Raw genomic sequence first — 113,884 nt, 5'->3', positions numbered from 1 at the left:
TTCACTACATAAGATGCTTCCCAGCTGGCTAAAACGCTTGCTTCTGAAGAAAAAAAGAGGCTCTCGACGCATCATTATGTTTTACTCCACTCTATCGACCCACATTTGAGAACTAGACTGCATCTCGAATATCTGAGCACCTTGAAACTCTTAAACATTGTCTCCGGTGGAGCAGTGCTTATAGAAACAACGTACAGTACTGCTTCGATCAAGTAAAACGTCCATACTGCAACAAATGTGGCTCCATATAAACTGTAGAACACATCTTGTTTGAGTGCCGAGCATATGCCGATGAGCCTGCGCTCCTTGAACCCTTCATGCATCTGTTAACCAAACGAGGTTTATCAGTTGATTGTTTCTTGGGCCATTTCCCCTACTTCACGCAACAGAGGCATGCCATGGCGCTTTTATTCACGTATTTAGGCAATATCAGTAAGCAATAAAACTATAGTGGCACCTTGATAACTTGTCATAGGTCACTTTGTCAGCACACATCCCCGCCTAAGAGACAAGAAAATGTCTGTATATTTACGTTTTTCTTTCCATTAAAATTTTTTATATTTTTTCTCTATCTCTCTCCTTGTTCCTCAATCATCAATACCCTTCCCCACGCAGAGTAGCAAGTCAGCGATATACACACGCCAGCTAAATTCTCTGCTTTTAAATAAAGTGCTCTCTTTCTCCCTCTGTATCTCTCTCACAAGGCACGAAACAAACAGGTCAACTACAGCCTGTTTGGTTGTCGAACGTGCGCCGGCACTCAAGTCTGCGTGCCTGAAATTTAAAATCTAAAGACAGATCACATACTTATGCCATGAAGAAATAAACGTTTAGGTGCCTTATACCAGCGTCGCGTCGCAGTAGCGTAGCAGGCTCGCAATCTGATGTGCGCCTAGAAGCCGTGGCTTCCAGACACATCAGAATAATTTTTAGTTTCTGTTCTGCACTATAACCGAAATATAAGGTTCTCTCCAAGACCTATAGGCCACCTGGCACATAGAAAATGATACGTATACGCTGTGCGTTGTAGCGTGATTGCGCACCCACTACTGACACCGGTGCGATTCACGCTTCTACGTGCCAGCCGCTGTAGAGACGAAATGTTTTTATCAGTAAACATTCATGTTATTGCTGCTTCTGCTGACTGTTACACTAGAGAATGAGTACAGGCTATGTTAAGTAATTTCATCCTAAGCGCAGTTTTTTTAAAGAACAGTGCTGTAAAGTTTGGCACGAAATGCCTCACTTCACAAAGTGTACTACAGCCTGATCTCAGCGGAGAGAGACAAGAAAACTAGGATCTTCTTTGCAAGTAAGGTTATTCAAGAGCTTTATTTTCTTCTTCCCACATCGTTCTTCTAAGTGCGGTTCTTGACTTTCACGGTATGATGATAGTTATGCGAGAGAAGAGCAAACGTTATCAGCATAATCTCTTACGTGGTTCACATTACTTTTTGTGTGATACTGCACGGCAATAAATATAAGGCCTTGCTGTCGTTGCATGATTGGTTTGGTGGTATATGGTGCTAAATATCATTCACAACGCGCATCTTTCGGAGAGGCGTACACAAAAAAGCAGCTTCTGAAAGCGGGTTGAGTTTCTACGAAGGTGGCAATATGGGAATGGCGGTATTTGATTTTTATGAACGGCAAAACTACACTAGAGACGATTACACAATGACGGAGCACACACGCACACACATAGTGCTACTTTCAACAGTGTAACTTCCATAGCAGCACGTGAGTACATCTGGTGCGCAGAAGTTACAAAATATACATAGGCAACATCACGGATGCAAGAAAAATCAAATTATTGATCTGAAAGCACGCTCAACGGCAAGCTAATGTGCCCCCCCCCCCACCAATCCTTTCTCCGCTCTTCTGCAATCTCTCGAGTAAGATGATTCCCGATTGTTCCCACAATTGAGCACCTGTTGAATAGGAGTCCACCGCACTTCCACCACATTGCTAGGAAACCACCTGCCTCTTTCCTAGCAGAGTTAAGGGGTTGACGCAGGTTGTCATTCAGGCAGCGACTAGTGTGTCCGGCGTAGCTGCGACCCCAAGATCACGGCAGACAATATACCGCACACTCACTGGTGTTGTTACTGGCCACCTTGTTGCTCGCCCCGTTACGCAACTGTAAACAACTGGTTATGTAAACCAAGTGCGCCTGTTTAACAGATGTAAGTGCTTAGGGTATTTGTACATATTGTAGCCTCATTTCGTAAAATATTGCTCAATAAAATTATTGAACGCCACGCACCTTTCTTCGGCATACTTCGAACACCACCGATTCCCTTAGTACATGGGCTACTGCTTTTTCTATTTGCGAGACACTGCAAGTCCTAGACAGAAATTAGCGATGCCCGCAAAAAATATCTGAGCCATTTGAACTGTAACTATAAGGGGAGAACCTATAAGCTTCGCCTACAAGAGGAGAACGCAACATCGTAATCGGACTCCGCGAGCACCACCTTCCCAATTGGTGACCTGACTACGGCTCTCGTCAGACGCCTCGACTTCGCCGCAATATAGACAAACGTCTCTGCTTGTAACTTTGGCTGCTGCAAACCATGCTTAATTGCTTACTGCAAGTAAAGTTGCGTAGTTTCCACTGCACCTTATTCGTTTGTTGTTGTTTTTTTGCGACTGAGCGAAGGGCACACTACGCATCTGTTTGGCAACACGCAAATCTACGCAGCTGCTTACTTTGTAGATGCTCTTGCCGATACCGGGCAATAAATATCACTGAGCGCTTTGTATTGAATATACCCTTGAAAGACCAACTCGTAGTGCTATTCTCACGCGTCGAAGCTTGGCGTAACACTATGCTTTTGTCAGGTAACACCACAGGTGTTAAGAAGACTTTTCTTACTACACGACAAAGCAATTTTTCGGAAGAAGGCTCAAGCAAAAACAAAAGCAATGTCTAGGCTCAACGGTGGAACGATTAATTTTTTATTCGAGTCTCGCACAATTAGCCTTTTTATTACCTATTTTATTTCCTCGTTATTTATTTTGTACATAAACAACACTCAATTCTTGCCCACGAACAACAACGCCGACACCGGCGTTTCCGTGAAACAAGGTTGTTAACTTTGCTGAAATGAAACATTGTACATTGTAGGTAGGCACTGAAAAGAATACGTATATAAGATGTACATTACGAAAGTATTTGCTTTATCATGTTAGATTCTGGTAATATTTGAGAAATCTAAGGAGTTCTAAAACGTGTTGGTTGTGCAGTAGCCCCTATGACTGAATTTAATATCTCCATTGACATACATTGTTGGTTTAGTTGCTGGTGGTGACAATGCCCGTTGGGGTAGGTAGCGAGCCGGGTAAGCCTCTAATGCATGAAACGTAACAAAGCAACAAAAAAAAATATTTGCCTAGCTGTTATCATAAAATAGACAAACAGGAAGGTATACAAAATATGCTGGATTACTTGTAAGTGTATTAGAAAAGATCCAGGTTTGTGTCAAATATGACAGATTATGCGAATGGCCGAGTGATTTCACTGTCATACTTGAAAAAGAAAGCTTCACTCAGTGAGGTACTGTTAGGGTGTCTTGTGGAATAAAGCGCATGAACTGTTTCCTACGTTCAGGCGTAAGTTAGCACTTGACGCAGTGCATCTGAATGGCGTTATTTATGTGCAAGATGGTCTGTCCGTATGTCCTCGTGTTGCCACCTTGCTATACATTCCTGTGCAAATCGCCAACCACTCACTCACTTGCCTCTTGTAGTCTCATTTGCTCAGGAAATTGGTAACAGTAAGCTTGAACTTGAACTCGTTGGACTTTGCATATTTCCTTATGTAAACCCTCCCATGACTTAACTAAATTCCAGGGTAATGTTGTTCGCACTTCAAACTTACGTGAAAAATCCTGGTTCTTAATCTTGCTCAGCAAAGCTGTGCTGCGTGGTCTCTGACGTTGTACCAACCGTGCGTTCTTCTGCAAAGCTATTTAGGTTGTTCAAAAGTAGTCAACTGCTAACTACGTAGTAAGCTGCTTGTTGAGATTGCTCCGTGAATATCGAATATATTTCGAGCAACAGGATTCTCTTTTCGTGGAATTAGCTTGTGCAAGTATGATTGCGAAAAAAGTAAGGAAACACTTCTCGCGAAGTCTCACGTTAGAGTAACAAATACCGGCGAAAATTAAACTAACCTCCTTCTTACGGCGCTCGTGATAAACCGCTAAGCAGTTTCGCTATATTAAGCACAACAACTCTGAGGCGAGGCACCTTACTAGCGATGGCGATTCACCCTCCTCAGCGATGCCCCCGAGGACCAGGAGTGAGCAGCCCAGCGGGCCCGTGCCGTCGCGGAGGGCCTCTAAGTATATTCACCAAAATTTATACCTCTATAAGCTTAGCCCCGGGCACCGAAATAACCCTTGGATCAATAAATTTTATTCATATGAACTCAGATTGTCTCTATACAAAATCCTTGCATGGTTTTGGCACTGCATTTGATGCCTACAACTTGTTTACATGCCAGCTCTGCTATTTATATTTCATGCACACAAACATAAAATAACTATTCTACTTCGTATTGGCAGAGCCGTTGACTAAGCTCACAGGGATATGACGAACAAGAAAACAAAACAATGCGTCCTAAGCAATGAGCCACTACATCATGCTAAGTCAGCACTATTGGTGTTTTGCTGACCGGTGGCGTTGCACGCATGACAGTGACGTCACATCACACACCCAAATAAAGGTCTATTGACAAACCTTAAATAGGTAGCTTAGGCGTTGTTTGGTTTACTTTGGATTCGGTGAAAAGATTGCAAAGTCAGGCTCTTTTTGGGTGATTTGCTGTGAGTTCAGACATCTTGGTGTCTTTCACAAGTAGTGAAAAGAAAATCCGCTGCCAAGAAACGTTTCGCGTTCACGGCCATACCAACACGGTTGTTTCCGGTACTTTCTGCATGCCTACACACATTTGAATACTTTTACATGGCCGAAACAAAGGTGAATTCACCGTGTAATGCTCCTGAAGCAATAGTCATAATGAAATAATAATAATAATAAAAATAATAATAATAATGATAATAATAATAATAATAATAATAATAATAATAATAATAATAATAATAATAATAATAATAATAATAATAATAATAATAATAATAATAATAATAATAATAATAACAATAATAATAATAATAATATTTAATAATATTATGCATAATATTACCATTATTATTATTATTATTATTATTATTATTATTATTATTATTATTATTATTATTATTATTATTATTATTATTATTATTATTATTATTATTATTATTATTATTATTATTAGCCATAATAAACAACAACGCTGGGATAGTCATCGCCCACTGGCATAATATGATCAGCCTGTCTTGAGCACGCAGTTGTGAACAAAAACACAGCATGCAATTTATAGCGGCTGTCAATGCATACAGAAGAACTAACGCATCTATTTGTAGAGCATATACCTTTAAACATCACAACGTGGGAGTTATAGGATAAAATTGTACGCATATTTTACACCTTCCTTTAAAAGGAAAAGCACGATTGATATCTCTTGTGCAACGGTGACCATCAGCATGAACAGCACTGGGTTTCCGTTGGCTCGACATCCAGCCAGGTTGACCACGTGCAGTCATGGATCTCCGGATAACCACGTTCATCCCTCTCGCCGCTTACGTGGTTGCTTGGTAAGTGAGCCCGGTATGTGGCCAGCTTTTTCAGCAGCCTGTCGCGCAACTGTAAGAAAATGATGTGCATCGCAATTTACATTTTCGCAAGACCTCTTTCTACAAAAGACTGTGAAACAATTTGCACTCCGAGTTTTGACATGTGCGTTTGGTACGTGCTTTGACTAGGTATACGTGTTTGTGTCGCTCTAAGTTTAACACACGCGCGTGCATAATGGACGAACCTTTCAATGAAATTTCGACTCTGTGAATTGGCAGTGACGGCCAAAATGAAGTGAGTCAATTAACACTTGATTGAGGATTAAGTGAAAACTGACTTATTAAATGGAACGTATCGATTCGCTGAGCGCAGGAACTTCGATCATTTATATCTACGTATCTATTTTTCTGGCCGGCTGCTTCTCGATGCTATACTGATTGGTTTGGTTAGGGAAAACAATAATCTAAAATTCCGAAGGTGTGCGGCATAGAACACGGCGGGCCGATATCACGACGGGAAAGTAAGGCCGAGACCTACCGCCGCATCGAGGGCCCTATAGGACAGCCCAGAGTTGTGATGTCATGGCCAGACCCTGCAGAGCGGATTCCCACTTGCCGGACGATGTGGTATCGGTACCGCGTACCGATGGGCACCCCAAGATCATGTGGTGTAAGGAGGCGAAACCACCACAATTCGTACAAGAGTTAAATAAACCTCAGGATAAACCTTGTCGAGAAAGTCAGTGTTAGGGTACCTTTCTTTTTGAAATAATTACAATGTCAGTACCTACATCTGTTTATCTTTCCATGTGGAGACGGAAAGTTTCTCTTATGCATACAGAAATACTAGGTAATTTCATTGCATGTAGTTGGCTCACTCCTGTTTACCAAATCTCCAGGTCGACCCTATGTCCTCCATGGGTGCAGATTGCTTACTCCCGCACCCTGGAATGGACCAGCTCATTGAAATAATATTCCTTCTGCCCATGTTTACCATATGAGCTGGGAACCATGTAAAGGTAAGGGCTCTAAGGAACTTCTCACCGAGTATGTTGATGACCTATGTCCACACAGCTCCAACACTGAAAGCACAAATGGCGGCTATAGCATTGCTAAAAACCTTCACATGACGGCTACCTCAGAGAGCCAAGTCAATGGAAACCTGCTTGGCTTCATTGTCAGCTTTGGCGGATACCGACGCCATATTATTGGTAACCCTTTTGTGGTTGATTGCCACGACCGTAAATCGGTTCCTATGGTCATCATAATGCGCCGCATCAAAGAAACAGGCACACCCGTCGATATTCGCAACTTGCTAGAGAAGCACCTGAGCGCACACTCTCCTCTTTCCAAAATTTCATTGGGATGCATGTTTGCCAGGGCAACCAAGAAAATGATACGCTCCTTCTTGTGCCTCATCAACCCTTGGTAGTTAGCCTCAACCTGAGCTGGTGTGGTACCTATATCCGCTAAAATCATTCTGCCTGCTTTTAAAAAAGCCAGAGGGCATAATTACCTATGTTATTTCTTGCGCTTCTTCGATTTATTCTTAGGTACTGTGAATTCCTAACTGCAGGAGATGATCTGTGTGGGTGTAGCTGGGGAGCCTCAGCACATTCTCTACCACGCTCTTAATCATTGCAATGAGCTTGTCTCTTCCCGCTCCCTTCCAAACGTGCATTGCCGCAACGTATTCAAAGTGGCACAGCAGAAAACCGTGTAAAAGCCTGACCAAGTTGTTCTCTGATAATCCTGCACTTCGATAAGCTAACCAGCTTATGAGTTTAATAAGACTTTCTGTCTTTTTCGCTGACCTTTGGATCGAGATGTTATTTGTTCTCTTTGCTTCTAGCGGCATAGTTAATGCCCGAAAGGAAGCGACTTTAGGAATTAATGGTCCACTTTTGGTACGTGGATGTCTGTCTCTAGGGGTGGCACTCAGCCACGCGGTCAACGGCCCTTCTTGACCGGGTTATAGAGGAAAAGCTCAGACTTTTCCGGAGAGCAGAAAAGGGCTGCCTCCTCTAGAAAACTCTGTAGCGTCGACCGCCCCTTTCAGGGTAGCCTCTACAGTGCCATCACTGCCTCCTCTACATCAAATGGTGTAGAGGAGGCAGTGATGCATTAGCATAAATTGTGTCGACCAACATCTGGAATTCCAGAAAGCTGTCTCGAGAGACCAGCCATCACTGGGTTAAACAGTAAGGGTGATAAAACAGATGTATGTGCGGTGCCCCTATGTCCCAACACTTGCTCATCCGATTCTAGATTTCCAACTGTAAGGATGCCGGTTCGACGACTCAGGAAGGATGTTACAAACGCGTGAAATTAGGAAGCTAGGTTGAGATTAGAGATCGCATCCAAAATAAAACCATGAGAGACACAATCAAGCGCTTCTTTCAGATCCAAGCCTAAGATCGCCCGGATGTTACTGGTCTGATTATCTAAAACTTGAGTCTTAATAGTTATCATGACATCTTGGGTAGACAGGTCTGCCCTAAAGCCAACTAAGTAGTGAGGAGAAAGATCTTTTGCTCTATGTAAACAACAAGTCGGTTCTGGATTGTTCCGATGCCTTTCCCACGCATGACGTAATAAAGGTGGGGCGCTGATTATCCAAGCTTGCTGGTTTACCTAGCTTGGAATGGGAATCACTGTGGCCAACTTACATTGCTCCAGGATATCACCTCCCTTCCAAATCCTATTAATCTCATCAGTAAGAAATTCAACAGTCTTCTTCCAAACTTTGAAGCACTTGGTTGGTGATTTTACCCAAATCTGGTGCTGATCGGCCATTGAGTTCGTGCAGGGCACGCCTCACATCACTGATGACGAAGGGTTCATTCAAATGGGGACAAGGTATTCCCCTATATCTCGAATAGGCCTACACGTAGGAATCGGCTGCTAGCGGTATACATACTTCTTAGCAAGCTGCCTCAAAGCTCAGCTGCCGACCAGGATTTTAGAGCAAGAGGGAGTATTCTAGTGAAGCCCCCTTTGATTAGATTTTGTGCCATACTCATCAAACAGGTGTTTTAAAAAATTCCAGCTACCTCTCGTTCACATTTGTTTATTGACAAAGTTATAAATTTCATCCCACTGCTGCCTCGACAAGTTTTAACATGGTCTTCAATTTGCGTGTGTATATCTGCAATCTTTCCCTGAAGATTAGGATTAAGCCTCTGGCCCATCCACTTTATCAATAGCAACTGCTTTGACTCCAGTAAATGCGAAAGCCGACTGCTCAATTTTTTATGTCTGTAAAATTTATTCTGTCTCAATGGTCGTGATAACCGCTCTAACACCCTGCAGCAGGTTCTCCGTGCACTGCTACAGAGAGTCCACGTTTCCCTCTGTTCTGACCAAGCCCTTCGTGACTCCCAAAGCTCCCGTGACTACCGAAGAAGCAGCGTTGTGTGCGGGGGGCGTCAAGAGTTGAACGGCGCTAACGCGGTTGCTGCGGTGAGCACTTGAAGATTAGCTTGAAGCGATGGCTGGCATAGGCCTTGTAGGTGACACGTACAGACATGTTTTAACGCGCACGTTGGGCTCACGTCAGATTTAGTGCGCGTGAACCGAAAAGTCAACGGTGTAGCGAGTGGCGGTTGAGTGCGTACAGATGATGTGACCTGCGGGGGCCGTGGCAAGTGCACGGAAGATGAGGGATAGAGTGACGTCAGTGCGCACTGCAAGCGGAGCGTTACGTCAACGCGCAGCAGCGGCGTGACTTACTTTGCACCACACCAACACCTGCAGTGCGCGTTGTTTTCTTTGGCAGAGGCGGTGTTACAGAGGCTAGTCAAAAAGATGCTTCGCTTCTAAAGAAGTAGGGTCAGTGTGAGTCAAACTTATAACATCTGGGTCCGACACAGAAGGTGCCGAACACGCTATCCACAGAATCATTGCCGCATAATTTGTAGGCTTTACAAACACATGTTTTATGTCTGGCTTTGTCTTCTCAAAGTGCTCTTCCTGAAATGAAGTAATGCATCATGACCGTGAAACCTACGACCACTTTCTTTATGGCGCCAAACTCGGCACAATACGAACAGGTGGAAAGAGCAGTTTTGTAGACGCATTAACACAAAGCTAGGCGGTGACCTTAGCCCAATGCCGGCCTCGCTCATAGCATCCCTACATGCCAGTATTACTCTGTGACGCTCGACTTCTTCGTGTAACTAGAGTCTGCTAGAAACGGTTCTAGTACTCTCTGACCATAACTGCGCGTTCCCAATCTACGCTCGCCCCACGAAAACTGCAGCCAGCAAATGGAAAAGAGAAGACGCGTGGTGTATCTCCCTCTGGTCGGTCAGTGGTGTTCAATAACTCTAACCACCGTGAGTAGGTTACCGCCGCCCAGGTACGGCTTCCATTGAGGGTTGCTTTTGTGGCTTGCACATTACTTTCTCAAATTTCGCTCTGAGCGTATAGCAGCCACGAGCATCTTCGACCACAAGGGTTTTTCAAGCTATTAAATCAAATCAAGTTTTCTTATTTCATAATGCGATGTAAAAAAAGATTATACTGAAGGAGGTCTCTTAGTATACACTGAAATGTGACTCTGAGTTAAAGGAGTACTGAATGAAATTTTGCGGTTATCGGTTTTTTGCGTCAAACGGTAGGCCAAGGCCCCAAGAGCCTAAAAAATGTACCGGTTAGCGTGAGTGCGCCCTGAAAATTTTTTACGTGGTGTTCTTAAAAGCTAGTTTCAGCTTCTACTGTACCCTGACGTCACGACCTGGTGTGAGCAGCGCCACCAAGCGTTCGTATGTACAAGCGCCAGTTATCGTGACGTATCTCCAGCCACCTGTGGCTAAGTTGTAGTCTGTTGCTTTGCTGAGAATCTGAAATCGGCGGTCAACTGCATGGTGTACGTGTACACTACTGCAGTGAAGTGGAGTGAACAGAACAAACTCCGCTTTTTCAGCGCCCAGTCTCCACCTCGGCCACGGCACACGAAGTCGACCCATGCTTGTCTCAGCACCAGATCAGATGGAAATTCGTGGAACTTGCCCCTATCCCTCGGTTCACTAGCGCAAGACTTCGCAGGGCAAAGCATTGCTACCATGGCGATGGATTCAAATCGAATAACTCCCTTGCCCTCTGAGCCGTGTATATTCTGTACTCACGAGGGCGCACTATGCTCTAGACTCTGCTCGCTCGCCTCACAGGTTCGCTGGATGATAGCGACCATAGGCGGCCATTTGCTCTTTTTTGGTGCCTGACGTCTTCCTAACTTGCCAGGCTGCGGCATGAAGTCACAAAAATTGGTACTGTAGCCTGACGTCAAGCTAGTGTTGATGTCGATAGGATCGCTAAGAAAAATTTGACTCTATCATCAAAATAAAATATCTTACGCGCACTTGATTAGCTTCACACTTCCTCAGAGCGATCTCTGTATAATAGAGATTTGAATGGCAGAACAAACTCGCCCTCAAAAAAAGGTGTCAGTACTTTTTTAGATTTGGGATAATGGAGGTAATACCGATGGTTCAGGTGACTAAGACGACACGTTCAAAGTCTAGATAGGCTCGGTTGCTAATTTCCTGGTAAACTTCAATAAAGCCATAGACAAATTGGAACGTCTTTCGATTTTATTTTCTATGTTCCGTGTTTCCTTTTTATGTTTCATTAGGTGTGGTAGCTATGCTTCAAATTCAAAATGTACTCAAAGACACTGTGATCCTCGTGCAAGAACTGGGGAGGCTCCTTTTTCTAGTCCAAGCAGCATGAAAGGCTCATGGCTTTTGCTGTGCTACCTTAAATTAGTAATGACATACAAACCAGGACACTCAGCTTGTATTTCACAATAGCAATGAATTCTACTCATTGGCAAATCATTGGCATAGATTTCATACCTGAGACTCAGTCGAAGCGAGGTTTTTCAGCTCGCACGGATCGTTGAATACGTCGAACAAGAAGACGGTATCGTGAGGGTCGAAGTGCTTCCCGACAGGCTGGTCACCTTCCGATACTTCGTCGCTGTTGCATTCGATAATCAAATCGTTGTGCCAGTTCTTCTTGAGTTCAGTGCGATTGCTATGATCGTTATCAAAGGAGTTTTGCTGTAGCGCTCGCCAGGCATCGGATGATTCCATGAGCGAGTCCAGGTCGAGTTCTTCTCGGGGACTGCCTTTCGGTGGGGGCCATTGTCTGTCAAGAATTTCATTAGTTCCCGACTCCGGACGATGAACGAGCTTGAAACTGTGGATGGAAAAATACATGAAATAAAGAAAACTTTTGAATCGATTCATAACATATTTCATCGATGTGATGGAGGTACTCCTTTAAAATGGAGAATATCATTATAGACTTCTTGGAGAAAAAGTGATTGCTGTGTGCATCACTAAATGCAAAATAAATGCGGCGTAAAATGTCCCTCACCCATGTGAATGCACACAAAACACACTTTCGTTCTGCACTGAACGGGGTTCCAATGAACAACAGTTTACGGCATCGGCTGCAGACGGTAAGTGTAATATAGGGGCCGTAGAAGACGCCCACAATGTGCATCTGTTGATATGGTCTACTAGCATTAACTACTTTTTTCAATCACTGTTCATAGTAGTCCCTTAGACGCAGAAGCTATCCTTTCAGTAATATGGACGCTTAAACACAATTTTTTACTGCACCCCGTCCACCATTATGGTGCGAAATATTCAGTAATCATTACTTATTGTCGTAATGACTGATAAATAAAATTTTAAAGACGTGGTAATGACTCTAACGACGGCTGCAGAGTTGTCGGCAATAGCAAAAGCCGAACACATGGACACATGCAACACGTCTGACTAGACTACTGCAGCCAATGCTACATTACCTCTCAATCTGGCAATATTCACGCCTAAGAGATCTGTTTATTCAGACTGAAGTGTTGCATTCAATAAATATAATGAAAAAAACTTTCCTATACGTGACGATGCTTCAGGGGTCGGAATTATGCACAAACTAAGAAATCTAAAAGGGGTGAAACAAGTCTCGTATATATCTTTTTCTCGAGGACGCGAAAATACAACGTGAGTTTATAGCAAGTCTGCACGAAGAAGCGAGAAAATGCAGCTCTTCTTTGATACGTATGCGCAATAATTTGACAGCATCCTTTTGTGGTAAACAAATATCACAACCATTACTCAATGAAGATGCCAGAAAGGCAAGAAAGTTTCTCTAAGCGTGTGCCCTTTTGAATTGAAAAATATGAAACTCCAGGTCCTTCCACTGCCTTGCTTCAAAGCGACGATAGATTACTAAAACTACAGCCGTTTACTGAATGTTTAGTCATACTACCGTCAATTATTACGGCAAGAAAGCGATAAGCTGTCACTGTCGCGACCCGCAATATGTATCAGTTCATCCCACAGTAAATATTCAGCTGGCGTAGTTGGACAGGGGCTCAGTCGTTCAACTCGAGTTCAGAGGCCACATGCTTTATTGGTTGATGTGTGATATTTAACGTCTCAAAACTATCATTTGATAAGTAGGGACGCCATGGTGGGGGGCTGCAGAAATTTCGATCACTTGGGGTTCTTTAACATGCACCTAAATCTGAGCACACGGGCATACAGCATTTTCGCCTCCATCGAAAATGCAGCGGCCGCAGCCGGGAATCAATCCAGTGACCTGCGGGTCAGCAGCCGAGTACCTTAGCCAGTATACCACCGCGGCGGGGCAAGTATAATTCAAGAATGCCTCTATTCGACTTGCGGCAAGAATTGCCTTCTCTCTATTCTCGTGCCGACAAAGGCACGGGAAGCCATGCCGGGAGGTATCGCATGGGTAAAGAATGGTGTTGACCTTCGGTGGCTCCAAAGGGATTTCAAGTATTAGAAATGCGTAACGCCGAATGGTACGGAAGTGTTTTAAGCATCTACGTTCACTCTTGTTCACAAAAAAGAATAGAAAAATATTACACCCCAAGAATGTGTAGTGTGTGTGCAAGATGCGGTCTTTCTGCAACATTTCACAGGTGTACTTCGATTGAGCACAAAGTTAACGCAGGATTCAGCACCTTCCACCCAGTGAGTGCTTAATATAGCCAGAAATATTTCCAATTGTGAAGAGAGCAGCCTCATTTTTTGTTAGATGCAACCTAAGAAATCCAATGGACAGAAGCTGATTCGTTCTCAACAATTTTAGGGAAAGTGCTCAAGGCTGGAGTGAATAATTCTCCGCTAATGCCCCATAGAAAGCGGCGGGCGCAGCGACAGCATGCAGGAATGTATTGTCTCAGGAACCATGATTGATACAAAAATATTAGAACTAGGGGGGAAAACCCGCTGCATGCATTTCCGGGTGATTCTAGTTTCAAAGGTGCGCACTGTTAGCCACGAGTCCGGTTAGGCTTTTTCCAGCGGTTTCATAAACAAAAATGAAAAAGCAAATGTTATTCTCTCAACATTTGGGTGCTCACCTGCCAGAGATAATCGCCGATGCCAGATCTGGGCCATCAATTTCTAGAATCACATCGCCGCGTTCAGTGACTTTACCGGAGGAAAGCGCCTCCCACAGGTCTTGTCCATCTACGTCACACAGTTCCGAAACTTGTCCTCCTTGAGACCAAAGTAGCGATAATTTAGAAAATTACACATAGGCGATTCTTCGTAATTGTAGGAGCTATTATGCAAGCTAGATACTTTGCTAAATTGTATTCGTACGCGTTGCACCGATGTCCCTTCGCCTGCAAATTGCCAGTGGTATCGCTTAAGCTTTATCACTTTTAAATGCACGCATTGCACTGGGTATTTTTTGCATAATTTTGAAATCCCAAATAATATAGTTACGACAGTATGCCATGTGTCGTAACCACAGATGAACTCGACGATGAGGTGGCAACTACAGACTGAAGCTATAAAAGAAGTATTCATAACTACAATTCGTTAATAAGCTTCTGAGTTATTGACTCGAGGTATAGTTTATACGCGAAAGCTGTGGGCATAATACCTTTATAGAAATGAATAAAACAACCAATGTTTTTTTACGTGCAATTGGTGTATTTCAGAGCCCGATTTCAGGAGATATCAAAACTCGTATGAAATGCGACTAGGGTTGTATCAGACTGCAGCCTATAGTACTGGAATAAAAAAAAACGCGCATCTGCACGACGTGAATGATGACGAGTGGGTGAAGTCAAGTCATAAGTTCCATAACGTTTACTTGAAGTCGCCGATTAGTGTAAAGGACTCGTACTTTTACGTGTTTTTTGAATTGCTCCGTCACAATCATGATCAATATTAGTGTGATATTGAACCTTTTTTGTGTCTAACAAACGTTACCTGAGCATTGTTCCGTATATTGTAAATTGAGTTTCGTAAAATGGTATGAATAGTCCACGACGAAGCTCTGTCCTTACGTCCAAAATGTCTACTTTTGACTCGCTCACTTGTATAAAAGGTTCGTGCTTCTAGCTACTATATATTGTACCTTCACAATTGTCATTGTGTTTGTACATTGCAAACCTTTTTTATTCACATACGCAGATGTTTAGGCTATAGCAATGGTTTTGTAATCACTATGACAGTAGACAGCGAGCTTCAACAATAAAACTAGGTCCTATAATCTTTAACGTGCACGTTCACGTTCCCAACCAGTATAAATGGTTTGCTCTTCAGGATGATTTATACTGATCTGTCAAAAATTATTGATATTAGATGATTGCTAATTTTATTTTTTGTGTCTCAGACCCGCGATTCATCCCGTGATGAACTGACACCAAGAAAAGGGTTGGTCCTGACGAGATTTGCTCCTTGTAAGTTCCCTGAAACGCTTTTTGAAGCCACTGTGGAATGAATTCACGAAGAAACCTTACTTCCTCACTAATTTAACGCCGCCAAAATTTTAAGAATACGCCCAGTATGAGCGGAGTTACAAAAATTTGTCACATGCTGCAATTGCCTTCTCTCTATTTTCGTGCCGACAAAGGCACGGGAAGCTATGCCGGGAGGTATCGCATGGGTAAAGAAAATACGTCACGCGTGGCTAGTGAATTTGAGCACTTTTTTTCGAATATTGGCTTTTTTAGTGTGATTGCGTGGGCACCTGGGACAAGTCACTGCCTCTCGCGGCGATGCCTGTAACGACCGAGCGCACTATGTCCAAATCAGCCAATGAATAATGGACGTCCTACTACTGGTGATTTTTGAGCTTCTTTCGTCATTTGTCGGAAGGAGAGAAAACAATTTTTTGCTAACTTTAAAATTTTGTTTTGATTTCCAGGCCACGTGTTGCGCTGTAATATTTGGTTCGTGTATACTTGACAGCCATTAAAACCGATCAGCAGCGTTTTCTGACCATGCTCAAACAGCGTTGCAGGGCCTCTTTAATTATTGAGCAATATTTGAGTGAATGGTACATTTATGTTTCATTTAAATTGACAAGCATATTTTGTGTGTGTTCAAGCTCACGTGAGTGCTTCACTGATTGGGATAAAACATGAATTATGCAGGCGCACCGTACCTTAGGGACTGTATTGAAAGCAAGATGGTTAACACACCGCTATACTGTTTTACATACACACGTACACACACAAAGATGCGATTATGACATGCGGGATAAGGAATGTAGCATAGGAGTTTTTTGTTAGCACTGCGGCAGTCTTCTTTGCCACACCCCTTTGCCCCACCTGGCGTACATATATCTACGATGTAAACTTGGTATACCCGAATTGTTTGTACTGCGACTGTTTTAAATTGCGCCACAAAGAGTCTCCTACAACCTACAAATAGCTGGAGCCTTACGTTCAGGTTCACCGCTTTCTCTACAAAGCTCGAGGGACAATGGTGAACCTAATTATGCGAACGCATAGTCTCTCGAGTTTATCAATGCCACTGCCACATAACAAAAAAGACAAAAGAACAAACCATGAAAGTAATGTTTACTTGAAAGAGCGCCTCTTTCCTGTTGTGTATTTGTACGCGGTGCAACACTATCACCTCGCGATGATATACCGACTGGCCTGCATTGCTAACCTTATTCTTCTCGTATACACCACGCAAACCTCAGGAGCGCCAATCACGAATAGCACGTGTACCTGCAGCGGTGTAGAAAGTAGGCGCCCAGTCGACAATGTGCATCATCTGCTGGGAGGGTGGCCGTGGCGAAGAACCACTCAGGCGAGCGTGCCAGAACACTGCAGGCGTCCGCAAGCTACCTTCCCACACGCTTCCTTTCCCTCCGCGCAGAGGCCAATTGGAGCCGGCGTTCGCAGCGGTGACTCCCTTGACCGGTGCAGCTCCGTTGTCACTGGTAAACGCGACAACGCTGTCGGCGAGCATACCACGGGACTGCAATGCGGCCAGCACCTCACCTATTGAGCGGTCCAACTCATGGACTGCTCCTGCAAGAGGTGGGAGAGCGTACTATGTGATGCGCAAGCCGACCCAACGTAAAGCGTTTTGCATAAAGTTATGGCCTCCTTCGCAAAGGTTAAAGACCCTTCAGTGTGCCTTTTGAATAAGAAATCCAGTCCTGAAACGCAACTCGTCGGCTAGTTGGTTTCACATACACTGACAGAATTTGAGGGGGTAGGGTACTGCAAGAGCATAAGGACAGTGTTACTCTCCCCAGACTGCTTTAACTCCGTGGAGGAGTTAGGCAACGTTGGCCGCGGAACATACTCTTAAGTTTAATGCACCCCGCCACAGTGGTCTAGTGGGTAAGGTACTCGGCTGCTGACTCGCAGGTCGCGGTATTGAATCCCGGCTGCGACGGCTGCATTTGCGATGGAGGCGAAAATGCTGAAGGCCCGTGTGCTCACATTTGGATGCACGTTAAAGAACCCCAGGTGACCAAAATTTCCCGAGCCTTCCACTACAGCGTCTTTCATAATGAAATGGTGGTTCTGGGATGTTAAACCCCATATATCAGTGAATAAATAAATCTTTCGCTGAATTCACAGTAAAAAAAAAAAAACTATGAACACTCTGCTACTCGAATTGAGTTCCTATTTTATGCAACTCTCGTGCCGATGAAGCGCGAATGGGATCTGGCACTCCGTCCTTGCTGACCTAGCACTTGCAAGTTACCACAGACGCCGCGAAGCAATTGAACTATCTCGTAGCCATATGCCTCTTAGCGTAGAAGCCCCAGAAGTAAGTTTAATGCGTCAATGATAACTTTCAGTGATAACTATGGCATGCTTGTGTGGTCATGAACGTTCCTGACGCGCCACTACCAACACCTTCGAGGCCAGAAGCAGCGCAACATCTGATTGATTTGTGGAGTTTAACGTCCCAAAACCACCACATGATTATGAGAGACGCCGTAGTGCAGGGCTCCGGAAATTTGGACCACCTGGGGTTCTTTAACGTGCACTCAAATCTGAGCACACGGACCTACGACACTTCCGCTTCCATCGGAAATGCAGCCGCCGCAGCCGGGATTTGAACCCGCGACCTGCGGGTCAGCAGTCGAGTGCCTTAGCCACCAGACCACCATGATGGGGCAGCGGAAACATCTAAAGAGTCGCCAAAAGTTATTTTACCACACAAACAAATTGCCACGGCAGTAAGGTAAATCTCAGCACTTATTGTAAATAAAAAAGTTTTAAAATCTTATACAGCTGGGTTTGAACTCGCCACCTTCGTATGACGAGGCGAGTGCTTGATCACTATGCAACGTTGTATCACAATCATTACGCTGAAAAAAGAAAACTGGTTGAAAGGAAGCACGCCGTTCCGCTTCATGGGTCGTAGTTTGAGCATACGGGCGATTTTCGTTTCTAACTAAACCTTGTGTCTTCATGACATAAAAACTACTGGCGTCTACACATAACCTGCCACTAATGCCAAGACGCCAAGTTTCTTTCAGAATTCACAACATTGAAAGGACGATATACCAAAATTATCGAGAACCTGAGGTAGATGATTTACTGCCGAGTGCATTGACCGTTACTCGCTTTTTGTGCTAGTTGACGTGCGCCGATGTTTTCTAACGACTTTAATGCTTGATAAGTACGCGCGTAGTTGATTGAATTAGGTGTATTTTCGTGCGCAAGCAACAATATGCTATAGCGCAGCGGCCGTGTTAGAGTGTGCTGATTTGCATGTGTAAACCGATAGCTGCAATTACGCAGCCGATAGCTAAAAACAAATTGCATGTGCACGAAAGTGTGTCATCGTGTTACTTTATGAATGCACACCGAACGACAAGCCCCTGTTTCCTTGTATGAGTCAGCGAAGTGCCGAATAGTGCGCCCGGCGGCTGTCGGCTGTGGCCCGTGTGCGCTGCGCCACAAGGCTAAACGTGCGTCGCATCGATGCTCATCGCCCTTTGTGCGCACACCGTACGCAAGAAAGAATGATTCATTCAAGTTAACCGATGGCAAGGGTCTTCTGTACAGCCATTTTTATTCCTTGGCATAGCATATTATTAACAAAGAAGAGCCGATGGAATGTATGACGGCCTCGGCCGCTAAGCTAGGCCTAAATCTGCTGGGATTTGACTCATACAGGTCACAATTACTTGGACTGATCTCAGCGCAGGCGCTTAAGCCATACGCAAGCCTCTCATTGTTGTAATAAAGTGTAGACGAGGTGAACAAAACTTTACGGATTGCCAGAGATGCGTTTGAGTTGTAGTTTTGCCGACCAGGGTTGTTGTTCTGGCGTACAAGTACACACCACGGCATCTCAAGTCGGATCGAACACCAGATCGTAACCTTTGTAGATTATGTTTGGGCCAGCACTGCTGACAGATTGTCCGAACTATGTTTGTAAGCGCCTAGTACAACTCTCAGGATTGGGCACAAGTGGCTTGACCGCATTGAGCCGATATGACAGAATACCAGCTAATAATTGAAATTTAGTATTATAAACGGCGTTGTATGTCATGTAGTTTATAAATAAAAGGTCAACGTGCCTACAGGGTACCAAACGATCAACAGATAGTTACACATGCTAGATGTATATTTGCCCTTTGAAGCGTGTAATAGAAAGGTAGTGCCACCCGCACTAGAAGAGGTCTTCTCCTATAGCTTCCCCTAGACATTCCTTGGCAATATTGTCTGTTAGATCTCATAATATTGTACCAAAACCCGGAAAAACGAGCCCTCAAATATACACTTCATTCTCTTATTCATTAACGAGGGTCTCGTACTGGCAGGCTTGGGGCTGTTAGGTTGTGAGCTATTGGTAAGCTGCCAGCTCGTAATAAGTTCACGTGCTAAGTGACCCCAAACAGGCTCATAAAGAGTGTGCCACACTCGCCGCCTTGGCTACTGATGGTGATGACTGACACTGCCACATTTAATTCACATATATATGTACCCAATAATGTGGGCGGGGGGATGGCCGCTGTGGTAGCTGAGCGGTAGAGCATCGAACGCGTTATTTGAAGGTCGCAGGGTCGTTTTCTGCCCCGGGCACGTTATTTTTTCACGCACTGCTCTTTCTTCACATGTACATGTACATTACAGTTACGCCTCATAAATTCCTCTATACTTCCTTTGGAATTATTGTCTGTTAGATCTCATAATTCTTGTGGTCAAGCCACGGAAAAACGAGCCCTTAAGTATCCACTACTTTCCGTATATATATATATATATATATATATATATATATATATATATATATATATATATATATATATATATATATATATATATATATATATATATATATATATATATACATATACATGCGGCCGCTCTGGTCCTCTTGCTCAGAGTCGCCAGATGCAGAGGCCGCTCGCAATCCGAGCGCGAGAGGCAACGTACCAACCGAATACATTGGCGATGTCGGAGCAGCATGCCTGTAGCGCCACCGTGCAGCGAGCGCGGGAAGCCACCGGGTAAACATTTCTGCGCTGCATCGACAAATGTCGCCGGTCAGTTGAGTGGCAATCTCCGACATGTCTGGACGCAGTGACAGCCGTCTGAGCCCAGCACAGTCCCTCATGCTGACAATGTATGACGGTAAGTTAAGTAAAAACAACTTGCGAATGAACTTATGTTTTGCGAATGACTCGATCTGTAATTCAGCCCTTTCGCGCGTTGTTCAGGAAGTTGTGGAGTTAACACCTGTACCGGTGCCGATGTATTTCACCACGTGCATGTTTTCTTAACGTCAAATCGAGAGCTGGTTTTTTAACACTCCTTTAACTTGCTGTTTTAAGCTACGGTGGTTCACTTATTCCACATTTTGAATCCCGACAATTTAGATTCAGCCGCGTAGATGAGAGCCAACATTGCTTTTAGAGAATAGATTCGTCGCGACATGACATGATTATTTCGAGAAAGAAGCGCATATCAGTCATGAGTACTGTAGACAGCCATTACTGCTGCTCACTCAAGTTGAAATCAGTCAAGTTGAATTCAACTTCGTCATTTACGCGGTTGATCAACCTGCCATTTCAATTGCCTACATACGCACAGCTGAATGCGTCCTGTGCAGCAATATACGCTTTTACATATAACCGCTTGTAACAACTATAAAAGTCGTATTAATGAAATTTTTTTGTTTTTCGTTGGTAACGAGCCGAGCCTAGTCTCGCCTGTGGACGCAGGTAATGCAGATAGCTTGGGTACTCCTTGCACGAGTAAGCATAACCCTCGCTGCTACGTTTTTTTTTCCAGTTGTCATTGTGGTAGACTGTCTTCAATCAGGCGGGCCTTGACTTCAGTGTTTACTGCCGCCTTGCTCATGTACCTATTTTATAGCTGCAGTGCCATCAAAAATATCCTTGTGTGGCCATTCAAACCACTGGCTTTTTTCATTACACAAAATCTGAAAATTTGCAGAAATGTCCGCGGTAGTCCAACCCTGTATTTCTTTGGCCTTTACTGCAGTCTTGCATGTACACCTTTCTTTTGCTTACAATAACGCTGCAGTGACCTAAAAAAAAATAAACTTGCAGGGCCATTCAAACTTCAGTTTTTCTTGCTAGTATACGAAATCTGAATGTCACTTGTGCTATAACCAAGCATTTATTTTTTCCAATGTAAACAGGACCATGCGGAGAAGGAAAAACTAGGCTTGTATTAACACTCTATGCCAAATATGCAAGCAAGGTTGGCCCGATAAAACATTTCGGAGCAAGCGGGTCATGTATGAACACATTTCGAAAGAAATACTTCAAATGTTTGGAATCTGCAGAACCGCTACACAGTGTGAGTCGCGTTTCAACACCATAGCGAAAAGAAAAAAAAACTGAAGACACAAACAACAAGACATCAGGCCATACTCGCTGCCAAGTGTCTTATGAAGAAGAGTTTGCCCAAATAAGAGCTGCAGACGATAGTATTGAGCCTGAAGTTCTCCGCGGTGTGCATTCTGTGACCTACAAGAGTGTACCCAAGCCAGTTGATGAAGCCAGCACATCTACCAGTGCAACTGCATCCTCTGAAAGTACCGACCACGATAGCTCCGAACTTCTTGACTCCGCTTACGAGACAGCAGAAGAAGCAGGCCATGAACGAAGAAAAAAAAATGAAAAACAATGAAACTGGTCGTCCCAGTGGTGGTGGCCGAATGATGCATATGCAGTATTTTTTTTGAAAGAATGGAAATGATTAACAAAGAACGAGAATCGAAAAGGGACGTAAGAGAAAAAAGAAGAGAGGAACAGCATCTTGAACTAATTAAACTACACAAGAGCATATCGACGCACTAAAGGCCTAGCAACAAAGGCAGGCTCATAAAGCACAGCATACCCTGTACACAAATCTGCGTATGCACATCAAATTCTACAATAAAACTTAGTTTTGGCATTATATCAACTTGTCTTTGATTTCTGCTCCCACCACTCCCTATAGCTGCTGCATAAAAGCGTTTCTTTTCAGTTCGCCTAGACGGCGCAGGGCATTTTCGCGGTCAGTCTGTGGCTGCTGTTTTGGTCCAGCTCGGCGCGCTCTTCTCTGATCTGTAGTAGTGCATCTTGTCTTATTTCTTCTCTCTCTTCTTCAGTCAATAGGTCCTCCACAGCAGTGTTACCGCTGTCCAGGCATATGTTGTGGAGCACACAGCATGCTATTATAAACTGTGTGATCTTGTCCACTTTGGTAAACTCAATGTATCGAAGTGGGCAAAACCTATGCTTCAATAAAGCAAAAGCATATTCTATCCCCACCCTTGTAGATGAAAGCCGATAATTGAACCTACTTTTATCTTGTGTCTTGTTGCCGTAATTTTCAAATGGCGTAAGCAGGTGCTCCCTAATAGCATATGCAGCATCTCCAACGATGTGATACTTGTTCACCTGGCTTAGTGCGGGCAAGTCTTGTTGTATACTTGATAAGCTCAGCACACGGGAGTCGTGTACCTTGCTTGGTGGTCCAGTAAAAACGTCTTGAAATCTGCCTTTGCTATTGCAGATTCCCTGCATTGTCATCGACACCTCGTCGTGTCTGTTTATATATGTAGAACTAACTTTATTCGCCGGGCAGCGCATCGGAATGTAGGTCCCGTCGATGCATCCTATAACACCTGGGAATCCTGCTAGCTGAAAAGAGAGTAAGCAATTCCTAAGTCAGAAATAACTGTATACGCAAAGGCTAGAAAGATGTCCATGTACACTCCAGTTTGCAGCATTCAGTCTAATAAGTGGAAATAATTAGGCGTGATCAGCCAAGCCATGATTCCATTTTGTGTAGACATGATTTTCCAAGAATAAGCATGCAGTACCTTCTATTATATTGATCTCGGTGACATAAACAAAATCTCGAAGTTCAAAAAGACTGCTTCTTCACGCTTGTTTTATTATTCCTCGACAATATGCATGACTGTGCCTAAAAATAATGTGAGGCAATATAAAAACTCACTTTTTCCAAATCCCTGGCCAATGCATCTTTGTCTAGTCCAAAGTGTATGACATCTGGAGCAATCTTGCACAGAAAGCCAAGAACTCTATCAGTCACAGTGAACTGAGTGGACTCGGCCATGTCAAAGAGGACCGCAACATCTCTCATTGAGGCCTTGTTGACAGCATACCTATAAATATTGTACAGGTTATGAATTTATTTGAGTCGTAACGAGAAGATGCAACAAAATACATGCAACTGCTTAATGTTGCATGTAAACCAAGACTTCAATCCAATAATGTGACAGCTGAAATGACACTAAAGCTTCATGCGGAAGTCACTTCATCATTGCACACGTAATGTTTGTGAGTGCTCTGCATGGGCCTCAAATTGGCCATATATTACTATATTTGTAGTATTTGTCGCTTGAAAATATGACGAGTATTCATTTGTGCCATATTGTGCGCCAAGATGAAATTAAACAGCACGTGTTTGCGTAACCCCTTGAAGTGAGCCAACATTATAGAAACCACAACGTTAATAAGGTCATGCACACGTCGAAAGCGTAGTTGGCCACAGGCTGGAAATGTATGTTATTCTCTTTGCTAATCAACAACTACGGAAAAGGCTATAATGCGCTATGGAATTCCATGTTTTTCGCAAAATAAAAGGTGGATGGGGACGACGTGCTTACGGTCATTTTTGTCGAGGCTGTACACGAAGTACGGCCTCAAGGTTGTGAACACCTTTTCTTAGCATTTCTGGAAGCACAACGAAAAACGCTGTTCCTGTAATGCACTTTTCCAAAACGATGGGAAGCACTAAGCAGCATGACTCCTTAAAAAAAAAAACCTCCGTTAATTACCTCAAGGGATGATTAGAGACTTTTTTCACGGCGAATTTTGACACATCTGATCGTAATAGAGAAGGAAAATTTCACAGAAGCCTGGCATCTCTGTTGACAGTTGAGCTACACTGCATGTCGTACACTGAACATTGAAGCAACGCGTGTGGCATGTAGCTGACAGAAAATGTAACTTGCTCACCAGAGAAATGAGAGAATGTGCTCCTCGGGCGTTTTCGTGGGCACACCGCCATGGTTTCTGTCTGACGAGTAAAATTCCGATGCCTCAAGCTGTTTGATGAGCTCGTAACACGCTGAACGAGCCAGGCGGAAGTTGGTGCGAAACTGTAAATGGAGATAACATTACGTGCTATCATGTTTGCCATGCGGCCTGACCTTACCTGTTTATCGGAATAATTGCTGTCAACGTTCCGAACGTATCCTTGGACTTTTGGAACAACAATAGGCTTGGCGAACAACTCGGTGAACTTGCTAGCATAAATCTGGCGATCGTCGTCGTCGCGTCCGAACTGCTTGCGTCAAGGCATTCGTCTGCGAGCTGCTGTAACAGCATTGACGTTTCCTCTGCCTTCATTAGCCACCTCCTTTTTGACATCGTGTCCTTACGGCTTCGTAGACGTGAACTCGCCCCGCAAATACACGCCACGAACAACACCGGCGATGACCCCTTCCAGAATGTGCGCTCGCACTGTCACCTGCCGACAACCAAGAGCTTGTGTCACGTGATCCGTCCTGTCGGCCAAATCGCGCCACGCTCTCACTTCGAAGTCAGTGCGGTCGGGAGCGCTCTGAGTCATAGTTTGACGCGCCGAAAAAACCAACCGAAGGCAGTCCGAGCACTCGAATTTCACCAACCTAAGGCGGGGCTGCTTTTCAGAGCGCTCTAGAGCGCTCGAAATACCCCATCCGAATACGCCTTTAACGTTTTCAGCTGGTGGACCAGCCTTCGTCAGAGTAATCTGACAAGAGTTCATACATGGCTTTAAAAGCTCCTTTCAATAACAGGTCAGCGCCATCTGCGCTGGTTAGCATTACAACGTGCATCATAAAATCCCATGTGCTTCAGAAAAAGGAAAGGAGACGAAAAATGGGAAAACCAGAAGGGTACACACATATTGAAGGCACGGTTGAAGATTCCCTTACATGTACTGTGACGTGATACCATGCTTATACGTAGTTAAGAGATGTAGAAGCGCAGTGGTGTAATGACATTGCATGGCAGCATAAGAACAATCTTAGTGATATGTGAACGTATAATGGCGGTAATGGCGGTCTTAGGCGGTAATGCTTGCATAACTACGGGAGAAACGCACTATGCAAGAGAAAATGGCGATTCTGTGAAGAATGCAGTGCTGGCGAGGGATAGCCACTGCTGACCGTCTATATAGTCTCGTTATCTGATTGTAAGAACGCGCTCTTGACCAAAAGGCAGGTGAAATTCCACAGGTGCAACATTGTAGGGCGATGAAAAATTGGAAGAAGAAGAATGGTCAGTGGCCACAAGCCAAATAAGAGGTTGACCACACGAAATGACAGCTGACGCAGCTGATAGAAAGTCCCAGCCAACTCTACATGATGACGGATTCCGTCGATGAGCACGCGAGCAGTACAATTTTCGGTAAGGGCAAATAAGATTGTCATTAGCACCGCGTAAGACAGGACCAACATATGGAGTCTGCACTTTCCGTAAGTGAAAACACAATTTGTGGTGAATTGCCGAAATGACAGCGCCAGTGTCTATCAGAGCGTCAACGCAAACACCTTCAACACAAACAGGCAATAAATTTGCTGGGCGAGACGGAGGAATGGTTGCGTTTGAATGGCGGGCAGTTTTTCCTTCAGAAACTGCAGCCTCTAGTTTTCCAGGTGGTTGTCCATAGAGATTGGAAGAGAACGTAGGGGTGGGGACGAACGCCAAAATTGTGACGGATAAAGGTAGTGAGATCAGCGGAAAGAATGGGGCAAGCCTCAGAACTGTGGAGGGGAGGGCGAACACTGAGAGGAGGATCGATATGACATAGAAATGTAGGCGTATGATCTGGAGGCAAAGTCTCGTTACGCTGATTATCTACGTCGTCATCCTGTTGGCGGCAATGGTAGAAGCGCGATTTTATGCTCCGTATGCCACAGTAAAGCAGACCGGGCGTGCAGGACGCCAGGTCGGAAAGTGTGGTTGTACGGGCGCCTGTGCTGCCATCGAAGCTAAGCGGTCGTATACAACGTAAGCAGGCACAGATAAAACTGGTGCAGGGGCCCGTGACGCAACATCGGCGTACGAAGGTGCAGGAAACGGTACAAGAAACGGGGCCTGTGTAAGGCTTGCCATCAATGCCAGTTCATCCCTAATGTTGTTACGCAGGTTTGGACCAGAAGGCCGGACAGTGAAAACGATGGGGTTGCCCGGAACAATACCATGAAGTTCCTCTCGGACAATCGTGCGGATATGAGCTCGTAATTCAGCCTCTTCGGTAAAGTGGGTATCACAGGAGGCCTGTGGAAAGCGCACGGAATAAAGCATGTCTTGACGTTGACACGAAGTGATGACGTCTCAAATTGTATTGGGGGTCTGAACGGCGAGGGCATAAAAAGCGAAAGAGTGGACGCCTTTCAGTAGGTTACGGATGCGGTCGACCTCTGTCATGTCACTTTGGGCTCGGCGGCAAACAGCCAGCACGTCCTCAATATAGGATGTATAAGAATTGTGCGTCCCTTGAATGCAGGTGGCGAGTTTCTGTTTGCCTGCTTCAGAGCATCCAGCAGATGTGCCGAAAATCTGCCAGAGTTGCACCTTGAATCTAGTCCAATCGGGAAAGTCACGTTCATGGTTGTAGAACCATGTCTTAGCGACCTCCTTGAGGTAGAAGGCGACGTAGCGCAGTTTCTGGGCCTCGTCCCAATGATTACAAGTGCTTGTTCTGTCGTAATTATCCAGCCACTCGTCGACATACTTTCCGCGAAGGCCGTGAAATACCGAGGGGACACGTTGCGGTGTACTCACAGTGTATTGAGGTTAGCAGGCTGAGCGGGTGTTGCGAAGAAGGCGGCAGGGGGTGGGTCGTTTTGCGCCATCACTGTTGGGAAGCACAGCCGTCGACCAGACCGGAGATCCGGTGGGTACTGGTAGAGCACGAGGACTTTGGAATCACAGCACCCCCACCACTTGTGAGACGACGTCAGGTACGATGAAACGACCGCTGTATTCTCCAGCACAGGCGCGAGAGCCACAAGCAGCGAAGACCGCGCGTCTAACGATGATGATGACTACAATGGTTTTTGCTTTGATTTTACAATGATGACTACAATGCTTCAAAAAGAACAAGAAAAAAAAGAAAAAGACAAAAGACAAACAAACGAGAATCACGCGTGTCTTTTCTCTTTTAAAGGCAATATTTGACGCTGTGATGAATGGGCGACGTGGTCTCGCTCATACCCTATGTTTATTCTATTCTGTTGAAAAGCCATAAATGTCAAAATTCACAATTTGTTTTATGGTCCAGGGAAGTTCCGTAAACTTTCAAAGACTTCATGGAGGAGTGTAGCAGTCCAGTTAACGCAGGAGTTCTGGTGGGCATGGCTGACTGTGGCGCTCTGGAGAAGATAATCGCGTCCTGCACAACTACACTGACCGTGACACGGCTTCAGCAGCTGCGAAGAACGAACAAAGTTGGACGTCCTTGTTGCATCGGCAGCTCGGATGTCGTCGGGGTTGTATTTCGCGTCGTGCATTGTGAAATCCCGATGCCTCTTGCGTGCGTGCTCCTCGACAGATTGTAACAGAGTGCTGGAGTGCTTACGGTTTGCAAGTAATGCTTCCGCGTCTTTCTCGCCGTTTACTGTGGTGTTGCAGTGGTTGCAATAGCAGGCGCAGGGAGCGTCTCTGGCGACTTTACTACGTGCGAAAGTGTCTGACGTCTTCAAATGGCCTTTGGTTTGGAGATCTTAGTTTTCGATGTTCTTCAATTGGTGAACGCGCTTTCGTTGAATTTTGCGTTCATCGATGCCTTTGTTGCAGTCTCTCTTATGGTCGCATGTGTTTGTGGACTTCGCTTTGCTTGCTTTGCTGATGTTGATCAGGAGATGACTGTAGTGGAGCCCCTTTCGGAATTGGGCACTCACTTTTTTCTCAAGGTATACTTCGTAAACAGCTGATGCATAGTGAGCTGGTGTCTTGCTGGTCGGTCATAGTTGGTAGTGCGTCATCATTGCTAAAATGCTCTTCAGAGGATCGGGTAAAGTGGTCCAGTATGAACGCTTCTGATAGACAGCTGCGTGCGAGGTTTGATGTTTGTATTACTACTGCATTCTTTCGGTACTTGGATTGCTGAGCTCTGGATGAGGATACCACAAGTTACGTGTCATTACTAGGCTCAACCTGCACAGTCTGCTGAGCCATAGAAATAAAGTCTTGTGATAAGAAACACGTTTTCGAGTCGTCATGGCGGGGTTGGGTAGTTTCTCGATGCGTCGACAGTTCGCTTATCGTGGACACGGTGCCATTACAAGGCAAACGGTGAGCGTTTGGTTTATTTGCACTTGAGGAGCCTCGTAATGAAAAACCGGGCGGTGTACCGTGCATGCAAGACGAAGAATGATGAGTATCAGGTGGGTGAATAACGTCTCCTGTCACACGCTGGAGTGACGACATTAAAACTAACGACTTTCGTGCAGAAGAGAAACCCGATGTAAAGCTATGTGTCTTGACAAAAGCGCGAGGACAGTGCCGGCTGAGAGCAATTGTGTCCAGATGGTCGGTAATAGAGAAGTCCTTGTCGTAGTCATTGAAACGGGTACTCATCTCTTTTATCTTTTGCCAGGATTTCTTGTTGTCCAAGATGTGGGTAAGGTAAAATTTGAATGCCTCGCCAGTCACGTAGTCGCTAAAGTTTGTAACCAACTCTCATTCCGACCATGATGCACTGGTAGCGTGGAGCTCGAACAGGTCGAACCAGTCCTGTACTGGTTCATTGTCCGCTGCTCCGATGTACTTGGGGATGGGAAGGTCAGTCGATGGTTCTGACATGATGCTGGTCGATGCGCAATGCTAGGCGCTCGTATGGTAGTTCATGTGTGGTTAGCGTGTCTTGCGGAGAACCTTGTCGATGATGTGCGACTGATGAAGGGGCTAGCAGGTCTCCATCCTGTTGACTCGTGTGACGCTATGATGAATAGGCGACGTGATCTGGCTCACAGCCCATGTGTATTCCATCATGCACTTCTTCCTTTTCTGCCTCTACCAACCATCGCTTCATACGTCACAGATATTCTTTCTTGGGGGCCTTTGATGCAAAAATTTTGGTCTGTCTGCCTGTCTGTCTGTACATTTGCATGTTTGTCCACTCTTAACGGTACCGGGTACTTGAAGCGGTCGACGCCATCTGCAGCGCCGCGTCGAAGAGCATCGAACGCGAATAACGTGTTCGATCCTCTTTGACGCGTTATTCGAAGGTCGTAGGTTCAATTCCTGCTCCCGGCTGGTTATTTTTTCACCCGCTTTTCTTTCTTCTTATTTACATTTCATTTGTTTTAATAGCTTCCCTTGTACATTCCTTGGCATTATTGTCTGTTAGATTCACTCATTATTATTGTGTCAAAACACGGAAAAACAAGCCCTTAGGTATACAGTTCTTTCCCTTATATATATATATATATATATATATATATATATATGAGATATAACAGACAGTAATGCCAAGGAATGTACAGGGGAAGTTATTAACATTAATGGAATGTAAATAAGAAGAAAGAAAAGTGGATGAAAAAATTACCAACTGTAAGTTGTAATTTTTTCATCCACTTTTCTTTCTTCTTATTTACATTCCATTAATGTTAATAACTTCCCCTGTACATTCCTTGGCATTACTGTCTGTTATATCTCATTATTATTGTGTTAAAAACACGGAAAAACGAGCCCTTAGGTATACACTTCTTTCCCTTATTTCATTGAACGAGGGTCTCGTACTGGCAGACTTGGTGTGTTTAGGTTGTATAAGAGGGACAACTAATCAGCTGCCCGCTCATAATAAGTTCACGTGCTACGTGACGCCAAACATGCGCATAAGAGTGTTTTCACACTCGTTGTTTGGCTTATAGATGGCGCTGACTGTTGCTCCTACTTCTAAATTCACAGATAAACCCAAAAAAGTGGATGGAGGGAGTGCCGCTGTAATAGCTCAGTGGTTAGAGCATCGAACGCGTAATTCGAAGGTCGTAGGTTCGGTTCCTGCTTACAGTTGGTAATTTTTTCATCCTCTTTTCTTTCTTCTTATTTACATTCCATTAATGTTAATAACTTTCCCTGTACATTCCTTGGCATTACTGTCTGTTATATCTCATTATTATTGTGTTAAAAACACGGAAAAACGAGCCCTTAGGTATACACTTCTTTCCCTTATATATATATATATATATATATATATATATATATATATATATATATATATATATATATATATATATATATATAGGCCCTCTACTTCGGCGTCTCTCATAATTATGGGGTAGTTTTGGGATGGTAAACCTAACATATCAATCCAATCACTGGATAACTTCGTTTGATCAACTTTAACAATATCTAGCTAATCATTCAAAAATCTCTCACACCAACTAAGAGATATATAGACGAAAGCAATTACTGCTATAGCTACAGTACTTCATAAAGCGTAAAACGCTCAAAATTTGTCTTAATAGTGATTGGGTTTATAGCTTTCTTTAGTATGTCTAGGAAATGCACAAAAACACTGAACATTGCTGTTTGCGTTATGTAAGATGCAAGAAAAGGTTGAAATGGGAAGTAGGCGTCTAGTGTCCTATTACATTCAACTTACCTGCATAAAGCGTACGGTTATATGCTTCAATGTAAGAAAATTGTTGCACGGTATCTTCCGGTGACTCTACAGTACAGTCCCCACAACTGGCGTGTACGGCTTGATAGCTCAGGTACAGAAACATGGGCTGCATATATAAAAGTAGACATGTCGTGACTGTTACTTTGTCGGAGTTCTGATGCGCTGTTGCTGACACGAAGGTCACAAGTTTGATGCAGGCGTGGCAGTCGCGTTTAGACATAAGGCAATGCCAGCGATTCTTGTACTGTGTTTTGTAAGTGTACGTTAGAGAACAACATATGTTCGTATTTTCCCAAGCCCACCACTATGGTGTCTCTCACAACCACATCGTGATCTCGATACATTAAATTGCAAAGAAACAGACTCCTTGCGTATTAGGAAAGTACAATTTCACAATTTGGAAAACACGTACACTCCTACTACGACACAACGCTTGGCAAGCGCGAAAACGCATGAAAAGAAAAATGGGTGTAGACGCCTTTTTTCTCACTTTGGTACCACTTTTTTTCAGCCTCGCATTTCTTTCGCACATCCTTGCAATACTCTACCATGCAAAGCTATGATATGCTCGGAGCTGTTTGAAACGCACTTCTCGTTGCATACCTCTTGTTGTGCCTGCTGTACTCCACATGTATATAATATGGTCTCTCGCCTCATCCCTTTGTCCACACCCAACTATGAGTGCATCACAGAATATATAATGTTTTACCCTAGTCCCTCTTCATTGTCCGGTTCTCATTCACACATTTCTCGTTTTGAACTTCCCTGAGCGTATACTGTGGTATGCTTTACATCGCTATGCTATCTATAGAAATTCTAGAATGAACGTAGATAATTTCTGAGGGCTCGTTCGTTTGCCACAAAAAAAAACCTAATGAAAACTTGCAGATAATGAAGCCAAGGAGGTGAGGTCCCCCTGAAGCCGCGTTTGTTAGGCTTTTTTCCTTCACCCAGCTCCACTGACTACTTTGTTGCACATGTGCGTAAATAGAAAACAGTAAATAAAAAATACACCAAGAAGGGAATACGGGGCGTCAATTGAACTGTTTGAAGCGTATTGCGGTCTTTGAAATTTAGATGTGGAGAAAGTAAAATGCATGAAGAGACAACTTCCTGGTGGCAAGTTAACGAGAGATCTTATTGACACACACTTTCTGTCTGGGCTTATTCCGACCCAGTTTTTTGCTTGAAAATTATCAAGAAAACGTAACTAAGACTTTTTCAAGCGATGCAATTGTGGTTCAGCTAGAAAGTCTCGTTTTTCACTCAGATTGACTGTGTTGTAAAACACAGATCGTTTAATAATTACGTGCTACTGACATGTACCTTTCTAGTGTCGTGGGCAACGATGATACGCCTTGCTTCATCGGTGAAGGCATGCGTGGAATATGTGCCGTTGAGGTCAATGACAGCTTTCATTTCGCTACCAATGTTGCGCCAGAAATCCAGTCCACAGTTCCCGTCCTGGAAAGTTGGTTCTAGTACATATGAGCGAACATTAGACCGATGTGCAGGAAAAAATTGGAAGCATACTCGGGATTATCAAAATATTGTTTTTGTTGAGGAAACCTATGGTACCTGATAGCCAGTAGGGTACGCTAAGTTTACTTGCCTGTCTTATAGATTTTAGTTTTTTAGATGAAATAAAAGATAGACTATGGAGTTGTTGTCACCGTTACTTGGCGGTAGCCACACTTTTCCGTTTGATTCTTACAAATAAAAAGTAAAAAACTTCACATATAGACATATAAAGTTTCACATAGGTGAGTGCAAAAGTTTTCCTATGTGCAGAACAAACACGTAGGTCCACGTTTACTTTTAACTTAGTCCACTTAGTAGTGCTCACAAGTTTTTGTTTCTTCGAAGACTCGTTACAGCACCTCATTGCCTTGCCATTCGTTTTAGATGGCCGTGGGCCGAGTATTTTACCTAACGGCTGCTGGGGATCTGGCTTATGAAGTTCCTGTTCGAGTCGCCTTCGGTGTGTGTCGTGTTCCGGACAGTCAAGCAAGAGGTGATAGATATCCTCATCGTCGTGGCCGATTGAACATGCTGGCGATGTTGCACACTGAATACGAAAAATGAAATGCTTTGTGTAAGCAGTTCCGAGTCTGAGGCGATGTATGAGGGTGTTAATACGCCTTGGGAGACGACGGTTTAATCGGCATTCAAGATTAGGGTCAACTGCATATAAGATCACTTCCTTTGTTTTGCCTGTGAACCAAGTAGACAAGCATAATTCACGTTTTGTTGTTTTTAAAATTGTATTTACATCGTACTGAGTTACAGGAATGAGGCGCGTTTACGTGGAATGATGAGCGGTTTTTGCCGACTCATCTGTCATTTCATTTCCGTTGATTCCGCAGTGACTTAGAACCCACTGAAGTACCACTCGATGATTCGACTTCATAGCTTCCGAAAGATCTTTTAATATAGCGTATACTATGCGCACAGAAATTAGCCTTCAAGTAGCACACCTGCAAGATTTGAGTCTTGCGATATAAGGACTAAAAGTTGTGTAATTTGGTAGCTGTTTACTTGAAGTTTTATTTATACTCAGGCATTTTAGTTGACTGCGAAATTATCCAGGCAAGACGACAGACGCAAAATGACTGCAAACTTTGCGACAAGCACTCGACAAAAGCGCTACTACTGCTGATCAGGCGCATTTCATACCCTCAAACGTGCCCTTTCTGAGGTGAATACTACCCGCTCATTTAGAACCAGATTGTCTGCTGGCCCTTATGACTGACTGTTACAACACACCGTGAGAAGCTCTTCTGAAGCGGAAGGTAAACGGCAGCATTGCCATCGGGTATATTAGAAAAGGAGCCACATTTCAAGCTAAATGTGGACAAATTAACCAAGCTACTTTTTTTATCGCCAAATTTTTATTGCCAATTAGATCAAAACGGGCGTTTTCAGTGGAAATATTATACACTAATATCACTGTCATATGCAAAAACATACAAACACGAGCATATTACGACGGTATTTTGTGCCGTGTAAGAAAATTTGAAAAATAAACATCATGATACCGTGCCATCAAGATGCACTATTACAAAATAATGTAATGAGATGAATGAATAGCCTAATTAGGATATCGTCTTTTCTGCTCTGCAAGGGGCATTTCATGTGAACAGACACCCCTTAACAACACCTAACGTTTAAGTAAAAGATAAGACGGCGAGCTTGCCCACGTAGCGGTAAATAAGTCAAAACTCATAAGGCTCGCAGTCGTCGTGTGCTCATTCGTGTCATGTACGATTGGGTGTTACAGTTGCTGATGGGATGCAGACGCATCTATCGGACTTGTCACGTTCGTACTATGAATTTGTAACTTTTGTCAGAGCGCGTGCTCGGCTGATAAATAAGACAAAATCTTGCTCACTGGCGTCGTTAAACGACGTAGATGACATAAACTCACCTTTTGGGCCGAGTGGTTGTAATAGTACTCCAAACCGTTGTAGTATCCGAAAAATGTGTCGAAACCACGCCCAGTTGGCGTGTACTCGAGGCTTTTGTATCCAAGGTGCCACTGCGCAACAAACGAAAAGCTCTGACTAGGAAATGTTGACAGTGGATAACTAGTGCACATGATACACAGTCAGCGCATGACAGCAAGGTAGGAGGATATTTATAAAAGATGCTAACCCAAACAGCCGCTTCAACTTTCATTATACTTCTAGGACAGGCAAGAAACGCTATGCGGGGTTGAAAGCTGACATCAGCAGGTTGAGTTCAACCATTTCTCAGACTTTTACAGAATTGACATTGTCTCAATACAAAAAACAAATGATAGCATTATAACTCCACAAAGAAAGGATGACAGTTTTGTCGCTGGTGTAATAATCAGTGAACGTTGCGATATCTAACCACGGCAAGGAAAACAGTATCACGTGCACCAATTAATCTCACTCAATTACTGCAAACAGCCAATATCAGAAGGTTCACATCCTTTTCTGTTGAAGTGATGTGGTGAAGTTCGTGAGTTGAAGTGCTCAAGTCCTAATCGTTATTAGTTACCTCACCCAACTCCGTTACTCTGACGTGACGCGACATCTCGATGCCAACAACAACAAAATATCAACTAGGATAGGCTAAAACTCTACACAGTATGAACATTAATCTTGATGGCCAAGCAGCTTTGCAAATGGAGCTTGTAGGGGGAAGAGACCCCAAAAATAAAATTATCGCGGCAAATTATATCAACAGAGCTTCGACAAAGCATTGTTTTTATGGAAACCTGTAACTTTCATCGAAAAATTGTTTTACCAAAAAAATTGAAAGCAGCAGCTGGTTGCAAGATGTCTATGATGTTCTGGGATATCCAAGAATCGTTATTTCAATACTACAGATAATATTGCTCTCACACAATTACCATTATGGTACACAAACTGCATTACTGATGACGACGTACTCGAATAACATCCACGCTCCGGCCTCAGTGGCTATATTTCTGGCTACTGGCAGTAAGTGGGTCCTCGCGACTATGTTAGGGCATCATCTCTTGACTATGACAGCAAGCAACTTCAATGCAAGAAAGCAGGCGTGACCCACGCACTGTCTGTCTGTCTATCTATCTATCTATCTATCTATCTATCTATCTATCTATCTATCTATCTATCTATCTATCTATCTATCTATCTATCTATCTATCTATCTATCTATCTATCTATCTATCTATCTATCTATCTATCTATCTATCTATCTATCTATCTATCTATCTATCTGTCTGTCTGTCTGTCTGTCTGTCTGTCTGTCTGTCTGTCTGTCTGTCTGTCTGTCTGTCTGTCTGTCTGTCTGTCTGTCTGTCTGTCTGTCTAGCCGCCTACGACGTTTAGCTTTCCTGACTGTTTCGATGAAGGTGTCAATACCAAATTTGGTATGTCATACCAAGACTGTATGACGACCTTAAGCAACAAGTGATAACATAAAACTCATTACATGTTTGTCATGAATGTCAATATTTACATTTCATGGTCTTGCTGCTCTAGCGGTGGTTTCGTTCGCATGATATATAGCAAAACTGGTATGGTAATACATGACTGTACGGTGAACATTAGAGAGAGACCCGAAAGTCACGACATACATGTCATGTAGATTATGAATGAGTACACGCCATGCTCATCCTGCACTCGTGGTCGTTTTGCTAGCTTCACATATACAAAATTTAGTATTACGGGACGTGAAAGGATGACGAAAGTTTATGGTGCAACATGATAATCATGATTTGATTGATTGATATGTGGGGTTTAACGTCTCAAAACCACTATATGATTATGAGAGACGCCGTAGTGGAGGGCTCCGGAAATTTAGACCACCTGGGGTTCTTTGCCGTGCACCCAAATCTGAGCACACGGGCCAACAACATTTCCGCCTCCATCGGGAATGCAGCCGCCGCAGACGGGATTCGAACCCGCGCCCTGCGGGTCAGCAGCCGAGTACCTTAGCCACTAGACAACCGCAGCGGGGCATGATAATCATGAAATGCGGGTCATTAGAATATGACTACCAGCCACGTTCACGATGCACTTGCTGCCGTTTTGCCAGCTTAACGTTTACGAGATTCAGTATTACGTGAGGCAAACGATCGACGAAGGTAGGTGACACGTACAAACGTGATAATCACGACATGCGTGTCATGTAAACATGACTACTTACTACGCTCATAGCGTGCTCGCAGCCGTTTCGCTAGTCCCACATATGGCTAACTTGGTATCACGTGACGTGAATAGACCAAGAAAGTAAATTACATGCTAAACAATATAATCATGGCATAGAAGTTGTGTGCGACATCATTTACGTCGACGTCGTAACGTTGTGCTGATTTTAAAGTGGCATATAAGTATATAATGAGGGAGGACCAGCCTTCGTCATTCGTGCTTCGCATATCATCGATTCCAAGTGTAGGTAGATTCTGTCAATTTTTTATATTTCTAGCCAATATTGTGCCCATCATGCCAGTCTGAATGGACATTAAGGTCAAAATACAGATGTGTTGAGATAGGAAGGTCACCAATGTCATTTTAACCTGTATGTTAAAGAGCGGGAAAGCAATACGTAACTTTTCTTTTCGAATTTAGCGAGTAAATCTGCAGACTTCACGTCATGGATTTTAAGGTGTATTGTTGGTGTTTTTCATCTATTGGCTCAAGCAAGTTTTCTGAACTTGGCAAGTTAACTCTACTCACAGGACAATGTACTGTCATCACTAATTGTGAGAGACACCAGCTCGGAGGCATTGTTTGGGCAAAGAAAGAGTGAGCCCACTGTTGATGGTACCCAGAACGAGTCTGGTCGATACGGCCTGCGATTTGTGTGCAATTCAATATAAATAAAAGTTTTAATGTATTTGTTAGCACAATGAAATCAGCTCCTGTGTGGACTGTTTTCAGTACCTCACCAAAACTTTTTTTTGGTAAGTTGGTTGATTGTCAGGCGAGAGATTACCAATGCGAACATGCTCCCGCAAAAGAGATGACAAGCACACTTGACTTGCAAAAGTTTTTTTTTTCTAATGGTCGAATCAAACACACTCTACATGCCAGAGTGAAAAAAATAACAAGGAGAAAGAAATACGTAACAAGGTTTTTAGCGGCAAGGACGCAAAAAGCCAGCCAGAATCGTCAAACGTTACCAAAGATTTTTTTTTCAATCTAGGACCCAACAGCCGCATGCAGCTGATGAAGCTCGCTTCAAACATCACAAAACGGGGAGGAGGGTGACGCACTTCTTATCAAGTCTCTTAATAAAATGATACTTTCAGTACTGTCATCGCTCCTGCATAGAATAGTCGGCCATTTAAAACGGGCCACACATCCTGTGAACTTACCAATATGCTCAACTAAGTGTGCGTACTTGTCATCGAGCTTTTGGCGTTTTTGTGGGTGTTCCTCAAAACAGTCATTGACACAGCTTCCGGTCTCTCCAACGTAGAACATATTGCATCGCATGAGAATGGAATGCATTCCTCCAGTGGAACACTTAATGAACAGCGCTGTATGCTTCGCTCGCATTCACGTTTACTGGAGTTGCAAAGAGGTGGGCACAAGTTTCCCCGCCCATTGGTGGCAGAGAAACACATAGCAACCACGTGTCTACTTGTCACCTTCTAGAAGTTGTGGTAAAGCTTATAAACATGTGACACGACCCCATGCCTAAAAGTCTCCCGGTGTCCCTCTGTCATCGCATGTTCCATTCCCGGTTTACCTTTGAAAGCGAGGGTTTCAGAAACACCAGTAAAGACCCATTTGGAGAACACTGCAACCGAAAGATGGCATACTTGATTTTCAAAGCTGCGCATCCTTTTTGAAAGCAGGCCCCAGGCACATCAACGCTATAGTTCTCCTAATACTATTATAATGCGCTGAGTCAAGCGGGGCATTGGGTAGTAGCCAGAGCAGGCATGTATATTGCAACGCTATTTTTAAGTATAAAACTGCCACACCGAACGCTTGGGGAGCCTGTACATAAAACGCAAGTCAAGTTCATAAGTCAAGTTCATAAAACGCAAGTCAAGTTTAAAAACAGATCAAACATTACATACTGTATAAGAGTCTGCAAAGTCGGGCTTTTTTTTGAAGAACGCTCAAGCTGATCAACATACCTAAACTATTTTATAAGAAGAGCTCATCATTTCAAACTACTTCTGGAGTCTTGCCAGCCTCGACAGAGGAATAGTCACGCCTTACACGGCTTACAGAAGACCCTATGCGTAAGACATCGCTTTGCAAAAACAACTGTTTGTAAAACACAATAAAAGTAGACTTTAAATAAAACTGCAGCAAAAACAAAAAGTTATCAAAAGACAAGGTGGCTGAATCCTGAGAAGACACGTCACCGTGATCTTGTATGCATTCTTCCGCAGTTACCAACAGTTTCTTCAACTGAACGGCAACTCTTGGTTGGAATAGGATACAGCTCCTCCGCTCTAGTTTGTTTTTCTTTCGCGCGTTAACTTCTGTCTACGTTTTCTCACATTCCCTTCCCCACACTTAGTGTAGGCTAAGAAACCTGATACTGCAATTCTGGTTAACCTCCCTACCTTTTTTTCAAATAAGATTTGCATGCGACGACGTCCAAGGCGGCAGAACTCGCGGCTCTGCGTAATGCACAGGAACTCATCGTTTCTGAAGAAAGCCCAAGTAATGGGCTACTTTCTGACTCGAAACCAGCGTCACAGTGCCTGCGGTCAGTTCTCTGGCGCGGATGCCTTGACCAGGTGGCATATCAGGCCACGAACCTTCCCAACCTCTTAATACAAAAAGGCTGTGACATTGACTTTCGGTGGTTACCTGGACATTGTGGTATGAGCAAAATAATTTCCAAAATTATGCTGCTCACGCGTTTCAATTCCACTTTAAAAAACGGACGCGGCCTGACAGAATCGTCAACTGCCCCACAGTCTCACACTGACTGAGGGAAATACACCAAACTTACGCAGCACCAGACTACATGAACTTGAACCTTCATTACAACTCCGACCTTCATCCGGCCTACAATGACGTGAATCTTTGCTTCCCTGTCACCTTTGTCTTGGAGTTGCTTTCATGGAAGCATATACATCGGTAATCGGAATGACTGACAGTGCGGCATGCAATGTTTGCGGCATTTACGAAAATATTCGTGTCACTTTCCTTCATATTCCTCGCAGAGACAACTACATGCCACCGCATTGCGACAACTGGACGAGCGGCCACTTTCTGTGCAGGTGTTATTACAGCACCGTCCACGGCTCTCAACAGCTTACAAGGCATTGAAAGCCCTCTTGTGTTTTTTGAGCGCTAGTGATTTTTGTGAACGCCTTTCACTTGCGGTTGAGGTCTACAGGCTGCAGTGACTTTACTCTCACTCTCTTCCTCCTCCTTCTTTTTACTTCCCCAGTGCAGAATAGCCAACCGGGGGCCGGATTCACAAAACCTACTTACGAAAACATTTTTGCGCAATAGAAATTTTGTTGCGTAAGTCGATTCACGAAACGAAAAAACGTCGTAAGAGGCCATCGTTGTCACATCGGCCGCTGCAATAAAGCGCGCTGTGACTGCTCGGGAACATGTCAGCGATGGTGATGCAGTTTCTATATTTGCTTACGTCACCGAAAAGTGCTGGTAAGTGGATTCGCGAAGCAAAATTGTGCGTAAAAACAGCGTGGCCGAGAAAAAATCCTCAAAGTGGTCCGGACCACTCTTAGGAACAATGTGGCTACTTAGACCCTGCTGCCACGGCGGTATACTTTGGCACCCTGGCTGGTTTTGAGTTAATTCACGCTCATGAAGGGCTGCCTGATGACTGCTGGTGCGTTTTTATTTTTTTCGGCGCTTTGAGTTTTGTGTGTTATTTCCCTTGTACGCATGGATGGTGTTGACAACCACCGTCGTCAAATAAGTTCGAAGTCGCAGTAATTGAAGAATTCTATTGGGCGTCAATGGCGTAAAGTTATGCATGTAAGATTTGTGGTTGGATGAAAACCAATGTGATACGTGAATGGTCGGCGCATTCGAACACGGCATGGCATAGGATCAACCTTATTTTTTATGTTGCTTTGTTGCGCCCCATCTCATCCAATTAAAAGTGCGACTCGAGATCCTTGCCTCATTGGTGGAAATTACCACCAAAGAGGTTAATGGAAGCACATTCCTTGCACCCTATTGGAATTAAAATGATAGGAAGATTTTAGTGAGTGGTTCATAAAGCTTGTGCTCTAGTGTACTTTCATTGGCTCTAACTGTCCGATGGGTGCGATCTTTGAAATACAGCGGTCGATACACTTTGGGACGATCTGAAACAAAGCGTACTTTGTAAACCGAAGCGTATTAGGGGTGCGCGTGATTACGCATGGAACTAGAAACAAATCATGCATTTTCACTGTCACTGTTCAGACACCGATATAGACCGTGATAATATGGCCAGCAGTCAGATTAAAACGACCCTAGTAACTTTGTATGAAACCAAAGATATGCAAACCCTCGCGATTCTGGAGCAAACCTTGGCTGAATTCAGCCCTGCGTCAATTACCAGCCATTTAACTTGGCGCACGAACATCATTCAAAGGTAGAGCAAGCCACTGACATGTATTTTGTGTGACGCAGCGGCCACTTCACCTGAGAATAATAGCGTTGCGAAGGCGAATGTCCTATCGCATGCTCTGATCGAAGCAGACGACAAACGCGAGCAGACGACGGCTTGGCCTACGGGCACAGCTTGTGATTGGTTGTGAAGCAATACCTTTTACTTCTGCTCACTCCTTGACGTTACCAAAACACTTCTTTCATCTGGCAAGCCGGTCGTGTTCGTCATATCACCCCTCTCGCACATAGGAGCAAATTTTGTCATGCCGTGAAAATAGCGCAAGTACTTTCTAAGAGCTCTCTTACGTGCTGCGCAGTTGTCGAAACCAACATGGCGTGGTAAACAGCATATCGGTCGGTGCGACTTTCAGCAAACGCTTCTCGCATGAGTTGCTTCAGCGTTCGACCGGATGTGTTGTGATTACGGCAGCTCTTTCGGTGCGTGTAAGCAGTACGGAAAGATGCGGCAGTGCAATGGTGTACGGTGAAGCGCAGCGAAGCCAGTGCGTCGGTGTGGTTATCAAGCGGGGATCGGTGTCGGTGTATCGACGGCAACTAGCACTCGAGAAGCCTGCAATGTGTGTTTGTGTGCCGATAACAGTTCGTTTGCTTGACTTTCCAGTGTCTCTATTGGGTGCTGCGCGACATTTCGTATTGACAGCGTTTTGGCACGTTACTTGAGTGACCCCAAGTACGTACGGGTATGAACTACGCGCTGTGTTCGGTTCTTGCTTCGCCACTGGTTAGCCCGTACGTACGCTTCTATTTTCTTGAGAACAATATAGTGTTCTGGAATGAAACGATGTTCGTTGTGAACAGTGGTGCTGTGTTGACGTTCCAAGACTTGTGAACAAGCTGTGCTCGTGTGACCGAAAATTGAAAGACAGCGTTCATAACTGTTTGGCCCTGCGACGTTGTGGTGGAGGAGCTTGGTGCTTTTGTTTGTTATCTCGTCAATTTTCCTTTTTGTGATAATCATAGTCCTAGCGCTTTGATGTGATGAACCAAAGCTGCGAGATGCTACATTATGTAGTGGATCGTGTTATATTGGAAGCGCGCCTAGACTGTTCTTCGGTAACAACTTGAGAGTTATATGTGGCAGCGAGAGGCCGTGAACGTCAAGCTTCCCTCCGGCCCGCATAAAGAGCAAAAATTTCACCGGTGCCTTGCTTTGGATAAAGTTGTAGGCCAATACCGCCTAACTACAGGTTTCCGAGTTCGTCTGGCCATAGTTTTACACGGAACTAGAGCCTTCACAATAGCCGGTCATGGCGGGTTCTTACACTTTATCAATCGACGTGCACGCCTGGTTAGCCCTTCATTGCTGTCATCGGCAGTTTTCAGTTTGCAGATGCCCTTTGCCTGTTGGCCGTAGGGCACACTTGGTTCCTCGTGACACCGACGGCTACTAAATGCTGCCATCAGTGAGTTCACCTTGCAGAACTAAATTTCACCGGTACTATAATTCATGCAGTACTATAACATGTGCAAGTTTTTGAGCCCATCAGTTGTAATGTTTCCTTATGGTAAGTTGAAGCATGAAAAATTTAGTACTACTGTTATATACATACATATATTATGGAGCAAATACATCAGAAGATTTTGTGATTTGATACAAGTGAGCTCTTGTTTGATTATGAGGTTGGGCCTGTCGATTTGCCACGTTTGATAGTTGAAAAGTTAATTTGAATTTGTTTTCCAGAAGTCAGGTCGCACTTTAGAAATTTATGTTACTTTGGAAGATTGGTTCTATAGACGATTACCACTGTGGTAGCGCTATACTTCACTAGGACATATATAACGCAGTACGTAAATCTTACATGAAGCTTTAGTTTATTTCAAAGTGATTATAGCAGATTTTGGTCACTTTGACGAAGAGATAGCTTCGTCAAAGAAGTATTAGAAGTGAGTGCTTTTATTGATTGTTTCTAAATATCTCGTTTTTGGCTCTTAACAGATCGCGGAGATTGGCTTGTTAAGGTCCTGTGTTGCATCGGTTGTACACACTGGCACATCAATCCTCATCATGACTCGGAGCACCTGTACAAAAATAGGAAGAAAACGTGCTCCCTAACTGTGCAAGTCTATGTCACTGCTGGGACTGTTATCATTCAGCGGATGTGGCCTGGAAGCATGCATGGCAGCCTCATCTGGAAAGACTGCGGTCTGCTTGGGAGCTTCGAGGGCACGAAACTGCCCAACGGCTGGCTGCAAGGTTAGTTTTTCTTTAATGCATACGATTAAGTGAACACCGCTTACTGTGCACAAATTGAAAATCCAAGCATGGTTGTTTGCAGTGGATACCAGTATTATTCTCACACATAATTCTTATTCAGAATTTATAGAATGAAATAGCTAGATAATTGAGAATGTTGAAAGTTAAAAGCCTGCAGCTGATGAATGAAACTCCAATTACCTGAGACTCAAGAGCTGGTGCTCTTAAACGAGCACAAATACTTTGATTCCTTATTGAGCTCTCGAGCTTGTGACTCCCTCTGTAGATCGAGTGTTCTGGAAGGAAATAGCAAGTGGATGAAAATCGCCCGGCTGTTCACAACTTGCAAGGAGAAAGACCTATTGAACAAGCCTCAGATGACATAGGGCCAGTAACTGCATCTTTTGCTTCATGTAGCTTTTACCTTCTCAGTGATGTGGCTTGTTGTGTTTCAGCCGAATGTGTTCACCACAATCGCATATTGATATATATTTTTCTACAAATTGTACTTGACCTAAGTATGCATTGTGGATCTCTAAAGGTGACGTTCAGTGTGTTTCAAAGCCATGGCTCTTCATCTGTCTGTGGCTAGCCTACTTCAGCAGCAGTGCGATGCAGCCAGCACACATGAAAGCCAAGTCATAGAGCGCTCCTTTGGTGTTCTGTGCAGGACGCAGCATATCCATCCAGCAAGAGACTGGTATCAACAATAATGGTGAGTGCTGGTCGCACCTATAGGAGCCCATTGTGTTTGTTGCGTATGATTATTTCCCCTGATGAAGTGCATTTTTGAAAGGTTTTCTTCTTTTAGAATAATAGATGTCAGCAACAAGCACACTCATAATCCACAAGTGCTTTGTGTCCTCTAGACTGCCCATTTGCTCCTATACGCAGTATGGTGAGCTGGCTATGTTAGACAGCCTTAAAGTTATGAATATTGGCTGTTGTGTTGTAATGCAGTCTAACTTGTGTTTCTTAGTGAACTTATTTGTGGTCTGGTTCTCGCCCCTAATGTAAAGTCAAAATAGAAGAAACTTTATCGGCTTTTTATGCCTGGCAGAAGTTTCATGCCTTTATCTATAACATTGTAGTTTTGCTCTTGTATCATAAGAAAATATATTTTCAGTCTTCACTGTTTGTGTGTGTGTTGAGGCTTGTCATTGGCTTCTGAAAATACGACATCTGTAAATATGAGCACATAATTAACAACTCTACTTTCTTGCATGTAGCATGGTTGTAACAATGATCTGTATTTTTCTAAGTTGCAGCACTAACTAGGGATCCAGTGCTCCACGGTCATGTACAGTGTATCAAGAACAGAGCACAGAAAACCAACAAGTATAAACGCACTGCCAGTGACTGTTCTCCTGCTCAAAGTTTACGACAGCAGAAAGAGCACATTGTGATGTCAGGAGCAGTTTGAATTGTATACGTAGTAACATTCTGTGCAGCTACTGCTGAACTTCTTAGCAGTGAATCATTCAGCAGTTTCTTCGCATGCACTCCAAATTATTTAAATTTTGCATGAAAGATGCCAAACTATGTCACTAATTTAAAGGCTGCTGTAGTGTTAGTGGGCAAATATTTTCGAGCTGAAGTTTTTAACATGCGTGTTAAGTGCCTGCATGTCTCTGCATTTACCTGTCATAAATCACAGCATCCATGGTCGACAATGGTAACGGTGTTTGCATTCTTTGTAGTACAAGAAGTAAAGCCTTGGATGGGGTAATTTTGTACTTAGTCGATGTATTCCTTCAGTCTACACTCATTGGTATAGCACCAATGATGCCATGAGTGTGTAAGCTCTGGGAAGTGAATCTATGTGAATTATTATATTTGGAAGGAAGAGGATGATCACTACTTCTAGTATATCTCAGCAGTAGATTTTAGTGCTTGTATATTGTTATCCCACTGCCTGTTCGTCCTTCAACAGTCTACTTATCTGTTTCTAATGTGTAAGTGTAAGCTATTTAATGCATACTTTGCTCGGATAGGTTTGTTCATAATGTAAACTTGTACAATGCAAGTGACTTATCATCTGTGCAGCTTTACTTAGACTAGAAATGAAGTATCTATTTTAATTTATATGTAGCTATAGCATGCATTTACGTATCTTTTTCTAGGTGCCTGTACGATTGTTTAACCCTACAAAGGTACTGGTATACTCTAATATTGAAGGTGGCATCTTAAAATACTTTGTTAGAGAAGTAATAATGTGTTTATAACCATTATTACTATTCTCAGATGAGCTGTGAAAACTCTATGGAAATGTATTTACATATTTCTAACTGTGTGAAGGTAATTCTTCTTATGTTCTTTCATTGTGGCCCCTGTTTCATACAAATGACGCATAATTCCTTTGCAGTGGCAAAGTATTAGTTGCGATTTTACACATACGTGCTGAACAACATCGCAGTTGAGGCCAGCAGCAAGACATACATGCAGTGCACTGGAGCATCACCTCACATAATTAGTGTGCAGTGTTTACCCACCAGTAAACTGAATATTTTTCAAGCAGACTAATAGACAGCTGTATGAGAACTGTGTTGATGTGCAAACTTTGAAGTCTTCTTGAGGAGTGTTTTCCATCATTTTAGTCCAAGTGAACTAGCTACCCAAGACCACAACTGGTGGAATGGTGGTGGTTTCCTCTCTCGAAAACCGCTCCTACCAGCTGCCTCAATGTTAGCATGGGGTGAATTCAGGAACTGGAAAAATAATTGGTCTTTGTTTTCTTTGCCGAAAGAGACACTTCCCCCAATGAACCACCCCGATGGGCCAGAATTGAAACTTTTAGCTAAATAAAGTTGATTCTACTTTTGAGAAGTGTTTTTTGGAAATGAAATGGCGCCTATAGCTGTCAATATAAACACTGTTTGCACCAAGGAGCTTAGTAGCTTATATTTGTATTTATCATGCATTGTCTATTATTTCTTTGCTTGGTGCCAACTTTCAGCCCAAGTGTCCTAACATACTTTGTTAGTGTGTTGTGAATGAGTCAAGCTATGTAAATAAACAGAGTGATATTGCAGACATGTACAAAATATTGATGCCCAGCCCTTTTCTTTAGCCTGACATTGTCAAGGGCTTTATTCTTGTGTTTCTTATCAAAACTGCTTGTCACTGGGCAGCAGCAGAAACTATGCATCAAGCATTTGCGAGATGGTTCGAGAAACACCATGTTCAGACATAAGAGTGCTGGTGGATTTCTCTCGTAAGTTACTTTCTGTATATTCAAAATGACTGTATTAGAATTGTTGTTTTATAGCCATTCATTTTAATATTTACATCTGAGTGTATGTATGTATGTATGTATGTATGTATGTATGTATGTATGTATGTATGTATGTATGTATGTATGTATGTATGTATGTATGTATGTATGTATGTATGTATGTATGTATGTATGCATGCATGCATGTATGTATGTATGTATGTATGTATGTATGTATGTATGTATGTATGTATGTATGTATGTATGTATGTATGTATGTATGTATGTATGTATGTATGTATGTATGTGTGTGTGTGTGTGTGTGTGTGTGTGTGTGTGTGTGTGTGTGTGTGTGTGTGTGTGTGTGTGTGTGTGTGTGTGTGTGTGTGTGTGTGTGTGTGTGTGTGTGTGTGTGTGTGTGTGTGTGTGTGTGTGTGTGTGTGTGTGTGTGTGTGTGTGTGTGTGTGTGTGTGTGGATGTGTGTGTGTGTGTGTGTATGTATGTATGTATGTATGTATTTTTTAAATGAGAATCCGCTTATCATTGGTGAGTAAGTTTGGTAATAATTTGGCTGAAGTCGTTTCTAGTTCTTTTTTCTTCTGAGCCATTATACATTTCAATTTGTTTTGTACTGCATAAAAATAAATGTAACCTTACACAAAATATGCGTGTTCGAAGAAGTTGTTTCATTTGCCAACCTACAATCATGGGCAAGAAATTGGGTAAAATGGAACGAACCTGCGAAGATTAGCTTAGAGGTAGCTACTCTACATGGCATATCTTGTACACATATCGTTGGTCGAATATGTCGATTTCAAGATATCATTTTTAATCAGAAAAGGCAAGTTATCCCTCGTGGTTGTGTATGAGAGTGATATTTATGCATATTGCAATACCGGTTGTCAATTACAATTACGGTCACAAACCCAGTCAAGCTGAATACACGAATTTCGTCCATGCACCTTTTATCTGCACGGAAACTGTTGTTAATAAAAAAATAAACTTCGGTTAAAAATTTTTTTCTAGTAACCAAAAGCAGAGTATCTCTCTATGACGTAAATCAAATTACCATAGCTCTGTTCCATTCTTGACAATAGGGGACCCTCGCAGCAGAACTCGATTAACTGCTATAGTTCATTTTAACCATTGACAGCGACATTACACTGAAGCGTGCTACATGACAGTTAGCGCGAGTGAAGACACAAACTAACCACTTTGTTTGTGTCTGCTCTAACTGTCCGTGCTCTTTGTTCTTGCTGCATGTGATGATGCCCACCAAATTAGCCCGAAAGCGTGTCCCAACAAAGGCAGACAACTTGGCCGCAAGCAATTAGGTCGCTGCACGTGAACATTTTCTTCAAAATAACATGACGACTGATCGCTGATCGAATATCCAAACACGTAAAAAGTAATATACCAGGTATGATCTTGGTATTTCAGCACTGGGCACTTTAGCGAAAAAGAGAGGATGGAAGGAAAAATTATGAACCCTGAGTTATGTAATTTATGAAGGAGCACGGCATAGCGCTTTTGGGTCAAAAGCGGAGTGAAAGAAGAAAGCCACTTTCTCAAACAAATTTGTACCCGCTGCTACGCATGATCTCAGGCCGGGCAACCTCTTAAAAAAAGTGATCGGTGACACTGCAGATCGAACCCAGAACCTCCTAGAGCGTAGCTGAGCGCTGTAGCCGCTCGTCCATTGCAGCTCTGCTTGCATTCATTATATTGCTGATACATCTTCAATGTTTCGAATGACGCCAGATGCAAAAACGTGTGGTGAAACTTGGTCAAAAATAGAAAAAATAGTTGTAATGCGTTACTAGAATATAGCAACCGCCACGTGTGGCTGTATAACCGAGCACTATTTATCTTGTACATTGCTGTCATGATGTTGGGATAGCCGGCTCTAACGCACGCTGCCTTCTCATAGTTTGCCAAATATAAATAAAAAACTAGAAATATATATCGGCCGGCGACAACGCTAATCAACTATTATGAATTCACTGTCACTAGTGTCACTTTCACTAGATGAATACTCAGTTTCTTTCCATTATCGTTATTTAAAGAAAATTTAGCTCATTAAGTCACAACTCCCCTAGTTAGCATTGATTTTGTCACATCTAAAGACAGTCGCACTTCATCTCGCTTTATGTGTGGCTGTCGCTCCCATAGAATGCGTACTCCACTTTTTTATGTTCTCCAAGCATCCGACGCCGCTTTGCGGAAACTTTCCTTGACGTCTGCTGCGCCAGAAAGTTGTCCTTATTATCTATCGATTTCAAGCATTCGCGAAGCCGAAACGAGAGTCTCTCTCTCTCTCTCTCTTCGTCCTTTTCGGACGTGTGGTAACGTCTCTCGACTTTAAGACTCGAATACACGTCTTTTGCTTTGTTTGCTCACTCAAACAACGCTGGACGAAATATTTGCACCGTGTTTTGTGAAAAGCATTAGCACGGAAACACCTCCCGACGAGTCTCCCTCGTTTTACGTAGACACATATCTAAGCTTAAGCGTATGCACGTTCTCGCATTCCGGCTTTATAAAAATGCTGATGTGCATGAAACCAGCGAAATACCACTGACAACTTCATTTGATTACTGCTGTTCTCTATTTCTGCAGAATTTGTCCGCAGGCACAAAAGTCGCTCCTGTGTCTTGTAATAAGAATATTGTAAGAAAGGCAACCTTTTACGTCTAGGTACAAAACAGCCTTACCTTCACCGCTATACCGTGCTCGATTACACCGGATTAGTTGAGTAGCAGCGCAGCTTTATTGAAATGTAAGGTAACTGGTCGTGTTAAACAGGGGAAGACATTTGAGGCACATTTTCAAACATTGGAAGCATAGATTTATGCGTGGTTTCATTGACGTGGTGCACCTGGAGTGTTGTTTACTTATACTTGGCGAGATAGTGCATGCATTGCTCGATGGCCTAAGGCCATTGAGGAAATTCTTTTTTAGCTATAGTCGCTGATGAAAGGCGAGTGCTTGGCTTTGCACAGCACACCAAAATGTCTATTGCAACGTACGCGGCATGTCGTAAGCGCTGTAGCAGATGCTCGGGGAACTTAAACTTAGACGCAGCAAATCATTGGCTATCATCGTATACTCTCGATGCTGGACGCTTTGCGTGCTACCTTGATATTATCGGCACACACTTCTTTCTTTCCTCTTCGTTTCATCAGCTATTGTGTGTCCTTCTCGCCCTCTTAAGTGCCGAATAAGTTAAGTTCGTACCTGCGCTATAGTAATCCCTCCAGATAAGAGAATTTTTTTGGCTAAGAAAATGCGTAACTATAAGAAAGCTTTGTGAATTCGGCCCCGGATATATTTCTGCATAACGCCCTGCCTTCTCCCTTTCTGTCTGCTGCCTTGCTCCTATCCTCTTTCTTTCTCTTTGGTCGACACAGAATATAAGAAAGCTTGCATGCCTACTTAAATATCATAAGAAATTTCCTGATTGCGTTGTACAAACCTTGCCCCGCCGCGGTGGTCTAGTGACTAAGGTACTCGGCTGCTGACCTGCAGATCGCGAGTTCAAATGCCGGCGGGGGCGGCTGCATTTTCGATGGAGGCGGAAATGTTATAGGCCCGTGTGCTCAGATTTGAGCGCACGTTAATGAACCTCGGGTGGTCGAAATTTCCGGAGCCCTCAACTACGGCATCTCTTATAATCATATGGTGGTTCTGGGATGTTAAACACCACATATCAAACAATCAATGAATCATGGAACAAGCCTTGTGACTCCAGTGGTTTTCTTTTACGATAAATGGGTCACCGATCACGAGCATTTTGAGTTAATTGTACGAGAATTGGCTGACATTCCTCTGCCATGATCCCGCTTCAATAAGTAAGGCTCTAAACAGAAGTTCCTGCTTATGAGTCTTGACGCAGTAACTCCTTCGCTCATCAGTCAAGCACACTTTAACATGTGCGTGCAAGGTGACATGGTGGCTTTGCGAGAGCCTAGATTTGTTGCGTGGTGGTCCACATGAAGAAATACCGTTGTTTGATGTGGTCTATAGGTGTCTGTACGCCCCCCAAAACGTCTTTACCGTACGTGATGGTGCTGGAGTCATACTTAATGGGAGCGTATCTTCGAATTTAATTCAGTTTGGTGGCCAAGCACAAGCCAACGATGGAACGAGGTAGTACATCTAGGACGCAGTCCCTGCAACAGCACCTCGTCCGGGCGTTAAGCCCGTGTGTGATGCTTGAACCGCACATCGTGATTACATATTGTGATGCAGCGGTGAAAATTACCGTGGGGGTCATATGCGTGGGTCCAAAGTACATTCGCCTGATTGTGTGCAGTGTAGAATGTTCGGTGGTGGGGGCGATACGACGCTACAACGCGTCTCCCTGGGCTAGACCATTCTCGGATCCCCATGGCTGCCTGTTTTGAAATTCATCAGGCACCAGTGATTGCATTTGAGATTATTCTTGTTTCTATACCTCTATCAACTGCTATATTTTTATGAAGCTGGCTGAAGATATGTTTTTCTTACCTGACAACAATGAACTTTCTACTTCTAAGCTGCAGTAGTAACCGCGTGAAGCATCCAGTGAGTTGAGTGACAGGAGAAGCCGATTACAGTGACGCCTGATAGAGTGTATCGCTGGATTACCTGAAGATTTTAAGGCGCAGAACACTTTAAGGGCTCGGCTTGCCGACGTATGGAATAGCCAACAACTAACATTTGCAAAGCTGAAATTGTAAAATATTTCGGAAACATGGCTCACTCCTGCGGGTCATAAGAGAGTGCGCTAACAGCCCATCGAGTGAGCACAAGTACTTCCCCTGCACCGCCTCTATGTTGGCGCTACGTGAATTCATGTGATGGGGAAAACAAGCTGAGTGAACTCGTTGCAGACGACGGGAATCTCAACTGCCGTAACAAGCATCATGTCGCAAAAGCACGGCGAAAATTCGCGCACATGTCGAACAGTACGCTTGTTAATCAATATAACAACATTCTACCAGTGCCTGGGAAGCCCTATGTGCTGACCTCAAACACTGACGTCATTCGCGCTTTCGTAAACACTCTAGTCAGAACTTCCTGAACGAAAATCGCTCCATGCCTATGCTACGCACTATCTCATGTCTCAGAGTAGTGTAGCTGTCATAATTTTTCTAATGACTTCCGAAGTTTAATTCAGAAGGAAGGCCTGTGGAGTGAATCGGTCATTGATTTTACAAGTTTCAATGTGAGATTAGCGAAATCACCGTGCATTTTGCTGCCTTTTTCGAATCGGCTCCTTCGACGCCAGGTCATCCGGGCTCTTTCCGGTGCCGCGGCACGCGATCGGTCAGATAGGGGGAAAAATAGCCTTCGTAGCCCACGACACATCTGCTTTTTTGTGCCAATTTGGAATACTGCTTCGTTTTCTGCTTTTGGGGAGTTCAATTCCGGTATGGAGGTGTGGAACCTGTTTGTCAACTTTCTCTGCGCCTATTTGTGGAGAGCTTGCTGTTCACTGACAGTTTAGAATTAGTGAAGCCTTCACTCTACGAATTTTTGGGCCGCACCTCATCTATTAAAAAAAGCTCGCCGTAATTCATGACACGTCGCGTACATCGGTGCGACGTTTCTCCAAGTAACTTCACATATAATCACGCTAACGCCAACCACAAGAGTGAAATAAGATTTGTGAAAGTAGGTGGCAGAAGAGTTTGTAGAAATGATTCGACTCAAAAGAAGTTAGGAGCTTTGCAATGTCATTTTTTTATATGGCAATGACTGAATAGTGCCTAATTGCTTTTTTTGGTGGTCCACAGAGCGTCAGACAAATGCAGAGCACGATACATGAATACACGAATATACGAGATTTCTTGCGCTGTCACACCTCTCTGCTTTCCTTGCGGCCTGCAGAGCCTACGTATGTATCTCACCTTTCCTATCATGTGAGTGCTGTATCCAAGTCTCTTTAGCCACTGCGGTAGCACCTCGAAGTGGAGTGGGAGGGCGGCCTTCGATGCACCATTCAAAGGCAAATAGTTCATACCTGGGGGGGGGGGAAGGGTAGAAACAAGTAAGATGAGAAAGAGAGAGAGAGACATCAACACGTAAAATACAAGAGGTTAGCCATAAGCCTAGGAAAAACTTGTTTTACATGTGTGACCGAGGCCGAAACTATTGGAAGGGAGCTTGTTGACTTAAGATACATGTCGTGCCACCCAATTAATCGACAAACAGATACCCAAACTTCACTTCAAAAGTGGAAATCATCGCAAGATTTGATAGCGAAATACCGGCTATTCAAAGAAGCAACTGTTTCCATGTGCACAAGTCCTGTATATACCCCTGCGTTTTTCAAGTGCGTCCTTGTTTGCGTAGCGCGTAGCAAGTTTCCATCTGCGTGCCGTTTTTGCAATCATTTTCATTGCTTCACCCTTAAGGAAAGTTATGGCCTTTCCTTATTGTGCTCGTAGAGTTCTAACGAAGTAAAAAGTAGTGTTTGCATGATATAAACCTACTACTATCGTCACATCTATTCGGGATCATGCCCTTTTTGTTGTTAATGATTGGCCGCTCCATCAGCAACACTGCTGCCTGGGAAGTGCTGAGTATGGATGACTGCTTCATTTCTGTAGAGAACTTATCGAAAGCAGGTAAATCTGTCGAAAAGAAGTGAGGGGACATACCTTTATCACAGCACTTCCTCCTAAAGGAAGACCGATGGAACCACGGCCCATAGAGACCTACGTCTTGGCTTGATGAACAACTAAGTCATTTACTTGAACCGAAAGGAGAAGTGCAAGATTAAAAATGTGTACTCAAACTTAACAAAATATAACAGAAACGACAGATACATTTCACCACCTATGCGGTGGCATCCTTTCTAAGTACACTTATGAAGTAGTGAAGGACAGTGCCAAGCTTTTTGAATGTACTTGTCCCCAGGGCTTGTATTGGTGGAGTGGAAACAACAATCTACCGCAACCAATGCGATGATGGAGGTTGTCTTTTGACTTGCACCACCCAATACACACAAACGGTACGCCGTGAAAATTTTTTCTCTCCCGTTGTGGTGCTGCTCCTTCTGATCAGCACTTAGTGACATGACATGAAAAATGTAGTTGGTGCGTTTGTACGAAGGCATTATCTGAGCACGTATATCAACAGCACCCAGCAACGCGCACAAACAGAAACAAAGAGTCTACTGCAACAAAGCACAACATCCATGGTTTCCGTTCCTTACGTTTCGAACGTGTCGGACGCTGTTTGGAGTGCACTTCATGCCCTGGCCATTAAAATCATTTTGCAGCCTCATGGCATTTTGTAATACGTGTTTTCCAAAGCGAAAGACCGCACTCCTACGAATGATCAAGCGGGGTCCTTTACATGGTACCATGCTGTGACTGCGATTCATCATACACCGGTGAAACAGGCAGGAAGCGGTCAACGAGGCTCAAGGAGCACACATGGGACGTCGCCAAAGCCACTAATAACGCGCATTCAGAGATAAATTTCGCCAAACACTGTTGGGTGCCCGGACATGCCTTCTACTTCAATAAAGCCACGATGTTGGCTCTGGAAAAATGGTGGGAAGCAAAGCTTCTCAAATCGTAGTTCGTTCGTCGCAAAAAGACTGCACGCGACAACAAAAACGTGGCCCACTGCCGGATGCGCTCAGAGGATTACGAGATTAATGGTCGACTGCGTGACCTCCACTCATTTCGTGCCAGTGCATAATGAGAATACCATCAGCACAGGTTTTACTTATATTTTGTTTCCTTACGTCAGAGTACATGATTGAAATCACGAACTCACCCGGCTCTTGGAACAATTTTAGAGAGGTACAAGTTCTGTTTTCTGTGTTACTCTAACATTCTCTATGACTAACGAAAGCGGCACATCTTCCTAGACAAGGAAGATGTGCCGCTTCCTAGACAAGGAAGATGTGCATCTTCCTAGACAAGGAAGAACTTTTTTTTTAAATCTATACCTAATAACACATTGGTAAGTCTGCACGATAGGTGCTCGTTTCGCAGAAATTCTGGCGTTTCCATAGCCTTCGGTGACGTCGTCAACATGACCGCCATTGATGGTGAGCAAAAAATTGAGAAAGGCGCAAATAAATGAATAATACAACTTTCCGGATCCGAGTGTTGATCGCACCACACTGGTTTGCGAAGCAAACATGTCTTCTGCCACACAGCGTCTGCGTGGAGGTATAGTGAAAATAACTTCCCTTTCTTTGAAAGGCAGTGAGTGTGACTGTTGTACTAAAAGCACATGCGTCTTGTATACAGGCTTCACAATACAACATATAATATCCCAGTAATCTTATGAGGTACAGGTGCACATTCCATCAAGAATCTGGACATGTAATGCTACCCATTACGCAGAATGCAGTCATGTGCGAAAACTTCGTTTACATAAGCCAGTTTAAACTTTATCAGTTATATTGCAATAATATAAAACTTGAACTTTCGAGTAACCTCACACAATTAAAAGTATGCACTAAGGGGTTGAAGCAAGTACTGGATAGAGGATATCGTTATGACATTCAACACTTGAAGACGAAGCTTAAGGTATGCCAAATACCCTGATACGCTTTTTTTCGGAGTGGTTCTGATTCAAATGATGTAGATAATAGGATTAAAGTATACACGCCCATGGTTTTTATTTTTAATTTACTAGGCTGTAGGTGAATGACCATAATTTTTTAGGACTGAAATGGTAAATGCATAACAGAGGCCTCCAGCAACGATGCCGGTTAAGATTGACTTCCTAAGGCGCGTTGCCACTTGGACTCGAAGGGAGCGAAAGTGGCTAAACACACCAGAAATTCACTCGCTTCGCCAAATAAGCAGCTTGAAAACCACGCAACGAGGTCTGCGCGTAAGAAAGTTGGTCCAAGATTGATTTTTACGCCACGCGAAGGCTGATCACCTTCACGCTTCACGGCTTTGGTTGCAATAGCTGAAACCACGTAATATAAACAGCTGGCCGCAGATTCATCATGACGGCACGATGCAGCTTCATGGCCTCAACGACGACGCTTCTATCAACAGCATGGTTTGGGTTACGGTCGCCGAAAACACTTTAAGTTGGCACTGCAGCAGAAGCTAGTCGGCATGTCCCAGCGTGTTTTGCTTTTGCACAGCCTGGCTGATTCCGCCACCGCCATCACTGCCATTCGCTCGAGTCGTTTATATATATATATATATATATATATATATATATATATATATATATATATATATATATATATATATATATATATATATATATATATATATATATATATATATATATATATATATATATATATATATATATGAAGTCTTGGTACTCTTGGTTGCGTCGGCGTGTTTATTTGAGGAAAGACCTCGCAAAACGAACAGGCAGAGCCAGTACACAGATGATGACCCAGAGTGGCAATGAGGACAAAGATACAAGCGGATGATGGTGATTGGGATCATGCAGGGATGAAAACGATGTAAGTAACAAATGCCCATACAAATTGCCCCCACTTGGAAGCGAACACTTTGGCTGCCGTATGTCAAAGTGACGGGAAACGTCGCGTGTAAGGTTTCTTGCGACAAACGTGGACAATGTCTGTGCTGCGGTAGCGGTGGTCTGTTGGGGCAATGAGTTGTGTCACACAATAATTGACCGGCGAAGTCTGTTCTAAAACAATGTATGGCCAGGTGAAGCGTGGCTGTAATTTGTCACAGAGACCAGGAGTGCGAATAGGTGTCAAAAGAAGCACCTCGTCATTAGGTTGGAAAGACACAACGCGGGATGAAAGAGACAAATGAAAGACGGGATGAAAGACGGGGAAAGACACAACGGCGGGATGCGTCATAGATGATCTTCTGCTCATGCTGTTTTGCTTCAGTATTGATGCGAGCCTGATGGCGAGACTGGGCCAGGCGGGAAGTGTATTCTTCGCTAGAAGACTGATATGAATTCTCATGGCTGTTAAAGAAGGAGACGTTGAGAAAGGTAGTCGGGGTGCTTCAGTACATGAAATAAAACAGTGAGTAGCAAGTTGTTCGCTGAACGGCGGTGTTGCAAGCGAAGGTCAGGAATGGTAAAAGAGTATGCCAGTTTTTGTGGTCGGGCTGAACGTAAACGGCTATCATGTCAGCAAAGATTTGGTGAAATCTTTCTGTGAGACCATTTGTCTGAGGGTGGTAGCTTGAAGCTGTCTTGTGAGTAGTTCCAGAAGCGCGCAGTACTTTATTTACTATTGGTGACAGGAACACTTTTTACGGTCACTAAGCAGTACACGAGGAGCCCCACACGCAGGTTGATGGCGTGGAGAATAAAGTCTGCAACTTTCACAGCTGAGCCTGTAATAACAGAGGAAGTCTCAGCGTAGCGTCTCAGGTGGTCCACGGCGGTCACTATCCATCGTTTGCCAACAGATGTGACGGAGAGAGGCCCATAAAGGTCGAAAGCTACAACCTCGAACGGCATTGAAGGACACGGAAGTGGCTGTAGAGGTCCAGCAGGTGCAGACGTGGAGATAAATGTAGGCTCGTCGTCCGAAAAGGGTTGCCTTATTGAGGTGAGTGTATGAACTTATGTACATGTGGTGGTTGGGTTTTCACCATTGCTGATATGGGCAGTGGGAAGCGGGCAACGAAATAAAGCGTCGCCGTCTTGATGTTTTCTACTTGACTTGTAATTTATGTCAAATTCGTACTGCTGCAAGCGTAGTATCCACCCACCCAATCGTCCGGACAAGTTATTCAGTGTAGAATGCCAGGATAAGGCATGATGGCCCTTAACGACTGTGAAGTGACGGCCGTGGAGATAGGGACGGAACTTCTGCACCGACCAAACCACAGCGAAACACTCTTGCTCAGTTATCGTGTAGTTATTTTCGGCAGGGGTAAGTACGCGACTGGCATATGCAACAACTTTTTCTAGGGAAGACTTGTCGCGTTGAAGAAGAACATCTCCTACACCAAGGCCGCTAGCGTCGGTATGGAGGATAGTCGGTGCGGCTTCGTCAAAGTGGCAGAGCAGAGGTTCAGACGTGACTGCCCGCTTGAGTAGCTCGAATGCCGTTTGAAATTTTTGAGACCACAGAAAGGGACGTTGAAAGCAAGAAGCTGGTGTAATGGAGCAGCAATAGAAGCGAAGTTCTGGATAAACCGGCAAAAATAGGAGGTGAGGCCAAAGAAACTGCGAAGCTCCTTCGGTTTTTCGGGACGCGGAAAGTGAAGGACTGCAGAAATCTTGTCAGAATCGGGCCAGATGCCATCTTTGCTAACGACGTGTCCTGAAACCTTGATAGATTTGCTAGTGAAAGAGCATTTCTTAGTGTTTATTTCGATTGGAGCCGAGTGCAGGCAAGGCACTTCAGGACTTGATCCAATTGTTTTAGGTGTACAGGAAACGTTGACAAAAAGATAATGTTGTCGTTCAGGTAGGAAAGGCAACTTTTCCTTTTCAGGCCACGCAGCACGGTGTCTATCAAGCTCTCAAAAGTACCGGGTGCGTTGCAGTTCCCGAAAGGCATCACGTTAAATTCACATAGCCCATCGGTGGTCGCGAGCGCCGTTTTGTCCTTATCGTCTTCATGCATGGGGATCTGCCAGTACCCAGAACGCAAGTCGATGCTTGAAAAGTATTTCGCGCCTTGTAGGAAATCAAGGGCGTCGTCATGACATCAGTGATGGTAGCTGGGTTTTGCACAGTGAGGGAATTGAAGGCAACAGGCCCAATCCCAATACCTTTCAATATATGGCGCACTTTGTCTGATTCTGGCTTGGAGTGATTGACACGCCGGCATAGTGCGAGGACATCCTGGATGTATGAAGTGTACGATTCCCTGGGATGTTGTCGGCGAGTATCGAGTGTCATCTTCGCGACGGCGGATCTAATGTCGGGTGTCCCAAAAACGTGTCGCAGCTGCTGCTGGAATGTAGCTAGGTCGGGTAAGTCAACGACGTGGTTTAAAATACCATGTCTTCGCAACTCCGGTCAGATAAAAAGGATGTAACGCAGTTGGGTGGCCTCGTCCCACCTATTACCGGCACTTACGCGGTCCTAGTCATCAAGCCAGTCTTCTACGTCTTCTCCACGAAGACCAGCGAAGAGCGGGGGTTCCCGCTGATGTCCGTGTATGTAAGTGAGGGGGTGCAGCTTGCGGCGGTGCGTGGTTGATGACATCAGCGCTGGCAGGCTCGATCTGGGACATGCTGCCTGACTATGGGCGCAAGCGGCGGTCTGAACGAAGCTCCAGGGGGTACAGCGGGCTGCGGGAGGTCAGATGACCGAAAATCCACCTCTACCGCGTATGAAGTTTTGGTAGTCTTGGTTGCGTCAGCGTTTCTTTGAAGAAAAACCTCGCAAAACGAACAGGCAGAGCCAGTACACAGACGATGACGATGATGATGACCCAGAGTGGCAATGAGGACAAAGAAACAAGTGGATGATGGTGATTAGGATCATGCAGGGATGAGAACGATGTAACAAACGTTTGAAAAAGTGGAGCTCTTTCTTTATAATTCGTGAATGCGTGAATAACTAGAAGTCTGTATAAATGTCAGTGACCATAAAGCAGGCAAATTTAATGAATTCTCAAAGTAGCGAAGGTGGCGGTGGCAGTGGGATGCATGAGAGGCAGAACGAATGTGAACATTTTCGACGCGTGCGGACATGGTTTTCCGTCCGCTCTAGCGTTTGCGTTTTTGCTTCAAATTTCAGTTATGAATGTGGCCTTACAGTGCGAGCGTGAACTACTGCCTACGTAGCAGAAAGGTTTTTTCCAGTTTAATTACACATGCTGCTCTCACCGACACGTGGCGGGTAGCGTGATGTCAGGAAAGCGGCCCGTGAAGGTGAGCAGGTGGGGGTTGAGTAGTGGCGCTGTAGAACGACGCCACTCACTGCCAGGGCGTCTATGTTTGGAGTCGGTATCTGTCGTGACCCGTGGAAACTGACGTCATTCCACCCCTGCAAATTATAAGCGTCAAAAATGCCGCGAAATAGGTGAACACACCTCAGAACTTGTCATGAACTCAGTGAAGTTATGTGGCACCTACGAGATGCTTTATGGGTAATAGTGGGTGATGCATGTTTTGCCGAAGAAATCTTATATCTGTACCCAATTTATAGAACCATATAAGTCCCCCTGTACATCTTTGCTGACGTTTAGTCTCTTGTGCAATGTTTGCATCACAACTTTACCATGGTGATGACTCGCACATAAAAATATTGGAGAGAAAAATATCAGCGTACAGATACACGGGTAATAAAAATTAAAAGCGCACACGTGTTATGACCTCAACTCGACAGAAACTATTGGCAAGAGCAGCCTGTGCATGCCGGAATTAAACACGCATGTAAAGAGGGCGCCGTCCTTATTTGAACGGTAACTCATTGAACAGGCACAACCAGCATTACTGTACGCAGATGATATAATTTTAATGGGCGACAACAAGAAAGATTTGCAGAGATTGATGGACATCTGCGGTAATGAGGGAGATAGGTTAGATTTCAGATTGAGTGAGGAAAAATCAGCAGTCATGATTTTCAATGATAATGAAGGTAGTGAGCTTAGAATACAGGAGGTCACGCTAGAGATAGCAGATGAATACAAATATTTGGGCGTATGAATAAGCAATTGGACCAAGTACCTAAGGGAACATGAAATATACGTGACGAATAAAGGTAACAGGAATGCAGCAGTGATGAAAAATAGGGCACTGTGGAACTACAATAGGCATTACGTTTTGAGAGTAGTTTGGAAAGGGGTCATGGTTCCTGGTCTGACGTTCGGCAATGCGGTCTTGTGCATAAGATCAGAAGTTCAAGCAAGATTAGAAATTAAGCAACGTGGAATAGGTAGGCTTGCCTTAGGAGCTCACGGAAATACACCAAATCAGGGAGTACAAGGTGAAATGGGATGGACATCATTTGAAGGCAGGGAAGCTAGCAGCAAGCTAAAATTTTAAAAGCGATTGAGAGAAATGAGGAAGGCGCGTTGGACTAGAAGGGTTTTTAGCTACATGCACATGAAAAGTGTTGATACAAAATGGAGGAAGTGAACGAGAAAATTGACTGGTAAATGCTTTGAAAACAGCAGGGGGCCAAACCAAAATGAATTATTGGTTAAGTCGAAGGTGAAGGAAGCTTAGACCGATATGTGGAGGATCGGCATGATTAAGAAGTCCGCACTAGAGTTTTATCGAACTTTTAAACCGGATACTGCCAAGGAAAGGATCTATTATAATACTCGGGGTAGTTCTCTACTGTTTGAGGCAATAATGGGAGTATTGCGAACCAAGAAATGTCGGGCCGATTACGAAGAGGTAGACATGTTATGCAGTGCGTGTGGAGAGGAGGAAACTTCCAAACACTTGATAATGTTCTGTAAAGGGCTTAACCTATAGTTCAGGATCATGGCGCAGAGTTTTTCAAAGCACTGGGGTTCAGGGACAGGGAGGGCAAAATAGACTTCAAGCTGGGAGAATTAACTAGGAGGAGGTTATCTGATTAGTGGTTACAGTCAACGCAAAAGTGAAAACTAAACCCTTCAGTGCAAAGTACCATTCCTCAACCTCACTATATAAAAAAAAAGAGAGAAATCTAGTTTTTGGTTCCCTAAGTATTACGGCTTGGTGGCGTTAGCCCACGCCCGATCGAAAGGGTACAGCCATATCAATCCATCATTTATCAGGAGTTTAGCACGGTAAGAAAAAGTATGTTTCTGTCTGATTCACTTGAAGGGTAAAAAGCAAATCATTTTTATCAAGGGCGAACTGGCTCCGCATTCCGATTGATACCTTGCGTAAAAATTATATGGCGACCATAAAGTCACACACGTGTTGGCGTATGTAGCAAACTCTCAGTCAGTGATCGCCAACGTTGGCTATCATATAGTGGAGTAAGCAAGAGTCCTTGATGTGATAAGAAAATGCGTGCAAGGACGTTTACCGCCTGGTACAGTCGTGGTCGTTGAGGAGTACAGATAGTGTGCTATGTAACACATGCAAGTACATGCGAAGAATGAAATACCGCAAATTTAGTCTGCGTATAGCCATCGATGTCTCTTCACACACAGAACGCATTCAAACATACAAGAAGCGTCGATATGAATGACGCTTAGGATAACTAGCTTAATCCTAAGACTCAAGGCTGTTGAAGAACTCACGGAGGATTAAAATGGGGTTAATATTCTTCTATTCATTATAGTAAGCACAAGGCGACCTAATTCTTTCGACCTTGTCAAAAAAAATCTAACTAATGGTACCTTACTGCAACAAGACCTATTTGCCAGACTTATTAGTAACCTCGGCATGATATAGTGAAATGACAGAGCCATTCCAGAAAAGTAGGTTACAAGCCGACCATTCACAATGCCCACGCAGTATGGGTGGCACTCTGCGCGTTTATAGGCTGCAGCGGGAAAAGCGTGCCAGCCTGCTTGTTCAAGGAGACATGCGCGACCTGTGCCGCTTTACTGGAGCCCATAAAATGAGCTATGCTGAAATTATGATATGACCCAAATACTTGTCCAACACAAGATAACTGTCCAATTCCCACGTGCTTCTTTTTTTCTGCGGTGAAAATGTTATATTGTAGCATCTTTATGTCGCAACAATGCATTGATGCGCTGGTAAGTAATAGAATCGTTGCTGAATAAGACCTTCAGTTTAACGCGACAATAGTTTCTAAACGTATTGCAGCGTCGTGAGTGCTTGCAGTCTAAAGCACGCGAAATTATTAACCCAATTTCATTGAGCACTCTACTCAGTATAGTACTTTGGTCAAGTCATGGTCAGACTCTCATCATGCGCAGTTAGCGTCTCTTGAATTATGAACGCAAACCAACGTCGGCGATAGGATGGCACAGGGGAGAGGATATGCAGCACCTCCTGTCGATTGCGCGGATTGGCTTTCATAACCAACGTGCCCAGTCCCCTACAGCCTTTTCAGTCGCTCGGATGCTGCATGCTTGGTCAGTCGAGGAAACCAGAATCTCGAAAATAATGCGTGCTCACAAATGTTCTTTGCAATGCCGCAGATTTCAACGTCAACCAAATTTGTCGAACAGCAACACCATTTGAACAAGGGACGCTCATTGGAAACACAGCGGCGCGGATTGTGGCTGCGAGTGTATATATTGTTCTTTTAACAGTCGCGTGAGCTCGTTGAACCTGTGTGTGGCTGTGGGGCTTCATTTATTCCACGCCATATGTTGCGCTTCCGGCGTCGCGCCTGGAAAATTATACTATTTTCATTGTAACACTATTTTTGAGTGTGAACACATTGAAATTGAATATTGAGTGAAAAGTAGTTTCAAGAGAAGAATAAGCACAAAGGGCAACAGTATTCTCTTGAGTTAACAGCATTATCATCACCGTCGCTATAACTTTTGAGGCCTTCACCGCCTTCAACTTCCAGTGCAAATGATCGTTAAGTGCGCTAAGTGTTCTCTAGCCTCGTTGTGAAGATGCTGAATCTCAACGTCCTTATTTAAAAGACGTATGGATTTTCTTTTTTGAGAGACCTTGATTTATCAGCGTCTCCGTGCTTACATCTCTAACACTCTCTTAAATTTTGGCTCTGTTAATGCTGCACTTTCAAAATTGCTGGTCAACATCTTTATCTGGGTAACTGCCATTTCAGCATAGGATGTTGAGCATTTTTTGCAATAATTATTCGTATGGTATCAGCAAGGTTAATAACGAAAATTGTTCGTCGTGTACTTCTAATATGACTTATGTACGACAAGAAGCACTTCAGTGCCGGGCCCACAATGCGCTATATGTATATTTTTCTACAAAGTAATTGTGGACAACTCATAAAGTTACATAAATCAGATTTGGACGACTGGGGTGTATTTTAGTGGATATAAACAAATTCAATCGGGCGGTCAACTTCGATCTCCATCGGAATGACGCTCCTGAGGACCGCACTGACCTACAACGCCACTTCTGCAATTCACGAAAGCAGTGAGGTGGTAGCAGTGACGGATGACTGAACAGCCACTCTCAAAAATCATAACAACCTTTCCTTACGTAAAATGAAGTATCTCATTCTAAAATGTCACACATTTGCTAAGAATACCTTGTTATGGTTCAGCTGTTAAAGTACACATTACCACCTTACACGACTTCAGATTCATGATATATATATATATATATATATATATATATATATATATGTATATATATATATATATATATATATATATATATATATATATATATATATATATATATATATATATATATATATATATATATATATATATATATATATATATATATATATATATATATGCAGCTGTGTGCGATCGGCTGCGTTTACGTGACGTGAAAGCAAGCGATTCTCGCTGAGCTACCATGTCGGCGCTCGCATTTTGATCAACATGTTGTTCAGAGGAGCACCGAAGCTGTTTGAGGACGAACCGCGCCGTTGAGATTAAAGCACCTATATATATATATATATATATTTATATATATATATATATATATATATATATATATATATATGGCTCTCAGCTCTATCAAGGTGTTTTTGGGTGCTCTTTGCGAATAAATAACGTGATTTTTTTGCAGAAAAAGCACGCATTGACAAATGTAACACATTAATCTACGTAACGATAGAGCAAGATTGGCGTAGCTAAACCGTGCACCGTGTGGGACTGTGGGTGATAATTGGGAGCATCAACTGCTCAGAGTTATTTGCACCATATTTTAACAAAAGCTTCCCGTTTAGCGGGAATCAAACAAATTTGTTTTGTCACAGTGGGTCAGTCTTGTTCACTGATGCGCGAAACAGACAATGTCACAGTGGTTATAAGAATAGAGCTTGCGCATGTGAACAAAAAAGCGACTGCTGCTTCTCATCAGCTATTATTTATCGAAGGGTGTTTTCTAAGGTCAGCTCGGTGACGTGAGTGTGACCATCTATTGGCATTGCATGTACTCAAGCCTCGCCAGACCGAAGAGAAACTAAATGTCTCATTGAGACCACAGGTTTGTTGGAGACTTAACATGGCAGGTTTGAAGTAGATAAGCATGGCTCCCTCAATTGTGCTTTGCTTGATCACTCCGCTCCACAAGTGGCACCAATACAAATGATGTTAGAACTTGGGGATGTGCGAGTCAGCACCGGAAAATAGCTCAACCATTGAACTTTCTCGTGAAATCGGTGATGTATCACATGCGCAGAAAGCAAATAGCATGCGTATGGGTATGTCGAGTAATTGTGGCAGTCATACAGTAAACCTCAAGTTGTCTGTGTAAGAGCGTAGTGAAGAATAGATTCTCTTGACAGGGTATTTCTTTCTGAGTGATCACCATAAACACGAAATGCGCCGGTCCCCTCCTAACTATTGTGAACGAAACATCATGTACCAGGAAGACATGTAGTATAGCGCTAGCTGCGCCTCTTGTGACACAGCACAATGCGAAATGAAAGTCGCGAAATGAAGTTTGTCTTGTGGGGCACGTTATGGATATGGGTAATTATTCCATGTTACAGGCTTGACGACTGAATTAAGGCCAGTGATGAGGAAGATGAGTTAGTCTTGCGGGTCACTAACTCAATCCTAATTAAGATATCTTGGAGCTTATTAGCCATAATAATTAACAAACATAGTATACTGCCGCCTGCTCAGTAGGCAGTGCCAATGTTTTAGACTGTGACGCAGTATGCTAACCATGTATATTAGATAATGAAGATGTTAAAGTTTCCAATAGAACATACAATGGCAATAGCTTTGCTGCGAATAGAGTTCGGAAGAAGGTGTTTACGGCGCAGGCATATGCACTTCACTAGACTATAGTAGAATGTTCCACCATTCGTCGCAGCTCAAGATAAAGGAAACGGAAACGTCACTCAATGCGGCCGGATGTAGTGTGCGCTTCTCCTCTCACTTTCATGGCAGAGCGTACATCTGGCGCGCTGACCCTGACTGCAGCTGTGTGCGATCGGCTGCGTTTACGTGACGTGAAAGCAAGCGATTCTCGCTGAGCTACCATGTCGGCGCTCGCATTTTGATCAACATGTTGTTCAGAGGAGCACCGAAGCTGTTTGAGGACGAACCGCGCCGTTGAGATTAAAGCACCTGTCTTCTCCTTCCCTTCCATCACTAGTTTGCCATGGTACCGCGCGCCCTTGCGTTGAGGCGTGGAGACCCACAGGTATCGCCTGGCCGGATCAAGCATATAGGAAGTAGATGCATTTGCGCATGCGCTCCCTCTGTTCGTGTACAACATATGATCATAATGGTGAACAACCAGGTCCCGGTGAACTGTGCACAATACTATAGTTCATAAGTTTGAAAAAAGGTTCTTAAACATTATTCGAAATTTTATTCAAACCAAACTTACTATACCAGGAAGTTAGCGCAGTTTTTGTCATTATGCCAGTTAAGTGCAAAATGGGGTATAAGATTTATAGTATCTGTGTTTGCTGTATTGCGCAAATCGTTTGTGAATAAACCATTATTCGCAGTTACTTAGGCGTAGATGAAGATTTAGAATTGTCATTGTACTTACAAGGTCATCTGCCAGGATGAAAATTATATGGGGGGGCCTCGTTGTATTGTTGACACGTTCTGGATGAGATGCTCCAAAAGGCAAGGATATCGTAGTACTAGACAGGTGAGTAAGAAAGGAGGACAACAAAAGTAATGGAACGCATTATTGGCTTTCCTGGTTTAACTTGTAAAAAAATACCGTAACGCACACAGTATCCGAATGAACTGATATGCCCAATTCATGCAATAGTTTTATACCACGAAATAATATTAATAATATTATTAATATTAATATTATTATTTGATTTTCACACACAGGTACACAAGGACAGACAGGAAAGAGGGAGAGAGCAATCTGGCAATTGCCACCTAGAGGGGCACAACGCGTGCTCACTCTTTTGGTAGGAGGGAAGAAACAGACGAAACAGAGGTTAGAGGGGAGAAAGAGGAAAGAAGACGAGGAAGGGGAAAAATGACGAACTTCGACGAGTATGAGTAAAAAAACTTAAATAAAAATAATAATAAAACAGAGACCGTCTTTAAACGGATGGCCAGGTTCGTTCGGTTCATAAATGTAAGCAGAGCTCGGTGGGCCTGGTCGCGTCGGGAAGCACTACCACTCGGAAAGAGGTAGTCGTCTAGAGTCGCACACTTGAGTCCGAGGAATTTATATTCCTTAATCAACAAAGACCGCTGCGCAGCGAATGTGGGACAGTGCACTACGAGATGCTCAACTGTTTCGCAGGAGCCACAAGCTGCGCACAACCGGCTGCCTACACGCCCTTGACGGTGTAATCGTTCACGCACCAGCACAGAGCCCCCTTTTAATTTGTACAACAGCGCTCGGGAGCTACGAGGCAAGCCACGGCCACGAACCCAAGGAGGGAACGATTCATTCGCTACACGCTGGCATGTGTGCTGCTTTAGGAGGTGTCGGCGTATAAACAGACGAGCGTTGTCCATCGTACATAGAATTCCCGGACAGTCACAGCCACCATGGTTGCATGACGAAGCAAGGCGATCTGCTCCTTCGTTGCCTGCAATACCCACGTGCGAAGGTACCCACTGTGTAGCTAGGCATACCCCACGTGACAGGATGTTGCTAATGGATTCCATGATGCTAATCAGAATTGGTCTCCTTGCTGGTGAGTTTGCTAAGGGCACCACGAGAGTCGGTGAGGATGACAGCCTTCGATGCTGGTAACCCTTCTTATACGTACTTAAGAGCGACATCAATTGCTGCTAGCTCAGCTGTCACCGACGATGAGGGGTGCGGTACTTTAGACAACCACCTGATATCGGTTGAAAGGAAGAAGAAAGCTGCAGAAGCGCCCAGGCCATCACTGCGTACAGAAGCGTCCGTAAATACTTTTCCATAGTTTTCGAAGTTTTCACATAAGTGTATATGGGCTAAATGGTATAATTCCGAAGTAGGTTGGTCGCACGTTTTGCGTATTCCTGGAATCGACAGATGGGCAAGTAAGGCACATGGCCATGTGCTTTGTCTATGTTGGCAACTGTATAGTTTTGCCGGAATGGCAGTAATGTCATTAAACAAAGCCGCCAGTTTACCCATCAGAGAAAGTGGGTGCTGTGATAGCCTGTTAAGGAGTGTCTTGCCAAGTGGGGCTCGGTTAAAACGCTCAATATGATGTAGCGCTCTCTGGTCAGCTTGCAGCCTCAGCGGCAACTGGTGTGCTTCAGTCAGTAGTGGGATAGATCGTGCTTCACGAGGTAAGGATTTTGGCAAAAGGCAACCTAGATATTTGTAGCTATAATTGCCACAACAAAAAGGAGAGCTCCAGAAGTAGGATAGATATGATATGGGGTGAAATTCACAACACTGAAAAGCGGTACAGCTAAAAAGGTAATGGTGCTTATTCGCGACTCCAGCAATTCATGCTGCACCTAGCGGCATTATAGGGAAGCTGCGTACTCCGGTTCAAACCGTCAGAGCGCCAGTCGTATACGGTAGGAGCATGGTAGAATGGTGCCGCCCAAAAAAAGATAAAAACGAACGGCCAAGCAGATATCTTCTTTCCAGGTGAGGCAACAGTGTTAACATATTAACTCGAACCTCTTAAATGACCACTGTATCGAAGGACTGCATGTCGCTGTGGCGTCCGAAGTATGTAAGCTAATTTCGCAGAGACGTGGTGTGCCATGTGCATTACACACACAACGCGACCACCGTTCAAGAACGCCGCTCGCGCTTGCCGGACCACTGATGCCGACTAAAATAAGATGTTCCGCGTCAACAACCCACTCCCCTTCTACAAAGTATCGTGAACTGCAATGACACTGCAGAAAACGCAATATTTGTATTAGCGACAAGGGGCGCGGTGACCTCCATGAATCCGCCATGATGAAACTCTGCAGTGCCCTCTCAAGTTGATTTTAGTTGCGAATACAGGCGAAGTTTCGGTAAATATGTTACAAGAGCTTATTGTGCCTCATCCTTCGCTAGATTGGCCCCAATTTTACACTAGCTGTGAGAGCCTAGCAGTGAGGCAGGTAGCGTTATCAGGCCCTTCTGCTGTCGTGTGCTCATTCGCTAGCAAAGCGGGTGCCTAAAAAGTATTGCGAGAAATAATACGTTTGCTCGCATTACTATGACCCTAACTCTCCTGAAATGCCGGCTTTCTGCAAATGCATAAAAACGTGGGCACTTCACCCTAATATGTTGCCTTGAGAACCAACAAAGTAACCGCTAAAGGTGCACGAGTACAGAAGCAACTAGGCAGCTGTACACATTGCCGTGGCTTCTGCTGATGAAGAGTAGTCATGCCTGAGTGTTTTGAAAAGAGTGGGTCCTCGAATCTACCACAGTTTGTGGGATTCACATAGTGTAAGACCAGGTGACATCCAACATGTTTTCCACGCAATAATAAATAGTTAACACGCACTCTCAATAGTAAAATGAGGCTCGTATAAGGTTATGGTATGAAAGTAGCTTCGAGAATTCATATGAAGCCTCGTAGAACAGCTGCCTACCCAACCGGTAGGCGTGGTTTGTATCGGGCTCTGGCCCTTCAGTTTTATTACGCGTGATTATTGCGTTTTTTCCCACAGCCGGCAAAACCGAGGTTGACATCAAAAGTTCTCGTACACGAGCTGTTTAACAATCGCGAATTAACAGGTTACTTTTTGCCGACTTGCTCCACAACTCTTGGAACACGGAATTCAGTGAAAAAAGGACTGAAAAAAGTGCTCTGTGAGAGAATTTCAAATGCTTGTAAATTCTTTATTATCAAACAGCGAAGCTTGGAAATTAATATGTGGATGTGCAGCTGTTGAAAAATGTCGCACAGCCCCGCCGCGGGGGTCTAGGGTCTAAGGTACTCGGCTGCTGACCCGCAGGTCGCGGGATCGAATCCCGGCTGCGGCGGCTGCATTTCCGATGGAGGCGGAAATGTTGTAGGCCCGTGTGCTCAGATTTAGGTGCACGTTAAAGAACCCCAGGTGGTCAACATTTCCGGAGTCCTCCACTGCGGCGTGTCTCATAATTATATAGTGGTTTTGGGACGTTAAACCCCACAAATCAATCAATCAATCAAAAATGTGGCACATCAAATTGATTATGTCCCAGTGAATAGGTATACCTGTGTTCTACAGATTTATCCATTACAGTCGATAACCAGAGTTATGTTTCTATGGCGACTACCATATGTATGACGGGAAAATTTGGGCAGATAAAGTTTTGGTGGTTTCATTCCGCATAGTAATTCTAGAGCTTCTCTAAGTGCCCTCTTGGACGAAGTGTCAATTTCATAGAACGCTTGTACCCTTGTCTCAAATTCCCTATTTGTTTTACCGCAAATTCTGGGAGATGCCACTCCCTCCTTGCGAGAATGGATGAAGAAGCCTACGTCTGGCAGCGGCTAGGAAACGTGGGACCACCTCAAGTGGCACAGACAGCGAGGCAACGGAGCTCTATTCCGATGGTTTCGAGTCATCGGATGACGACTACACAGTCGTGATGAGCCGCAATGCAAAAAGAAAACTGCTACGAACATCGTCGACGACGAGTATATCCACCGTGCAGGCTACCGCGCAGTGTTGGCCACACAATATACTCTTCATGGCTGTGGGCCCTTCAGCTAACCTACGGCGGCTTAACAGGCAAGTCCTCTCTGCATACCTCGAAGGACTTGCTCCAAATGAAATTAAAGACGTCAGGATCAACTCACAGAAGAATGTTCCGGCAGTTGAAGTTCTACACCGTAGTGCGCTGCAAAGCCTACAGAACATCTCGGAAATCGACAGAGTCACAGCTAAATCAGTGATCCCCACGTACTGTAAGGGCAGTGCTGGCGTCATTTATGACGAGGACATTTCCATTCCCGCTGACGATTTCCCAATCTTCATAAAGCCAACTAAGGACGACATCCTCATCAAGCACATCACAAGGCTTGGTCAGTCACGATGCCTGAAGATTGTTTTTGAGGGAGACTGTCTTCCTCCACACGTCAAAGTTGGCCACGTTCGCCATCAGGTCCGTCCATACATACCGAAGCCCCTACAATGCTTCGGATGCTTCAAGATGGGACATGTCAAAGGAGTATGTACCAGCAATGTCGTGTGCCCGCAGTGTGCCGAACCTCATTCAGAGGACACCTGTTACGCAACTGTGTTCAAATGCTCCAATTGCCACGGCGCTCATAAAGCGTCGTCTAAAGATTGCCCATGAGTGAGAAATGAACGCACGGTGCTGAAACGCATGGTGCGTGACAATTCAACGCACAGGGAAGCCGCTGCTACTGTCACGCGACGTCGGCGTCACCACAGAAGATCATCACGCAACGCGACATCTGCCGATAGAGACCCGTCATCTCAAGCAAGAAGAACTGGCCCTCCATCGTCAAGCTCTGTGAAGACGGATACACCGAAAACAGAATCAGGGTCAAGACTCCCACCTCAGGAAGAGTGGCCATCCCTTCCACGAACACATCCTGTTTCAGAGGTGCATCGATCTCCGCCAACCTCGATGCCATCACGAACCACTGATGAAAAGACAACTGAGGATTGCCAGGTCATCAACATGTTGCAGACCCTTATGAGCGCAATGCGCATGCTCCTAAGCAACATGAACACCCCATCAGCGCAGAGCGCACTCCAAGTGCTGGACACTTTTGAGTCGGGTGCTTGCAGCTCTAAGGTAAAACGATAGCCCAAAACATGTTATCCTTTCGAGAGGAGGTGAAGAACGCATCTGTCCTTCAGTGGAATGCTAGAGGACTTAGGGCGCGTATGTGCGAGTTCCCGCTATATGTATTCACGAACCAGTTCTCCATAATTGTGATTTGTGAACCGAACCTGTCAGCTCAGATGAGACTGTCTGGATATGAGTGCTTTATGTCTTCTACCCACGGAGAGCACAGCAAGGTCGTTGTGTTCATACGGCACGACTTAACTTATGTTCATCACCCTGTACCCCCTGACGAAGAAAACCAGTACGTTTGCCTAACAGTAAAAAACAAGAAGACGACATTCACCATCATCGGAGCCTACTTACATCCATCAAGTCGTCTAGACCGTGAGCGCTTGCGCGGAATTTTGAATTCAACTTTCCAGCCATGGGTGATAACTGGTGACTTCAATGCCCACCACTACTTATGAGGAAGCTCCAGGGTCAACACTAGAGGTAGACAGTTAGTGTCTTTCGCTTCTGAATGTGAACTTATCCTCGTGAAGACGGCAGCTCTACTTATCTGCGCGGATCCGCCTATAGCAGTTGCCTGGACCTCACTTTCGTCTCACGCTCGTTCACACGCAGAGTGCCCTGGTTTTCGGATTTGGAAACAAGGGGTAGTGACCACATCCCAACATACCTGAAGATTGCCGGCTTTCCAAGTCTCAAGTCCTCCAGAGCCGTCCAGTGCACCGATTGGCAAAAATACAAGTTAATCATGGAAGACTGTGTTGGCACCTCACCTTTCAACCTAGAGGACTCAATAAAGAGTGCCCTGCAGTCAACGACGCATTCGCTTCCGGTGAGCTCATCTCGCACTGATATGGACATTGATCTCGAGAAACTCCTAGCGATTCGTCGTCGTGCAGAACGATGTTATAGACGCACAAGGTCACTTGATGATCTGAGAGTGGCCAGACGCACACAAAAGAAAAAACAGCGTCACATGGACAAGTTGGACAAGCAACGATGGGTATCTTTTTGCGAGTCTTTGGATACCAGAAAGCCTCTGTCACTAATCTGGAGAACTCTCTGGGGTCTTCGTACAACCATTACTCAGCGCTACCCATTAAAATCTCTGGCACTTCACTTACGCTGCGAAGAGATTGATGTCGCAGATTCTTTCTGCCGAAGGATTGCCTGCGGCTCAAATTCCACTGGGACAAAGACGCCCGACTTTTCTGTATCCTAGCGTGATCTCCGAATGGAGATTTAGTTTTCAATGGACAAACTAAAGGCTGGGCTTGCTTTGTGTAGACGTTCTACAGTGCCAGGGCGTGACGGCATCACTTACCGCGCTCTGTGTCACCTAGGAGATCAAGCTCGGCAGGCACTCTTGCAGCTGTACAACGACTCCTGGCAAACTGGCATGGTTCTACAGGAATGGAAGTCAAGTCGCCTGATTCCACTTCTCAAAGCCGGCAAGTCACCCTTGGACATTTTCTCTTACCGCCCGGTTGCCCTCGCGAGCTGTGTGGGAAACGTTATTGAATGGATGATTTTAATGCGTCTGGAATGGTACTTAGAGTTCTACGAAATATATCCAGATGCCATGTCCGGGTTCCGATGAGGCCGCTCGTCAATTGACAATGTAGTTGACTTAGTGGCATATGTAGAACACCAGAAGGCCTGCAAACGGTTATCTGCTGCTCTGTTCCTTGACGTTAAAGGGGCATACGACAATGTCACCCACGAAGCCATTCTCAGCGCACTAGAAAGAGTGGGACTCGGTGGCAGGATATATACGTGGGTTCAGAGCTACCTACAAAATAGATCATTTTACGTGCAGACAGAGAATGGCCCGACACCCGAGTATTACTGCAGCCGAGAAGTCCCGCAAGGGGGAGTGCTAAGCCCGACGCTGTTCAACCTAACACTCATTGAACTAGTTGGAAAGCAACCAAGCAGTGTATGACTTTCCATTTATGCTGATGACATCTGTGTGTGGACATCAGGTGTGACTCGACTTCAACTTCGCGCTCGACTTCAGAAGGCAGCATCAGTGACATCGTACCACTTACGCAAACAAGAGCTTGAAACCGCAAGTGAGAAGTGTGCAGTCGTGGCTTCACCAGAAAACCAATGTCCACTTACGGCATATCAATTAACGGGCAGTTGGTGTCATGCAGCCGGAGTCACAGGTTCTTGGGAGTCGTAATCGACCGAAACCTGTCTTGGACACCCCACGTAAACTACGTGAAAAAGCGGCTGACTGCCACTTGTCACTTATTCAGGTTTTTTGCTGGGAAAAATTGGGGAATGTCGTTCGAGTCTATGTTACAGCTGTACAAGGTATTATTTACTGGATTCCTGCGGTATAGCCTACCTGTTATATCTAACACGTGCAAAACGAACCTGCGCACAATCCAAAATATTCAAGCCAAAGCGCTTAGGATATGCCTTGGTTTACCCCGCTGCGCATCGACAGCTGAAACGATTGCCATTGCACAGGACTACTCGATCATGACGCAGATCACCAATGAAACGATGCGTACGTACCTCAAGCAACATGCTAGGAATCCTTCCCACCACTTGGCAACCCTCGCTACTGAGAGGCCCCGCACAAAATTTAGTGCAAGGGTCTGTGCTCATCGTGCGTCGTTTACGTCAGGTTTTACGCCTGCTGAGAAACTGGTGTATCCTCCGTGGTGCCTGACACTTCCATAGGTACGTGTTTCAATTCCAAGAATACAGAAAAAATCAAATTTGCCTTAATCAGTCCTAAAACAATTGAGCTTGAGCCATCTGCACGAAATGTACAACAACCACGTGCACATATACACCGATGGTTCAACCACAGCGTCTGGTTCTGGTGGTGCGGTGGTGATTCCAGCTAGAGGAATCACTCTGCGAATCAAACTGTCACATGTAACTACGTCCACAACGGCAGAACTTGCAGCTTTGCGTGGCGCCCTAGAGTACATCAAATCCCAAAGACCGAGTAAAAGGGCTGTGTTTTCCGACTTAAAACTAGCCCTACAGAGCATGCAGTCAGTCCTCCGACGAGGTTGCCATGAACAATTAACTTACGAAGTTGTCAAGCCTGTTCAGCACGTCACATAAATAGGCCACGGGGTGAAGTTTCAGTGGCTTCCTGGCCATTGTGGGATCAGTGGCAATGATTTCGCAGACAACGCGGCTCGCACATCGCACCAAGAACACACCCTTCCAATTCCTTTGTCCAGGACTGGCGCTGCAAAGCAACTTCGTCACGTGGCACGTAGTCAGAGTCTGCAGGAGTGGAACACCCCAAGCATAAGACATACGAGACTATACCAAATAAACCCTCGACTAGAACTTTGACCTTCATACGGACTTCGTCGAGGTGAAGCTTCACTTCTTTGTCACCTTTGGTTGGGGGTTGCCTTCACAAAAGCATATAGAGCCCTCATCGGATTGACCGACAATGCGGAATGCGACATCTGCTCCACCAAAGAAGACATCGACCATCTGATATGCCATTGCCCTCGATTTGCCTCCGAAAGACAGAAGCTTTCGGACGCATTGCGACAATTGAACGATCGGCCACTCTCTGTGCAGATGCTACTGGAACACCGTCATCGCCTTTCGTCGGCTCAAAAAGCAGTCAAAGCTGTCTTGCGCTTTTTGAGGACTACAGGCCTATGTGACCACCTTTAACTTTTGTGTAGTGCCACCGCTGCATACGCGCCAGCCGATTGACTGACACTCCTCCTTTTTTTCTCTCTCTCTCTCTTTCTCTTATCTTTCCTCTCTCTCTCTCTCATCTTTATGCCCCCTTCCTATTCCCCCAGCGTGGGGTAGCAAACCGGGCATGTGCCTGGTTAACCTCCCTGCCTTCCCTCTTGTTGTTTACCCCCCCTCTAAGTGCCCTCAAATTTTTTTCACGGTTATAAAAAGCTTAAAGAGCACTATGAATCTATGAAGGTTCTCTATATGATGAGAGGCTTAATTTATCTAGACAATATTAGGGTGTAACAACAATACCTATACAACATTGGGTACAACGTTGGGCAAGATGATGTCGCGTATTTAAAAGTGAACTGCAGCGCGAAAAACAAGGACGTGGAAAAAAATGAGCTGAGCACTCATATTGTCTCTATATTTCATTTCTGTATCTTGTTATGAGCACTGAAGTTCACCCTAAAATAAACAACAACCACCTAAAACACAACATTAATATTATTATTAATATTAGAAATATTATAAATAATTGGAATGATTTTAATATTAGTCTTCATAATTATTATTTCCTTTCTTCATCTCACCTGTCTTCGGGATGGGCCGACCTATGGCTTAGTGAAGAGGCGACAGGATGACACCATCATTTTTCATTCTGTTATGCGCTCAACATAATTCACTATCACTGAAGGATGACTTCACAAATGACGAACACAGGTGGCATCATCTTGACATCATGAAGCGACATTGTTGTCTCGCCAAGTCTTTTTGAATCACGCAGCTTGATGCCGCTGGCCACTTTACATTTGACGAGGCGCCTAATTGTTTCGCAATAACTTAAAGGCCCCTACAAGGAATGACAGAAGCAAAGAGGGCGATACAAATAAAAAAACGTCAATGTATAAAGAAAAACGCTTCTCCTGGGTAGTGCCAATCGCCGCCGTGCGACAGTTGCATTTTTGTTCATGGAAATGTTCATTTTCGTGTTGTTTTTCACGCCAGAAATAATGCGTCAACGAGATGAGCGAGAAAAGTGAGAGGAACTAGTGCCTGCTAAGCGCTGATGGGTATTCGAAGAAAACAGGAATATATGTTGGCAAAAGTTTTGCTCGAGCTAGTCACATGGTGTAATTAAAAGCGGTAAAGCTTGTACGCAATGCTGAATCTTGTACAAAAATGAATTTGCGATTTATACCACAACTGAATATACGAACAGCGCAACCTGTAGTTACAGCGTAACTATGGAGGAAAGAACTCATTTCTTGTCCCTATTTTTTTTGTTTCTGTGGCTACACTGTACTACTACTAGCCTGCGCTGTTCGCTGCACTGTTCGTATATTAAGTCATGTCCTGCCAACCTGGCCAAGCTTCCACGCTCATTATTGACATGTGGCGTATATGGCCAAAATAAGAAAAATATAAAACACAAATACAGTAATAATTACAAATAAGATATCTAAAAAGAGATAACACGGTGGAAGTAATTAAAAGCACCCTATTATCTACTTCTCGGTCATGAGCTATCGGTTACATAACTAGTGCTAGAACTTGCCTCAGAGAAGCGCTACTAAATGTGCTGCTTCACATCTTTGCAACATATTTTGCGGTTTTCTGACGCTTTTAAGGCCTTTCTTTTGATAAAGAAGGCTTCTTTGAGCTGTCTTGGGACGTTGTCTCGATTCCTGTGCAGAACAAACGTTTCCTTTCAACGAAAATTGTACCGGCATGTTTTACAATGCTTTCATAAAATAGGCCCGGTCCATATGTAAAGTGATCGCTGATAATTTCTCAGCTATCAAGATAATTTCATTTTTTTTCAGTTGTGTACCACGCACTTAAAGTGGAGTAGCACTACAGGTCTAATCATCTTCTATTCTATGGTTAGTTACAGATTTAGTTAACAATTATTTGCAGTGATATATTCTCTCGCTTCATGTTTCGTAGAATGTGGTCTGATTGGCGCAACATTTCTAGACTTTAGCAACGCCTTCAATAGGCTTCCACATTACTAATTATATCTAAAACTCAGTAAAATTGAATTTCCAGAAATTTTCACCTTATGGCCGGAATAGTAACTATTTGACTGATCGATCCAGTGTGTAGCAAGTAACGAGTCACACTCTGGATATGCGGTTGGCAACCGGGTCCCTTAGGGAAGGGCATCGTTTCTGCTGTAAGTTAACGATATAGCAACTGTCATTCATCCTTGTATTCAAATTAGACTGTTGGCAGATATTTGCGCGCTGTTCCATTAAATTGCTTCACACAACAGTCAGCACCACATTACCTATGCTTTTGGTAACAATTTAGAATGATGTAACACAAGGGATATGAAACCTAATATTGATAAAATCGGCTATCTTCGTTTCTTTCATTGAAAACTTTTCTTTCCTTTACATACAAGCTTACTCATTACCATTGCATGAGGAAATGCTATAAAAGAACTTAGGTGTCACTCATACTATTACCTTATCATCGAATACACTTTTCGATAATATTTGTTCTTCTGCATACCAGAAATTGTACTTTTTAAGACATAAGGTCAAACAGCCTCATCCACCTCTAAAATCACTAGCTAATAACAGACTAATTAGGCAGAAGCTGGAATATGCATGTCTTCTATGAAGCCCATTTACTAAAACTAACATTATCCGCCTAGACAACGTTCAAAAAAAGCTGTAAGGTTTGTTCCAACTTTTGTTCGTATGTCTGAGCCACTTAAATAATGGAAGCTAACAACAATGCATGACCTGCACTAATACAGAAAAGTACCAGTTTACAATTTTTTGGCCAGCTTTGGAATCGGGAACTAGCCATTAACATATCACTCTATCTTTCGTTATCAACATTAAGGCTTAATCGTCCCCACAATCCAAATTCATCTACGCCAAATTTACTTGAAAAGATATATTCAAGTTCTCTTTTTTCCCACGCACCATAGCAGACGGAAATTATGCTTGGTAGCCTTCAGTCACAGTGTTATTAGGGAAATTGTAATAACTATGTATGTGTTTGCTTTGTTTTGTTGTTGTCTTCACTCTGTTTGGACCTGCATAAAGTCTGGGGTATTGAATTAAGAAAGAAAAGAACGAAATGGACATTGCCGTTGGCGTAGCCGTTGCTGTTATACTTCATATGAAGTCAAAGTTATATTCCGTATAAAGCCCCACACTGTATATTGTACCCACCAGTAAACGCGTGCAAGTGATACTGATGAACGCGACTGAAGCTTAGATTAAACGTGCCGGCTCATCTCTGAACCTCGGAGGGTGCATGCGACAAGATCTGCCCGCGCAGTACACCAGCTGTCGATGCGGCACTGGCAGGAGGCGTGGTGTCTCGCTCGAGAAGCAACTGCTAACATTGTTTCTAAGGGCGCGGTGGCACGCGCACGATCACTTGCTCGCACACGAACTCGACAGGTATCGGCGGTCAGCTTCTTTCTTTACTCAAAGAGACTGTGCGAAAAGAGGATCTCTCTAGTGAACGGTTGTATTTTTTTCGAAGAGCACGTCTCCCGGAAGTTCCCTGACATCAAATCCAAAATAGTTAACTGCCAGTCTTTCTTCTGTAACATTATAATTTGTGTTCATCGCAATCATTGCACCGCCCTTGCGGTTAAACTGAATTTTGTTTTTTGCCGATTCAATACAACACCGAGTGTTTTATGGGCCTTTAGTGTGCGTGCGAGAGCTCTTGTGCTTTATTTGTGGCTCACCACAGGGCTAAGTATGTACGTTGGCTTGCTAAAGAATTACGCTGGTTTCTCAGTCAAGACGCACGACGAGCGATTAGACATGCGGTAGCAGCAATTGCACCATATCGTTGATTTGTGGGGTTTATCGTCCGAAAACCACTATATGTTTATGAGAGACGCCGTAGTAAAGGACTCCATAAATTTCGACCACCTGGAGTTCTTTACCTTGCACCCAAATCTGAGCACACGGGCCTACAACATTTCCGCCTCTATCGGAAATGCAGCCACCTAAGCCGGGATTTGATCCCGCGACCTGCGGGTCAGCAGCCGAGTAGCTTAGCCACTAGACCACGCGGCGGGGCGCACCATATTGTAACCGACGCGGTGTACGTGAACATTTCGGCTTAGCACCATTAACATGTGTTCAATTATTTCGCGAAATATCCAAATCTCTCGCGTGGGCGAATCATCATCCGCTTGAAGACGCCATTTACAGCGCGTATTGTCGAGAGTTGTTGCCGCTTGACCATGGTGGCTACATACGGTACGCGCCAATAAAAAATATCTCTTTCTACGCGCCAGTTTCCTACCAAATAAGTTAGACTGCCCACAGGATGCTAAAAATTTAGCACAGACACACGCACTGGCACCGACATTTTGTTTAGGCTGAACATAATTAGAAATTGAACATAGCTGGGATGGATCGAGTAGGGGTTTGGGGCCAATACTGGTTCCAGCAATGTTCGTTGCGAGCGATACTATTTTAGAGTAATAAATAGCCTGATGTGGTGCAAAAAGGCGGACTAGTGAACTTTGGCGAAGCTGGTGCAAGCTGTATTCGAATTTGTGCAAGAAGGCACAGAGACATGGAATTGTTGTATAATGACGCAATCGGCGCAGTTGGACCACCACTGCTGGATTGGTTTGGCGTTTGATGCGCTCATTGGAATAGCATGAACTGTGAACGCTGTACAGTTTGTGAAAGTACAGTACACAATTGTGATTGCCAACTTGGCATGTCGCATGAACCAATACTCGCTTTTACTTTCGGAGGTATCTTTGGGGACTTTTGAATAAAATAGGAAGTGTGTGTGCATTGTGTAGTCAGAGTCAATAAACTACTACCAGTACTGCTAAATGATCTCCTAAGAGCAAAAGACGAAAAAATAGGCCATAGCAGTACCGCCAAGTCACTTGGCGTTTGCATAAACACGAAACTTCTTCCTCTCACCACTGCTTTTCGCCTTTTCCCGGGTGTGGAGGAGCAGCCGTGGAAATTACGATGTTCTTGCAGCAAGAGCGATGCTTGCTTTTTCTCAGAATTGGTGAACAGAAGGGGGAGGTGAGGGCAGTGTGGTATGACTGCACTTCCTGGAGGAAAACACTATGCGCACCTATGTTCACGCGGCATTCAGGACACTCTCTGTCCATTATCTCAGCCTTAACTTAGTTCAGGACACGCTGTATCCGCCACTTTTTGAAAACGTTTATATAGCGCCGATTGATTCTTATCAGTCGTGAACATCTCGTTAACATCCAAATACCCGAACACTTTCTCAGTTTACCTGCACAATGTCTTGTGAGACAAGACTTCGCATCAAATTTACCTATTTTTGCGATCGCAATTATGTGGACAGTCTCGGCTCCTTTTTAGTTGTCGCCGCCGCTGCAGTAAATCGTCGTTTATGTATACGTACCTATATATATGAAAGTTTAAGAACGAAAACAAAATCACACCATATCCACGGAGTGAATGATGGTGAGTAGGGTGAAGCGTCCGCCCGTCCGTACATGGGTCCATGCGTCCGATCGTGTTCTAGAATGCAGACGGCGCGATAGTAACACCGATGAGACGCGAGCCAACGAAGCCAAGCGCAAGCGTCTTCACCGCTCCCGCCACTCTGCTTCGTCATGCCCCACGAACGATCCGCCACGCACGGCGACTATCAAGCAGACTGAGGGAGGCGCTCCTTCTTCGTGCACCCAGGCCATGCACCTGAGCACAACCAGCGCCGAAGCAAAACGGAGCAGCGGTACATCATCTAGAATATCCTCATTCAGGTGCAGCTTTTGTGTACTTCTATGGGACAGCACCGTCTAGTATACTCTTCGAGAGATACTGTCTTCTTTTTAAAAGACGATAGTCTTTCTTGGGGACCTTCGACGCAAACTTTTTGGTCTGTCTGTACATTTTGTCTGTTTGTCAACTCTTAACGGCATCGGGAACTCTAGCCGCCCTGTGCTCGGAGCTCAGCTGGTCACGATGTGCCGACAGGCGCTTATCTTTCACGCGTTCTTTGCCCTGCGATTGCGAAGGGGGGGAAAGGGGGTTAGATGCTTGTGCGGGCGAGCTTATCCTTCGGCGAGGAGAATCGCGCACCTTCGATTTTGACCTGAAAGGTCGCGTTTGCTTTTTAAGGGCGATTGTCTTTCTTGGGGATCTTTGATGCAAAAATTTGGGCCTGCCTGTCTGTACAATTGTCTGTTTGTACACCCTTAACGGTACCGAGTACTCTAAACGGCACCAGCCAATACCGCAATCAGCCGACCCCATCTGCAGAGCCCACCAATGTCGCTCAAAATTCAGCGTTCATACTTGTGGGGGGGGGGGTCCACAAAACAGCAACTATTGCGCATATCTGAGGCACCATAGCAACACGTATACGGTCTGCATGTGCGTCTTTTAATTCGAAAGGCATACATAAGTAATTCTAAGGACCGTAGCGTTTATCACGCTGCACTGACTATGCAACGCTTGCACGAAAAAGGCGAGTGTTTCTAACGCTTTGCTAAGACGACACGGTGGTGGCACCTACCCGTCGCCTTGCGTTCTACACCTTATCACCTCTGAGATGGGCGTGCGCGCTCGTCTCAACGCGCAACGTTTTCTAAAAAAACTGCAAGATGGCACTCATGTTTCACGTGTGACGTGACTTGATGCGCTCGTTCGCCTCCGCTGCGCACTCGAGGCACTCTAACAAAGCGCCTCCAGAATACCATTCACCGATTTTATGGCACGAAACATCAAATAAATTTTTGATTCCTCTCTCCACATGCAAGTCTATTCTTTTTCGATGACATTTGCAGATTAACATGCAGATTCGGGGCCAATTTTTCTCGCCTCTTCTTTGATCGGTTTCTCGTCTCTTCTCTCGGTTACGTCAAACTCAAGTCAACGTAAGGTAGAATTAAAGAAGCTTCACCCTAAAAAAAAGCCACCGGTGCTCGGAGCCAAGCTCGCCGCGATGTGCCGACGCACGCTTATCTTCCACGCGTATTTTGCCCTGCGAAGGGAAAGGAGGAGCTATGTGCTCGAGCATGCGCGCTTATCCTTCGATGGAGAGAATCGTGTGCCCTCGGCTTTCACCGGTACGATTGCGTTAGTTGCCTGGCTCACAAAGTCACTTCGCTCGCTGCAATGCCCCGTTTGTGAAAAGACCATGCTTTCATAACATCAAAGTTTATCAACTGAGACACTTAATAGATCGCTCTCATCTCTATGATTACGTTTCATGCGTCGTTTGTACTTAAACAGCGCGTTAAGTGTGGAGAGGTAAACGTTCTTAGTTTGCTATTCTTTTGTCTATGTTGTTTTCGTGCGTTATTTGTGCGTGAACAGCGCGCTGCACATTTTGAGCTGCTTGCCGTTCTCAGCATTACATTCCAAGTTGTTGCCATTGCTTTCATTGCTTCGCCCTTGCGGCAAAAATGTGAATTTGTTATTTTGCCTCAACTTGAATTTGGATCTCAATTTAGCACTATTTCGGGCATGCTGAAGATGTGGAATGCCAGTGCGCGCGTGTCACACCAGCTCATTAACACTCGCACTACTATAGCAGTATCGTCGTGCAAGTTACTGAAATCGGCCATGGATGCCGCCGTGGGCATGCTGTCAAGTGGCGGCTACGCGCTTGTAATCAAATCAGAATGACGTAGAAAAAAAATTACCATGACGCTGAAGCAACGAATATTGTAGCGAAAGGTTCGAATGTTACACGTAGTATGCAAATCACGTGAATGTAGGCATCTTACCTGGCGAACGCTTATTATGATGTGCGATGCAAAGCGCAAAGACATGTTCAGTCGCGTGACGAGTATATAGGACTAGGTATCGCTTACAATACTGACATTACACGAATTTTGCTATTTGAATGGATGACTATTACGTAATCAACGCTCCATCCAGTATTTTTCATTTTGATCATTGACACTAGAAGTCATGGACAATTCAATAGTAATAAAATTCTCTTTAAAGATTTCAAATATTTCAAATGAGAAAAGTAGTTCATGAAGTCTTACCTGAGAAGCAAGTACCATATCATAGCTTATCGGTTTTAAGAACAGCGCAGCAGAACAGCTGCACGCGCCAGAATTAATGCGCCCTGCGGTGATTTTGCAAATCTGGATGAACCACACGAAATGTTCGCGTCTTCCGTTGCATTTAAAGTACAGCTGCTGTCCCTTGCAGAGCACAGTTATGCTTGCGACACAGCTGCTCTCGACAGCCAACTGCTATGCTAACGAGGATCTAACACTACACGAGCTGGTTATACACATTTGCTTTATGGGCACACTGAGTGAAAACCAGAAGAAAATTTTACGGTTTGTAACCTTTAACTGGAAAACGGTAAAGGTGAATATATAGGTACGGAAGGAAAGAGGAAGGAGAAAGAGCTGAAAAAATACGTGAAGGAAAAAGAACACACACACTAAAACACAATCGTGTCAATGTCTTTTATGAAAGTTGATTCACGAGATAGCTTCAACAGCTCTTTTCTTGCTTCTTGGTTTGATGGTTGAGAGCTGTAACATTTCGGCATTCCAAGACTGATTGCTCGGAAAGCACAGAGCCATCCAGGCATGCTAATTTTTCTGACAGCTGTTGTGTCTGTAGATGCCGGACAGTGACAAAGCAGCTGCGCAAGGGTGGCCTCGCTGCCACAGTGACTAAAGCGTTAACTGTAAGCCATTCGAAATTGGCAAAGCAAAGATGTCTGTGAAGCAGTGGCCTAGCGAGGAGATGCGCACAATGCTTGTGCCTGCCTTTTTTTTTGACCATGTCATACGTAACGCAAAATTACTATTTGCCTGCTCGGCATCCATTTCCGATCCGGAACTTGCCACCATCCCCCTCGAAAAAATAAACATAACGCCTACGCTTCTGCCGTGAGGGACACTCTAAGCCAGATGAAGTAGAATGCTGTTCTTTCAAATCAGTTAATCGGAATCGAATTTAGTTATGGACTTAAGCGGTGAAGGTGGAGACGGGCACATACGAAAACTGAACATATTTCACATTGACTACATGTTGCATCATACGCGAGATGCAAATATTTAATTTTGCATCAGCTTTTTGTAGCATGTTCATCACAAAATCCTAAACCTTCCATGTTAGATCGTCCTATAGGACGAGGTCAACTGTTGTGCTGCTTGCCATACTCCACGACGCACTTCGAAGGATCCACTAGAATCACCGCTAAAACGGGGCTTATTTACAAACTCTCAGTGCTGCAGTGTTTTTCAGCACTTTCGTGTCGTGCAGCAGATTAACTAGTACTGCAAGTAAAACAAAACTACCGCTGTCGTTAAGGCACACATTGCCTGTGCCTGCTTTTTTTTTTCTCGTCCATGGCATACCTAACGCTGAATTCGGTATCTACTTCTGATCAATTATCTCCATTCACCACTCGAAAAAAATTCTGCTCTATTCAATTGACGCTTTGGAGTAGTAATTAAAATTCTTGTAAATCTGACATACTAGTGGACCTCGGTCGGGAATATGATAATGTAACAAATGAATACAACGACGAAAGTAAAACAAGTATTTATTTATGGCGAGCTTGTGCCCGTAAACTAAATACACAAAGGTTGTCGTGAGCTCGCCAGTGAAAAACCATGTAAACGTCTTGTTTATGCGTCACGCCTCGCGTCGCTCGTTCGAAAAACCGCCAGCCTTCATTTTCCAGAGCGTGGGGTGGTGGCACATGCAGCCAGCGTTGCATGGTGCGTTTAGCTTTGCGCGTTTGGCTTGTCAGTTGGTGTGGCAGAGTTCGTAAGGGCCGGAAGCCTTGCAAGACTTCGGTAGGTGCCTAACAACATGCGGAATTTGTCCCCCTCCCAAAACGCATCGTCCCGATGCGTAAGCTAGCGTCGAACAGTTTTGTAAAGGAGTATTGATCGTATGCTTGAGCACATTTAGCAGTTGTCTCGTTCAGTGCCTTTCGTCGTACCGCATGTACTACGAAACCACATATAGTATGGTTTCATTCGTACTACATGTACGACTTCTGGCCGATTGCTGCGTCGAGTTAAGCACACTTGATCTTCAGGAATTAGTTTGTAGTTTAGCGTGCCTAAGCGGCGAAGTTCTTTGTAGGACCGAAATTGCGCCACGTCAGTTTTCCAGAGAAGCCAGGTGCACGTACAGGCGTCCACACCCACACTTTGTCTCCGGGGTTGTACTGTACGTCTGTTCGCTTCAGACTATAGCGACTTGCGTCGGAGCCTTGTTGCAAAATGATACGATGTTTTGCCAATTGCCGTGCCTTTTCTGCCTTTTCTATGTAGTCGCTAATGTCCGGGTCACTCTCATTCACATCGTTCACAGATAACATTGCGTTTAAGGTCGTTGTGACCGTCCTACCATAAACAAGTTGAAATGGCGTGAGGTGTGTCGTTTCTTGTATTGCGGTTTTGTACGCAAATGTTGCATACGGTCAAATACTGTTGCATGTCTGGTGCTAGAAGTTCACTTACATCGAGATCATGTCAGCGAGGGTTCTGGTGAGTCTTTCGATTAATCCGTTTGTTGGCGCATGGTATGCTGTAGTCCTTCTATGGTCGGTGTGCGTGAGCTTCATAACAGACTGCATCCAACGGCCAGTAAATGCTGTTGCTTTGTCTGTTATGACAGACAAGGAACCGGCTGCGATACTTCGGTGTAGCAGGCAGAACTTAACACTTTATGTTCTTTTACGTAAATTTAAAGTGCCCAACACCACTCTCGGTCTGTTATGACAACCTGCGCTGCGCAAAGTCGTAGTACACTCTGAGTGACGAAAAACTGGGCTACTTCATTCGCCGTTCTTTTTGCGAGGGTGATGTCTCCGCATATCGAGTCATGTAGTCTGTTGCTACAACAATCCAGCGCTTCCCCAATAAAGAGAGAGGAAATGGACTAAGCATATCCATTCACACTTGCTGAAATGGTCCTATAGGTGGCTTTGTTGCAACAGACCCGCTAGTTTCGATGGTGGTGTTTTGCGTCTTTGGCAATCCCGGCATAACTTTACATAATAGTGCACCAAATTCCTTAATTTCGGCCAATATCACTTCTGGTGGATTCTGGCCAAAGTGCGACTACTATCCATGTGGCCAGCCGATGGGTCGTCATGACACGCTTCTAAGATTTCTGCTCGCAGTGATGATGGTGCAAGAAGCAGAAACGTTTCACCGCTGTTTCCGAAGTTGCGCTTGCGTAGGACATCGTTCCGGAGGACATAGGATGTCAATCCACAGAAGAAAACTCGTGGTACCTTAGTTTGATGACCCTCTAAGTATGGGACAAGCGGGCGTAGTTCCGGGTCCATTCGCTGAAGACGAGCCATTTCCGACACATTCGGAACTCCAAGAAATCGCATGTCTAGTTCTTGGTCAGATGACGGAGACTCCACAGGTGCGCGAGGCCGGCAACCCGCGTCATTGTGCTTGAGACCGGACTTGTAGACCACAATGATGCCATGTTTCTGCAGACGCAGGCTCCATCTAGCAAGTCTTCCTGAAGGGTCCTTGATATTGTCACGGGCTAAGTAGATGCCTGAGGATGACGACGACGAAGTGCTGAACGGGATCGTGCTTGGACTACAGCAGCGTCGTACGAATTAGCTCACCAGTATATTCGCCAGTACGCTTTTGCTCACCAGTGCATACTTTATTCCCCGTAACATCATTGGTGGAAGGTGCGGGGTACCACTCGCTATACAGCCCAACGAGCTGGATCTTCGCAGCGGACGGCGCATTGCAGCTACCACGATGACTGACCAGGCTACTCAATGTCAACAGGAGTCGTCAGCCCCGCAGCCGATCGTTGTGGTGCAACCTCGTGACCCAGGTCTATTCAACGGCACAAGTGGCATAGACGTCGATGACTGGCTGGTTCAATATGAGCGCGTCAGCAGCAGCAACCATTGGGGTCCGACGCTTATGTTGGCGAACATCATCTTCTACTTGCATGGCATGGCAAAACTCTGGTACGAGACTCATCAAGAAGAGTTGACTAGCTGGGACGTCTGTAAGCAGAAATTGCGCTATCTATTTGGGAAACCCATCGGACGTCAAGTGGCCGCAAAGAAAGAGCTTGCGACTCGTGCCCAGACATCCACAGAGCCGTACATCGCGTACATCCAGGACGTGTTGGCTTTTTGCCGCAAGGTCGACAAGGACATGCTCGACGAGGACAAAGTCGGACACATCCTGAAAGGAATTGCGGATGACGCCTTCAATTTTCTCCTGTGCAAGGACTGCTCGACGGTGGAGTCGGTCATCGAAGCATGTCGTCGCTTCGAACAGGCAAAAAGTAGGCGCATAGTTCACCGATTGGACCGCCTTCCCAACACGGCGCCTACGTCCTCTTGCGAAGATTTGCCCACACTACACCAACCACCAGCGCCAGAAAACGTCACCAGAATAGTCCGTAGGGAACTCGAGGCTATGGCTCCCGCTATGTCTAGCGTCAGCGCGCCAGGACACAACCTCGATGCTGTTTCAATGATACAGGCCGTGGTTCGCCAAGAGATCGCGAATATGGGCATTTCGCCACCTCATCAAAATGGTGATTATGTTGCAGTATGGAGCAGTACCCGATGGTGATTATGTTGCTGCCCCAATTTCTGACGTCACCACGACACGCAATGTTGCACTCCCCAACACGGTGGTTACCGTTAAGGACAACCGAACTTCGTTTCCCGTCCTCAATTTCGGCCTCTCAGCGCAAGTTATTCCTCGTGGCATGTCACTTGCGCATCTTACACCACTGGTCGACCACACAGTTTCCGCTCTAACCACCGATTCGCCACCCGATTTTTCATCAACGTCGTTCTCGTCACGTTCCTGTTCCGACCTTTTCAAGCCAATGCTATCTGACAAGCTCACCTCTGAACAAGTCTCTGCTTTCTGCCGTGTGCTTGCTTCTTATCAGGACATCTTTGACTTCGGCGACCGTATTTTGGGCCAGACATCCGGGGTAACCCATCGCATCGACACCGGTGACGCTCGACCCATTCACTGACGATCCTACCGGTTGTCGGCCCCGGAGCGTGCTATTATACAGCGAGAAGTCGATAAAATGCTTGATAAGGGCATAATCGAACCCTCATCTAGTCCCTGGTCCTCACTCGTTGTACTTGTTAAAAAGAAGGACAATAGCTGGAGATTCTGTGTTGATTACCGCCATCTCAACCATATTACCAAGAAAGATGTATATCCCCTACCGCGCATAGATGATGCACTCGATTGCTTGCACGGTGCCAAATATTTCTCTTCAATAGACCTTCGCTAAGGCTACTGGCAGATCGCTGTGGACGACAAAGACAGAGAGAAGATGGCCTTCGTGACTCCTGATGGACTTTATCAGTTCAAGATGATGCCTTTTGGATTATGCAATGCCCCCGCGACAATTGAGCGCATGATGGACTCTCTCCTTCGAGGCCTGTAGTGGACGATCTGCCTCTGCTATCTTGACGACGTTATTGTTTTTTCGACTACTTTCGACGACCATCTTACCCGCGTGTCCGCAGTGCTTGATGTTTTTCGACGTGCCAACTTGCAACTTAACTCGTCCAAATGCCGCTTTGGGCAACGCCAAATCTGCGTACTCGGCCATCTTGTTAACGCTGCGGGGGTTCAACCAGACGCTGCGAAAGTCCGAGCAGTTCGCGACTTCCCCACACCCCGCTCAGCCAAGGACGTCCGAAGTTTTCTGGGACTGTGCTCCTATTTCCGTCGTTTTGTCGAGAAGTTTGCTGAAGTAGCCCGTCCTCTAACCTGCCTCCTCAAAACGGATGTCGCATTCACCTGGGGCCAACAGCAAGCAAACGCCTTCTTGTCGCTCGTTGACATTCTCACCAATCCACCAGTCCTAGCACACTTCGACCCATCTGCCGCCACGGAGCTTCGTACTGACGCCAGTGGCCACGGCATAGGCGCAGTGCTCGCGCAGCGGCAACAAGGCATGCACCGCGTCGTCGCGTATGCAAGCCGGCTGTTGTCGCGATCGGAACAACAATATTCCATCACAGAACGCGAGTGCTCAGCTCTCGCCTGGGCCATTGCGAAATTCCCACCGTACCTGTATGGCCGACCATTCTCAGTTATTACCGACCACCACGCGCTTTGCTGGCTTTCCTCACTCAAGGACCCTACGGGACGCCTTGGTCGCTGGGAGCTGCGCTTACAAGAGTACACTTTTTCCGTATCGTATAAATCGGGACAACTTCACAAGAATGCCGACTGCTTGTCCCGTTACCCAGTTGATTCCCCTGACACGAGGGAAGATGAGCGAGAGGCCCTCGTTCTTTCAATTACCGACTTCACCGACATAGCTGTTGAACAACGCCGCGAGCCCTCTTTGCGTGCTATTATAAATGGTCTGCACTCTCCCCACCCTGACCACTCCTTACAACTGTTCGTTCTTCACAACGACATCTTGCACCGCTACAACACCCACCCTGATGGTGCTGAGCTTTTACTCGTTTTTCCTGTGCATCTTCGCTCAGACGTTTTGGCCCAGCTGCATGATGCCCCCTCCGCTGGACACCTAGGGGTGTCACGCACGTATGACCGCATTCGCCGCCGATTCTTTTGGCCTGGCCTCTACCGTTCTGTGCGACAGTACGTTGCGGCATGCGACCTCTGCCAGCGCCGCAAGACACCTGCTCGGAGACCTGCTGGTACCCTCCAGCCCATTGAAGTACCAGATGAGCCATTTTTCCGAGTCGGCCTCGATCTTCTAGGACCCTTTCCCGTGTCGGCCACTGGTAATAAGTGGATTGCTATTGCTACCAACTACGCAACGCGGTATGTCGTTACACGCGCCCTCCCCACCAGCTGCTCTACTGATGTAGCCGATTTCCTTCTTCATGACATCATTCTGCGTCATGGTGCTCCTCGTCAGTTGATCACCGACCGCGGCAGCTGTTTTCTATCTAAAGTAGTCGACGAGCTCCTGCGATCCTGCTCTACCCACCACAAGTTCACTACAGCGTACCATCCGCCAACTAACGGCCTCACGGAACGCCTCAACCGTACCTTGACGAATATGTTAGCGATGTACGTCTCCAAGGATCACAAAGATTGGGACATCCACTTACCTTTCGTTACCTTCGCGTACAACAGTTCACGTCATGATACAGCTGGATTTTCCCCTTTTTACCTACTGTTCGGTTATGACCCGCCTTTGCCCATAGACACCATGCTCCAATCTGACGCCCCCTCATCGACTGCTTATGCTCGTGATGCCCTGGCCCGAGCTGACATCGCCCGCCAAGTCGCCCGGGATTGTTTATGTGCCTCGCAGCTTAAACAAAAGAGTGCTTACGATCGCCGGCACCGCGACGTGCAGTACTCTCCGGGGTCACTCGTCTTGCTGTGGTTCCCATCACGTCGTGTTGGTCTCTGCGAAAAACTAATGTCCCGTTACGTTGGCCCCTACCGCGTCATACGCAAGGTGACCAGCGTGACGTATGAGATAGCTCCACTCCATACCACGTCAGTACCAGCTTCAGTCCCGACCGATATAGTGCACGTCTCACGGCTTAAACCATACTTCTCACGCCTCGAGGATTGATCGCACAGTGACGGTGCTTCTGCCGCCGGCGGGTAATGTCACGGGCTAAGTAGATGCCTGAGGATGACGACGACGAAGTGCTGAACGGGAACGTGCTTGGACTACAGCAGCGTCTTACTCATTAGCTTGCCAGTATATTCGCCAGTACGCTTTTGCTCACCAGTGCATACTTTATTCCCCGTAACAATATTTGCCAGCCAACACAATGAATGATGATCACTGATTGCTTGATACGGCCTCCCGTAGAGGTATGGGCGAAACTTGCTGACGGCTCACATAACTGCGAGACACTCTTTCTCAGTCTCTGAGTAATTGAACTCAGCATCCGCTAGAGTACGGCTCACGTAAGCGATGACCTTTTCTTCCCAGTTCTGCCACTGAACGATAATGGCGCCGAGACCAATGATACTCGCGTCGGTATGTATGTCTGTATTGGCCTCTTCATCAAAATGGGCGAGTATTGGAGGAGACTTTAAACGGCATCGCAACTCTGAGAAATCTGCTTCTTGTTCTTCTCGCCAAGAGAATGGTACACTCTCTTTCGTTAGCCTTGTCAAAGGCTCAGCGACCTTAGCAAAGTTTTCAACAAACGTCTGTAGTAGGCACATAGTCCTAGGAATCGTCTGACAGCCTTTTTGTCTTGCGGTTTCAGAAAAGTTTCAACTGCTGCAATCTTTTCCGGGTCTGGGCGGACCCCTTCCGCACTAACTATGTGCTGGAGGAACCGAAGCTGACAAAATCCAAAGTGACACTTTCCCGGTTTGATGGTTAGTGCTGCCACGCGAATGACATCCAGTACCATTCTCAGTTGGAGGATGTGCTGCTTGAACGTAGAGGAAAAAACCGCTGCATCGTTGAGACAGATGAGACACGATTGCCACTTGAGTCCGGAGTGTCCGGAGTCCGGAGTGCCACTTGAGTGTCCATCATCCTGTGGAATGTAGCAGGAGCAGAGCACAAACCGAAACGGAGCACTTTGAACTCGTATTCACCTTTTCACATAAGAAAAAAAAAACACTGCCATGATGGGCTGCGCGCGGGAGTGCGAGCGCTAAGGGCGCAGCCTTGTCAATGTATTGTTGAGGGGGGACGCCAATTCACACAGCCCAAAGATGACTATGGCGGCGCCCAGGGAGGCGTTTTTGAAAAGGTCTATAGTCCATCTTACGTCACAAACGCCATCTTCTCGCGATCTCATTCGTCCACCTTGATCGGCCAATATCAACTTTTCAAGTCTAATCATGAAAAGAAGTGAGTATATTGTAACTTATCCAAGGAATCATCGATACGCGGAAGTGGGTAAGCATCACGCTTTGTGATTTGGTTCAGCTTTCTGTAGTATACGCAAAATAGCAGAGTATTGTCCTTCTTTTCGACTAGCACTATCGGTGATGCCCACGGACTGTTGTATGGCTGGATTACGTCATCGTTGAGCATTTCCTGCCCTTGGTTTTTGATGGCTTCCCTTTCTTTTGGTGCTACTCGGTATGGGCGCTTATGCACAGGTCTCACGTGTTCCTCGACCATGATGCGGTGTTTGCGACGGGTGTACGTCCGACTTTGGACGAGGTGGAGAAGCACTTGGCGAACTCTCTGATGAGGTCAGTAATCTGTTGTTTCTGAGATTACGAGAGCCCTCTGTCAATGTCTACTGATTGGAGTACATTATATACTGTCTCTGAAGCTTTATCAAGAGTGCGAACATCTGAGACTTGCACGTACTCATGCAGCGATGCTACAGATGTTCCTTTCGTGATATGCTGCAGCTCATATCCAAAGTTAGTTAATAGGACATACGCACATCCATCACGAAAGCTCACCAGGCCTCTTGCTACGCATAGTCCTTTTTATAGTAGCAGTCCGATGTTTCCATCCGCCAATCTGTCGGAGTCGCGGAGAACTTCACTCCTCACAAGAACGGTCACACTGGAACGTGGCGGCACGGTTACATCTTCGTCCACAATGCGGAGAGGTAGAGCGATTGTTGTCTCCGCATGACAGATGGCGACGGCATTTTCTGTAGAAAACGATACCTGGGACTCTTGCAAGTCGATGACTGCATTGTTTGTTCACAAGCAGCCCATGCCTTTAATCAGTTCACGGGAGCATTCAGGAAGCACAATAAAGCTGCCGACATACACGAATCCTTTTATTCTTATCCTTGCGGTGCATAACCTCACGGGACTAACTAAGTTCCCTCCAGCGGTACGTATCTGAGATCCGGTCCATTCAGCTGTCACTTACTTCAGCCTTTTTGCGAGAGCATTAGTGACAACGAAATAGTGTGCACCAGTGTCTATTAGCGAAATGGCCTCGACGTCATCGATCGTGACTAATATCTCGGAGGTAACGTCGCTACTACAGCACTTGTCCGTCATTGAGTAACCATTGCTGTCCCGTCGGGCTAACAGTGAAGGGTCTTCAGTTGTCTGTATATCAGTGGTCTCACCTTCAGAGGACGCTGGATCTAGTTTTCCCGCTGCGGGCTAGGTGAACGTGCTCTTCGTATATTTCATGACGAACGAGGACTCGGCGACCAACACAAATCGGTGCTGTGTAACGTGACTACCATTGTCGCGCGTGTCTTGAGGTGAGTAGCGCGAAGACAAGTACTCTTCCATTTCGTAGGGCTGTTCACCGTTCCGCGGGCATGGTGCATTGGCTGGAAAAAGACGAAGCCCCGCTCGACGATTCTGGCACGCCCGGTAAAAGTGACCTGCTTCTCCGCAGTGGTAGCAGAGGAGCCGCCTGTCTACTATCCGCCATACATCGCTCTTACGTGGTCGTGCTTCCGGAATTGGTAGCGGCGTACTCGGAGAACACGTCGGAGGCATCACAGCAGTCGTAGCCGTTTGATTCATGCGTCCGAGGTCCTGTCGTACAACTTGCGCGTACGGCAACTGAGGTGCTGGCTCCGGTTGTGCGCGCTGTAGCACTTGAGGTTGTGATTGAAGAACCGCTTGCCACACTTCTTCGCGCACAACGTCGGCAAGCGGGGACATTGCTGGATGACCTTGAGTCATTTGTATTTCCTAAAGTTCTTCCCTTACGACAGCCCTCACCATTTCACGCAAGAGGTAAATGTTACTCGCGAGGACTGTCGACGCCGCGCTGACAGACGAGACGCTTACGTCCCTGTTGTATTGGCGAGCGCGCTGCTGCAGGGTCTTTTCTCTCATTGTCGCCTCTGATCTGAACTCAGCAAGAGAGCGGGGTGGATTACGCACTAGGCCTGCAAAATCCTCCTCCTTCACTCCACGCATCAGGTGCCGCAACTTCTTTTCCTCAAACATGTTCGGGTCGGCCCGGCAGAACAGTTGGGAAATGTCTTCAACGTACATGGTGACGCTCTCGTTGTTCCGTTGGTTTCGCGTCTGAAGAGTGGCCTCTGCCTTTTCTTTGTGGTCCGTGTTTGGGTACGTAGCAAGGAACTCCCTTCACATGTCGTCCAACGACAATAAGGACGCTTCGTGGTTTTTGAACCACGTACGCGCAGAATCTGGCAGTGCCACATCGACGCAGCGAAGTTTCCTGTCTTCGTCCCAACCGTTCATTCAGTCTGGCAACGCGTTAGAACCCGTCGAGCCAGACCTCAGAATCATCAAAAATATCACCATTGAAGACCTCTGGTATTCAGGGCGGGTCCCCGACGATATGAAATGGAAATGAAGTCGCTTGGGCGGCCATTGCAAGGGCTCCGAAACTTACGGCTTCTACTGGTCGCGAAGAATCGAAGAGGGCACCAAACTCGGGCGGCTCACCTCTTAAGCGGTGACTCGTGCGTTGGTGTACGAGAGTCAACTGCACTGGCTCCAACCTTCGGGGTTCTGGGCTTTGTTCCCTAACCTTAGATTGCCTTGCAATCATACCCAGCGCCTCCACCAGTTTGTAACGAACAAATAGAACGCCGAAAGCTAAAACAACTATTTATTTATGGCCAACTTGTGCCCGTCAACTAAATACACAAACGTTGTCCTGAGCTCGCTAGTGAAAAACCTCGTCAACATGTTCTTTATGCGTTTCGCCGCATGCCACTCGTTCGAAAAACCGCCAGCGTTCATCTTCCAGCGCATGGTGGGGCGGCACGTGCAGCCATCGTTGCATGGCGCGTTTAGCTTGGCACGTTTGGCTTGTCAGTTGATGTGGCAGAATTCTTAAGGGCAGGAAGTGGCTCAAGACTTCGGTAGGTGCCTAACAACATGCGGCAATATACGTACGTACTACTAGAGCCTTTAGAAAATTCAGTCTCGCAGCATGGCTCGGTACCACTTCAGCCATATCTTGTTCATTCCTGCGAGGTGGCGGCCACAGCGGGAAGCAACAACGCACGTCGACAATATCTGGCGAAAACCTCGAGCGGCTTGCGTAGGTTTCACTGATTCCCGACAGCTTCTCTCAAGAGAGTGCTGACGCCTGTTGTTCCAGGCACAGCCTGTATGGCTCTTAAGCCACACGTCGCAGCGCAGCTTCACGCTGCATTGCGAATCTTACAGCGATTCGTGTTCCAGAAGCGCGTGATGGGGGCTAGTTGGTAAGACAGTTTAGGAAAATTATAACTGCGCTAAAAACAAGACACAAGAACGAAGAGGAGAGGACGATCATGGACTGAAAACTGGTTTATTCGAAATGTGCACCACCCTCTTTGAAACAAGCTTAACGCATGCGCATTGACAAACATGAGCACGAGACAAGTTCCAAGGCTTCTATCTACTAAAAATGAAATCACGCTCTTTTCTGCGAAGATAAACGGATGAGTCACTGACGCACTTATCAGGCCCATATTAAGCTATTCAAGATACCTCTAAGATCTCTCTTTCTCTTGGCTCGCCCTAGTGCCTTGGTATTGCTAAAGATAGGCTTGAATTCATGCATGCATGAACCACAAAGAACTGGTCTATAGATGCCCCCCACTCCCGTCTTTTAAAGAACTAGCATGCTCCATCAAACGCATATTATTACAACTTTCAGTCTGAACCGCAGACACAATTTCACAGGTCAGGCAGAACTCTTAAACCACTCCCGCTATACAGCGCACATATGCACGTCTGCGCTTAACACCATATCTTCCTTTGTTTACTTTGCTCACGTTCAACATGCCGCACGAACGCGCCAACTTGCAAGGCGCGGAAAAAACCAAATGGACCCCGTATCTCTCCACCGAATTTTAATGCCATGCAATACCTTGTGTAGGTACGGCGTCATTTTGATCTTCCGCCTTTCAATGTTCTCCGATTCTTTTTCTTCACTTGCTCTTGCGTTATCGTCAGCGTTCATAGTACAATGGCATACGGCCCTCAAAAGTTAATCTGCTACAGCCTGAAGCAGCGTCTGCGGAATACCTGCAGTTCGGAGACAACTCACTTGTGAACAACAACTACCTTTGACTTTGTGGTGAAACGGTTTGGTCAAAGATGACCACAAGCATAATGCTATGCCTGTCTTCCCAAGCTTCGAGTGAGAGAAATCAAAAAGAAATAAGGCACTGTTTGTTCGTGCGTGGTGAGTACAACCAGCAGACGTGCTTGCTGTTATTGAAAGCCAACATTAAATCTAAAAAACTGCTCAGAACCATCATGAAGCATTCCAAAAATAAAATGGAACTTAGTTGCTGTGACAATAAAGCACTGAAAAATACACTTCGCTATCTTTTGAGGTCATTTTTAAAGTCTGTTTCTAGGAGCGTTAAGAAAGGATATGCATATCGATTGAATGATATGATTATTATGTAGATACAACGCCCCAGAACTACGTTATAAATATGAGAGACACCGTAGTGGAGGGCTCCGGGAATTGAAACAACCTTAGTTTCTTCAACGTATACCTAAATCTGAGCACACGGGCCTATAGCGTTTTCGCCTCCATCGGCAATGCAGCCATCGCTGCCATGATTCAACACCGCGACCTGCGGGTCAGCAGCCGAGTACCTTAGCCACTAAACTACAGTGGCGGGGCACATCTACGTATCTCTTGAGACGAAGAATATAATCGTCTGTGGGAACACGAGAAAACGAACACTCCACATCTGCTAAATTTATCTCAGCAAGCACTCGCGCCACACAAGTGGACAGGTATGCCTGAGCCCAAGCCCGAACCTCCGCTCCTATTTCACATTTAAACATCCTCTTTTCAACCCTTGGTGGAACAAATGGTCTCGACACAAGCCAATTACACGTGTGGGCTTACATCGCCACAACCAATCACGAAAACACTTTTATAACAGGAACTGCATTGGTAAATATCACGTTATAAAGTACAACACGAGAGCGGATAGGTTCTCCGCGTCACACTCGCTATCATACCATGCCGACCTCCGTCGGTAGGACCCCGCCGCGGTGGTCTAGTGGTTAAGGTACTCGGCTGCTGACCCGCAGGCCGCAGGTTCAATTCCCGGCTGCGGCGGCTGCATTTACGATGGAGGCGGAAATGTTGTAGGCCCATGTACTCAGATTTGGTTGCACGTTAAAGAACCCCAGGTGGTCAAAATTTCCGGAGCCCTCCACTACGGCGTCTCTCATAATCAAATGGTGGTTTTGGGACGTTAAACCCCACAAATCAAATCAATCTCCGTCGGTAGCCATTCTCACGCTCGAGCTTCGTCAGCTCTTTCATTTAATGCTGCTTAGTCAAAGCCTCCTTAAAAGCAGTGAGTATACACCGTTGGGCTCTGTGCTCTTACCAGGTGTGCATGCGACAGCGAGGCGCCCGACATCCTAACAACACTCGGTAATGACGTACAGCAGGGAAGGATATGCTTGTCTTCATGCCGCAATTATGGTCAGCCCAGTGGTCGCGTTCCCGTGGCATTCTCAACACACGTGCATGCCAAGAATGGCTTAAACTCAGATGGTGGCGCCTGGCCTGCTTCTTGCCAGACGCTCTTCCGAGTAAGCCTTCCCCTTCTAGTCCCAAAGCGGGCGACCTTGATGGCTCCGCTCGTGAACCGTGTGTACGACGGAGTCTCCTTTATTTCTCGTGAGCAGGTCTCCCACGTTCGCCTTCGCGGAACCGATCAGCTTCCTTTGTTGACGCGTCATGAACCGGCTCCACACTCTGCATCATTCGTATTATTTGCGCAACACACAATACGCCGCTAAAGGTTACCTCATACTAACTTCTCCCCTCGCAAGAGTGTTACTGGACACTTGATCTCCAGTAGCGTGGTACAAAAAAACTAACAAAAAATCACTCAAAATAAACTAACTCTCGGTGCGCGCACATGCGTGAACCAACTTTCACTTCAATCTCAACAAGATAACTTTCGTGTTCTTTTGCGAAATAGACGTAGTGACACATACACATAATGCTCATATGGTCCTTCGAAAGAAAACACGCTAGTTACGCACAACAATGAAGAAGGCACTCAGAATGAAGTCCACAGCGCCAGTCATTTCGCGTGAGCTTGAAACAGGGCACACGCACCGTGCATAGTCCTGCTGTATACTGTCTCTTAAATTCACCACACCACATGGTCGTTGTGCCAACACGTGAGACCCACTCCATGCACCCTCCAGACCCCACATGACACACTCAAAGAGAGCGACGGACCCAGCGCTATAGGTATACTTTATTCTCAACGGATCGCACCAAAAAAAATTGTAATAAACTTACTTCGCAAACGCTACCATATTTTATCTACAAAATAATTCCTACACACCACAACTACTACACCTAAAAGCAGTTCTACCACTTAAAGGCAGTATCGCATCTCAACAACAACCACACAAAAAAAATTGCTTAGTACAATAACAATCACTTTCACATCATGCCGGAAATATTAGTCTGTTCGACCCACTTTAACATCACGCATAACACCTTAACGTGCAATGCAAACTACTGTACAGTTTTTCAATCCACAGCAACGACTTCAGTGGCTACATATCAACAACGGTCAGATCTGCAACGAAGCAGAGGGTGCTAAGAATCTCTGGATCTGGACAGGCCGCCATTGGAACCTCGATTTTCTAACGTTTAACGCTAGAACCTCATCTAGTGAGGGAAGTCTACCTATACTATTCGAGAAGCTAGAGGGTGTTAAATAGGATAATATAGGGCTCAGTGAGGTTAGAAGCACAGATGAGGCATATACGGTGCTACAGAATGGGCACCTCCTTTGCTATCGGAGCTTGGCTGAGAGAGCAGAACTAGGAGTGGCGTCCCTAATTCACAGAAACGTAGCTGGCATTATAGAGAAATACTATAGCAATAATTAAAGGGTGGTAGATATCGTAATAAAACTGTATAAGAGATACAAGACGAAGGTGGTACAGGCTTACGCGCCTGCAACCAGCCATGATGACTCTTCCTTTGAAAGCTTCTATGAAGACGTGGAATCGGCAATGAGTACGGTAAAAGCACAGTATGCTATACTGATGGCATACCTAAATGCGAAAATGGGGAAGAAGCAGGCTGGAGACCAGGCAGTAGAAGATTATGGCATCGGCACTAGAAACGCAAGAGGAAAGCTACTAGTAGAATTCGCAGAACGCAATAAACTACAAATGTTGAATACCTTCTACCGAAAACGAGGAAATTGCAAGTGGACATGGAGGAGCCCTAATGGCGAAAATAAGAACAAAATAGACTTTATATTGAGTGAACACCCAGGCATCGTGAAGGATGTGGAAGTGGTTGGCAAGGTACGACGCAGTGACCATAGAATGGTACTGTCTCGAATTCGCCTAGACTTGAAGAAGCAACCACAGAAACTGATACGCATGAAGCCAATCAATGAGCTAGCACAGAGAGGGAAAGTGCAGGAATTCAGAGTCTCGCTTCAGAACAGGCACTCGGCTATAATTGAGAAAACCAACCTTAGCGTAGATACAATGAATGATAATCTGACGAGTATCATTACGGAGTGTGCAGTGGAAGTTTGAGGCAAAGTTGTTAGACAGGACACTGGCAAGCTTTCTCAGTAAACAAAGAATTTCATTAGGAAGCGTCAAATTATGAAAGTCTCAAGTACAACAGACAAAATAGAACTGGCAGAGCTTTCGAAGTTGATTATGAGGCGTAAGGTTGCGATGTAAGACGGTATAACATGGAGAGAATAGAACACGCTCTGAAAAACGGAGGAAGCGTCGAAGCAGTGAAGAGAAAACTTCGGATAGGCAAAAATCGGATGTATGCACTAAGGGACAAAGAAGGCAAAATAACTACCAATATAGATAGGATAGTCGAAATAGCTGAGGAGTTTTACAGAGATCAGTAAGGTAGCCCGGTCAACCACGATCCTAATACTGCAAGAAATGGCAGTAACCCAGATGACACCCCTCCAATAATGATAGAAGTCAGAAAAGCTTTGGAGAGCATGCAAAAAAGCAAAGCTGCTGGTGAGGATCAGGTAACATTAGATCTGCTGAAAGATGAAGGACAGATTGTGTTACAAAAACTAGCCACCCTGTTTAAGCGGGGTCTCCTGACGGAAAGAGTACCAGAGTCTTGGAAGATTGCTAACATCATCTTACTACACAACAAAGGAGATGACAAAGACTTGAAGAATTAGAGGCCGATCAGCTTGCTCTCTGTAGTATACAAGCTATTGACAAAGGTAATTGCTAGCAGAGTAAAGAAAACATTAGAATTATATCCACCAAAGGAACAAACAGGACTCAACAACCGACCACATTCATACTATCAATCAGGTAATGGAGATATGCCCAGAATATTACCAACCACTATACATAGCCTTCATAGATTACGAGAAAGCGTTTGCTTCAGTAGAAATATCAGTCGTCATGCAGACACTGTGGAATCAGAGCGTCGATGAAGTATATATAAACATCCCGGAAGAAATCTACAGGGGATCAACTGCTACCAGAGTACTTCATAAAGAAAGCAACAGAATACCAATCAAGAAGGGTGTAAGGCAGGGGGACACAATCTCCCCAATGCTATTTACCTCGTGCTTACAGGAGGTTTTCAGAAGCCTAGAAAGGGAACAGTTAGGGATAAGAGTTAATGGAGAATACCTATGTAACCTGCGCTTCGCCGATGACATTGCATTGCTGAGTAACTCAGGGGACAAATTGCAACTCATTATCACGGAGTTAGACAAGGAGAGCAGAAAAGTGGGTCTTAAAATTAATTTGCAGAAAACGAAAGTAATGTACAACAACCTCGGAAAGGAAGGGCGCTTCGAGATAGGTCATAGTGCACTTGAAGTTGTAAAAGACTATGTCTACTTAGGGCAGGTAATAACTGCAGAGCCTAACCACGAGATTGAGGTAACTAGAAGAATAAGAATGGGGTGGAGCCCATTCGGCAAGCACACTCAAATTATGACAGGTAGATTGCCACTATCCCTCAAGAGGAAGGTATATAACAGCTGTATCTTGCCGGTACTTAGCTACGGAGCTGAAACCTGGAGACTTACAAAGAGGGTACAGCTTAAATTGAGGACGACGCAGCGAACAATGGAAAGAAAAATGGTAGGTGTAACCTTAAGAGACAAGAAGAGAGCAGAGTGGATTAGGGGACAAACGGGGGTTAAGTATGTCATAGTTGAGATAAAGAAGAGGAAATGGACATGGGCCGGGCGTGTAGCGCGTAGACAGGATAACCGCTGGTCATTAAGGGTAACTAACTGTATTCCCAGAGAAGGGAAGCGGGTTAGGGGGAGACAGATGGTTAGGTGGGCAGATGAGATTAAAAAGTTTGCAAGTACGAATTGGCAGCAGCAAGCACAGGACCGGGTTAACTGGCGGAACATGGGAGAGGCCTTTGTACTGCAGTGGACGTAGTCAGGCTGATGAGGGTGCTGATGATGAAGATGATGGTGATATCAACAACAACACAAACTCAACTAGCTGAAACAGACAAAACATCCTATTGCCACTAAACAGTTACGATCACCGAGTCCAATGATCGTCCGAGACGCGGAAGAGCGTCGCAGCCGTGTGCATGCGCCTTTGTTACGAACAATTTTTGTTCCACATTCACCTCTCACTCAACTTTGGACGCCTCTATCTGGGACTGTTTCAGCCTCTCACTGAAGGGTGTGACTGATCGTGCACATTCACCTATCGTTTGGGAGAGGCCACCTCTAATTGCCGTCTTCGATACGTCCGTGGCTAAACAATAGCTTTGCTGGCGTTGGTTGCCGTCACCAGGAAACAATGCGAAAGCCTCTAACTCTATCAAAGGCTACCTGTGCCTCTACGTTTCACGGGAGCACTCTCGAACCGCCGTTACGGATAAATACCTGATAAATACCTGACTTCCTACTCAAAGCCGTTCACAATGTCACCACCTGTCGGTAACGCGCCATAACTCAACACTAAAAAAGAAAACTCAAAACCAGTTACTAAAATACTTTCTCTCCGTGGCGATTACATAAAAAACAGTTTCAAAACTAAAGAAACAACCCAGAACAAAAATACGATTGAAATTCGAGAGTTAAGTTCTTTTAGGAGCTTTCGGCTCAACTTCATCATTGATTGGCACACGTGATGGTCCTGGTCTGATGACTTTTCATTTTGAACGGGGAATACGCAAGACGTATATAGAACTCACTCATTTTACTGCCGAACCCCAATGCTAGCCGCTTCTTAATGGGCTTTCTCGTATTGTATTCTGAGAAGCTACCACAGCAAGAGTTGCCGTGCACTAACACTTCGTCCCCGTGTGACTCTGGCACCACTGACTGGCTGGACTGTTTCCCGTTTAACTGTTCCCAACCAGTTACCTTGACGTGAGACACCTTGTTCACCTGAAACCACCAACCGGCAAGTGGCTCATCGCGTTCCTTTTTTCCATCGAGAGGATTTACATCGAATGGACAAAGCCGCATGCTGTCCAGATTAGTACATTCACTGCAGCTTCTCAACGGCGCCTGCTGTACAAGTGACGCGAAATTATTCGGTTGCGGCTCCCTTGCTCGGTCATCCTCTTTCTCCACTGTGTGCTGCACAGCATTAGCACTAAGGCTAGAACCTCGAGGCACATAGTCTAGCTCCCTCGTCGGTGAATACTGCTCCGGTCTTATTTCCTCTCTTACACAGCAGATCTCCCTTGCATTGCCATCCTTTAGATCATTCATTGGCTTTTGCCTGTGACGGCGCAGACACTCGTAATCTGCGGGAGTAAGCAACACGGACGCACTCGTATTTAACTGATCGGCCACTGTGCATCGCAATTTCACCGGCTCAGCAACGCTTCCTGGTGAGGCTGGAAGTCCGAGAGGTACCAACACTACACGCTCGGCAACACCTTGCCCAAAAGCGTCAGTTAGCCTTATTGTGTCACTGCTCTCACGCAAAGTCTCAGCGGTAACGTTATTCTCTCGTATCACTGTTATATCCGCACCCGAATAAATTCGCGCGAAACAGGGCTTGTTTCCCACGAAAATCTTCACCTTCTTGTCCCTCATCAACGAGTTTTTCATAACCGCTGTGTGTCGCGTTGGTGTAGCTCGGCTCTCAAATGATCGCTTATTCTGGGAAACTAGGTACAAAACATCGGCTGTATTAGCAGCAGTTTCACATGAGAACTCGCAATCTTTTTGAAGGTTGCCCCGTTTTCCGCAGCAAGAACACGCTCTTGAATAAGGTCAGAAATTCTCACTAGCAAATGATTTGACTTGTGACCTGTAAGTCAAATTTTTTGGTACCGTACCACGGCAACTACTCTGCTTGTCGCTGTCGAGGCTGTCTTCGAAATTGCAATATACTTGGCCTTTAACAAGTCCTTCACTTACTGCTGAGTGACCAGTGAACGAAGATCCTTTGGAATCATGTGCTTTAGCCTGTCAGTTATAAGCAACTGTCATCCTTTCGCCATGGAACTAATGAACAGTCAATAGCTGAAATAAGGCTTCTTCATCACCAAGCAATTGATAAACAGCACAGCATAGTGTATCAGTGGATACCAGGTCATTGCGGTAGACACAACAATGACCGCGCAGAGGCCGCTAGATCTGCACACGATGGTACCCAATACACAGCCATTCCGTTCTCAAGAACCGACGCAGCTACAAAACTTCGTTCGCTTGCACGTGATTTCTACCTGGTACAGCGCAACTCGACAAAATTTATGAACGCGCGCCGGCATAACTTGGATACCAATCTGCAGCTTCGTCTTCTTTCAGGGATATCTCGAGCTGAGGAGACTCTCCTATGCCACCTGTAGCTTGGAGAGGCCTTCACGAACGCATACTTCTATCTCATTGGAATGGCCAGCTTTTTACATGCACTTACTGCAGCTGCAAAGAAACCATCGCGCACCTTCTATGCGAGTGCACCCATTTAAACGCACCAAGACAAGAACTGACTGCAGCTCTAAATAAACTGGATGATCGGCCTTACTCCGAACAAAGGATTCTGGGCCACTGGCCGAGCACCACATCAGCGCAGAAGGATTTGAAAGCTTTGCTACGCTTTTTGCGGACAACGAGACACGCTTTTGTGACTTCCAGTCTGTGATGTTGTCTTTCCTCTGTCGCTATTTTTGTAATTTCTCTCTCTCTTCGTAACATTTTTTATTATCTTTTATTCCCCTCACCCTTTTCCCCATTACAGAGTAGCCAGCCGGTCTAAGAACTGGCTAACCTTCCTGTCCTTCCGCTTAAACTTTCCTCCTCCTCCTCCTGAAGACCTTGAAATGTCTCCACCTCTCTACTTCTCACGTAGTACGCAAACATAGTCTCTAGGCGCGTCATCACTTGGCTCCAAGACTCACCTGCTTCTTTTTTTATCTCTACAAACATACGGCGGTACTAGCTCGAAGTCATACGCAGCTCCTTTAACACTGTAGACTTTAAGTTTAAGTACATCACCCCAGCATCTACCTTATTGGCAATAAATGTACGCAACTCTCCACTTAAGAATAATAGGGAGAGTGTGCCCTGAACTTACTCAGGAATGCCAAATACCGCAAAAAGAGCGTCAACATTTTCGAACCAAGACGGAATTATAAGCTTATTAAAGGGCATAGGTGCGGACTGCCTTAAGCTCTTTCACGTACCGTCCGATACTGCTCTGCTGGTTCCGGTTTTCTGGATCCTCTGATGAAGCACGCGACGACCTCATTTTCTCCATCTCGAGCTTGAGCTTCAACACTTCTATCTCGAGCGTCAACTCCTGGATGCGATCCGACTCACTAACATTGTCCTATTCTATGGCATCTCTAGCTGAGTTCACTATATCCCACAGTGTGCCTGAACGCAAGTGCCTTTAGAAAAAAAATGGGACCTCGAGAGTCCATAAAGCAGGCCTAAACTCGCAATGATGCATCGCACGATGACCATTTTGGTGGGAACGGCGTCCCTCTCGTCGCCAACGCTGGTAGCGACGAATCCTTTGATGCTCCGGGTGTTCGATCGGACCACCCCTGTCGTTGTCTGAAGTCAGCCGCACCGACTGTCCCTGCTGCTCGGCTTTCGTTAACCGAAGCGCAGCGCTCTTGCGCTGCCTGACCCCTGGCTCCAACCTTCACCAGCAGTCTCGCGCTGAATTCCAATACTGCTTCTCGCAGCGCACTTACAGGCCCCAAAGCAGCGAGTGTGCTGACGCTACTTCTCGCAGTGCACCAGCACGCCCCAAAAGCGGTGAGCGTCTTGTCAACTTCCCGGACTTCAGCACTTTCTTCGCTGCGGGCTCTCCACAACCTGTCGAGTGCGCCAGTTAATTTCCTCCTGCTCGACTAGCTTCTACACTAGCTCAGGAGGGAAGGTGTTTGAGATTCGGAATGGGTCCCCTCGATGACACTAGTGCACGGTAGCAGCGCGAAGGAAGAGCCATACGTACTTCGGTAAAGAGACACCTAATTGTAGCCTCAGGCGTCTGCCCGAGTCCAAGCTCGAACCTCTGCTCCTATTTCACATTCAAACATCATCTTTTCTACCCTCAGTTGAACAAAGGGTCTCCCCACAAGGCAATCACACGCGTGGGTTCGCATCGCCACAACCAATGGCGAAAACACTTTCATAACAGGCACTGCATAGGCAAATGTCACGTTATAAAGTACAACACTATAGGAGATAGGTTCTCCGCGTGTCATACGCTCTCTCATATCAGGCCGACATCCATCAGTAGCAATTCTCACGCTCGAGCCCCGTCAGCTCTCTCATTAAATGTTGCTTCGTAGAAGCCTCCTTAAGAGCTGTGAGTACACCGTTTGGCTTTGTGCGCTTACCCGGTGTTCATGCGACGGCGAGGTGCCCCGACATCCTTACAACACTCGGTAATGACGTACAGCGATGGAGGGTATGCTCGTCTCCATGCCGCAACCATGGTCAGCCCAGTGGTCGCTCCCCCGTGGCATTTTCAATGCACGTGCATGCCAACAATAACTTAGACTCAGACAGTGGCGCCTGGCCTGCTTCTTGTGATACGCTCTTCCGAGTAAGCCTTCCCCTTCTAGTCCCAAAGCGGGCGACCTTGACGGCTCCACTCGTGAACCGTGGGAACTAAGCAGTCTCGTTTCTTTCCCGTGCGCAGGTATCCCGCGTTCACCTTCGGGGGACCGATCAGCTTCGTTAGTTGACGGGTCGGGAACTGGCTCCGTGCTCTGCATCATCCGCATTATTTGCGCAACACCGCTACTACTGGCGGTACTGGCCGCTACTGGTTACCTCCCACTAACTTGTTGCAACATTTGTGGAGTAGTAGAAAACAACTTCATTATTTTTTTAACAATCTCATTATTCTTTTGTGTAGTGTGGTGCTTTGTCACATATATGCGGGCCAACTGTGCGAGAAGCGCCGCGCACTACCCGTTACTGTAAACGTAGATTCTAGTTCGCTTTAGTACAACCATTGTGACGGCGAAATGTGAGAATTTATTGCTTCTTTAGCTATAAGGTTGCACCGACACCACTTATGCATTTTGTCAGCTAAGCGCATCCTAGCTGACACCCTCGCGGCAAGCCCTTCTTGCATAACAATTACCTGCACCCCCAATGCTTACCGATAGCAGCTAAGGTTATAGGGTGGTAGTGGCTTGAGAAAGCGTCACATCGCAAGCCGTGGTTCACGCGCAAGGCGCTTCAAAAGGGTCAAGGGACGCTGTGCGTGCGGAAATCTAGGCACTGTTTTCGAAAAGTGCAACCCACATAATATTTATTGATTGCAGGCTCACCTGAACAGCGACTTCGTCAAAGAAGTGAAACGATCGGTTTCTTTTTTTAGGGGCGACGCTTTTTTTAGTGGCACTCGTTCGTTTCTCGTAGCCGTTGTAGTATGTAACAAATATAACATTTTGACCTTCAAGGTGGTGTCGGTGAGAGATTTCTTCTGTGCGTTGATGAACAATAAAAAATAGTGCTCAGTGTACATGCCAATAGCTGCTAATCGGGAATAAGAGACAGGAGCATTCGGTCTTTAGTTAACGCGCACGCTGCGATCCCCATCAGCAGCCATTGGCATGTACATTGAGCACTATCTGACAAGAAAGGGTTGCTACGTTATACTCCATAGGTGTAACCTCCTTAGTTTTATGAAAGTTTAATGAGCGTTGAGCCGCAGTGCCATGAATACAATGAACTAGTATATACCATGAATGAACACGAGGTGGTTAAAGGTGGGAAGTAGATACGAAGCGCAAGCCGTAAGAAAGTAAAAGCCGAATTCACCTGCCTCTCATTTCCGATTAGCATCCACTGGCATGTACATTGAGCACTATCTGACAGGAAAAGGTTGCTACGTTATACTCGCTGGGCGTAACCTCCTTGGTTTTGAATGGTTTAGCGAGCGTTGGGCCGCAGTGCCATGAATACAGTGAACTAGTATATGCCATGAACTCTATTTGATTGATTTTTGGGGTTTAACGTGCCAAAACCACCATTTGATTATGAGAGACGCCGTAGTGACGGGCTCCGGAAATTTTGACCACCTGGGGTTCTTTAACGTGCACCCAAATCTGAGTACACGGGCCTACAACATTTCCGCCTCCATCGAAAATGCAGTCGCCGCAGCCGGGAATCGAACCCGCGACCTGCAGGTCAGCAGCCGAGTACCTTAGCCACTAGACCACCGCGGCGGGGCTGCCATGAACTCGAGGCGGTTAAAGGTGGGAAGTAGACCCGAAGCGAAAGCCGTAAGAAAGTATTCGTGTGCCACCTCTCGTTTAGTCCTTGGAATATCCGCTGGGCGGCGGTGCTTCCATATGGGGGATATATCATGAAAAGATGCGAGATGGTGGTACTTGGAGTGTTGAATAGATGGACGAACGGATACACAGACAGATGCATGGACGCACGCATGAACAGACACAGGGGCGTATGCATGGGCGAACACAGGGACGGACTGACGAAGCAACGCACGCACAGACGGGTGCATGGACGCATGAATGGTCACACATATGGACGCATGGACGGACGGAAGCAAGAACGAATTAACGGACGAATGCTTCCCCCACTCTCCATCATTCACTCCGTGGATATGCTGCCATATTTTTTTCTTTTCGCTGAGTGCTAGTGCCGGTATGTCTTAATGAAAAGTCAGTGACGCATGATGCCTTGTTCGCTTGCTTTTACGTTGAGTATTTCGTACGTATTCATCATGGGACTTCATTTTGAGAAATAGAGCAACTGTACACAGCGTTATCTCATAAATCTAAGTCCAAATTTTTATTGTGAAAGTAAATATATGAACACCCTCAGCTGGACTTTGTTGCCGGTTTGACGCCGCCGTCATTCACCATATATGTATACGGATCTATATATATGAAAATGCAAGAAAGAAAAAAATAACCAGAAAAAGACGCCATTGGGCGGAATCGGGACCTCTGCGTCTTAAAAAGTAAACGTTAACCACTAAGCCACCGAGACGCACGTCCTTTACAGCTGAAAGAGAAAGCTACTTATATCTATCGCACGCTACTGCTAACGGGCATTTCGGGGGAAATGATGTTGTCAGTATCACCTGTGAGATGGCGCAACGACCATGCGTCGCCGCATCGCGCGGCGGCGTGCGCACTAATCTCGCACGCGTACTTTACAGCGCTTAAAAAAGGGGCACGACGCTCCATTGTGCGCCCTCAACTGTATGCTCCTGCGCCTTTATCTTGCGGTGGGGAAGAGGGGAGGGCTGTACGTCTTGACTGGCCTTGGGTTTCCCCTGGAACGATTATGGTGTAGTTACCGCGCGCACAAAGATCACTCTAATCATTGCAGTCTTCTTTGAGAAAAACCCACGCTATTCAGACAGAGCAATGTAACGACTGAGACACTTATTTTGATGACGTTTGAAATAAGCGTGCATTCCTGCCTAACTGTACGTGTCGTGCGTCATTCCTGCGTGAGAAACGAGGAACAGGTTTTGATCTGCTTTCCATTCTAAGCCTGACCTTCCAATTTGTTGCTATTGCGTTCATGTTATGTTTTATCACTATATTACTGTACACTTGAAGTGCCTATACAATGATCGTATTGCATCATAAAATGCTATTGTATTGGCTTATTTTTTTTAATTGGGGCTGGCGTTTTGGGCAGAAAAGATTTTCAGATGCTTCTTAAAATGATGTGCATGAAAGATGGTAAGGACAATAGATACCGCAAGTCTGTGCGTATGCCATCTGTCGGCTCTGATCGTGTCATTTTGTTTTTGCACGAAGCGCCAATTTTCGCAGTGCATAATCTTTATTGCCTTTACTGCGAAGCACAAAGATAAGTTTGCTTATAGGGGTGCAGCTCCTTATGACGTCGCTTGTGCGTCTTTGTTGTGGGTAACCACTCCTCACAAATACTTGAACTGGCCATAGGTGGCCGTACTTGTACTATAAGCTGAAAAATGCTAATGGTACGACACTAAAGGGCGTTACTCGTACAAAAACTAGATTGACGTCACAGGTACGGAAGCAGAGAGAGGCGATCACGCGACTACGATCCCGTGTTCTTCAGCAGCGCCCTAAGCCAGGGGCGCTCTATAGTACAATAAAAGTGCCGCTCTAGCGCGGACGTGCCCTCAGAGTTGCGGAGATGGAGAATGGAGAAGGCCGCTGAGCGCCGTGCACGCAAGGCGGCAGCGGCTCGCACTCGAAGTGACCCCGACGTGTGGGTGAGTGAGGCAGAAACGTGCCCCAAAGGAGCGCCGTGACGCCGCGAGGACCCTGCAGTACGACTACGGGAAGACGAAGCAGAGCGGCAGTGGCATGCGGACCCATGCTCGCTCCTACTCAGCATCAATCGCCCCATGAATATGGTGTCATTTTTTGTTACCCCGATTGCTATGATGGGTGGACGCCCCATGCTTTTTCGGCAGTTCCTATCTGTTTCTTTTGAATATTCTCTTCACTTTAGGTTTGCCACTCTGCGTCCGCGTCTTCGTACGCTCCACCACTGTTTGTGAGACACAAAAAAGACTACACGAATGTTTGAACTGTAAACACAGGTGTAAGTTAGATATTAAACTAACTTTTTTCGTCTTTTGCAAGAAATTTCACCATAATTGGCCCAGCTATTTATTTTATTGTAGTCATTTGAAATAACTTGCTTTATTTTAGACGGACTGCATTTAGAACATCCATATCTAATGAATTTTACGGAACTCTGTTTAAAATCGTTGTCCCTTGTGTTAATGCTATGACAGTATTTTTGCCCATTGTAAACTTTTTATACAAAGATGCCATTTTCAAGCAATAATACCTCAATTATATTGGAAGTAAGCTAAAAAGAACGAGTAGCTTTATTGCATTCCACAAAGCCACACAAGCGACGTGCAAGAATCAGAATGCATTCATCGCGCTTGCTTAAACAATAGGTGGGTTGAATATGGCAAAAGAAGAATATATATGTCAAGAAGCAAAACAAGAAGGCTGGCTTTTCAGCTTGTTGGCTGAAATTGGCTACAAAACTTCCTGGTATTGCCCAATATTCATGCGCTATTGCAAATTATTATTAGTGAAATGGGGTTTAATGGCGCAAGTAGTACTTGCACAGCAGGTCTATTGATGCGGAAAGAGGGTGGCAGCAACGGACCGAGGAATCACAACACTCGGGGCAAACGCTCGCGCTTGGCTGCTCTCGCTAAAGGCGTGACCCACTGCGGCACACAATCTCCTTCCTCTCTACAATACCCAGGCGACGAGGACGAGCTTTTCTGGCAAGACAAGCTGACGAGAGTAGGAGTGGGTCGTGATAGGGCTTGAGACGACTCACGTGGACAGTCTCACGACCAAGGCGTCGCCTGTCTGTAGATTGCGTGACTGGCTTAATCACGTATGTGACATGAGATCGACATTCGACCACGCGATAAGGACCATAAAACTTGGGGCCGAACTTAGAGGACAGACCTGGGGAGTGGAAGGGCATTCGGAGCCAGACAAGCGAGCCCACGGCAAAAGTCTCGACTTGCTGGTCGCGGTCGTGGCGGTCTTTTTCGAGTGCTTGCTTGTCCGAGGTGAATGATCGGGCCAACTGACGACACTCTTCAGCGTGGTGCACAATTTCAAGAAGAGGGTTCAACTCTGAGACGTCGGGACGATACGGCAAAAGGGTGTCAAGGGTGGAGCATGGCTCAAGGCCATATAAATGAAAGAAAGGCGATGAGCCTGTGGTTGACTGCGTCGCGGTGTTGTATGCATAAGTCACAAATGGAAGAATAACATCCCAGTTCGATTGGTTGGAATTGACATACATGGCGAGCATGTCTCATAGCGTTCGGTTGAAGCGCTCAGTTAGACCGTTGGTCTGCGGGTGGTAGGCTGTAGAGGTGTGGTGCACCATGCGGCATGCCCGAAGGAGCTGTTCTACAACTTCGGATGAAAAGACACGCCCTCGATCACTCAGTAGTTCATGACGCAGTAGTTCATGACGCAGATCACTCAGTAGCCCATGACGTAGTACGAAGCGGCGCAAGACGAATTTGGCTACGTCACGTGCACCAGCCGTAGGTAGTGGAGCTCTTTCAGCATACTTCGTCAGATGGTCGACCGCGACAATGATCCATCGATTTCCAGTGGCAGTGTACGAAAAGGGACCATATAGATCGATCTCAACGCGGTCGAAAGGGCGCGCCGGACACGGTAGAGGCTGTAATAATCCGGGTGAATGAGCCGCTGTCTTTCGTCGTTGCACAATGAACAGGACTGAATGTATTTTTGTACAAAGGTGTACATACCACGCCAGTAGTAACGCTGGCGGATCCGGTGATGTGTTTTTAACACACCAGCGTGAGCATGTTGTGGGTCGGCGTGAAAATGGGCACAAACATCAGATCGCATGTGGCATGGTATAACCAAGAGCCATTTACGACCATCCGCGTAGTAGTTTCTGTGGTATAGTTGCGCATCCTGTATCTCGAAATGTGTGGCTTGGCGGCGAAGAACGCGTGTGTACGCAGACGTTGAGGAGTCGGAAAGATTGTTAACGAGAGATTTTATCCATGGGTCTTTCCGCTGTTCAGACGACATACTTGAGACGGAAATAGAGTGATGGGATAGTTGGCGTCCGAATGCAGGTCTGCGCTGGATCTCACTGGTGATCGTGAGAGGGTGTCCGCATCAGAGTGTTTTTGTCCTGAGTGGTAGACGACACGAATATCGAATTCTTGTAGGTGAAGAGCCCAACGTCCAAGGCGACCTGACGGATCTTTTAGCGATATCAACCAACAAAGTGCGTGGTGGTCTGTCACAACGTCGAAACTGTCCGTACAAGTAAAGACGAAACCTGCTTAACGCCCAAACGATTGCGATGCATTGTTTTTCAGTTACGGAGTAGTTCATTTCTGCTTTCGTGAGTGCGCGGCTTGCAAATGTGACGACGTACTCTGGAATAGCGAGCTTTCGTCGCGCGAGTACTGCTCCCAGAGCAACGCCACTGGCGTCTGTGTGCACTTCAGTGGGGGCACTTGGGTCGTAATGGCGTAGAACGGGTGGCGACGTAAGCAGGTGGCGCAGTGTAAGGAAGGCTTCGTCACATGCCGTGGTCCAGTTAGAAAGATTAGCTGGACCATTCAGTAGTTGCGTAGGTGGGGCTATTATTGACGCAAGGTTGTGGACGAAACGGCGAAAATACGAGCACAAGCCGATGAAGCTCCTAGGTTCTTTGAGTGAAGTCGGCTTCGGAAAGTTGGCTACGGCTCGAAGTTTGTCTGGGTCGGGGCAAATTCCATCCTTTGACACAACGTGACCAAGTATAGTAAGCTGGCGAGCCCCGAAGCGGCACTTTTTTAGGTAAAGCTGAAGGTTTGCCTTAGTAAGGCACTGAATAAATCTGCGCAGATGGTCGACGTGGGTAGGGAAATCGGGAGAAAATACGATAACATCATCAAGGTAACAGAAGCATATCTGCCATTTAAGGCCGCGTAAAGTGCTGTCCATCATTCGTTCAAACGTTGCAGGTGCATTTCACAGAGCGAATGGCATAACCGTTAATTCGTATAGGCCGTCCGGCGTAACGAACGCTGTTTTGGGACGGTCACACTCTGCCATCGGAATCTGCCAGTAACCTGAACGTAAATCCAGCGAAGAAAAGAATTCGGCACCTTGTAGGCAATCGATAGCGTCGTCCATGCGGGGAAGAGGGTACACATCTTTCCGTGTAATTTTATTCAGTCGCTGGTAGTCGACACAAAATCTAACGAACAGTCTTTTTTCTTCACTAGCACAATAGGTGAAGACCAGGGGCTAGAAGATGCCGTGATGACACCGCGCTGAAGCAAATCATCTACGTGCTCTGCAATTACACTTCGTTCCTTGGGTGATACGCGGTGGGGGCGTTGCCGCAAAGGAGGGTGCGCTCCAGTGTAGATTGTGTGAGCGGCGGTGTTAGTTTGACTCACTGCCTTTTGAGGAAGGCCAAATGAATCACGGAATTCATGCAGAAGGGTTATTAGCTGGTTCCGTTGATCCAGAGGAAGCTTGCTGTTGATGGAACGATCGAAGATATCCGAGGAGTGGTCATCCCGCATAAAAGGAGGAGTAACAGCGTTCAGTTGAAGTTGCTGGCCAGGGTCGTGGGACTCAATAGGCACAATAGCGTTGTCATCAACAGGAAGAACATAGCCCAGTGCTTCGCGAGCTCTGAAGGTGAGAGGGCATGGGCTAGGATTGCAAACGACAATTCCGGAAGTGTCTTGGTGAGGTGGTAGAACGGCGTATGGCAGAGACGTACCGTGGCGGTGACTGAAAATGTCAGATGGGGAGAACACAACGGTAGAGCCGGACAATCCAGCGCGATTGACGGGGACAAAGATGGCACTAAGAGGGAGAACATCTATATCAGAAGCAACAAGAAGCTTGCCAAGGTGAATGAGCTCAATGTCGGTAGATGGAGCATCAAAAAACACAGAAAATTTCACCTGTGCGCGAGCGCAGCCAATTACGGCATGACCGCGTGACAAAAAGTCCTATCCAGGTATCACGTCGAGGGAACAAGTGGCCAACACGAGAAACTGGATGTACTACAGGGCGCGCTGGATGATTACTCTCGCCGTACATGCTCCGACTGGTCGAATAGGTTGCGTGCTCAC

The 113,884-nt window shown here is 45.4% G+C and overlaps 1 protein-coding gene and 1 long non-coding RNA gene across 2 annotated transcripts; one reads left to right on the top strand and one right to left on the bottom strand.

Moving 5' to 3' along the window:
* Positions 1-5,331: 5,331 nt before the first annotated feature.
* On the bottom strand, positions 5,332-83,092 carry LOC119167568 (arylsulfatase B). The gene is made up of 11 exons (XM_037419074.2): positions 82,934-83,092; positions 66,106-66,202; positions 59,386-59,545; positions 52,513-52,625; positions 34,547-34,657; positions 32,446-32,583; positions 31,099-31,225; positions 16,705-17,010; positions 14,089-14,227; positions 11,540-11,885; positions 5,332-5,751 (listed from the first exon to the last, which is right to left on the bottom strand). The coding sequence occupies exons 1-11, from the start codon at positions 82,954-82,956 to the stop codon at positions 5,587-5,589; spliced, it is 1,725 nt and encodes a 574-aa protein (XP_037274971.2). The 5' UTR covers positions 82,957-83,092; the 3' UTR covers positions 5,332-5,586.
* On the top strand, positions 20,494-22,385 carry LOC142764815 (uncharacterized). The gene is made up of 2 exons (XR_012883903.1): positions 20,494-20,586; positions 21,620-22,385. It is a non-coding gene; the product is annotated as an uncharacterized LOC142764815 (long non-coding RNA).
* Positions 83,093-113,884: the final 30,792 nt, after the last annotated feature.

This window comes from Rhipicephalus microplus, chromosome 6 (assembly GCF_043290135.1).
Source record: "Rhipicephalus microplus isolate Deutch F79 chromosome 6, USDA_Rmic, whole genome shotgun sequence".
NCBI lineage: Eukaryota > Metazoa > Arthropoda > Arachnida > Ixodida > Ixodidae > Rhipicephalus > Rhipicephalus microplus.
The sequence above is the reverse complement of the archived record's forward strand: the minus strand, read 5'-3'. Positions and strand labels throughout refer to the sequence as shown.

Coding starts and splice junctions, on each gene's coding strand:
- LOC119167568 (XM_037419074.2), bottom strand. CDS start 82,956: ATGATATGGTACTTGCTTCTCAG. Junction 59,546..66,105: donor TCATCCTGGCAGATGACCTT/GTAAGTACAATG, acceptor TATAATTTGCAG/GGGTGGAATGACGTCAGTTT. Junction 52,626..59,385: donor ACGCTACCCGCCACGTGTCG/GTGAGAGCAGCA, acceptor CCCCCCCCCCAG/GTATGAACTATTTGCCTTTG.